Raw genomic sequence first — 144,179 nt, forward strand, 5'->3', positions numbered from 1 at the left:
ATGGAGTTCCGGAAGAAGACTCCATCTAGCATTGTAAGGGGAGCGGCCCGCTAGGGGCGGCTTACCAAGCAACGTCTCTATAAAAGTAATAAATTAATTTCACCACGCCAACTGGGGCCCCTCCTTTCATTTAACAGACATATCAAATTCAGCCTGCCAGCATTCTTGCATATAAAGCCCCGCTTGGTTAAAGCGGGGCTTTATATGTTTGTTGTAGCGTACTCTATCGAGTCATACCCTTAAATATGGAGCTTAGGTTCCGCCCATAATTCTTCTAGAGCTAATAGCATTCAAAAGAACCGACCTCTGAGCACTTGGCTACATACAAAGAAATCAAAATGCCCCGTTGCTTTTCATTTCATGCTATTTTTACTCGATGTGGAGTACATTTCTCTGTGATAAAAGGTGGAACCTGCGTGCGCTTTGGGAACTGAGCATTTATATTGATAATAATGCGGTAGCATATCTTTGAAGCTTTGCATCCTCTATTAAAACCTGCGAGGAAAAGAACAAAAATAAAATGGCTAGAAGATTTTGTTCCGAAAGAGCCTCGCAGTGTGGGCTTGGTATAAGTGAGGCCAAGGAGAAAGGCCTCCGTACATAAGCGAACGAGCCAGTAGAGTGGAGTGCTGGGCCAGCTAGCACATATTCGTAGGGATTAAAAATAGCTGTCGAAGCCCCTTCATGAGCGCAGTTACAAAGGAATGGTTTGTTTCGAATCAAATGCGGTAATCTGCAAGAACAGTGGTTATCTGGCTGCATCATGGCCGACTGAGGTCTAGAGGCTCGAGCGCTTGCCGCCAGGGAGAGCCGACACGCGGAGCTCAGAGGTTTTGAGAAGGATCATGCATAAGTTGTTGCGTTCGACAGCACAATAAGTCCGTTGCTTGACATGAATATGATGCCTTAGACAGGGGATGATGACAACAGGGGGAGAACGGATAGAGCTATAGTAGTGAGTGCGTATGGTCCCTACTGCGTGTTTGCCTGCCTTGTGTTTTTGTAGTCATTTTGGTTTCTTTGTTTCTCTGCGTCTGTAAAACGGCTTCATCGTAGGCACACGGTGCTCACAAGTAAACAATTTCGCGAGCACCTACGTGTCATTGGCTAATTAAGCTTTAAGAAAAGAATCTGGATAGATCGGTGAGAATAAGGAGACAGGCATTTCCCGGATACTCCGAGCAGGAGGGAACTCAGACAGAAGTACATAACGAGCTGCCGTCCGGTTTGGACTACCATATAAGCGAGCGCCGTCAATTCAGAGTCTGACTCACAGCAGCTTTATTATTCGCAGAGCTTTTTTTTTTTAGTATTGTAACGAGTACAAAGGCAGCGAACACTGAACCGATCAGTTCCACACACTGCACTAAGTTTTCCTTCTCTTCTTTCTCGGTTCCGCGAGGCACGCGGCAGTATAAAGTATCGTTAAAATGAACGATACACTGAAAACGTATGTTCGATGTCGATACTTTTTTTTTTATTTTTGGCACGCGATAGCTAATACCGATATACAAAATGTATCGGAAGATAGTGTCGAAGATACGTGTGTCTTCGGCACTGTCCATCACTGGTCTTAACCAGACTAGGTATATTACATCACATCGACTCTTTCCGACACGCAAGAGTGTTTCCGCATTTCCTTTACAGAAAAGCGTTTTTGCAGCATTTATTCTCATAACCTTGAGCTAAGCAAAACGCATTCATCCCGTGTACGAACCTACGCGGACCTAAGTACAACGCATGGGAGACGACGCATGAATTCGCTTATGTGCATTTTCATTTCATCTGTTTGGACAGAAAGCAAAAACAAATCATATGCGCAAAAAGGAATCGGGGTAAAGAATATCGTGCAGTCATGCGAGTTAGCAGCGGGCAAAATACCAGTGACACATGCTTCGTTTGCAGTTTGAGCAGGCTGTCCTACGTTCATATATAGCCACTGAAATTCCCACTTGGACAGTCGTCGGAATCTGTTGCGAGGGCACTTCTTATGTGGATCTAGTGGTTAGTTAAGTAAAGCACACCTCTGAGCCATTCCTTCATGCAAAAGGATCCGCATTAACACCGCTTCTTGGGCTAGTTGGTGCATATTTGAATAATTGCGCCGACCCATGCATGTGCATGGTTCGGCGCAATTTGTTCACCAGTTCAAAAAAAAAAAAAAGAAAGGATCCGAGGCGATATAATGAACTGTCGAATCTTCTTACATGAGTCCGTCCTTCGTTCATTAAATGGCACCCACACGTTGGTTTGAGATATTAAGCGACACCATTACACTTTGCTACGTTTCTGGTATGCGCTCAGTATAGGTCATAATATTTTTTCTCCTCAACCATACGTTTTCCTAACAGATGCATAATATGTGAGGAACAAGTTTATTAAGGGATTCTTTCTGTACCTAAACCATGAGTTAGATTTCCGGAGCTGGGCAGTGAGTAAACAAGTTGAACTCCCTCTAACGGAGTGGTTGCATGGAAGTTGCCTGAAGCTTGCTGATGTTGTGGAAGCGCAAGGAACAGAGAACGTTCTCCTTGTCGCTTGCAATTATGCTCGCTTGTTGATGCTAGAGTTTTATTAAATGCGTGAACGAAACTGTAGAGAAGTCTGGAGACTTTTCCAAGTCCAGCTTGTGCCTTTCATCGAGGCGTGAACTTGATCCTTAGCCCCGAGCGGGGCCGCAGCACCATTTCGGATACCAGCGCCACCTGGTCACGCTGGTCGAGCGACTCGACACGGAATCTACGGAGAATGTTGGCCACCACGATCTTCTCCTCGGCCAGCGCGAACCTTTGGCCTGAAAGCGGGGATAGAGAGAAGGTACAACTTTGAATTGATGCCGTCCTTGAACCTATGCGGAATTTTTCATCTGATGTGAAGACGCACTTGAACACTTTGCGCATTTAGAACACTGTAGTCGGATTATTCTGCATTTCCAAACGATTATAGTCGATAACTCTACAAAAATAGAGATATGTGGGCAAGTGGGTAGGAATACATAGCCAACAAGAGCGCATGAACGCAGACAACAGTGCCTCTTGTGCTCCTGTTCCCTTTGTTACTTAATATACACCAAAACGTGCCGTAAATTCTGAATACAATGACATTCTGAGGTCGCGCTACCCTGAACAGGTTTAAAATAGATATTATTTGCAAATAGCAGCGTTATTGCGACTGCTGCTAGCCTTTTTTTTCTGCACCTTATTGGTACAGGATCCGCTTTCACCTGTTTTATGCAGCCGGTCTGTACAAAAAGCAGTGCAACATGCTGCTAAAGTTATATTTTGAATATTCTTATGGGAAATCTTTTGCAGCGCCATTATGCCCTTCGCGCTATTGACTTCGATCAAAGAGGTTTTGCGGCTAAGTGAATCTGTTAGCCGTTTCTGTCTCGTGACTGGCTCTTTTAAATGTGTTTTGCTTAATGAGTCGTATTGGACACGTTTTACGCACGGGCGGACTAGTATCTGTGCGAGGCAATAATTACTTGCTTGTGGGTTCGAAAACCTATTATTGCACTGATAAGTGGAAACAGTCGAAAATCGTCACACTGAGGTGCATGTTGTTAGCGAGGTGCGCGAAATACTGAGACTCACGGAAGCAATAATATAATGGCTTTAGTTCCGGACACTACCAGCAACATGCAAGCAGTCAGTGGTACTCATGCAATTAATTTGCGTATGTATGTATGCATGTATGCATGCATGCATGCATGCATGCATGTATGTATGTATGTATGTATGTATGTATGTATGTATGTATGTATGTATGTATGTATGTATGTATGTATGTATGTATGTATGTATGTATGTATGTATGTATGTATGTATGTATGTATGTATGTATGTATGTATGTATGTATGTATGTATGTATGTATGTATGCATGTATGTATGTATGTATGTGTGCATGTATGTATGTGTTCATGTGTGCATGTGTGTATGTATGTATGTATGTATGTATGTATGTGTGCATGTGTGTATGTATGTATGTATGTATATGTGCAAGTATGTATGTATGTATGTATGTATGTATGTATGTATGTATATGTGCAAGTATGTATGTATGTATGTATGTATGTATGTATGTATGTATGTATGTATGTATGTATGTATGTATGTATGTATGTATGTATGTATGTATGTATGTATGTATGTATGTATGTATGTATGTATGTATGTATGTATGTATGTATGTATGTATATGTATGTATGTATGTATGTATGTATGTATGTATGTATGTATGTATGTATGTATGTATGTATGTATGTATGTATGTATGTATGTATGTATGTATGTATGTATGTATGTATGTATGTATGTATGTATGTATGTAAGGAGTATCTCTTTTTTAGCTAAGTGGCGGAAGGTGCTGTCATGCTCTGTACTTTTTTCCTCATATCAAAACAGCAGTATCGAAATTGCCATTGTTGCCTGTTACTTCACCATTTTATTTATGGTAAATGCTAAACGCTTTTACGTTTGACGAATTCTCAATCCTGAACTTGCATGCATGCGCTACTGCCCTACATGAAAACCACCAATCTTCCAGCCAATTTTCCTGTCCTCTATAGCAGGTTCATGCAGATTGCCATTATTATCTCTATACCCTATAACCTTAGGGAATGCTGTGTACTTCCTCGTCTGTCATCTCTGTTCGCGCTGTATATTTCCTCAAGATGAACATAACCCAAGTAGCCCAACTTGCCATCCTACAGCAACGGGACTGAGCTTGCATCTGCAAGAAAAACTGCCATATTGATATATTGTACGTGGCATGGGTTTTATTCGGCTAGAGCGTGCCACCTACCGATGCAGTTTCTTGGTCCTGCGGAGAAAGGGACGTAAGCGTAAGGGTGGCGTCCCTTCGCATTCTCCGGCAAAAATCGCTCCGGGTGGAACTCCTCTGGCTTCGGGAATACCGTAGGGTCCCGGTGCAGGAAGTACGTGGCTATCTGGATGATGGAGCCCTTCGGAAGAGTCGTTCCACCTGCAATGAAAGCAGCACTAAGTTTAGAAGATATATACATGGGCAGAAAGAAGGCATGGGGAAGATAATGCAAAATCAGTTACGATGCCTTTTGCGCCAAAGAATGCCCACATTTCAAGCGGCTGTTAATTATATTTGCACGTCAAAACTTCTTGGAGGTGCTCAATCGCCGCCAAAGATTGACGCGACAAGTGTCTGCTTTTCCAATAGGTTTAGCGACTGTGGGCTCGATGCTAGGTCATGGCTATGACGCCCTATCGGCAGATTGGGCAGGACAGCTATTCTGTAAAATTAACCACAAGTTTATCCCTTAAACCAACCAACATGTACGAAAACAGTGTTTTACATGGTTTGGCACAACTTCCCTTGGCGGTTTGGCTTTACCAGTCTGACACTTTAGTTTTCAAAAGTTTTAAACGTGTATAACTCATTTGGTTTTGGGGCAACAAAAGACGCCGTACTATCTTTCTCATTCCCCATGATCACAATTAATGGCACACAATCGGGGACACATAAGTGTTCAGTTCGTATCTTGGTCACAACTGCGACTTGTCTAGCACATGTCTACTAATTGCAAACGAATGCTAGGACGCTAGCCTGAAGGCTGCACAACGACCTGTTGTGTCACAAGTTTGATACTAATTCACGCACGCATCATTTCCGCCATGTTTCAATGTTGCCGAGTTCGATTCAGGTACAGCGACGTCTCTTCGACGTCATGAGCTGTATACGTAAGTAGGCACTGTAGAAACTCCGAACAGCGCTTGTGTGGAGGCTCCGTATGTAGACGCCATCACTTAAAAGAAGCTCGCTAAAAGAGCGACGTACTCAGTTTGGACGACCAGAATTTTCGCCACTCAGAATCTTCAAGCACAAACAAATGAATACCCGGCTGTGCTAGTTAGAAACATGAGAGTATAATGTATAAATTGATGCTTTTGATTTAGAAGTCTGGCCTTCCTACAGTTGCCTGAACCTGTGACGCTGCAATCGGCAACATCATCATCATCATCATCATCATCATCATCATCATCATCATCAGCCTGATTATACCCACTGCAGGGCGAAGGCCTCTCCCATATTTCTCCACTTAACCCGGTTCTGTGCTAGCTGCATCCACTTGACCCCTGCGAACTTCTTAATCTCATCCGCCCACCTAACTTTCTGTCGCCCCCTGCTACGCTTTCCTTCCCTTGGAATCCAGTTTGTTACCCTCAGCGACCATCGGTTATCCTCTCTTCGCACTACATGTCCTGCCCATGTCCATTTCTTCTTCTTAATTTCCACTAGAATGTCGGTAACTTGAGTTATTTCTCTGACCCACTCTGCACGCTTTCTATCTCTTAATGTTACCCCTACCATTTTTCGTTCCATAGCCCTCTGGGTTGTCCTCAACTTATGTAGAACTCTCTTGGTTAGCCTCCACGTTTCAGCCCCATAGGTGAGTGATATAGTAATATAGTAATGATATAGTAACATGATATATAGTAATTCTGGAGCTCTAGAGAGAAATGGGGAACAATGTAAGTGATTGTTATGTCACGTTGATGGTAGCACTCTAATCCTCTCATGCGTAGGAAAATCTTGCTTTCAAAGTTTGCGCTCTCACGGAGCAGTTAATTCAACTGGAGAAAAACAATTATATTGTCTTTGTTAAGAAAAGTAGTAGGTGTTTAACTACCCTCAAACGAAATTCCACGAGCGTTAGCCGTCGATCTTTGCTCGTTTCTTCGCTTGTTAGCTTCTCTGCTGCGGGCTAGTCTGGCTTCTCGTTGTTCGATGATCTCGAAAACTTGTCTGGCACGGCCGCTTTCTCTGTCAGTAGTGAGATAGCGTATATGTGTATGCCGTATTTAGCTAGGTTGTACGAAAGAGCGACGCACATGGAACTTGATGAAGACAACGATGTTTAATCAATAGCGTGGGTGTTTTGCAGTTGCAACCTGATGAAGACGACGATATTTACTGCACAGCGTGAGGGTGTTGGAGATTTGCATATACTGAAGTGGAGTTTATTTTATACTAGACGAGATCGGCTTTGGCGATAACATTGTGCTCTCGTTCTTTGGCACGGCGATGAAGACGAAGATGTTTGATGCAAAGCGCGAGATGAAACAACATGCGGCGCAAGCGTACGTGGCACAGTTTCTCGAACTCATCCCGACTGCAAAACCCAGTGTCCTCCAGCGTAGTTCAGTGCGGAACCACTATATTTTTTGTTCAACACTGCGAGAACCAAAGCGAGACCTAGGGTGTCCGCAGCTACGCCGTGAAGAGGAGCTACGGTCTCGTCATAAAAAAAAAAAAAAAAACATTTGTCCACACCGGTAATCGAACGTCCATTCCTCGGATCCTCGTCCGAGCGTTTTAACCAACTGAGCCACGCCCGGGATTTTTTTTTTCAGCATGGTATTTATTACACGCGTTTGCATAGAGAAGAGAGCTGTATACATTATTTACAAAGTAATCGGCATGGAGCCGAATAAATTAAATTGAAATATACGACACCACACAACTAAAATGCGTCTTAACACAACACTAAACAGTCGCTGAGAAAACAGATCAAGAGAAAACGTCAGCGTTAATACAACACGTCTTCACAACAGGAGATGTTACAACAAATTACAACAAATTTTAGCACAACCGCACTAAAACGGCGGCAAAGAAAAACAACCCAATAATGGGAGCCAGTCTGGTTGATGGTCACTATCGTCATAAGTGTCACTCAGCTGGTGCACCATCTGGCTTAAATGAGTACTAGGGAAACCACACACCTCACACACACGCCCGGGATCGTGACTAGCGCATCTTATTTCTCCTCTGGCGTGAGGATGATGGTAGTGTTTATGATAGCCTAGTCATCGGCGCATTTCGGGCGAGCGTGTATTGAACAAGATTGAATTGAACAACATTAGATTACATTAAATTGGCTTGGAGAGTGGTTTGGATTTATTTGGGTTGGATTAAGTTGGACACGACTGGATTGGATTGGATAGGCATGGATTGAATTGGACAGGATTTGACTGTATTTGACTGGAATGAACTGTACTTGATTGGACTGAATAGAATTATACTGGATTGGTTTGGATTGCATTATATTAGACGGAATGGATTACATCGGTTTGGATGGGGTTAGATTGTATTACGTAAAGCCATCAAGGCTATGCGCAAAAAAAGGCTATGCGCAAAATGCAAACCATCGTCATACCTTAGAAAACAGAATTCAACAAGGAACTCGCTTCTGTATAAGGCGATAGACGTATCGGTGGCACAATTGTGCGCTTTGTTTATCAAAAAAGACTCAAATATTTCGCGCGCCACTGTGTTGCTGCCCCGGCCAAGAATCTTAATCTCATTCAGTCGCGGCCGGAATTAGCAATCTCAGCAATGCTCGGTCAAATTTGTACTACATTCCTTATCCCCTAACGTGCGCACATGCTTGATGGCTTTTGTTTTAGCCTTGGTGGCTTTACATGATCCTAGCCAACTAGCTCGACAACAAGTCTTGCTTAGATTGTATTGGAGAGGAGTAGGCAGCCCAGCGCCAGGAACACATTCTTCCGCTACGTATATCCTGGCCTAGCTGGGCTAAGCCACTGCCAATTTCCAAGTGTAACCATATGTCCCTAGCTTTCGCTAGCCCTCGGTTTAACTAGAGCTAAATCAGAACTGATATTTTTCCATTAGTGTTTGCTGGGGATGCTGGCGGTTTGCGAGCTTTACTGAAGTTGTGACTGCAACAGGCTGGTAGAATTGGTACGCTTGGGGAAAGCGCTGAGATTAGATTGTTGATGCTGGTATCCAACACGGCACTTGGAGAAATGCTATGTGCGCGCTGAACCGCCCTTGGCCCAGTATCGCTTTCGAAAAAATCCGAAGTGCAGAAACAGGGAGCCAAACGAAACGGAGCTGATGAAAAATATGGTGCCAGGAAGCCCATTGAGCTTGGAACTCGTTGCGCCCCTGAATAGAAAAAGACGGAGGTTTCTTTTTCGAGTTTCGGATGCAAGTCTATGTTTCTTAAGTGACCACGATCGGCGCAGTTCTGATCCTCGCATCACCCACTTACGATCAACGTACACAAACATCAGCTGAAAATTGTTATCCAACATGCACAACAAACTTAACAATTGTCCTCGACGACACTCTACCATGACGATTACTACCGAAATGTTCACTTCTGGCTCAAATGCAGGCCTAAAATAAGGCCTGAACATTAGCGAGTGTAGCCCGAACAGTAGCCAAGTGTAAACAGCCGACCGAATTAAAAAAGAAAAAAAGGAACATACGGCGCTTGTAATATATACATTACGCGCTGCTTCGCTTTCTCGCTCTTTTGTGCTTTACGTGTAAAGCAGCTGAGCCCTCGATCAAAGCAACGCTTTCTGAAGTGTTTACAACTAAGATTTATTTACGAGTAAAATAGTGTCCTCGCTGCTCTGTTTTTGTTAGTTTTGAAGCTTCGTCACCCTCTATTTCTTCCGTGTTCAGCAAAAATTCCGTCCGTGGTAGTAAAGCATGACCAAACAGCCGACGCTGTCATAATTGCCAGCGCTGCGAAACTTCACATGTTAAAGACTCCAGGGCTAATATTGACACATGCATTAGAGGTAGAAGAAGAAGGAGCGCAATTGGACGAAGTAGACGACGGATTCACCGACGTAGACGAACATCCGTTTTTATCTGAATACTCCAGTCCTGGTCAATCCGCCGCCGTGGGTATGTGCCATTTTGTCTGAGGTCATCATCATCATCACCAACCGCAGGTGCCGATTCGAGCTGTGCACCTTCCGGTCGGGCTAATGAGGTTACCTCCGCCGTGCGAATGCTAGGGCCGAACCATGGCATCAAATCTTTGCTCAAGTCCTGGGCGAGGGCATGGCTCTTCACCGAATAATCTGCACCAGTTTCAAGTAAAGCGACAGCGTCAGTACCGTCAATTGTCACACACAAATCAGAGGTAGCACGTCGGATGCTGTCTCTACCCTGCCCCTTTGAGAAATCAGCGTTTCGGCGTATCGGCCATGGAGGATCTTCAGTGGAGGCGTGCTGGGTGTACGCTGCTTGACCTGCGTACGCCTACGAGATGAAAACACGGAGCTCACACCGGCCCATCAGGACCCAAGCCGCCGCTTCCGCGGTCAGTCACCTGAATGCAGACCTCTTGCCACCCCGACGAGAACGACGCAGCCTCGACCGATGGTCCTAGTGGAAATAGCCACAGATAGTAGGTCCCCGGCGCCTATCCTCTACCACACTCCGCGAACACCGGCATCTTTTCACGGCGACGTATACGTAGATGCGGAGGACTGGCTGGACACCTTTGAGCGGGTCGCCCGCTAAAACGGCTGGGGTGACGACCGTGAGCTCCATAACGTGTTTTTTACACTTGAAGACTCTGCTAGCACATGGTTCGAGAACCACGAGAACATTTCCTGTCCACCTGGGAGACATTTTGCCGAAATCTCCTATCTACGTTCCCCAACGTCGACCACCGGTAGAAAGCGGAAGCGGCGCTTCCCTCCCTCAACCAGCGGACTAACGAAAGCGTCCGCATGTATGTGGAGGACATGACGCGCCTCTTCAAGTGTGCTGACTCCTCCATGGCCGAGGAGACAAAGCTTCGCCATGTCATGCGCGGGGTCAAGCGGGAGCTTTTTGCGGTTATTATGCGCAGTCCACCGCGTACTGTTACCGAATTCCTCATTAGGCGATCACCATGGAGACAACGCTCGTTCAACAAGCCCGGCAATATAATGGGGATGTAAGCATGCTTGGGCCCGCTGTTTCTTCGATGCCGCTAGGGAGCGATATGGCCGTTTTACGTGACCTATTCAGGTCGATCGTCAAGGAAGAACTCCAAGCCTGCCAGTTGCCTTCCAGCGTGCCTTCTATTACATCGCTGTCAGAAGTCGTCCAGGACGAGGTGCACCTAACAGCGCAGCAACAACTCCCTGAGGGTCCTAGCCAGACTGAGGGCAGACCTACCTATGCATCTGTCTCTGCCGGGCGCCAGAACCTGGCTACGACGTCAATACTACGACTCAAGTAGTGCAGAAATCTGGTTTCGCCCGTGTGCCTGCTCGACCAGCCTATCAGCGGCCACTGAAATGTGAAGAGTGGCGTGCACTAGACCGGCAGCCCCTCTGCTATCACTGTGGTGAGGCGGGTAATCTTTACAGGGCCTGCCCATATCGCCGAGTGGGCCTGCGTGGTTTCGCACCCGATGATCTTTGCCCACTGAGCGGCGAATGACCATTCGAAATCGAAGCTCACCTGTCGGCCCGTCAGAGGCCCGAGACACGGCCGCTATGCCTCTATCTAGATCGTCGTATCCTCGGCGTTACCGCTCCCTTAGCCCTCACCAAGACGCCGGCTACCCTGAGCGGTGTTGTCCCAGTCCACATTGGGAAAACTAATTCCATCGGTCTCCGGAGGCAAAGCCGCTGCTGTCGGGAAAACTGAAGATCCTCCTCCGCCGATACACCGAAACGCTGATTTCTCACAGGGGCAGGATTGAGGCAGCATCCGAAGGGCTACCTCTGATTTGTGTGGGAAATTGATGGTACTGACGCTATTGATTACATGATACTGGTGCAGATTATTCAGTGATGATCCACGACCTCCAGGGCTTGAGCAAAGTTTTGACGCATTCGCACGGCTGAAGGTCACCTCATTAGCCCGGCCGGAAGATTTCGTCCACGTAGGTGAATTCGTCGTCTACACCGTCCGAATGCGCTCCTTCTTCTTCTACCCCTAATGCACGTGCCAATATAATAAGCATAGGCCTCCAGAAGATTAGCAGCAAGTCTTGAGAGCTGGCAGCAAGCTAGAGTGCTTAAGAAGTTGTAATCGTTAGAGCGTTAGCCTCAGTCTGTAGTATCAACACCAAAACTACTATTACGTTCGGGTCGCGCCTGGGTATCCCACCGCTGGCACCAGTTATTACGTTTGGGTTGCGCCTGGGTATCGCACCGCTGCCACGAGTTATTACGTTTGGCTCGCGGCCCCATCGGTAGGGCTGGCTTGGCGGCTTCGTGGCTCGGCGGACGGCATCAACGGTCCCAGCAAAGTCGAGGCGTCTTCTAACGAAACAATTGCCTTTACTACAACATCATGAAGGAACGGGCGGAGAAGCTGACCCGGAGAGAATACACTCTCACACAGCTGGTGTCTAGCGTCGTCTGACGGCGCTTCCAAAGTAGTCTGTCGCAGCGGAATCTGCCGCTGCTTTTTAAAGGCTTGCTAGTTCAGAGAGAAAGAGAGAGCCCTGCAAGCTCAGACAAGACGAGATGACTCAATCGCAGGTGGCGCGACCGCATCTCCTCCACCTCCTGCAGACAGGCGAGGGCGACGCAATCTCCCTCGAGCGCCGGGCTTGGCCAGCGTTTGCACACACGCACGCACACACATTTGGCGTGTGGCACGAACATGCCAAGACTTGCCCGCGGGAGGAAGCATTGGGCGGCCGACTGGACGGCGCCGAAATGGCCGAAAAGCTCGCTGTTCTGCCTGTTGCTATGCGGTGGCCACGTTAGCTGTCATACTTGTCGGTGGCGAAACGTAACAGACTGCCCCGCCGAGGAAGGGAGATCCCGAAGGGCAGGGGACTGCATCCGCTGTCCGGAGGGATGGAGATTTTGCTGCTAGCCGGGGTCGTCCGACTCTGCTTCTCTTGAGCCAGTCAGCCTGAAGACGTCCTTGGCAAGTCCTGGTATCCAAGGCACTCTGCAACATGTCGTCGGGAGAGTTTTCTTACAACCCACAACGTCACAACCCCGCTAAATATTCAACTGGTCAGCCAGCAAGCACGGCACAAACTTCACTAAGTCATGTCAGACTATTTCCCTCTTATGCCCCATCTATATTAAAGGGCAGCTCAGGAGCACTAGGAACGCGTTCACAAATTTGAAAATCACATTTTCAAAAATAACATCACTTTCAAACAGAGATAATGAATATAAATGTTCAAAATCCTATGTCAGGAAGAAAAACACCAACAAGTGAAAATTTCTTCTCCTGTTAGGGGCTCCGACTTAAGCCATCGGCGTTACCGTTGAGATCACCCTTTTCACTAAAGCTTCGGCTGTTCGTTTCACGGAACGACCTTACCTTCCTGTTTCTGTGCAAAGAAACACATGTGCATAAGTCACTCATTTTCCTGAACAACCTATCCTTCTCCTTACGCTTTGCGCACCAGTAACGCATTTTCTCGGCACGGGCGCATTTGTGCCTTTGGGATAGTCGCTTTCTTTTTCGCGGTAGCTTCAACTTGCTCCATTCTTTCTCGCGCCTACCTTTCCGTTTTTTTTTTCTACGGTAGCACTGGAACACAGGCTTTCTGCTTCCTTTTCGCAATCGTTTCAGTTTGCTCTCCTTACGATGGCAGCAATCTTTCTCGCGCTTGCCTTTCCGCTTTTTCCGGTGGTAGCACTTGCGTTTCTACTTTTCTACTTTCTTTTGACGGCATCTCTGATAAGCTAGCGGTAACCGGAGCTAGTAATTGACTTTCAGTCAATTCCAAACAACAGCAACGGCTGACGTCAGTCGCGTCAGGCGCCCTTCTAGGCCTTTTCTCTGGCGGCTCGCCACTCAGTGTGTCGTCTCGCTCAGCGCAAACCGGCGCACGATCAGGCTCCTTCGACAGCTGAGGCGCTTCGGAGTGTGTGAGGGTCATGTGTACCGCATTCGCGTTCGCGCTGAGGTTGCTGCTCTCGTGAATACAACCTAGCGTGGTATTGAGACATGAACGGTTCTGACTCTGCTCTGGTCGTTCGCTGTCGCCTTCGCAAGTCTCGCTCTCTACAGCGGACGCGCACTCCTCGTCGGTCTGCCCTGGCTGATCACAACTCGCAGGCTGCGAAGTTTCCCTGATCGGCACTTTGTTTTTCTGCGTGCCCTGCTCCACCAAACAGCTGATTTCGGAAAACGGAATTTTCTCATTTTCTAGCTCATTGCCATCTCCGCCACACTCTACACAAGCTTCTGCTTCTGACTCGAGAGCGGTTCAGTTATTGCCAGTTCCTCACTCTGATTTGATGGGACTGTATCTCCTACAGCTACTTGGGTCGGCGTGCAGTTCACCTCGCTTAACGGCGTCACTTCGGACTTCTCGCCATTGGAGCCGACGTCAACCTTCTCAGCTAGTGGCTCGACTAAGGTAACACGATACTCTTCTGTTCGAGGCTCGGTCGGCTCGCTACTGCGGTCGCGTTGCTCGGCAGTTTTCCCAAGCTGTAGTTCACTCTCTGGTACTTTGACTTTTCAGGCTCACTTGTGTCTACATCGTAGTACGTGGTCTTAATCTCTGCGTGTTGTGCCTCCGACCCTTTCTCATTGCTTGACAACCTCTCCGGAACTACCGCCTTTGCAGGAATCTCCCGAGCTCTAGATCTTGTTAAGGTTAATAAGCTAAACTCTCCAAACACAAGCCTTTTTCGCGCAAGAGGTGATCGGACTTGTTTGAAAATAGGTACGGGTACTTAGGAGGAAGCCTAGATGACACCGCCGCTTCTGTCTCAAGTGCCCTGAAAGGTCCCTCAATAAGCACTTTGGCTATTGGCAAACGCACACTGCGAGCTTCCACTGCCTGTTTGATCCACGCGCACTCACCCGTAAACATCTCTGGTTCTACGTAAGAGGGGTGAACCACATCCATGGTAGCCGCAGAATCGCGAAGCACTCGGCACTTTTCCGTTCACGAGGAGGTCTCGAGTGTACGGTTCGAGAAGCTTAATGTTTTCGTCACTTCCGCCTAATGACAAAAACACGATCTTTAGTTTTGTCTCCAGACACTGCGCCGAGAAATGACCAGGCTTCTGGCACATATAATAGACGCGCGATTGTCTTGCCTCGAACCTCTTTTTCCGTTCGGCTACCACCGTCGCTTTATCGTCGGACGGACTGCTTTCACTCGCATCCGCACCGCGTTTATTCTCCTTGGCTTTAAAAGGCGTGAACTTCGGCCTCTCAAACTTAGAGCCGAATTCCCCCTGTTGACCGTCCTTAGCTCCACGAGCCTGACGCGTCACAAACTCTTCAGCTAGCTCGGCGGCTCTATCTACCGTACTATCATCTGGCCTATCCATGACCCAGTACCGCCCGTTCTCGGGTAACCGACTGTAAACCGTTCCAGCCCGAAACACTGCAGAACCTTATCGTGGTCACCATACGCTTTTTCTTCTTTGAGCCACTCATACATGTTTGACATAAGCTTGTAGGAAAACTCTGTATACGACTCACTTTTGCTTTTCTTATACTCCCGAAACTTCCGGCGGAATGCTTCTGCTGACAGCCTGTACTTTTTTAGCAGACTCGATTTCACTTTGTCGTAATTTCTCTGCTTCCTCTTTTGTCAAGCGAGCGATTACGTGTGCCGCTTCACCGTGTAACAAAGTGAGCAAGCGCTGTGGTCATGTTTCCCGAGAAAACCCTTGCTTCTCGCACGTTCGCTCGAAGTTAACAAGGAACAAACCAATGTCCCCTCCAAGCTTAAACTGCCGCATCGGGTCACTCATGTTGAACGATCCCGTTCTCCTGCACCGTGAGCCCGACTTGCACTACCAGCGCGTCCCGCGCCTACTTCGAGACGTTTCATTGCCACAGCGAGTTGACGGTCTCGCTCGTCTTTATCTTGCCGTTCCTTACGGCCACGTTCCTCTTTCTCTAGCGTTTCCTTACGTTCACGTTCCTCTTTCTCGTGACGTTCGTCAATGATCTTAAAGCATTCCGAAAGCTCGTCATCTTCAGCTTTCAACGCAAGAATAGCCTTTAACACTTCTGGTTTTCTGAGTTTGACAAGTTCAGACCCAACTCCTTCGCAAGCTCCAGCAATTTCGGTTTGCGCAACGACTTCAAATCTAAATCCATGGCTGTTCCGAGTGCTGTCTTCCCTACTGCCCACTATTGCCTTGCTGTAATTAACCCAGCAACAACGACAACACAATTACCAGCTCTTTGTTCAACTTAACTAAAGCCTGGCAAAACTCAGTAGAAGAAAGTCCCGCACTCACCAAACCTCGCAGCCAAGAATCCAACGCAGTCGTTCCGCTGCAGGCTACAAGTCATCACATAGGGCTTATTGCACTGCTCCCGGCTTTCCGCTGAGCTGCTTGTTGAGCAAGGGTCACGCCTGGGACATCTCCGCTATTCCCACCAGATGTTGCACCTGGCTCATTTCATGGACCACGGTCACGGCTTGGTCGTCGTCGTCCCACCGCTCTTCACCAGTTGTTGGACGACGGTCACGCTTGGCTCGTCTGACTCGTCCCACCGACCACGGTTACGGCTTGGTCATCCCACCGCTACCTATCAGTTATAACGTTTGGGTCGCGCCTGGGTATCCCGCCGCTGCCACCAGTTATTAAGTTTGGGTCTCGCCTGGGTATCGCACCGCTGCCATCAGTTATTACGTTTGGCTCGCGGCCCCATCGGTAGTGTTGGCCTGGCGGCTCCGTGGCTCGGCGGATGACATCAACGGTCCCAGCAAAGACGAGGCGTCTTCTAACGAAACAACCTTTACTACAACATTATGAAGGAACGGGCAGAAAAGCTGACCCGGAGAGAATACAGACACTCTCACACAGCTGGTATCTAGCGTCGTCTGTACAGCGCCTTCAAAGTAGTCTCTGTCGCAGCGGAGTCTGCCGCTGCTTTTTATAGGCTTGCCATTTCAGAGGGAAAGGGAGAGAGCCCTGAAGTTCAGACCAGACGAGATGACTCAGTCGCAGGTGACGCGACCGCATCTCCTCCACCTCCTGCAAACAGGCGAGGGCAACGCACTCTCCCTCGAGCGCCGGGCTTGGCCAGCGTTTGCACACACATACATCTGGCGCTTGGCACGAACATGCCGAGACTTGCCCGCTGGAGGAAGCGTTGGGCGGCCAGCTGGACGGCGCCGAAATGGCCGAAACGCTTGCTGTTCTGCCTGTTGCTATGTGGTGGCCGCGTCAGGTGTCACACTTGTCGGTGGCGAAACGTAACACTACCCTGGCAACATAAAACGCAAAAGTATTCATATACGCAGCACAGTGGATTTTGGACACGATAAAGGTGAGTATTCATTTTAGTCAGTTTGATTGTTCATTTGGGGTTCGGCTTGAAAGGATTTACTTTTTACTAGACGGGTTAGGCACTGTGTTTGGTTACCAAGTGCGGCCCATTTTCTTCACCGATCACTACATGGTGTCTGTCCAGATTGGAAAGTACAGTAGGTTGGTGATGGAAAAATACAGCGCAGAGAAGGACGAGGACAAAATGAAGACACATAGGACACACGAGCGCTGACTTGCAACAGTTTATTTCGAGCCTCAGAGCCTTATTATACAGATGAAACCCCCAACATCATACATGCGCAGTAGGCGATACATTGATATCTTGTCTTAAGTATATCAACTCCTTACGAGTAAGAGCGATAGAAGGCTTGGCTACGCAAGACCCACCCAACCGATCTATCATTTCAGCTTCTATAATCTCACGAGTCAGTTGACATCGGTTTTTTGCGATAACATGGCATTGTTGGTAGTCAGGATGGCACACGGACATTTCATCTGGATCGTGTTGGTTTACATTTTCGTCATTACAGTTTAGTTTACATTTCCTGCAGTGTACATCCAAAAACCCTCCTCGCTTTTCAGACACATTGTTACAGTGTTCCCGGAGGCGGTCGTTCAAGCACCTACCGCTTTGCCCTACATAGCTTTTCCCACATTTCAAAGGGATGCTGTAGACCACTGAACACGAACATTCTACAAACTTTGTACGGTGGTTCTTCTTGCAATTAGGGTTTCTTGAACCACCGGGCCTTGTCAATCTGCACAACTTCTGCAGCTTATCGGGGGCAAGAAAGACAACTTTCACATTCCCCCGTTCACCGATCTTTTTCAGGCGATGAGACAGGCCATGAATGTACGGGATCACAGCAATCCGCTTGTTAGTAGGCGGCAGTGATTTACTAGTTTCTTTTGAGCACAAGCGCTTAAGTAGGGTTTCGGCGACACTGATAATGACATGTGTGGGATATCCCGCAGCTCGGAGACGAAGGATCTGTTCATTGAAGCTGGCAGCCATAAGCTCAGGACAAGACTTACACAGGGAATTTCTTAAGCACAGTCCCGCAATACCCCTCTTTACAAGTTTGGAATGTGCAGACCCAAATGGGAGCAGTGGCCTATTGGAGCGAGGTTCATACTTCCAGTAAATCTGTTCGTTACGAAATAAAAGCCTGATATCCAGAAATCTAATGCTGTCGTCAGAAGGCATCTCATGTGTTAATTCTAGAGGCGAAAAACCTGCGCGTAAAAAGGTTAGTGTGTTAGCAGCTAGTGCTTCAAATGAGTCCGAACTGCAGTCAAGGAAAATTAGGAAATCGTCAACATACCTAAGAATCTTGGTTATGTTAAAATTTGGTAGACGGCTACAAAGGGCTCTGTCAAGATCAGCTAAAAATAAATCACTAAGAACTGGGGCTATACAGGAACCTATGCAAATTCCTTCCTTCTGCAGATATGGTTGCCCCTCCCATTGGATAAAAGTTGACCGGTGATGAAAACTAAGGAGTTCCAAGAAGCCACTGCTGGGCATCCCGGTCTCATTCATAAAAGCTACATTTCCAAATGTGTCGATGCAGTCCTGGACACAAGAGAGCAAACTTGACTGAGGTGGCGAGTAGGATAGATCCTTAATGTCTACTGAGAACGCTCTGAAATTTTTATGCGGAAAACACTCTAGGTAATTCAAAACGGCGTCAGAATTCTTAACTAGGAAAGGGTCGTCAATGCGCAAAAGGTTGAGCTTTTTCTGAAGAAAAAGGGCAATGTATTTTTGCCAAGTGCCGTCTTCTGAGACAATTTTCCTGAAGGGAGTGTCAACCTTGTGCGTTTTGACGCTAAAAAAGACATCTAGATAGTCTCGGTGACAAGCTTCTATGCTCTTAACAACGTTTTCTAGCTTCAGCCTGGTACAGAGCTTCTTTGCTTGAGTTTTTACCCTTGACATGCTCATGTTCTTGCGAGGAGTAAAAGAATTCGAAACAGCCTCTAAGGCTTTGACATTAAAAAACCCGTGCGTCAGCACAGCGAAGCCCCCCTCCTTGTCGGCAGGTAGATTGGTAGGTTGGTAATACGCCCTCGTTGGGAACTGTGGAACTGAATAGCTGTCTCCTGCCTGATGAAATCTTTCAGGGTGCTGCATCTTGCTTGCTTGAAAAACACGTACTTGGTCGCGCATTCATCTATTCGTTTTCAAAAGTGAAACAAGAGACAAATAATTTGGCCATTGAAGCTTCAGCAAGGATGGCATCCTTGAAGAGGCATCCCGTTCGAAAGATAGGGCGTACGTTGAGTTATGTGAGTTAGACTGAGTTCGTCCCTGTGCATATGAAGTGATACAAGCTATAGTCGACGACGAAGCGGAGACAATCAGTGGCTAGTTGGCGTAGACGATGAAGTGGTTGCTGGTTGGCGTAGACGACGAAGTTGGTTGCCTGGAACCGCGCTCAGACCGTTGCTCGGACCACTCTCGGACTTAAACGTCTTCTAGGCTCAGGGCGTTGCCTGGACGTTTGGCGCAATACCCGTTACAGTCTGGTGGAGTGCGCTGGGTACGCTTTCCCACGTTTACACGCTTCACGACGGATCTGACTCCGGTCCACCAGCGGCTCAGTCGCCGCCTCCGCGGACAGTCGCCTGAGGTTGGGCCCCATTCCACCCCTACGAGGATCACGCAGCCGCAACTCTCGGGCCACCTCGACATGGCCACTGATCCTAGGCTCTCAGATCTGATCCTTTGCCACCCGCCGCGAACGCCACCATCTTTTCACGGCGACGTCTTCGAAGACGCTGAGGATTGGCTGGCGACCTTCGAGCGAGTGACTCGGTACAACGGCTGGAGAGACGAGCGAAAGCTCAATAATGTTTACTTCGCCCTAGAAGAGTCTGTGCGTACGTGTTTCGAAAACCACGAGGGCGCCCTTACCCCCTGGCAAGCATTTTGCCGTTAAGGTGGCGGTTCTACGGTCGCCATCTTGGAAGTAGTTCAGATTCTGCCACCAGGCTACGCCACTAATCCATGACTGAGGAATTGAGTACCCAGCCACTCAGCCCTCTCGACTTGAGCTGCCTGAACGCTTTTCTTGTGTTGCTGCGTGGACTTTCAAAGGTTTTTGCGGCTCCACAGCAGTGTCCAGGCAGAGAGGGGGAGGGATTTTGTCCCCGTCCTGCACAGCATGGGGTGCCCCATTGAACTTCCTTCTTCACCCCACCGCACCACTACTTCGAATAATACGCGCCCCGACAATTGGACAAGAGCCTTCCCTCTCTTGCCTATACGTTGTCTCACAAGATGTGTGCAGCACAGCGAAAGGCAGAGGCACCCCAGCCGGTCCAACCAGGATCACGGGTACAATAGGCAATTGTGCTTCTAAGCGCCTCTCCCCCCCCCCCCCCCCCCAAATTGGCGGGGGTGACAGTAGGAGCACAATTCTCTATTATAGTGCGCACAGGCGAGAGGCACTTAGGAGCACAATTGAAAGGGCTCCTCTGCCTTTCGCAGTGCTGCAGGTATCTTGTGAGATGAAGTATAGTTTCCGCTGTAGAGCCACGAACCCGATTGCTCCTACCCGCCGAGCGTGAGGGGGTTGGACGGACTGCAGTAGGCTAGCTTGACTGAACACAAATAAAACAGGGTGTCAACATGATTGCACAGTGCAATCTTAGTACGAGTGAAAAGGAAAAGCGAATGGCATTATTTCTGCAAACTTCGTCAATGAACCTTAGTTGAAGTCGGCGCCTGTCTGTGTTCTTTTGATCCTCGTCTTTTGGGCTGTGCAATCGAGTGATCATTAGCGAGCTTTAGAATACGGCGACCCTATCCGTAAGTGGGATAGAGTAATAGCGGAGCGTGCGCACTATAATAGAGAATTGTGCTCCTACTGTCACCCGCGCTATTACCCTGTTCCCCTAAGCGGTAGGGGTACCATATTCTAAACCTCCCTATTGTTGATGCCATAGATATAGTAGGGATCGGAACACTCCTTGACTGTAGTGGAAGCTGTCAGCTCTTGCGGTCACCAGAAATTTGCTTTGTCAAACGTGATTACAAATATGATAATGTAGCTATAATTAGCTGAACTTCAGTCAACAGTCGCCCTTGTTTATTTTTTGTTCGTGCTTGTCCAATATTGGAAACTAGTTGCTGGTAAGTTACAATGTGCAAATAAGTGAATGATTGCCAATTTTTTCCTTTTGAGATGAATCGATATTCCGAAATAGATGTGAAATCCACCAAGAGGCTATGTATCGCGCAGGAGGCCGGCATGTATTCATGTTCTCTTGGGCACTGAGGAGGCGCATTCACACTAAACTATGTGGGAAATGGGGGAAGGGGAGAAGGGGTTGTAAAGGAAGGTTGCCAGAAGAAAGGCCCTAAGAGGGACAGTTTTGTAGGCGCTTATGGCGGCCACTTCCCCACTCCCAGTTGGATGCTCTACAGTCATTTTATTTATTCGTTCGCGCGCGCGCGCGTGCGTGCGTGTGTGTGTGTGTGTGTGTGTGTGTGTGTGTGTGTGTGTGTGTGTGTGTGTGTGTGTGTGTGTGTGCGTGCGTGCGTGCGTGCAATTAAAGGAACCCTGTATTTTCCGGCAATTAGAATAAAATTTTAACAATCAATCTCCTAGAAACATTTTTCTCCTGCAGAATTTCACTCGACACTGAAATCTGATGTGAAAAGTAGCATGCTATGGAAGACGCTGACCTGTCCTGCTGCAGCTTCCCGTGATGATGCACGCGCTTTCTGAACCAATATAATGGGTGGACTACTGTAGCTTGTAGCCTACTTTATTGTACTCATTTCACAGGGCACACACACGCATGCAACAAGTATACTTTAGTGCTGAGCCCGCCTTTCGGCTTCATGTGTTGGTAGTAAATAATTTCGTGATGTGGCACTGTACATTCACACATTTGCAACATAATAATCAAGAGCCCAATTTTTACTCCATGCAAGAGCGCCCATGCTTACCAAATGTTTTCCTGCAAATGCCAAACGATTAGACGCATCGGTCAGATCGCGTTCGGTCAGATTTGGCATGTGCTATAATTTGTGAATTTTTCCATACCAATGCAGTACAGCGGTTTTGCGTCATGTGGTCAAACGGAAGCACGTTCTTTGTATGCTTCGAAATTCTCACACGCTTTTATGTCACTTTTGCTAACATGATCGGATACCTTTCAGAGCACAGGAAGTCGAGTTGCTTCAAAACAAGGTTCAAATATAAAGTCAACAAATTGGGCGTTGAGACGGCGGGTGAGTGGACGCCTGGGTGACACGGTATCTACCTTACTCGAGATAAGGGCCCCATTCTTTTGGAAACGCTCTGCCTGCCGACGGGCTTTTAGAGCGTTAGCTCTGTTGCTCACTTGCGCGAGTGGCGCGTTTTTCTAAGAATCGTAAACACAACATTGCCGTCTTCGTTGTGCCCGGGCAAACTAGACCGAACGCTCCAGGCCCCCGGCCACAGCGGCACAGCGCGGTAGCAGGCGATGCTAGGCAGGTATAGCATTATAGCAAAATGAACGCCGAACCAGCTTCCCTGCCGAATGCATCAACGGGTTACCCTAGACGCCGTAATGCTTCGGACAATCCGCGGTATATCCCCCTTCACGAAGCGGAATTAGCTGGGAAGAGGACGGGACATCATGCACGTATAAAATAAATAAAATAAGCGCAAATAAAAGCATCAAACGGGAAACCAATTCAGTGTTTTCTCTCATAAAATATATATATATATATATATATATATATATATATATATATATATATATATATATATATATATATATATATATATATATATATATATATATAGGGCCACTGATCAAGTCAAAGTATTTAAAGAAGATATAAACGAATGCTTTTTGTCTGGTTTCTCCATTGTGAACAACGAATTCTGTAGGGCTTTCGAAACGATAGTACGTTTTCATGAAACTCTGACTTGGTCAGTGAGCCTGTATATTTTTTTATGCCACCACCTGATCATACTGCATTTCGTCGAACTCTTGATTACAGTGGTTTCTCCCATTTGAGCTAAGCTCGACATTCGGTTCAGCAGCGTTGAGCCTCATCTTTTTTTTTTATTATTTTTAGTGAGGTGAATGACGGAAATGCAGTGGCAAAACCCGATTCAACATCACATTGTTGTATTGGAGTAACTTCACATGGCTGTTTCCCCATTCACCGAAAACATCCCCGGCAGCTACTGCGGCACGTTACCTTTACTATCATCACCGGAACGCAACATTTGAAAAAAAAAAAAGCATTACTGAAACGCTGGTGATTATCTTCGGCTGCCCACTATATCATTTTTTCTCCTTTTCTTTGGAGCCTGCACTGCTTGCGCTATATAGGAACTTCAGTGGGAAGGTTGAAGAGGCATGCTTGTGCATGTTCAGGTTTTCAAGTTGTACTTGGCATACTGTCGAAACATTTTATCTGTACCAGTAAAGTGGCAGAGGGTAGAAGTATTCGTGCAATTTCTCCTAGGGAGACGCTCTTTGAAATAATATTATAATATTTTATGCAGTGTTATAGTTCCGTGCCCTACTATTCATTTTATCGTAGAAAGGGAAAGATATTTTTTCTTCTTGCCACTGAAAAAAAAAAAGTTTAAATTCCACACTCTCACAATATATGCTAACACCGCGAACATCTGAAGATAGCTTTGTGGCGGAGCTAAGACGAGGAATAACCAGCTCCGACAGCGTTCGGGTTCGAACTGTCTTTTTTTTTTTTCGCTGCTTGCACTGAGACGCTTAGTGCCAAATTTTTCTTTCTCTAGAGCCGTGCCGTTGTTTGTGATAAAAGCGCGGCACGAGGGGCGCTACAAGACTCCAGAACAAAACGAGAAAAACAATTTTCAATGTCTCCGGCACGATTATATCTTGCTCAGTAAGTAGAGTAAGTAAGTAGCGCGAGAGCCTTAGCTGGCAACGTTTCGGCACACACACAGTATGACACACCTAATTCGAGGCGATAAATAAACCTCAAAGCAAGCAAGTGTACATTTGTCAAGGGACCATTTTCAAGTAGCGCTACTGCGCATGCGCGAAGCACCTGAGTGCGCGAAGCATATGCACCTCAGTTCGACCCGACCACTCGATTCATTATTAATATAAACAGCGCGAACACGAAAACAAGGGACAAGAAACAAGAAAGCCACAGTACATGCGCATGTACTGTGGCTTTCTTGTTTCTTGTCCCTTGTTTTCGTGTTCGCGCTGTTTATATTAATAATGAATAAGTACCAACTCGCCCAACAAAGTATCTTGGTAAGCCGACCACTCGACCCGACTCGCCAGTGTTTACCTCTTTCGCCCGATGGAAAGGAAAGGGCAGAGGGAAAACGTTGTAGAAGCACAATACCCTCTCGTAAATACCCCTCGATTCAGGGTGTTTGTGGCGCCATCCTCGTAATTTTTCTGAACTGCGACATTTTAGTGCACATGAAATTGCATAGATGGCGCTACCTACTACGTTTGTCGCACGTGGCTCTGTTATTCCACTATTTGCTTTTTGTACACTTTGTAGTTGATAATTGTTACCGGTTGAATAAATGAACGAAAGCCCGAACCTTTAATTTATATTCGCCAGAAACAAGCAAGCCATGGAGCATTTCAATCATGCTTAAAATATTTCATGAAGAGCTCGCGCGCTTCAAGTGAACCACGAAAAAATTTGCTGAAATCATCCTGACAGTGCACATTCCTCGAGAGTCGTAGAACAAAACCGATGCTTATCCTCTGACAGCGAGGTGTAAAGTTTTTCCACGCGAAATTTCAGCACAGATAAAAGCTTATTACTTGAACAGTTTAGCATATACTTTTAGCCATTTTACAAAAAACGCAAAGTTTGATCACAAATAACTTTTACACTAAATGAAGCAGACAGATGATATTTTCAGGAAAACGCGAACTATGTTCGACCTCCAACTGCGCAAAAAATCTCCGCAGCAGAATGCGTATCTTGAAAGTTATTGTATGTATAATTACCTGTTTTATACACTTTCCACAGGCGCGTGGCTAATAAACTATGCGATAGACAGTAATAAAAATGCTTAACTTTGTTCATTAACATCTAATCTCAAAACATCTCGAACGGTGTTTTTCTAGGTGCAAAAGATTTTGCACAATTTTGCTTTTCCCGAGACAAGTAGAGCTGAAAAGCCGTTTCTTACATTTGTGTTTTCCTTTACAGCTTAAACATCGTTGTAGCTATTTATAAACCAAATGCACCATTAGAAAGGAGAGGAAATAAACTTTACAAATATATCAAAGTCACATTTATAAACTAAACGAGTGAGGCGCAGTGGGCGTATGAATATCACCAAAAATGTCGTCTCTTCCCCGCTGGAGTGGGACCGCCACCCTAACTTCTAACGACCTTCCCCAACGCCGACCGCCGCGAGAAAGCTGAAGCTGCACTTCAGTCCAGAAACCAGCGGCCAAATGAAAGTGTGAGCATGTTCTGTGAAGACATGACCCGTCTTTTCCAGCGCGCAGACCCCAATATGAAAGAGGAGAAGAAGCTTCGCCACCTCATGCGTGGAGTTAAGGAGGAGCTGTTTGCGGGTCTCGTTCGCAGTCCACCGCGTACCGTTCCTGAATTCCTCGCGGAGGCAACGACCATGGAAACGACGCTCCAACAACGGGCCCGGCAGTACAACCGAGATGTCAGCAACCTGGCTCCAGATGTTTTTTCGTCGTGGCATGGAGGCGGTGCGGACGCTTTACGTGTCCTCATTCGGTCGGTTGTTCGAGAGGAACTCCAACGTTTCCGTCTGCCTCAGAGTGCGTCAGTGACATCACTGACCGAAGTCGTCAGAGATGAAGTACGCCAGGCTGCTCGTGAATTTCCTGTTACCAACGTACTGCAGTGCGTCGATGAAATGCCCACGCACACATCCGTTGTTCGTCAGGCAGCTGCCTACGATCCTGTCACTACCATGCCTGCACGGGTCGACGACAAACGAACGTACGCGTTCGTTGCACGTCAAGCAGCTGCTTGTGGTCCTATTGACCCGACACCGGTGGTTAGCCACATCAGTCTGTATGACGCATCGGCTCAAGCTGTGGTGCCTGTTCCACGCCCTCGCAAGTGGGACGTGTGGCGTACGCGGGACAGCAGGCCAGTCTGCTACCACTGCGGGGAGTCCGGTCACCTTTACCGTGCATGCCCGTATCGCCGAGTGGGACTTCGCGGCTTCGGACCCGATGCGCCCTGTCCACGGAACAGTGAACGGCCGCTCGAAATTGAAGTTCATCTGTCGGCCCGTCAGAGGCATGGGAGATACAGGCGCTATGACTCAGGATCGTCATCTCCGCTGCGGTACCGTTCCCCAAGCCCTCGCAGAGACGCCAGCAATACTGAGCGGCGTTCTCCCAGTCCACACCGGGAAAACTAATTCCAGCGGTCTCCGGAGGCAGGGCCGCTGCTGTCGGAAAAGTTGAAGATCCTCCGCCGCCGATACACCGATACGCTGATTTCTCACAGGGGCAGGGTAGCGACAGCATCCGACGCGCTACTTCTGATTTGTGCGTGACACTTGACGGAACAGACACGATCGCTTTACTTGACACCGGTGCAGACTATTCAGTGATGAGCCACGCCCTCGCCCAGTAATTGAGCAAAGTTGTGACGCCATGGTTGGGCCCTAGCATTCGCACGGCCGGAGGTCACCTCATTAGCCCGACCGGAAGGTGCACAGCCCGAATTTGCATCCGCGGTTTCGCCTACGTCGGGGAATTCGTTGTCTTTTGGCGAATGTTCGAGAGGTTTGATTCTGGGGCTCGACTTTCTGCAGGCAAACGGTGCTGTGATCGACCTACACGAGGCACGAGTCACATTCTCGACCAAACGGGCAGTGGCACGCTTCGACACCCGAGATCGCTGTAGCCATACTCTGCGTATCGTGGAGGATGATGTCACGGTGCCACCATGGTGCAGTGTCGTAATGCGCGTGCAGAATGACCTATTGAGGGCATGGCGGAGGGTCATATCCCACTGCTGCTTGAGAGGGGTCTCATTGTTGCCCGAGGTCTCGTCCACCTACGGGATGGCTGCACTACCGTTCTGCTCACCAACTTTTCGAACAAATTTCAGCACCTCGTCAAAGGCACGGTGATCTCCTTTCTCCAAGACGTAGCGGAGTGTCCACATTTGTGCACCGTGGAAGAAGCCCTTCAAGACGACACTGGACTTCGCCACGTTCTGCTACCTGTCGAAATAGACACCGAGTTATCGCGGGCTCAGAAGGATCTGCTTTCGGCTGTCTTGGCAGATTTTGCAGACTGCTTCGCAACGTCTTCCAAAGTGGGCCGAACTCCGGTCGCCAAGCACCGTATAATAACAGACGAGACCACGCGCCCCGTATGCCCACGCCCATACCGCGTTTCTCCAATGGAACGAGCAGCGGTCTGAGCGCGGTTCCAGGCAACCAACTTCGTCGTCTACGCCAACCAGCAACCACTTCATCGTCTACGCAAACTAGCCACTGATTGTCTCCGCTTCGTCGTCGACTATAGCTTGCATCAATATTAAAAAAGAATAGTAAAGTAGAACTTGTACAATTTGCAACTGAGAGATATATGTTTTTGTTTTAACATTGTGGAGATCTAATAGTCTTCTGGACGAACAGCCATTTCGACGGGTCCTGAGTGATGAAAAGGAGATTGCCCTCCTCAAGGAAATATTGCGAATTCATTATTGTGTTTACACCTACAGTGCAGTCTTTCGTTGGTTATTATCGGAAGCTGTTTACGAATTGTGAGGGCCAATATAGAGATCAAATTTCAGTCGCTTGCTCGAAGTTTTTCCTAAACTTAAATATGATCAGCGTGCTGTAGTAGAGGGACCTATCACTGTTTACGAGGTTCAATAAGGCATTTCTGAATTAAAAGGTGAAAATTCCCCTGTGTGGGATATTGCCAGCGAGTTTTATAGAAGATTTTCGCCTACATGAAAACCGAAAGGAATGTTGTACCCTCCGGAATGTTTCCCAAGACAGCTTGCAGTTTATTTTTTCTTGTTGTATAGTATGTGTGTTTAAAATAAAATATAGGGTACTCTTCCTGAAGGAGTCACGGGTGTATTTGTGACCATTGTATCTATAATGCCTGTTGTTTACGTATAATTTGCCATATTTGGTAAACATATACCATGCTGTATTGTGTGAATTCATCATCATAAGCCTAATTATACCCACTGCAGGGCGAAGGCCTCTCCTATATTTCTCCAAATAACCCGGTTCTGTGCTAGCTGCATCCGCTTCACCCCTGCGAACGTCTTAACGTCATCCGCCCACCCAACTTTCTGCCGCCCCCTGCTACGCTTTCCTTCCCTTGGAATGCAGTTTGTTATCCTAAGCGACCATCGGTTAACCTCTCCTCGCCCTACATGCCCTGTCTATGCCCATTTCTTCTTTAAATTTCCACTTTGTGTGTTGTTTCCTGCCCTGTACATTTTTTGGCGCTGTATTGTAATGTACACATCGGCTGATGTATACTACTTTTTGTCTACCTTCCAACTTATTATGCACCAAATGGTAACAGACTTGTATCGGCATCGTTTTTATTGGACAAAATAAATGACCATTTCAAAAAGCATCTGACGTCTTTTGGCAGTACTCCTGGTTGGCAAAAGCTGTGATACAGCTACGGTGGCTGCCGGTCAACAGCACTGTGAATTTGTTTAATTTCGGTGGTGAAAATAACTTGAAAAACAAGAGCAGACCGTAAAGATGCGGTGCTTGCTGAAATTCAAACCGTGCGCCTAGAACCACCATGCAGCAGAGTGCAACGCAGCACATACCAGCATTCAAACTGCACAGTTCAAACCGAGAGAGGAAGTTCTACATCAATGGACGCTTGGTGCACTACAGTCAATAGGGCCGCTGGGCCCTACGGAACTGTCCGCTCCTATGGTCCGCTCTAACAAATTCTTTCTCGATAACTAGCGTCGCACTGAAACATTTTATTGGTGTAGACTTGCATCCGTTGCTGCAGCAACGCTCACGCTTTCGTATTCAATAATAAATGGTTCACAGGAAGGGAAAGGCGCAGTATCTGTCACACGTTTCTGGGCACACTTGATCGCGCTGTAAGGGAAGGGGGGAAGGTGGAAGTGAATGTGAAAAGAGAGAAAGGGGAGCCCTAGTGGAAGGCTGCGGAGTAATTGCGACCACCTGGGGATCTTTAACGTACGTTGACATCGCACAGCATACAGACGCCTCTTTGTTTCGCCTCCATAGATACACAGCCGCCGTGGTCGGTATCAAACCTGGGTACTCCGGCACAGTAATTGAGCGTCTTACCACTGCACCACCCCGTTGGGGCCTTTCGTATTTCTCTTAGTGTGTACTTACAACTGTGCACGAAATAACAGCGTCAGAAATTTGTGGACTCAAGCCAGTTGTAAAGTTAATGTACGCAAACGTGAATCCGCGAGAGCAGCCGCTGATAAATGTGCATTTAACACGTTCACGTCATACCCTTAAAGGGAGAGCGAATAGGCACACATATATTTTCGTCGTTATAACTTCGATGCCTGCATATAGCACATGGGCTTCATCTTCATTGTGTTAAAGTTAGTGGTGATTTCTATATAAGGTCTACTTAGCATCGCTTGTTTAATACGAAAAAGTTGGCTAGTTGGTCGGCATACGCAAATATGACGCAAAAAGAAGTATAAGATACTCAACCGCAAGCGCTGACTAACCACTGTTCCCGCTTTCCCTAACCCTTCTCCAGAGGCATAGGAGGCTGCCCTCCTCGGCTACTGTTCGGTGGAGTCTCAACGGGCTCTGGTGAAACGGGCATTAGACGGAGCCTCATTATGTGGTGTCCCGGACAAGGGACGCGGACAACATAACGAGTCCACTCTGTGGCTCGCAAGCTCTAAATAAAAAAACATTTTCACCGCCACTACCAGTACCACTAACCGCTGCTGTGCATTGCCACAAACGGCAATTTTATGCGTATCAAGAGAGTGACAACATCAGTAAAAAACCGATTTAACGAAAGCACCGCGCCTAGCAGCCTGCTGCCGGATTGATCTCTTCGTGGTGTGAAGAAAAAAATGTCATTGCTCAAAAGATGGAATGCACATTTCTGAAGTCTTCGAGACTGCCCATGAATCAGAACGTTCTCGTGTTTTTTCGCCCCTTCGCCTGATCTGAGCTTGTCTTGTCATGCAAACGTTTCGTTTGCAACATTTCTGCACTGTTTGCACTGCTAACTTAACTGCACCGATGCAATGTTGAGTTCAGGCCTTCTTGCAGCCCTGTGAAATGCGTTGCGGGGTTAGTTGGTTCATGCTCGTAAACTGATGTAAACCGCAACAGAGACAATCAGACAGGAGAGACAGGACAAGGCGCCCTGTCCTGTCTCTCTTGTCTGATAGTGGTGTCTCTGTTGCGCTTTACATCAGTTTACGTGCAGCCCTGTTATTTAGACAGCTTATTACACGATAAGGAAATCGAGTACTAAACGTTTTTATTCCACTCTACAAAGAACTGTTTTGTTCCTCCGAACACGCATGCGTTTTAAGTGCGGAATAGTTGATCATCCTGCGCAACTGGGGCATCATTTTTGAGCCTAGAAGACAACGCGAGTTGTTCTTGTAATCTTTCTCAGATTGTGCGATATAACGCACCAGAGTAAAGTCTCCCCACGAGAAGCGGTGCGCTCGTCTTTGATCCAGAGCTATTGAGTATAGCGGTCGTTCTACTCGATGCAAACGTCCAACACCGGCGGGCCGCATCCGTTTGACCTTCAGCTCGCAGATGAAAGGGATAGCGCAATCCTTTGACGATGAACGAAAGAGAGAAGCCACACCATGAGCCCTAACGTTCCTTTATCGCTTGTCCCTAGTTTGTGTTCTTTCTTTCGTCATGGACCAATACCGACTTGTCAAAATTTCCACCCTTGTCGACCTTCAGCTCAGCCTAAGTGTCAAACCTTCGAGACAAGCCATAGCAACACAAGTGTTGTCTCCATCAAGACGCGTATAACGGTACCAGAGGTGTTAAAACGTTGGATATCTTATGCCGAGTATAGTTGAAGCTGACCAACAATGGGTTGTAATACTTCAATTTATACAGTTACTTTTTTAACAAATAAGTTACAACATCAAATCATAAGCTGTTGGATAGCTTATGTTGAGTTTATTTGCATCGGACAATTGTTGGTCGTAAATAATTTCTGTTCGTTAGTTAAATTTAATTAAAAACTGAACATCACTCAACAGCATAAAATAATATATTCTTGGATATAAGCTATCTAATATTACTTATAGCAATTAGAAATTGCAACTTACGCTACAGCGTGGTCATACATTGTTGGAAAGGTCTCAAAGATTAGAACCCAAAAACAAAAGAAAAAACACGCATAAAAAGACCTATCGCTCCCCTAAATTGGTTCAACCAGGATTGAACCGCTGAGTGTTTCTTTTCAACATTTTCTCAAGTGAGTAACAAGAAGTGATTCTGAATATCCAGCTCCTCGTTAGCGGTGAGCATGTGTTTGGAAAGCTGCTTGTTGTTGTTCACACGGTTTTATAAAAACTCTAGTAAAACGTATTTATGACTTCTCTTTATTTAAACTTTAACTTCATGACGCATGGCAGGTGCAAGCCTATTGCCCTGAATTTTCAGGGGCTAGAGTACGCTTTTTATCGGCACTCACTGGGTGCCCATGAGCTTCAAACAAAGCCTCTGAGAGCACAATTTGATCATTCTCAATTCGCTCTCCACCAAAGCATTTCAGATGGGCGCCTGAATTGACCAAATATTGTCGCGGGACGACGAGGACAAAGTGCTGCGCTCGCGTGTGGAATGTGGGGAACGCGATGACGACGAAGTGTAGGTGGTTCATGCTGGGCGCCGCTGGCCTGAAGTTGTTCGTCTGTGGCCAGCTACCCATTTGTAAATATGTTAACACGTCCTCTCTCTGTGCGCGTGTATCTACGTTACAATATCATCAGCGAATCTAAACATGCTTTCTGCTTCTTGAGCAGTGCATCGAAGCCGCATCTTAGAGTACGAACAGGCTAGTATATACTGAATAACGTTCTTTTATTGGGCCACATAACCTTAAAACTGCGCCAAAATCCAAAATGACTGACAGCTATTCCAAAAGAAAACTATACTTAAACCAGCAAGAATGGTTATAAGCATGAGGTTAAGGAATGTCCAAAGGAGATGCAAAGCGATAGTTTTTAGTTTCTTTTATGGAAATAAACTCATGTATCCCTGGTAATCGGCGAGAAAAATTGCATCGATGGGACGAAGCTGCAAAGTATAAGGTTGAAAGTTGGGCGAGTTGAATCTGGTTCATTTTGAAGGTAGCGCGAAAACCGAGGACCAAGAGTAGAAGGACACAACACGAGCGCTTTTTCACAACTAAACGTTTTATTGAAAAACACGGAATCAGTACCTATCTCACGAAACGAAAACACAAGAAAATAAATGTGATAGCATCAAGTACAGGGAAAGTGTAGGGCATGATACAGCTGGTGGGGGTGCTTACTAAGATACGATGTAAAAACAAGCAGCTCGTATTCCACTCCCGTTTTGCAAGGAATGAATCCTGAAGCATGGAATGCTTTAGATCTTTTTTTATTTTTGTTTTGTCCCTTCCGATTCGCCATCATTCTGCCTACTAAGCCACATTCTTTCTCGAGCTTGTTTGGAGCGGAAAAGCTTACCTTTACACCATAGCGCTTGACCACGTTGTTGAGATTGTGTGAAAGTCGATGATTTATAGCATCACCACCTTTTTCTTTTTTGCCTTATTGTCAGATGCCTTCTTTGGAGCATAAGTTTATCACATGCGAACCTGATTGTGCTGTCCGGATACCCGGATGCCTTTATTCTATTCACCTGTTCATGAAAGCTTTTCACCACGTCGGGGATGCAAGATTTTACCAGGACTGAACGCTGACAAGAAAGAACAATTCCGATTTGTCCAACTTTCGAGTTGCGCCGATGTGGCAGTGATCCGTTCCGCCATCGGACAACAATAAGTCCACCTCGCGCGGCAAAAGCCCATTATGTGGCCATTTTTCCAACATTTCACCCCATAAGAGCCGCGCATATGGCCGGGGGAAAGCTTGTACCCATTTGAAACTGGTGGGTACCCGGCGGCACCAGGGGTCGAACCCACTAACTCCCGAATGCGAGGCGGATGCGAGGCGGATGCTCTAGTAAGCCGGTGGGCAAGAAAAAATGTAAGCCCCTTTATGAGGAAGCAGAAATATTGTCAACTCATAAGGAACGACTTCAGCATGAAATCACTGAGGCGTTTTACATATCAAGACAAGGGAGTACATGCATAAGCGAACCGTCGATTGCTCTAACCCGAAAAGAACCGGCATATCTAGACCACACATGGAACTGATCTCTTCCGTCGCTTCCTTTATCTTTTTTTGGTAACCCTTGTTTGCTTTCGTGACTATGAGGCTCTTTTGCTTTTGTTTTTACATCGTATCTTAGTAAGCACCCCCACTAGCTGTATCATGCCCTACACTTTTCCTGTACTTGATGCTATCACATTTGTTTTCTTGTGTTTTAGTTTCGTGAGATGGGTACTTATTTCGTGTTTTTCAATAAAAAGGTTAGTTGTGAAAAAGCGCTCGTGTTGTGTCCTTCTACCCTCGGTCCTAGTTTTTCGCTCTAATTTCAAAATGAAGCTGTAAAGCCTCAGGCGTGGCTGTAAGCAACGGTTTCGAATTGCTTGTTTGTGATCCCAATCTTTTTCAGCATTGATGCTCTCCAGCTCTTCATACTGTTTGCATCTCTAAAAAGAGATTTTAAGTTAAGCGCTTCTACATGCACCTAAATTCGATGACTCGTCCACATCCAGAGATTATCAACCCTGCCTCGTGCGTCTAAAGATGACAGGCATCGGGATTAATTCTTCCATTCTGCTTCAAGTCAGTGAGCCGTAATGTAAATGACGTTATATTAATACCTCGCTACTCACTTTGACTATTGATCTAGGGTGCTGGAAAACGGCTCCTAAAGGTGCGTTTAAAATACAGAAATGCAGAAAAACATAGCTTACCCACAGTGAAAGGTTCCATGCACGCTCTGGTAATGAGCGGTACAGACGGGTATATGCGCTGGCATTCCTGCATGAACATGGAACATGAATGTAGTGAAGCGCCAAAGGACGCGATCAGTCGGAGAGCTGCCTGCATGAGCAGTCTTCAAAAAACAAAGTGTACGCTCCGCAGAGAGAAGAACAGTTATTGGAAAAAATGGATAAGGTTGCTTAGAAGGCGGAGGTGACATGACGCGCAAGACGAAACGCTTGAACGTTGTTCTGACTGTCAAGCCCACTTGTTGAAGAGAAATCAGAGCTCTTTTCCTAAAAATAAAAATCAAAGCACGCGCACTGCCCAGAGATAGCAGTCGGTATCTACGGCCTAAAACACGCCGATTCCAGAGGAAGAATACTTTGGAAGCGTCATTCAAGAATGGCCCTTCGTTTAGTGTGTAAAATTGTGCGTATATAGTCCATCCCGGGCATATATTACCCTAAGGGCATTGCGAAATATCTCAATATATCGATAATTCAACCCATCAAATAAACAGATAAGGCTATCTGTAACTCAAAAAGCGTGCAAGCGGCGCGCTTCCTGCTGTGATACACGTCCAGTTAGCAAAATGGTAGCCCACAGCTGCCAGTTCCTAGCGAGCTGAGCGCACACTCCCGAGTCGAGAGTCACTTCAAAACAGGCCTCGAAAAAAGGGACCCAGCTCGGCCTTCCGCTTATTGACACATTTGATACAAACATATCAAGGGGTCAGGCCTCGCGCCTTGCGCCGCTTGGTGCAAGTGCCTTTCGAGTAGAAAACAAAAACGCTGAAGACGGGACAAGAAACAACGCGGACAAGCGCTTCCTTTCAACTAAATTTGATTCAAAATAAGAACTGTTGGTATATATAGACCTAAACCGGGTTACAAGCAGAAGGTTGACAGCACCGGAAGTTACGTCCCGTGCCACAGATACTGCATCTCTTTTTGCGAGAGAGCTATTGATGGCGTGCAGACACAGTCCAAACCTATCCTACCAGTTTCTAACGCCTCTACTATCTCTCGTGTTACTTGAGTGGTGTGGCTTTCAATAATTACATCATTGTCAAGCTCTGGAGCATAGTGGCCATACTCCGTGAGATTACAGTCGCGACAATGTATTTCACGACAATTGTTTCACGCTTCTGACTACATTCCTTGCATGCACACGTAGTCACTCATTCACGCAGGGTCCGCTCTGCTCTACGTAGTAGCGACCGCGTTACAAGGGCATCTTATATATACGCCTTCAGCACAATCAACATAGCTGTTGTGTCTGACAACCGACAGTACGATTCCGACGTACGAGTTGGAAGTTAGCGCTTGTCCGTTTTGTTTCTTGTCCCCGTCTTCGGCGCTATTGTGTTCGCAGTTTTGCCAACCAGCCGAAACCCATACCCTTAGATGTTGTTGTGAAAGGTGCTTCGGAAAAGCCACTGATGATCAAGGAGGTCTAATTCTGTTAATGGCACAATACAAATGTACAAGAACTTGGCTGAAATACAATACAACGTCATGGTAGTGTCACAGCCATGGCAGACTGGTGGCTATTCCCAATCTGACTCGCGATTTGACACCGTTAACGCTGCTAGTAGGCGGCCAAGGCTGCGCAGCCAGCCCTGCTTGTTTTGCTTCTCTTGTCTTTATTTGCGCTTAAAAATATTACATGCTCTTACATGCCTTGCTCTGCACATGTAAAGTGATCGTGGTGTACCATTAGAAGCACCTCTTGGAGGGGCTCAGCCCGGGGTTCGATATATTTAACTTTCCGGTGTTTTATGAGGAATATATTGTCACGCACGTCCCGCGGGTATAAATAAACCGCGTAACAACTGTGGTGGAGTTTACGGGTATCGATCACCACGGAACCTCTCCTACTCCGTCGAAGCAGAAGAATAGCTGGGCTACCCCCTCTACTGACGGAGATGGCGCAAGCAGATGTTCCAACGCAACCAATGCCAGCAGCTCAACACACCACTACACAGCCCTATCGAGAACCCGGCACTTCTATGGCAAGCCCGGGGAAGACGTGGATGACTGGCTCACCCACTACAATAGGGTGAGCAAATACTACCGCTGGGATGCGAAGACCAAGTTGGCGAACATAGTATTCTTTCTTGAAGAAACGGCGCTGACATGGTTTGATAATCATGAAGCATCCCTTATCATCTGGAATCGCTTCATGGAAGAAATGACAGCGGGATTTGGCAATGCTGATGCCCCAAAAAGAGCGCCGAACAGACTTTGGCTCAGCGAGCGCAAGTACCGGGCGAGACCTGCACTACTTACATAGAAGTCCTCAAGCTGTGCGGAATAGTTGATGCTCGCATGACTGAGGAAGATAAAGTGGGCCACCTCCTCAAAGGAATAGCGGTAGACGTATACAGTTTTCTCATCTGCAAGGTTGATTTGAATACCACCGCTGGTGTTACCCGACACTGCCGCACGTTTGAAGGTTTGAAGCGACGCCGTATCATCCCGAAGTTTGGTCGGCTGCCGAATGTCACAACTGTCGCCAGTGTGGATGTGCCCGAAGCGACCAGTATGGCAGTACAATTCGACAGATTGTCCGCGAAGAGCTTCGGAGGCATCGTGATTTTGGGGGTCATGGCAGACCCGTCTATAGTGAAATCTCTCTGGCAGACGATCGTCCACCTTCTGACTGTTATGCTCCCTCTGAAACATCTCCTTGGGACATCCGATGCTCTGCTGCTCATGGCCCGAATATCCAACCTGCCACCATCAACGCCTACAACAGCCAGCACGCTCGTCCTCCTCGTTGACATCTAGGCCATGAAGCGTTCGGCCCAAGCCTCGATGAGCCTTATGAGCCGCCAGTGTGCTATACCTGTGGAATGATGGGCCACATTTTGCGTCTTTGCCGCAATCGCCGTCCTACCAGCAGTATCGCCGACAGTGGGTGAACTCCCGTACAAGGTTTCCCGCTGACAATGCTGATCCATATAGAAGAACACCTGGCCGTAATTAGTACAGAACAACACCTAGCCGACGAGTGCACAGAACGGCGCTGAACCGAAATGAATCGCCGGCCTCTGAACGCAGCCTGACACCACCATCTCGGCGTCTACGACGCTCCCCTTCTCCCCGATGACGGTCACCACCTCTGGGAAACTAGTGAGTGCGGCCGATGGAGGTGAGGTCGCAGATTGTTCCAGCTTACCTACGCCTCTGCCCGTTTCAGTTTTGAAGAACTGAATTGAAGCTTTTGTGGACAGTGTACATGCTATGGCGTTGGTGGACACAGGTGCAACCATTTCTATTATAAGCCTCGCTTTTAAAAACTGCCTTGGTCGTAAAGTTATGTTTGGTTGGGATAAAGCGACGACACTGTGTGGTGTGGGTGGCGAACCGCTCAACCCACTTGGAATCTGTTCCGTGAACCTCGTAATCGCCGGCCGCACATTCCGAACCGAATTTGCAGTACTTGGTCGAACAACGCATAGCGTCATTCTTGGTCCCGATTTTCTGGAACAATGTGGGGCCACTCAAGACTTTCGCAATGGGGACATTTCTGTGAATTCTGGCTTTGAATCTGCTTTGTGTGAAAAATCGCAGGCCAATCCTAACACGCTTTCGGTTTCGGACGACATAGTCATTCCGGCAATGTCAGCAGAGTTTATACTTGTTAGTTCCAGCTGTGCCAGTGATGCGTTCGACGCTGTGGTTGAACCACTCACCCTCAACTGCGCGAAGAAAAGTATTCTGATTCCCCGCTGCATTATCTCAGTCAGGAACCGCCATGCTTTTCTGTGGACGACTAACTGCTCTAATGAACCTGTTGTATTACCACGTGGCCTAAAGCTTTCCAATTTTGACGAAGACGCTGCTGAATCAGTGGCAGTGCTCAGCACAGACAATTCTTAGCCTACAGCATGCTGCGAAGTAGATAAGACAAATTTTATGGCCATGAATAACAAATCCCTGCCAACGGGTGACCGTTTCAGTTTAGTGGAAATCCTGTCGAAACATGCTGCGGCTTTCGATTTCTCTGGAGAGTCGCCACCACGGATTCCCATTTCCCGTACTTGGCACGGAATCAATACTGACACTGCTGATCCAATCCGCCAGAAGCCTTATCGTGTATCCCCATGAGAGCGTCAGACGATCGAAGAATAAGTTCGTGATATGCTGCATAAGGGCATCATTCAAGAATAATCTAGTCCGTTGGCTGCCACTGTCAAAAAGGAAGATGGCACATGGCGATTTTGTGTCGATTATCAAAGGCTGAACACTGTTACTAACAAGGACGTGTATCCTCTGCCACGTATTGATGACGCCATTAATTGTTTGCATTCTGCCTCCTATTTTTCTTCAGTTGACCTGCGATCAGGCTATTGGCAGATTCCCATGCACCCGGAAGACGAAGAAAAGACTGCATTCATTACCCCGGATGGACTATGTGAATTTAATGTGATGCCGTTTGGATTATGCAACGCTTCAGCCACCTTCGAAAGATTCAGGGATACAGTTTTGCGCAGACTGAAGTGGAACATTTGTATGTGTTATTTGGACGATGTAGTTTTATTCGGAACTACCTTTCGTGAACACAACAGTCGATGAGAGGTTGTCTTGGAGTGTATTGAGAAAGCTGGTCTGGTACTCAATTCCAAGAAATGTCGTTTTGGAGAACGCCAGACGGTAGTACTTGGACATCTCGTAGACAAGGATGGGGTCAGTCCTGATCCGAAAAACATTGTAGCTGTCACTTGTAATAAACCACCGAAATTGTTAAAACAGCTCAGGAGTTTTTTGGGGCTTTGCTCCTATTTCCGGCGTTTTGTTCCGAAGTTTGCTGACCTAGCATATCCAGTTACTTGTCTTCTGGAAAAAGATGTGCCTTTCAAGTGGACTACTGATTGTGACTCCGCCTTTCGTCAGTTAAAACGTATTTTGACATCAGGACCTATACTACGCCACTTCTGCCCATCAGCTCCAACAGAACTTCACACTGACGCCAGCGCAGTCGGAGTTGGTGCAGTCCTCATACAGTGCCACAATAGCAATGAACATGTTGTTGCATATGCAAGCCGTTCTTTAAGCAAGGCTGAGCGCAATTATACAGTAAATGAACAGGCATGCTTAGCTGCTGTTTTCGGTGTGCAACGGTTTCGGTCATATCTTTATGGATGTGCATTTAAAATTGTGACGGACCATCATTCCTTATGTTGGCTTGTAAACCTCCGTGACCCATGTGGATGCCTTGCGCGGTGGGCTTTGCGCATCCAAGAATTCAATTTTACTGCGTCATTTAGGAGTGGTCGTAAGCACGGTGATGCTGACTTCCTGTCACGGTTGCCTCCTGAAAGTACTGATTGCAAGAGTGAGATCTTTGATGAATATATAGCTGCTACCTCTCCAATCTTCCCCGATGTTGGTGAATTCAAGGTTGCACAGCGGAACGACAGTGAATTTGTGGCGCGTTTTGATGCCACAAGTTTCCCGAACTCTGCGTCCTCATTCTGCATTCGTGGTGGTCTACTATACAGGAAGAACTACTCGGCAGTAGGTGCACGGTTTCTTCTGGTAGTTCCTACACGTTTTCGGTGTCAGGTTCTTCGGGTAATGCACGAAGATCCCACGGCTGGACACTTGGGTTTGCCAGGACATTGCACAGGACTAATGAACGTTTTTATTGGCCGATGATGAGTCAAACTACTCAACATTATGTGGCCAGCTGCCTCCAGTGCCAGCGTTTCAAACACCCAACCTGCTCTCCACCGGGTCATCGTCAGCCTATAACGCCGCCACGAACTCCATTCGAACGGGCGGGAATTGACCTTCTAGGACTATTTCCCCGTTCCACCAACGGGAGCCGCTGGATGATCGTGTGCGTAGACTTCCTTACGCGGTACTGTGAAACTGCTGTCATACCGTCAGCCACTGCTTTTTATGTCTCGGCCTTCCTCCTACGGTCCATCATTCTTCGACATGGGCCTATGGCATTGGTTCTAGGAATAGCAGAGGGGAGTTTTTAGTTGAGCTTGCAGAGCGTAATAACCTAAGAATCATGAATACCTTCTTCAGCAAACGGAAGAACCGGAAATAGACATGACAAAGTCCTAACGGGGAAAATAAAAATAAAATTGACTTCATACTGTATTCAACCCCCGCCATTATGCAAGATGTAGAAGTAAATCGGGAAAGTGCGATGCAGTGACCACAGGATGGTGAAGTCCCGATATTAGTTTAAATCTGAAGAGGGAACGCAGCAGATTAGTAAGAAAGAAATCCATCAACGAATTAGCGGTGAGGGGGAGGGCAGAAGAGTTCAGGATCTCGCTGCAGAAAAGATATTCAGCTCTTACCTAGGATAGCGACATGACCCTAGAAGCAATGAACAATACTTTCAGAGACATAATTACTGAGTGCGCTGTAGAAGTAAGCGGTATGAAAGTTAGAGAGGATGCCGGTAAGCTGTTTAAGGAGACGAAAGATTTGATTAAGAAACGCCAGAGTATAAAAGCTTCTAATCCAACAAACAAGATAGAACTGGCCGAGATATCTAAGCTAAGCAATAAGCGCAAAGTGGCTGATATAAGGAAGTATAACATGGAGAAAATTCAGCATGCTGTAAAGAACGGGAGAAACCTTAAAGCGATGAAGAAGAAATTGGGCATAGGCAAAAATCAGATGTATGCACTAAGGGACAAGGCGGGCAACGTCATCACGAATATGGACAAGATAGTCAAAGTAGCCGAGGAGTTCTATGCTGATCTCTACAGTAACCAAAGTAGTCAGGACAGTAATGAGATTGGCGGTAGGGAACACAGTCTGACGTTCCACCAGTGACGAAGGACGAGGTTAGGAAAGCAATAGAAATTATGAAAAAGGGGGAAAGCAGCTGGAGAGGAACAGATAACTATAAATTTGTTGAAGGACGGGGGGTGGGGGGGTATCGTGCTAGAAAAACTGGCCATCCTGTATACGCAGTGCCTGGTGTCATCGGCGGTACCGGAACCATGGAAGAATGCAAACGTTATCCTCATTCTTAAGAAAGGGGACGCTAAAGACCTCAAAAATTATAGACCAATCAGCTTACTGTCTGTTACGTATGAAGTATTTGCTAAGGTAATCGCTAAGGTCGTTTTTCTCATAGGAGACTGGAATACTAAGGTCGGGAGTGAAGAAATATCCGGAATTATAGGCAAGTTCGGTCTTGGTGAGCCAAATGAAGCTGGGCAAAGGCTAGTAGAGTTTTGTCAAGAAAACAACCTGACCATAGCGAATACTCATTTTCAACAGCACAAGAGGCGCCTGTACACATGGACTTCACCGGACGGTCTGTACAGGAATCAGATCGATTATATTCTTTGCCGGCAGAGATGGAGAAGCGCTATACAAGCAGTAAAAACAAGGCCTGGGGCCGATTGTGGCACCGATCATCAGCTTCTTGTTGCCAAAATTAAGCTTCGATTGAGGAAAACGCAGAAAACTAGAAGGCCTTTCAGGTATGATCTGGATCAAATTCCATTAGAATATGCTGTGGAAGTGAGGAATCGATTTCAAGAATTAGATCTAGAAGGCAGAGAGCCCGAATAGATGTGGACTGATGTTCGTGATATAATACAAGAAGTTGCTACTAATGTAGTTCCAAAGCAAAAGAAATGCAAGAAAGCACACTGGTTATTTGAAGAGGCTTTGCAAATAGCTGAGGAAAGGAGGATGGTAAAAGTTATGGGTGAAAGAGAAAGATACAAGGTTCTCAAAGCGGATTTTCAGAAAATAGCAAGGAGAGATAAGAATGCCTTTCTGAACATACAGTGCCAAGCAGTTGAGGACAACAGCCAATTAAGGAACACAAGAGCTCTGTATAAGACAATCAGAGATATCAAAGAAAGCTTCTGTGCTAAGCTGGGCGTGATAAAGGACAAACGAGGCAAGGACCTCACAAAAGCCTCAGAGATAAAGAAGAGGTGGCACGAATACACAGAAGAACTGTACAAGAAGGACCCGAATGTGCAAACCCAACATAAGACGGTTGTGATTACTGATCTCGAGCCGGGCATCCTGAAGAGTAAAGTTGAATGGGCCTTAGCCATCCTTGCTAAGAACAAAGCTAGCGGAATTGATGGCATTCCAGCTGAGTTGCTTCAAAACCTCAACCATGACGCTGTTAACATTCTGCATACATTATGTCAGAAGATCTGGACAACCCTGCAGTGGCCACAGGATTGGAAAAGGTCAGTTTAGATCCACATTCCAAAGAAAGGCAGTGCCAAAGATTGTTCCAACTACCGCACGATTGCGCTTATTTCGCATGCTAGTAAGGTGATGTTGAAAATCCTCCAAGGTAGGCTGCAGCAGTATGTGGATCGGGAGCTTCGAGACGTTCAAGCTGGGTTTCGCAAGGGCAGATGGAACTAGAGACCAAATTGCCAACCTTCGCTGGATCATGGAAAAAGCAAGAGCGTTGCAGAAACCCATCTAATTCTGCTTTATTGATTATGCGAAAGCGTTTGACTGCGTACGTCACAGCAGATTGTGGCAAGATCTCCAAGAGATGGGAATTCCAATTCACCTCATCTGTCTCCTCAGGAACCTGTATGAAGGGCAAGAGGCCACAGTCAGAACTGGGCATGGTCTTACTGATTGGTTTCCGATTGAGAAAGGAGTGAGGCAAGGCTGCATACTGTCGCCCTGCCTATTTAACCTATATGCAGAGTGTATCATAAGGAAGGCCGGTCTGGACGAGTCTTCAGCTGGAGTGAAGATTGCTGTAAAACGTATCAACAACCTTAGATATGCGGATGATACCACTTTAATGGCAGAAAGTGAAATGGAATTCAAGAGACTTCTGATGCGCGTACAAGAAGAGAGTGAGAAGTTCGGGCTTAAACTGAACATTAAAAAGACAAAGATCATGGCGTCTTGTCCTATCAAGTCCTGCAGCATCAAGGGACAAGAAGTGGAAGCTGTGACAGATTTTCTCTTCTTGGGCTCCAAGATTACCTCTGAAGGAGACTGCAGCCATGAAATTAGGAGACGCCTGCTTCTGGGAAAGAGAGCAATGGTTAGCCTTGACCGCCTAGTAAAGAGCAGAGACATTAGTCTGCCAACCAAGATCCGTATAACTCGTGCTATGGTCTTTCCAGTTGTGATGTATGGATGCGAGAATTGAACTGTGAAAAAGGCTGACCGCCGAAGAATTGACGCGTTTGAATTGTGGTGCTGGCGAAGACTCTTGAGAGTTCCTTGGACTGCCAGAAGATCAAATCAGTCGATATTGTCGACCGTAAATCCTGACTGCTCATTGGAGGGTCAAATTCTAAAGTTAAAGCTCAGCTACTTTGGTCATCTGATGAGAAGAGTGGAGTCGCTGGAGAAAGATTTGATGTTGGGAAAGGTTGAGGGTCGCCGGAGAAGGGGTAGGCAGCGAACGCGATGGTTAGATGGCATCCTCGAGACACTGCAGATGAAGTTATGTGATGTTAGGAAGATAGTGAGAGGCCGGAAAGCGTGGCGTGACATGGTCCATAGGGTCACGAAGAGTCGGACACGACTGAACGACTGAACTGAACTCAAGGGAATCGCTAATAAAATTAGGACAACCTTAGACGGCAATCAAGCAAAGGATCAAGCAGGTTTTCGGAAACGGTACTCTACTATCGATCATATCCATACCATCAAACAGGTGATAGAAAAATGCTCGGAATATAACCAGCCCTTATGCATTGCATTCATTGATTACGAAAGAGCATTTGACTCAGTAGAAACCTCAGCGGTGATGCAGGCATTGCAAAATAAATGGGTAGACGAGCCCCACGTGAAAGTGATGGACCATAGTTCTGCATAAAGAACCAAAATTCCCATATAGAAAGGTGTTAGGCAAGGAGACACGGTCTCCCCAGTACTATTCACAGCTTACTTAGAGAAAGTATTCAGAGACTTGGAATGGGAGCAGTTAGGGATAAGGGTAGATGGAGAATACCTCAGTAATCTGCAATTTGCTGATGAAATTGCTTTGTTAAGTAACTCGGGGGATGAACTGCAAATAATGATTGGTGACCTAGACAGAAAAAGTAGAAAGGTCGGCTTGATAAACAATTTGCAGAAGACTAAGGTAATGTTCAACAGCCTCGGGAAGGAACAGCATTTTACGTTAGGGAACGAAGCACTGGAAGTAGTAGTCGAATACGTCTACTTAGGACAGGTAGTAACCGCAGATCTGGGCCATGAAAAGGAAATAGCAAGAAGAATAAGATTGGGATGGAGCGCATTTGGCAAGAATTGGCAGATTATGACTAGTAGCTTACCGGGTTCGCTCAAGATGAAAGTATATAACAGTTGCATCTTAGCTGTACTCACCTATGGGGCTGAAACGTGGAGGCTAACCAAGAGAGTTCTACTTAAGTTGAGGACAACCCAGAGGGCTATGGAACAAAAATGGTAGGGACAACATTAAGAGATAGGAAGCGTGCAGAGTGGGTTAGAGAAATAACTCAAGTTACTGATATTCTAGTGGAAATCAAGAAGAAGAAATGACATGGGCAGGACATGTAGTGTGAAGAGAGGATAACCGATGGTCGCTTAGGGTAACAAACTGGATTCCAAGGGAAGGAAATCGTAGCAGGGGGCGGCAGAAAGTTAGATGGGCGGATGAGGTTGAGAAGTTCGCAGGGGTCAAATGGACGCATTGGATATATACAACGCCATATTGAGAGGCCACAAACTGCTGCTTTTGGTAAAACTAACGCATTGGTGCTCGAGACAGAAAGCGAAAATCGAAAAGTACTTTGCTTTGGGTTAGTTGGTTCATGGTTGAAATGGATTATGAAGGCGGCGCGAAAGCGACGAGGACAAGGAAGGAACACCAAAATAACAGGACAGGCGCCTGTCCTGTTTTTTTGGTGTTCCTTCCTTGTCCTCGTCGCTTTCGCGCCGTCTTCATAATCCACTTCAACGAAAATCGAAAGCAACAGGCTGTAGTCCTTTTACACAAATTATATCAGTTGCTTATTTCATTTCACTGTGGCCGGAGGAAAGCCTACTGAATCGTTATCCTGGTCTAGCCTGTGAGTTGACTAGCACATATATGATATATTCCAACAAATTAGGAAAGCAAATCAGCTATCCCCTGGCACAGGGACAAAGGAAAAGACTACAGCGCTGTGCGGTCGCGGATGGGTCTGCATGCATACACTGATGCATCGTGGAGGCCGAGTTTGTTGTGCCGATGGATGAAGCCGTTCATTTTCTTGCCACCGCTGGGATTTGTATAACATTCTGTCAGGCACGAAACGGCACCGTACTTACCCTTTAGTATTAAAAGATACCTGGTCGCAATCTCACTCTCTGTGCATTCTTCCACCTATGTCAGTTGGACGCGCCCAATCAGAAGGTTTGTCTAGGTTCCCCAGCGTATGTCACTATGCCCGGGGCGGCCCATAACCCGTGATGTTGTGTCGCCCTTATCGGCGGCCGAGAAAAATTATCAAGTTTTATTGTGAATCATAGTCTTCATGTATAACTTTAAAATTTCACGCGCCTACTTACAAGGACCACCGTATTGCATTTGAATGTAACCATGAATGGCACTTCAGCCTTCATATGTAGTCATATGCTACATGAGCAGTAAACCCAGCTCACCTTGAGGGCGCACTCGAGGTACTTCATTTGCTTCAGGTCCTCGGAGGTGACGTGGCGTTCTCTGTCGTCCCCGAAGATTAGGTCCAGCTCATCGTGGATCAGCTGCTGCTCATTAGAATGATGGCCAATGAGGAACAGTGCCCAGCTTATCCCCATGGCCGTCGTGTCATGACCCTGGAACGAAAGTTGCGCTCAGTTGACGCCGGTATATACAGTCTAGATTTAACTTCGAAGCTGTAAAAAGCACAATATGAAAAACGCACTATCGCAAAAACCGTAACAGTTCAGACAGCTTTTCATGGTCCACCGATCGAGTGGACCATGCGCCGTCGAGCAGTCATGGAACGTGGGTCCCTTTGGATAAATGGGTCCCATTGAAACGGGTGGAGGCGGGCTGCACAAGTAAGCCCAAGCTATTTACCTTTTTTATTTAATTTGAAAACCTGTTTTAACCTAGCCAAGTGCCATCACGTTTCGAATGCAAGTTCCAATTACATTCAAGGTGTTTCGAACAACTCCTCAAAATATCCTAAATTTCGTTAAAAGAAACAACCGCACAGTCAATAGCAATCAGGGTGCGATGTCAATAGCAGGCGAGAGTGATTCCTGTGACAACTACCGCCATTTCTGTCTCTTCATCATATTCTCCTCCGGAACTTGAGGGCGACAGGGTGAAGATTAGTTACGGCTCCGGAGAACCACCTAAGTGCATTGCTTAGACTTAGGCGCAGCCTCGAAATATATTCTCCGTAATGATCGACGGAAGAGACGGCAGTCGGCGATGGCCTTTGGAGATTTATTCATCTCAAGGTTTAATAAAAGGGCATTTCAGGGGCAATATACGGTAAAAGTGGTAGCCGGCAATGTAAGAACTGAGGCTGTGATATTAGTTGGTTGGTCGATGACGTTTACCGTCCCAAAGTGACTCCGGAAATTTCGACCACCTGGGGTGCTTTAACGTGCACTGCTTTAACGGCCACATAATGGGCTGTTGCCGCGCAAGGCGGACTTATTGTTGTCCGATGGCGGAACGAATCACTGCCACATCGGCGCAACTATTTGGGCCGTGACCCCTTTTCCCAAGCATTTCACCCCAGAAGAGCCGAGCACCAGGCCGGGGGAAAGCTTGTACCCATTTAAAAACCGGTGGGTAACCGGCGGCACCAGGGATCGAACCCGGTACCTCCCGAATGCGAGGCGGATGCTCTACCATTGCACACACAGCACACGGTCGCCTTGCTTTCCGCATCCATCGAAAAGCGGCCGCCGAGGCCGGGATTCAATCCCGCATCCTTGGGAACAGTAGTCAAGCGCCGTAACCACTGCGCCACCCCGGCGGGGTGAGGCTGTGAGAAGGAGAACGGGAATGCGGAGTACGGAGTACGGAAAAGATGAATTCAGAGTAGAACGATTGCGGAGGCCCGTCCGATGTGCCGAGTGCTCAGTGTCCTAAGACATTGTTTATGGTTTATTGCACTTTGTAGCAAAAATACAATTTTTTGCCGTGGGAACGAGGCTAAAGGTGACGTACAAGTCACCTGACTGGGCCTTCGGCACCACAAAAGACATGTGCAACACAACGCAGCAGGCACAGAGCAGCACAAAATAGTCAGTCATATGTGAGAATGTAATACAAACACAAACCAGGGGCAAAATACATAAAATTCAATCTGTAACATACATCAAGGTAACAGTGTCAACAGTAATTGGTATTACACAACGGAAATAGGAAACAAATAATCAAGTATGTTCCAAAAAGTACATCTTAATTTTTTTTTAATGTTAACAAGGAGGATGATTCTTCAAGTAGATAAAATATGTCAGGATAGCAGTTCAAGAGGTTAGGGATTTGCCAGTGAATTAACTGCATACCATACCCGGTCCCTATGCGAGGTTTTATAAAGTTCACATTTCTAAGGACGTAATGTGGATCAGTGTTGATAAACGTAGTTAAAAACGCATTACTGTCAGTTTTGTATTGTCGATATATAAATTCGGATAGTCGTTGTTTATAGAGGGCTGTAATACTTAATATATTACTTAGTTTAAAGTATGCAGACGCAGAATCATATCTAGACAGGTTGTGAATAAACCGAAGGCCTTTCTTTTGCAAAATATAAATCTTTTCCATGTTGGTTTTTGTACCCACTCCCCATACCAACAGGCAGTACTGAACACGAGACTGGACAGTGGAAAAATATAGTTGCTTCCTCAAGTGCATTGGCAGAAGCGGGCGAAATTTATTCAGTATGCCTATGTATCGGGCTGTTTTGCTGGATACAAAGTCTACATGATAAGACCAGCGGAGGTTTTCGTGAAATAGAACACCTAAATACTTATGCACTGAAACACGTTCTAAGGAGGCAGATTGGAACGAAAGTGTGATATTTTTAGTTATTGGTTTATTGACAGCGGAAAAAAGTATATATTTTGTTTTATTAACATTTAACATCAGCTGGTTTGCACAAAGCCAACTCATTGGCGGGTGGGCCTCAGGCAAACTACTGTATACTGTACCATAGTTTATATATGTCTTTTATTTTTACCTACCCTTTTCTTTCTCCCTATCACTCACCTCTTTGATTTCCTCTACCTTCTCCTCGCTATCCCTTTATTTCCGCCGCCCCAGTTCAGGTGCTTCAGATATCAGATAGCAGATACCGGCGCTGGTAAACATCTTTTCTTTCCTTTTGTACATACAATAAATAACCACAACAACAACAACAACAACAGAGTAGAACAAGCAGACAACAGCTGAAATTTGTGGTGGCAAGTGCGGGGAGAGCATGCATTGGGGGGACTAATGTGAAGGAGGAGCTGTGAGGAGTACAAATGGAATGGAGGTCACCGGATGTGTGGTTGAGGAGGGGCCGCGAGGAGGCAGCGGTGTGGGGTCCGAACGGGGGCGGCGCTCATCTGCCACGTGGAGAGCGCATCTGCCGCAGAACGAAAGAAGTGCAGTGCGTGATGCATGAACGAATCCTAACGATCGGACTTCGTTCTGGCTCGTAAATGAACTTTGTTGTTTGGGCAAATTTGACCATATTTCGGAATGAGCTCCTTTAGCGAGTAACAGGCAAAGTAAGCATCTCCACCGAATCGAAGAATCGATCACCGTCGAGTTTTCCAGCGTGAGCTGCATCTGTTGGGTTTAGGGGGGCTCTACCGGGAAACCAGTGAGGCAATGAGGCCCCCCGTAACATTCGTAGGCGCGGTATCGTGTTCTGCGCATGCACGACCGTATAGTCCCCAACTTCGGGTTAGTCTGTAGTAGGGACTAGAAATAATCTCTGGATGAAACTCAAAACAGAGCAAAGGAGACTGAGTTGTATTGAGCTCTAATTAGTTCGCATAAATATTCTCATTTTTGCACATGCGCTGAACGAAAGATTGCGTTTCGCCAAATTTCTGGTTTGAACTCGTTAGGCACTGAAGACTCTATGCAGTCATCGCAGTGCGATCCATGCACTACGTGATGAGCACGAAATAGCAAAACATAGCACCCTGGTTCGAACCCGACCGCGGCGGCTGCGTTTCGAAGGAGGCGAAACGAAGACGCTGCGCTGTGCGATGTCAGCGCGCGTTAAAGAACCCCAGGTGGTCGAAAATGCTCCGGAGCCCTCCACTACAGTTATTCTTTCTCTCTTTCCACTTTAACTCCCACCTTCCTCCTTTCAATTACGGCGAGGTTCAGGTGCCCAAAGAAACAAGTGTGACAGATACTGCGCCTTTCCTGACCTGTGAACCAATTAATATTATTAATAATATTATTATCACAGCTTCTCCCGCAATTCAAACTAGGCGCCATCATGAAAATGGTTTATTACCGGTGCTCTTCTGCTATCTGGCTCCTTTTGTTTGAGCAGTTGTGATGAGGAGATCATGTGTTACATAAGCTTACGACTTACTGGAACAAGCCCCACCGCAACGACCTGTCTGAACCTGTTAATGAGGTGGGGTGGAGGTGGTGCTGGATGGACAGCGATGAACGCTGGATTTTGTCCCCACGCGCTGCGGTTGACCGAAACTCTAAAACGTCGTTGTGGACACAGCCCTGCTGGTCAGGGTGGGCCTTCGTTCTGACTGTTACGTAACCTGAAGCTCACCGACAACGGAAGCTAAAAGGATTTCATGCCTAACATACAGCAACGAACCTAATTTGATATCTCGGCGAAGCCCGCAGGTCAGCGTCAAGCAAGGCAGTGCCCCAGCCTGACAAAGCACGTGTTAAACAGCCACTACTTCCTGCGCTGTGAGTAGCCGTCTTCACCAAATTCCATTCGAGAGCAAGTCAATCTCAAAGCAAGACCACGCATGGCAAAGACTTGCATGTGCAATTGAAAATATGAATATGTGCGGTATCCACTTGGGCAGCCGTGCTGCGCCACAGGCTGTAACTACGTTTCGGACTCCTCTTCGTCTTTGCTTTTGGAAAGAGTAGGGACACTAGCGAGTCGCGCAGTTTCCTACTAGTACATACATTTTGGCGGTAAATAGCAATAAGCTCATGCGCATGGCTGTGCTATGCCGGTGTGCTTTGCTAAGCACTTTTTTCGTAAGAACAGTTCGTAAACACTTCGACACCTCGTTGGCTCACTGCCATGATTGCGAGTCCGACCGTGATGCATTCCATACTTGCAGTGACATCGCGTGGCGGATCCGATATCCGAGTTGGGCCTTAATCTCGAACACAAAAAGCTTCCCCAGCTTTCCATTGACCCTGGGCTTGTGGAGGGGAGTTGCCGAAGCGTTCGTATGGATGATGATGGGTTGATGAGTTATGTGTGACACGGGCGCACGGCACGTTAGGGTGTCAAGTCTCCTTCCCATCTGACAACGGCAATAGTCCGAGCCTTACTCAGGTATAGCTGTTACAGTATCGTAACAAATGACTTTTTGTTACTTGAAGCGGCTCAAATGAAGACGAAAAGTGCATGTGCATGAAACTGCTTTCATGTGTGATTCGTGAAACTTGGTCAACAAGTTTGCCAAATCACCTTGAGGGCGATCATTAGTGAAAGTTGTAATGGATTGTTGTTTCTTAGATTAAACTGCGACGTAATTATTTCTGTAATTATTTCGGGCGCGAACAATGTAGTTGTGTGGTTCGATACGTTAAACACGTTAATGAAGCACATATATGTCACTAAGCTGAATTCGTGTGCACAGCCTAGCAATTGTGATTTTCATGTTTTTTTTTTTTTGCGGGTGTAACGTCCCACAGCGACTCAGGGTATGAGAGACGCCGTAGTGGGCGACTGTGAAAATTTCGACCACCTGGGGTTCTTTAAAGTGCACTGACATCGCAAAGCACACGAGCGTCTTGCTTTCCGCCTCCATAGAAAAGCGGCCGCCCAGGCCCTGATGCGATCCTGGATCCTTGGGAACAGTAGCCGAGCGCAGTAACCACTGCGCCCCCCCCCCCCCCCGGTGGGCGGTTGTTATTTTGAGTTGGTACACTTGAACTTTGAGCTAAATACATAGGGAGCGCGAACAGGCCATCTCGCTGAACAATGAACTAAAGGAGACAGACGGCACCAAGCAGAATCTACCAGTTGACGCAGCTTTTAGCAGGCGCAGAGCGACCTAGCACGGTGAAACTAAGAGCTGTTGAGAGTCGCATGTACGTTTCTGTGGCATTTCTTTTTAGTTTGTGGAAGTTAAATACTCAGTGAAGACAAATTTGTTCATTGTTTTGAAGGCTTCACAGCAAAGGGCCAATTCAAAGCAGTGAACTGTCTTCGAAAACAGCTGGCTGTAGTGTTAAAGTACGCTTTACGTTTTATTTATTAATATTCAAAGGAGCTGTCAAGTGACTAGATTTCGGTCATCCATGCCGCATAAGCACACAATGCAGCATCAGAGGAGTGGTCTGCAGAGAAAAGATTTTTTTCCTTGACACTCATCCAAGGACCCTGAAGTGGCATCGCTCTCACGTGGAAGTGTATTTGCGGCGGTGGGTTATCGTTTAACGCCCCTAGAGGAGCTATTTACATGAACGGTAATTTGGTTAAAAAATTTCAGTCTGCTGTTTTTGAGACCATACAGCTTCTACTTCGGAATTTTGTCACCAAAATAAGCCAGTAATTAAAAGTTATCAATTATTGGTTCATAATTATTAAAGCAGGGAAGACAAAATATACTGAACACTGGGTTACGCCATTCTCAACTGCCATCAGCTGATTTCGCTGCTCTTGAACATGCCATCTTAAAAAAAATGTAGGACACTGAAGCTCGGCTTGATGATGGCTGCTCTGGATGTTTCCCCACTGGCAGATCCTTTGCTACTCGCCTAATAACTCTTCCGTGATACCGCACAATGGTTACATTAGAAAGCTTTAGCGTGGCGCGATTAACGATCCGTCACTGTGAGCCGCTACCGCATGCCAGCACTGCGTACGCATTGATGTTTTTTGCTCCAACCACGGCTAAGAGCAGAAAGATAGCATCACGAGCCCACTAGTCACGTAATTCTTTCTGTACAAGGGTATTTCGTGGGCTTTCTGTGAAGTTAGGGAAAAGGATATACGTGAGGATTTTCTCATCGCAGTTAATGACAAAGGGCTTTCTGAAGGTCCTCTCGAACTTCGCAAGTAGCATTTGTTGTCAAAAATTATTTTTAGCCATTTGGGTTAATAACCTTCACAAATGAACTATTTTAAATACAAAATAACATCTCTGCTGCGGTTCGTGGCCGCGAGCTCAATATCATCATTTTATCTCGCCTGGCTGTGACATTTCATATTCAAGTCCTTGATCAAGTTGATCTGAGACAGCCGATTAGGTTTAGTCTATCTCCATTACATTCGAAAAAAACACCGCTTAGTTGTGTTTTTTAGCTCGAGTTGTTGTTATTCCATAAAAGATTAGGCTAAAATATGACGGCACGATCGCTCCTCCTGCTGTGTCTTGGCTTCGCGCATAATCTTTTACAGCATTAAAACTCGTGTGCAAACTCATCCTTCGAGATATATCTCTGTCTCGAAGGATCACAGCTCTTAAGTTTGCTTTTGCAATATGCCAGGGTTTGTGGGGTTTAACATCCCAAAGCGATTCAGGCTATGAGACGCCGTAGTGGAGGACCCCAGAAATTTCGACCACCTGAGGTTCTTTAACGTGCACTGACATAGCACAGTACATGGGCGCCTTGCTTTTCGCCTCCATCGAAAAGCGGCCGCCAAAGCCGGGATTCGACTCCGCATCCTTAGGTTCAGTAGCCGAGTGCCTTAACCACTACGCCATCCCGGCGGGGTGCCAGGTTATGTTGGTAACCGTTCGTGCCTTTATCTAGATGTTTCTTTATCGCCTTTAAATTGAGCATTGATAGGTGGGACGCGGATTAGTAATTAGACGACTAGAGAGCACGTTCACTGCTATCGGCGCCGCCGAGTTCCTTAGTTCTTTTGAGGGCACCAGTCAGCCAACAAAGAGTTGATTCAAGTGCTACTACTTCTGTCTGTTTCTTGGCGCCTACGGCATTGTCACCACCATGGTACAATATCGTACACAAAGCAGAGCAATTCCAACACGGTACTCAACACTCCGTATTGCCGAAGCTGTGGCATGGCACCAATTTTAGACTAGCACTTACGCTAATCTGCATCATACACACTTTCTCTTCCGCTCCTGCTATTCAGGTTAATACCCCGGCTACCAACAACGCCGACCCACAATCTTAAACTCCGTTTGGGCTTCCGCAGCTCCACAAAGCTGCGTCCCTTCCACAACTCTTCCCACATGCCTCGCCTCGTATAGAGCCGACTGACCAGTGCCGGATAATTGAGCGTATAGAGATATTTTCGGTGACCAACACGGCTGAGAGCTCATACTTCTACCTTGAACGTTTCTCAGCAGCACCAAATCGCAATACTTGAGACAGCTGTTCTTGAGGGCCTTTAGAATAATGACGGCACATGGAGCATGGACTAATGGCTCCCATCCGGAGAATAATTGCATATTTCGCTTTGAATGAACAGTTAGCATTGAGCTGCTAGTTGGAAACGTGCAAACATCTGGTTCTCAATTATCACTTCGAGTGATGTGGTAACTGCAAACAAAGTCAACAACATTGACGAAATATATCGTGCTGTTCATTGACAATGCAACATAGCAGCGCATTCGTAGCTGATAGTGGTTTGATTGGTTTAACTTCCTAAAGGGACGCATTGGCTATGATGGATCAGGGCTCTATAGTGTTTTAGATCATCTTAGGCTCTGTTAAGTGCATTAACATAGCACGTGAAGCACACATTTCTCTTCATAAAAATACTGCCGCCGAGGCATGGGTGTTATGTGCTGAAGGAAACATCCTTTTCCGTGTGTTTATTATGCATGTTGTATAAGCAATGGATATGATTAGCTTCAATTTACTAACTTTGTAGCCAAAACCAACAGCAAGAGTTAAATTTTCTTTATGAATGAGGAGTGCATTTCGTATTTCGTTGTGGGCATTGAACAGTAACTATTATGATTCAGACTATATATCAAAGACGAGTTTGGCGCATGAACTTCTTGAGCAGAATGTTCTGCAGCATATATACCCATAAAATTGGATTCAGAGACGATCAGGCATGTTGGTTATTCACAGCACGCACGGGCAAGCAGCTCCTCCCATTTCTTCCCTGAAAATTAAAATGCTAAATGGGAGGATGTCTTTACCTTGCTTTAAATTCGCTCTTATCTAGCCATGCATTTCGTGGTGTGACCACATCCTGACAGCTTCAATAACCAATTGGCTAAGCTTTACCAGATGCGTTCTTTCGTCGACCTGTTAATCAATGACAAACAAAGCCAATGCGAGAGCTAGTATCCAAGCATCTCAAGAAGAGGTGAAGCCTACAGCTGTGCCGTATGGGCTTTAAATGGGGTAGAAGTTAAAAAAAATGTTTCGAGCCAGCGCAACATTTTTTTCTAAACAGATGATTCTGAGGCTTTTGTTTTCGCACCGAGAAGGAGCAAGAGTACCAAATACGAGACTACGGAACCAAGCTTAAGAAATATTATACAATGTGTGCTAGGAAGGTCGGAGATTTTTATAGGAAGATAGGATAGGATAGGAAGATTTCAATATATACAACTACTGTTATGAAGGACAGGCTTTCGGGGTGTTTATGACTGATCGATATGAGCGAAATGTAAGCCGACATAGGGATGGTGTACATTTTCATAAGCACATGAATTGATGCATTTTGTCCTGCCTAAGAGAAGTGTCACAGTTACGAACACATTTTCAGTAGAAGTAGGAAGATGAAAACCACTGAATTAATCGAGCCTTGTTTTATCAGGAATATAAATCAGTGTTCGAATTAGCGAAACTTTGGTTTTATTGTGTGCTGCCTAGAAAAAATATTGAATCTTGAACCACTTTGCGACATGTTAGAGCATGCGATACTTAAAGTCGTAATGTTCGTCCCGTGTGTGCTGCAAACTAGTTTTAATTAGCGTTTTGTTCGCTTGCCTCACTTGATGTCCCGTGCTGCTGATTCCCGTCTCTAAATTTCGGCGTGAACAAAAATGAACCACCCTAGCAGCAATTTGCCTTGAGCGATAGAAATCAACTGTAAATATGGCGTTTACGCTTATGAGAACGAAATTGGCAGCCAATTTTGAAGTTCGTTTGTACAGAGATGGTCAATCCTACAACCGCACCTCAAACATAAACGTGTCGACTTCTTCCCTGATGCCTTCCTCCGAGATGTTGTTCTTGAAGTGTTCGAGCAGGAGTAGGTCCATAAAGGGCCGGGCCTTCTTGAGTCCCACTCCGGCATCGTCCTCATCAATGCGCACCAGGCCACTGTCCACTTCTTTTCTCAGCTCTTGCTTTCGCTCGGCTATCACCTGCGCCAGGCAACCAGGAGCACTTAAATACTTAAGTGGGGATAAAAAAAGAAACCAAATATGCAGGTATTGTAATCGAACTGCATTTCAGCAATCCTTCCCAGGAGGAATACAAACTCAACTATTTGCAAATGCTAACGAGACTTTTGAAGCAAACTGTTGTACTCGTAGTCCTTCTCGGAGCATATAGTTCGCAGACCTGCAACATCTAGTTAAATAACTGGCATACAAGTTGTCTGATGAGGTGACCAGCGTCGCCCATGCGGCTGGCGCTAGATACGCGACTGCAGCCGTTGACGTCGTTGTAGCTCAACTTAACAGAGCATTTGGGGCGAGATATAACTACAGGTGCTGACTTGCTAAACGGTAGTATTTATGTTCCGTGCAACTTTTCGCTGACGGTGTTCGCCACCGCCAGCCTGCTTTATAACCGCTCACGTGAAACGTTGTGCAAAACCTTGGATATCATTTGAGATTTGTGATAATCTTCTTAAGATAGCTATGACGTCAAGGCCACCATATTCAAAATTCTTGTTAATTTAATCAGCGCAGAAATACGGCGAAAATGAAGGGCTTCAGTTTGAGATACATAAGAAGGAAGGGAACCAGCACCTACTGACAAAATGGAAAGCACAGGGAATATTTTATTAGTAATTAATGTGAAGTATAACCTAAATAGCGGAGAAAATCTATTAGAAAGTTGAATAAAAATAACCACATACCGCCGCTGAGAAGCAACCCTACGATTTCCGAATTACGCGTTACTCTACTGACCAGCACAGGCTGTTCAATCTTCCATATATTGATAATTTATGTTGCGTGCAACATATATCCTTGATAGTTTTCGCCGGCACAACCCTCCTTCGCAGCGGCGGACGTGGAGTCTCCTCCTCTTTCTTCTGATCGATTATTTACGCGATTGCTTTGTACTTCGCATTGATCATAATGCTAAAATGGACCCCTAATTATGCTTCCCTTTGTGTAGGTGGTTGAATGGCTACACTCTTATAAACGAACTGTTACGCAATGAGTGAAGCGTATTTAGGCAAATATAACAGCCTATTCACATCACTGCACATCACAAAGACAGCATCTGCATTATTTCTCTATTTAACACGTATAAGTGGGCGTTTTTTTTACATATTTGCTGTTCGAAGGTATTGTATTATGTGTTATGTGTATATTTTTCATATACGCACGTAATTAGAAAGTACAGGTCTGCCTGTTTAAATGAGAATTGTGTGTTCATTTACAGGCCCATTTTGTAAAAAATGCCAGTATTATTAATGGTATCTGAAATAAACACATAAATAATGTTCACGCGGGGATAAATTAGCGAGATAATAATTGGTTGTAGTTTTACGTTGACCTACACATCGAATTATCAGCGAACCAGCTTAGAAGCCCATTTGCTTTTGTGACTGATTTTCTCTGTTTCCAGCGCTGGAACTATCGCGAATGTTTCTTCAGCTCCAAAGCTATCTGGAATGCGCTACAGGAGTCATTTACAGCCTTGCGGTAGCAGTATTCGAGTTTTCATATCTGTGATGCTCACTTCATCAACGAAGCGATAGGCTTTGTTCTAACAAGAAGCCTCCAAGTCATAATGAGCATGCTTAGGGCTCGGAATGAAAACCGCTTGAAACCGCTTGAAATATTTAAAATGTCATATTTATTATGCCTCATGCTGTTATGTGTGTTAGTACATGGTGCAAATCATGTTCGCCAGTGCTAGTTGAAACAGGAGTAAGCACCGTAAGAAAGAATCGACGGGCAGAACTGAAAGTGCCCGCTACTTTGTAATTCCGCGGACCGCGACGTGGATCACAGAGTGGAACAGCGATTTGGACCTGGCATATTTCACAAGTTCACACTTGGGCATGACCTGGAAGTTAGATGTTTCAAGCTGTGGCGAACTACTTCGCCAATCAGAGGAAAGTCTTTCCTTTAATCCACACAAAAGAGAAAGCTTTACCTTAGCCAAGGCTTGAACAATAAAAATAAATTATAAAAGCTAAACTGTGCCTAACCATGCTTTACCGATTCTTCGCTCTGTATAATCAGTTTTCACAGCTAAACCGGTGTTGAACCAGGTATAACGAAAGTCTGTACTTCCATAACCGGGGCTGGCTGGGCTAAGCCGTGGACATCTTTTATCTGTGTTATTGCTAAAGTGGTGGGATATCACAGTAAGAGTACATAAATGATGTAAACTGTCCGGAGTATGGTTCAGAATGCGCACACATCTTTCCTGCGGTTTAATTTTTTATTAGTAGGAAGTTCATAGATGGTCATCTGTGGTTTAGATATCTTTTGCTAGGTTAGTCGTTAAGTAGATGGTCGGAACATGCAAAGTGCTTACGCTTTCGTATATGCAACCAATTCTAGTGTGCAGCAGCGCTAAATTTATATCTATGCCTGTTAGTATCATGCAGACTGTTGTGGCTAACATTACAGCTCCGATATACACATCTCGCGTGTGTGTACAATCTTGAACATAGATTCCAATTCCTGCATCTGTTCACTTATTGTGTTCATCTCTTAAACTATAGTTCGAAGGTGCACCTGTTCTATAGTGTTTACGATGCGTACGTTGAGCGAGTGGTCTTTAAATTAAGTCTTGGTTTACAAGGTTCATTTCTAGTATCCTGATCTGGGGTCTGTCGCGTGGTTTCTTGACACATGTGATCCTCGTTCATTATTTTTGTTTATAAATGCGATATTTTGTCCTTACATAGAGTAATCATTTTTAGTCTTTCTCCTTAGTGTCGGAGTCTTAAACGTTGGTAGTCCTACGCAACACATCCACCGAAAGGAAAAAAATATATAAAAAATGACTACCACTTCTCTGCCATCCATGCCACACCAAAGCAACTTAGACGCGCTTCCCCGCCCCTAATTTCGATTCTTGTGTTCGCCAACCTTCATAAAGCAAAGTTTTCTGCTTGAGCCGGGCTGTACCTTGCGCGTGAAGGAGTGAAGCGTATCGAGGCACTTGGCGGCCTCTCTGCCCATGGGGGTGAGCCTGTATATGAAGTCCACCTGCAGAATCGGCCTGAAGATGCGTTCCACGAACAGCTCACCCATCCTGAGCGAGAGAGAGAGAAGAGTGCGTTATGTGTTAAAAGCGCACTAAAATAGCAAAACATTTTAAAAACACGAGCGCAAAACTCAAGTGCTGCTCCAGTTACACCGCACCATTTTTTGTCCTGCACAAGAACATAGTGAACATGAGAATGCACTCCATCAGCAAAATGCCTTGGATGATAAATCAAATAAGAACTGATCGAAAGCGCTTCAGCCTCCAGCCAAATTAGAATGCAATGGTCAAAAGGGAAGCGTCATTAAATACTGCTGCTTTGAAATGCCGACTTGCCACAACCCGGCAGTAATCTTGAAAAAAAGAGGAAGACAGGTGACATACGAGGCGTCTTGATTACTTGTCACGTTCCAGGTTATACCTCGAAGAATGTGTCGTACCTTGAGTTCGGAGTAGACATCAGCAACAACAGTCAATTCACGTGCGTACCGTTCAGCGGGAGAGTTAATGCAATCTTCTTTATCTAATTAAAGAAACCATGAACTGGTCTCCTAAGCTTATCATTTGTTAACAGCATGAAAACTGTCCTTTTATTCTATTCATTCATTACCAGACGCTTCAAAGGTTGTTGAACCTTCATGATCTATGGAAACAGTCATCGTAATTTCGTTGCTATTGTAATAGGGCGTTTATTGACGCTCAGATGGAGAGCTGTGAGGAGAGGACCTTGCAACGGCGAGCCCAGCGTACTTCTTTGTCTTCGTCGCACAACGCACTGGGGCATGTCGATGGCTGAAGGGCTGACTATCACAGTACATTTTCCCCCCGGGTAAAAAAAAAGGAGCCATCCTGGTGACTTATGGCGCGGAAAGCACAGCGGGGTCATAGAATGGCTTCATCGGTTCACGTGAACTGTTTCACGACCACGGCGACGCAAGTCCGCAGAGGGCGTGACGGGCTCAACTACGTAGTTGACTGCAGATGTTTGCTGAAGGACCCTATATGGCCCGTGGTAGCGAGCAAGAAACTTCTTTGAAAGGCCAGGGGTTGTGGAGGGCACCCAGAGCCACACCAGAGAGTTCGGGAGATATGACGAAGCTTCGCCGGTATCACGGAGGTATTTTTGTTGCCCCTGATTTTCTGTTGTGAGAGAGCGGGCGAGCTGACGGCATTCTTCTGCGTGCGTGACGGCATCGGATAGCGGGGAAGATTCGGAAACGTCAGGGCGGTAGGGAAAAAGTGTGTCCATAGTACAGGGTGGCTCGCGCCCGTAAAGGAGAAAGAATGGCGAGAATCCAGTAGTGGTCTGTGTCGCGGTGTTATATGCGTAAGTTACAAGCGGTAGAACTTGGTCCCAATTCGAATGGTCGGTGTTCACGTACATAGCCAGCATGTCACCGAGAGTGCGGTTGAAACGTTCTGTCAGTCCATTCGTCTGAGGGTGGTACGAGGTAGCGGTGCGGTGTATGATGCGGCATTCTTTCAGGAGAGCCTCAAGAGCGTCTGATAAGAAAACGCGTCCGCGGTCACTGAGCAGTTCGCGAGGGGCACCATGGCGAAGAACCAGGTATTTCAGAATAAAGGCAGCCACGTCGCGTGCGGAAGCAGAGGGCAATGCTGATGTCTCAGTGTAGCGGGTCAGATGATCCTCTGCCACGATAATCCAGCGGTTGCCAGCTGAAGTTGTAGGAAGGGGACCGTATAGATCTATGCCGACACGATCAAACGGACGGGCAGGACAGGGCAACGGCTGCAACGAAGCAGGAGACTTGAGAGGAGTTTTTCGGCGTTGGCAAGACTGGCAAGAGCGGACAAAATGGCGGACAAAGCGGTACATTCCACGCCAGAAGAAGCGTAGACGCAAGCGCGTGTAGGTTTTCAACCCTCCGCCGTGGGCGCACTGGGGATCAGTATGGAAAGCAGCACAAATTTCGGCGCGGAGATGACGGGGGATGACTAAAAGCCACTTCCTTCCGTCGTGAAGATAATTGCGGCGATAGTGCAGCCCGTCACGAATTGAAAAATGGTGAGCTTGGCGGGCAAGCGCCCGAGACAGACGACCTGGAGAGTGACTTGAAAGAAAGTCCAGAAGTGTAGATATCCACGGGTCGCGCCGCTGTTCCGTGGCCATGTCAATAGTGGCAAGCGAAGACAAATCGTAGGCGCAGATCTCATCAGGCAACGAAGAGGGAGGCAGCGGTGAGCGCGAAAGAGCGTCCGCGTCAGTATGCTTGAGGCCTGAGCGAGATATGACACGAATGTCATACTCTTGGAGGCGAAGAGCCCAGCGAGCAAGGCGGCCGGACGGGTCCTTGAGGGACGCCAGCCAGCACAGAGCGTGATGATCAGTGACCACATAAAATGGTCGGCCATAGACATACGGACGGAATTTGCCGATGGCCCAAATAATGGCCAAGCATTCTCTTTCCGTAACAGAATAATTGGACTCTGCCTTGGTCAAGGTGCGGCTTGCGTACGCCACCACATAGTCTCGGATACCAGGTTTGCGTTGGGTGAGAACGGCGCCTATCCCAATACCGCTAGCGTCAGTGTGAATCTCAGTTGGCGCATTCGGGTCGAAGTGGCGGAGGATGGGAGGCGAAACCAAAAGACGGCGTAAAGTGTTGAAGGCGTCATCACAAGCAGGTGTCCATGCGGAGAGGTCGGAGCTGCCGGAGAGGAGCTGGATGAGAGGAGCAATAATAGAGGCGAAATTTAAGATGAAGCGGCGAAAGTAGGAGCACAGGCCGATGAAACTTCGTAGCTGCTTCAGTGATTTTGGGCGTGGGAATTCGGCAACTGCACGAAGTTTGGTGGGATCGGGAAGAATGCCATCCTTAGAAACGACATGAGCGGTACTTCTTAGATTCAGTTGGAGGCCGGCGGTAGCGAGACAAGTGAGAACGTCCTTCAGTCGGAGCAGGTGGGATTGAAAATCGGTAGAAAAGACTACGATATCATCGAGATAGCAAAGACAGGTTCGCCACTTGAATCCACGAAGCACAGTGTCCATGAGGCGTTCAAATGTGGCCGGGGCGTTGCGAAGCCCAAAGGGCATGACGTTGAATTGATATAATCCATCTGGTGTGATGAAGGCAGCTTTAGAGCGGTCAGCGTCATTCATTGGCACCTGCCAGTAGCCAGATCGTAAATCCAACGAGGAGAAAAACTCGGCGCCCTGCAAGGAGTCCAGTGCGTCATTGATGCGTGGCAGAGGATAGACGTCCTTGCGCGTGATCTTGTTGAGCCGGCGGTAGTTGACACAAAACCGGAAGGAGCCATCTTTCTTAGGTACCAACACAACTGGAGACGTCCAGGGACAGTGGGATGGCCGAATGACACCACGACGAAGCATGTCGTCCACATGATCAGCAATTACTTGGCTCTCCGAAGCCGACACGCGATAGGGGCGCTGGCGCAAAGGTGCGGTTTTACCGGTGTCGATGGTGTGCTCTACGACAGACGTGCGGCCCAAGTCAGTTTGAGGAAGGTCGAATGAAGAAGCGAAGTTCTGCAAGAGGGCGACAAGTTGATCACGCTGCGCAAGTGGAAGATCAACATCAATAGCATGTTGGAAAACGTCGGAGGGCGTCGAAGCGGTCGCAACATCGCAAGAGCACAGACTAACGTCGAAGGAGGGGGTTGAGTCAGCAAGAGTGGTGATATGACTGGGATCAAGCTCTTCAAGACGTCCAATGGATTCGCCACGGAGCAGGACTGCTGTGCAAGGAAATGGGTTCGAGGCGTAAAGTGCACTCTCGCCGTCTTGAATTTCGAGAACTGCGAACAGAAAAAGGAGGCAGGGATGACGGGAGGCGGCTTCGGAAGGTGTAAAAATCGCAGTCAAAGGAGTTACACACTCACAAGACAGTGGTACGAGGGCAGCAGAAAACGGAGGAATGTCGGTGTCATGGGCGACGAGCAGTGCGGGGAGGGGTATCACAGAAGGGGGCATCACAGAGGGGGGCGAAGGCAATTTGCGCGCGAGCACAGTCAATAACGGCCTGGTGAGTCGATAGAAAATCGCATCCGAGGATGATATCATGCGAGCAGTTCGGCAGAACAATAAACTCGATGGGGTACAAGACGTCTTGAATGAGCACACGGGCTGTGCAAGATGCGGAGGGGTGAATGTGCTGTGATGAGGCGGTGCGGAGCGAAAAGTCGGAAATCGGAGTGGTCACTTTGCGAATTTGACGGCAGAGCGCTTCAATGATGACGGAGACGGCTGCACCGGTATTGACGAGAGCGAGAACTGTGGCACCTTCTACAGAAACTTTGATAACATTAGCGGGACGACACGGAGGACTTCAGGAATTCGAAACAAGCGCAGTTCTTACCCCCGGAACTGCGACTGTTAGTTTCCCTCAACGGTGCTGGTAGGACGTCGCAGAATTGGAGAAAGCGATCGGCGCCGAGGAGGATGTGATCGACGAGTGGCATAGGTTTGGCCATCTTGTGAGACAAATTGAGAACCGGGCGGAATCATTTGCGAGCGTGAGTCGGTATCGTACGGGTAAAGTCGAATGTCAGGCTGTGAAGGTTGGAGGCGCTGGCGACAAAGGCGTGCAACATGGCCCGGCCGACCGCAGGCATAGCAAATCGGAAGGTTGTCAGTAGTACGCCAAGGTTTCATAGGATGTGGGCGAAACCTTGAGGGTGGGGCTTGGAACGAAGGCTCAGCACGCGGCGGTGAACGGTAGGCAGGGACCTGCACATAGGAGCCAGACGTGACGAAGGTGGTGGCCTAGCCTTACTTGGGCATACGTGAGAGGTGCCGTCACAGGCGGCAGCACGGGGTTGGACGGCAAGACATCAGCGACGTGTTTTTTCACGACACGGCGTATAGTAGGGGCCAAAGATGGAGCCAGTTCAGGAACGAGGCGGCCCGAGTCTTGAAAATGGGGAAGGAGTGAGAGTTGACGTGCGACCTCTTCACGAATAAAATCTTTGATCTGTTGATTCAGCGGGCTCCCTTCAGAAGTTGGCGAACCACCCAGGGCTAATGCGGATACGCCTTCTTCGCACACACTGGAGCGGCGCCTAGAAGCGCGCCGCTTGCGGAGCTCGTCGTAGCTCTGGCAAAGCTTCACGATTTCACTAACGCTGGTGGGATCTTTCGCTACCAGCATCTGGAAGGCGTCCTCAGTAATGCCCTCGAGGATGTAGCGGATTTTGTTCGCTTTCCGGCATGGCCGGGTCGACTCGTTTGCAGAGATCAATGATGTTTTCTATGTAGCTGGTAAAGGTCTCATCAGCGCGCTGAACACGGTCGTGTAAACGTTGTTCGGCATGAAGTGAAGTGTTCGGCCGCACTGCCGGGCGGCGCGAAATTCTTTTTAAATTCCGACCAAGATGACAGGTCAGCATCATTGTTGCGAAACCAGAGGTTCGCCACGTCAGTCAGGTAGAATATGACGTTACTGAGCTTGTATGAGTCATCCCACTTGTTGTAGCTGCTTACTCTTTCATACGATGACAGCCAGTCGTCGACATCTTGATCGGCCGTGCCACTGAAGAGGCAAGGGTCACGCTGACGCACGACGACAGAACACATGATCGTGGGTGGAACGGCCGGCAGCGTCGAAGTGGACTCGTCTTGCATGGCGGTCGTATAGGGTAGTGTACGGCTTCGCAGATCCAGTTTGGATGGGATCGTACCCGGCACCTCCGCCAATTGTAATAGGGCGTTTATTGACGCTCAGATGGAGAGCTGTGAGGAGAGGACCTTGCAACGGCGAGCCCAGCGTACTTCTTCTTTGTCTTCGTCGCACAACGCACTGGTGCATGTCGATGGCTGAGGAGGAGGAGGAGGAGGAAACAACTTTATTTAACGCATTACATTAAGCGTTAAGAATGTCCTGGGCCAGGGTCACTAAAGCCAACTGATCTTGCAGCTGGTCACCGGCTAACCAAGCCCGCCACGTTGGGGGAGGAGGGTGTGGAAAGTGAGGAGATTGGAGGGCGACAGGGCATGAAAAGATGCAATGCTCCAAGTTTGCATAGTGTTCTGGGCAATTTGGGCATGCAGGGGAATGTATGATTCTGTATAGAAAAGATGGCTGAAGTGCTGACTATCACAGTACACTATGAATAAATGAATTGGAAAATCTGCTTCATTGCTTATCTTATTGGCACAGCTGGTTTGCCAACTGGCAATACAAGCCCTCCTGTAATCAAGACATCATGTGGTTATGCTGTCGGATTATGGTGTTATAAATTCGATAGAGAAGACGATGAGCTCATACAGATAAGCCATGGGTGGTATGAGAAACAGAATCGAATTGCAAAATCGCGCCGAGTGCCATGAATGTCGCATTCAGTTTGCGGAATGTGATTATCGTATGTTGGGCACCCTACCTTTTATTCTAGCCTTGCCTTCTGCTTTCCAAGTATGTGCTTTGTTTTTCTTTGGCAATGGAAAATATCTCTTCGTTTGATGTTCAGAGCAGAAGACTCCCTTCGTTTGGTTATTCGTTTTCTTTTAAAACCCGGCGTGCTGGTTTGTCTTTATTTACCGCAAGCGCCAGGCATCCCAGAGCGCAGTGATTACAACATGAATCGAAATGAAAGAAAATGCAGTAGAATGCCTACACCGATGTCATTTCTGCTAGACATAAAAACTTTCAAAACATTTCGTTTCGTAGACATCGTTGCGAAACATTTATTGACGACCGATGCAATTTCAGCAGAAAGGTAGTTCGATTCGTGAGTTTGGACAGGAATAAATGACTGAAAAACATTTCTAACAAAGGTCGAGGTGGAGTTTGAAATTCTGCTCACTGGGATGGGATGGAATCGATACAGCGGGGCGACACTTAGCTCGATGAGGAGTATTGGATGGTCGTAACGTTTATGAAGTAAAGCTAAACTAGGAATGTTACTGCGTTATGCTAAGAGAGAAATGACAGTGTCAGTTTTCATGCTTTAAACACTGGCAGTTGGTCTTCTTTTTTTGAAGTTATACATGAGAAATACTTCCATGTACCTCGTTTTTTGCAGCGCATAGTCGGACAAGGACAAAGCACGGAGGAAGCCGAACGATGTGTTGCGGATGGCGTAGATGTGGTGACGCGATGCAGCGCAAAAAGGGAACAAGTTTTCGTTTAAGAAAACAATTTCACATTTGAAGGAGAAGAACTTGTCACTGTTAACAGCTGACAAGGAATGAGGGTTTGTGATTCTTCCAGACGTGTGTACCTCTCGAATGCGGCGGAAGCTGTCCAGTCAGCCTTTGTCAAATGGTCTGATGCTTCTACATCCAAGATAATAAATACCGAAAAAACAAACAAACAGTGCGACCAGTTTAATATTGACAAGCTTTCTCGAGCATTAGAAGAAAGGAAAATGACCAGCTTGGAGTTTTTTTTACAGTTAAAACACACAAGATAGGATGCCCTCTGCGCGTAATTTGTCCGAAAAGATGACCCGGCGAAAAGACGTTGCAAAATTCTAGCAAGGCAAGCTCAAGCTGCGTCCTGTTAACGACCCTTTTCAGGCGAAAAAAGTAGCGAAGTAGTCAGGTTCTTCAGCGACAATAGAAGCAAGCCTTTTAGCGAGTTCTCCGTCGATGTCAAAGATTTATTCTACTCAATACCGTAGGATGATTTCATGAGACGCGCGTGTGTTTCTATTGAAAACCATGGCGTCGTAGCTTTTCAGAATGAATGTGGCATTATTCTTGATGATTTATTTTGGAATTGCTGTCAGCTTACCTGAAATTAGCTTTTCCAGAGTGGAATGGGTCGCGTTTTATCCATAGGCAGGGAATTTGTATATGATTATGCAATGCCCCAGTCCGCAGTGGCCCTTTACCTCGCTATGCATGACAGAGCTATGTATGACAGAACTATCAAAGCGCTCTAAGGAGCGCTTTGATAGTTCACGCGTTCTAAAAATGTTCCGGTTCGTGGATGAATATTAATGCTTTTAAATTGCAATAATAAAGCTATATTAATTAAGGTACTTCAAGTTCTGATAGTGTTTGCGATGACAGCGACATCACTAAAATTGACCCACACAGTGCCAGACAATAATACCATGTATTTTCTCGAACTAAGACTTTTTTATCTCACCTAATCATGTTTGCTGGGCATTCGAGTCAACGAGCAAGAAACCCATTTCAGCTTGTGGTTCTGTTCACTCAAAATTAGTAAAAAGGAATATTGTCCGATCTAGTTTTGATAATGCCTTGATGAAGTCATGTGAGCACGAACTTCAGTATAGCGTTTCAGCTCAAGTGTGCAGGTTGACGCAGTCAAAATACTCGCAGGAACTTCTTTCTTCTCACGCTTGAAAAATGTTAAAAAATTCCTGTCCTGTTATTTTGGTGTTCCTTCCTTGTCCTCGTCGCTTTCGCGCCGTCTTCATAATCCACTTCAACCATGAACCAACTAGCCCAAAGCAAAGTACTTCTTCCAAAGGAACCAAGACAGGCCCTTCCGCTAAGTCCAACAGCGAAACAAGGTAGCAGTTATTCTTTATGTGCAAAACAATTCTCATAACCTCAAGAAGATTGGCAAGAAGGCAGGTGTTCACGTGGTCTTTTCGGCCCCGCACCGCCTATCTAGACTTTGTCGCATGGTGAACGAAACGACAAAGAGAGACACGGCTGTACCGCCATAGCATGCGCAGAACATTATTATATACTCTATTCCCTACCGTGTGGCAAGACATACACCGGCCAAACTGGCCGATTTATTAATAAACGATTAATGGAGCACAGCACTGATTTTTCAGGTTCATCGTTCAGAACCGTCCAATGTATCAATAAACGATTAGTGGAGCATATTGATAATTCTTCAGGTTCATCGTGCAGAAACCGATCAGTTCATTGCACCTACGAGTACATGCGACAGCAATAAAAAATGTTCCCCTATCTTTGAAATGACGATCACGCGAAATAGTGGAAGCCACCTTGATTGCTAAGTACAAGGGTGAATGCCTCAGCACAGCCTCCATTTTCATTTCGACCAAAGAAACTGCATTTGTCTTTGATTGTGCCTGATTTTATCTTTGCTTTTATTGGTACTCTTTACATGCCATCATTTTATATATTTATTTTTAATTTTAGATTATTTTTTGCTCCTTTCGGTTACAACCTTCCTTATTCCGGCTTTCTTAATCATGTTTTTTTTAATCATTGTCTTTCATTCTACATACCCATGCTAGCCTCATTGGTTAATTCAATCTTGGTTTTTGTTTTTGTTTGGCGTATTAATAGCTGGCGTTCGATTTTGTTCGAACATTTGCATCACTCTACATTCTTTCATGTATCATTCATTTTTGTACTCTATCATGTATTAATCTGCGGTTGTTATGAAAAAAAAAAAGAGTTCTTATAAACAAAATCGTTTCTTGCGCCTCCGCTTTTTTCTCGACATGAAGCTCGTTAAGAACTGGAAATAGTGTTGATTCTTTTTTTTTTCATGCACTCTCGCCCCTCGCTACTTTTATCAGGGCTTAGGTCATGTTGCTTCCATATCATGCTTCTGTTTCTTTTAATCGTGGATTAGGCTTACCGATTCATGGATATATATATATATATATATATATATATATATATATATATATATATATATATATATATATATATATATATATATATATATATATATATATATACACTTAATCTGATTTGTCCCATTCAATGCCTTGCTTTTGTATGCACCGGTTTTTTGTCCCTTTTTTTTTTGAGATTTTGTTCCCCTTGGTGGGTGTTCTTCTGTGGATATATATGGTGTGGTTGGCGGATTAACAAAATAAAGTCGCAGTTCAACGCTTGACTGTCTTACTTGTTCCTCCGTGCTTTGTCCGTGTACGGCTACGCGCTGCAAAAAACGAAGGGAAACCAACTAGCCCGACAGCTTGTCCCCTTCCACTTACCTGTTATTTCACAATGCTTATGAAATGCTATCAACGCTACATAGTCAAAATTACTCCGATACCTTTGCACTATAGCTACTTCCTTACAAAGTCACATTTTTGTATGGTATGCACTAGTAATTTAATGTGTTTGAATAGTTACCTCCTTTTTGCTACATTGTAATCAAGAATTCACAGCGTTGTACCACATCGTCGTTTCTTGGTAGTCATCAGGCTGCGTGCAGCAGCCTTTCGTCCATGAGCTGCACGATGTATTTGGTGAAACAAATGCATTAAAAAGAATTAAAACCAGAGCGATGCGCAAAGTCTCCTTTCTGAAATATCGAGACATTGCAGCTTGCGTTACGCCATTTAAAGCTAACGAGACATGCGTTGTGTAAGCAGAAGTGCTTTGACTGCGTTTTAGCCTGAAGACATCATGCAGTCATGTAACTTTGACAGATTTCATGTTAAATATTTCAGTCTTTTTAGTACAACATTTTGTCGAGGTTTTACACTGTGTGATATAGCGCTCTGTAGTTAAGCGAATGAACAACAACATTAAACCTTTGAAGTTACTACTTCTGCGGTATGTTGACGAGGTAATTGCAATTAAATAAAAATTATCAAGCAAACCACTTTGCCCAGCCAAGAATATGCAAGGATACAGGATTGTATGTGCTTTTGTTAAGACGTTGTGATCCAATGATTTCCTAATTTAAGGCAGACACCCCGCTGTTACGATATTCGTTTGCCTTACCTGTTCACCGCTGCGACGTAAGGGTTGTGCTCGTTGCTTTGAGCAGATATTGTCGTTCAATGGGCAGACGAAAGCATTCGTAATACTCCTTGCACAAAAGCTCCGACAATAAAGCATAACTCACCGCATATGATGTCCAAAGTGCAAAGGGTGATCAGAGGCACGACGTCAAACTTTTTGTTCGCGCGAGATAGCTTCGCCAGCTTGGTGGCGAGTGCCATAGACTCGGAGTTTATGGTGGACATGAAGTCCTCCAAGATCCGGAAGTGGAAGGATGGTGTGAAAAGGCGCCTCCTCGACCGCCATTTATCTCCGGTGCTGAAAACAAAAAATATGCTATGAATGTTGTTTTCAGGGCTTTTTGAGGCGACAGAGCCTTTTCGAAGCCCATCGAAAGGCATGAATCGGGGATAAATTAGTTTTCAGTCTAGATGCAAACAGTGGAACCCTTTTCGCGTGGTTTATTGAGATGTGATTGTTGAGGACAGCGCGAGCCTGGAGAGCCTACGCTCCCCACTAGGATGGGAAAAAATGACGAGGCAGGCGAGGTATACGCAGTACGCATGTGATGCGATATCTTTAATGGTTCCCGTTTGCAAGCTGCCTTTCCAGATACTAGTTTGGACATAAGTTCTAGCCGAATGTTTCATCTTTTGATTCGTACCACTGTCATCTACAGTTACTCATTATCATACACCCTAATGTTAGGAGTAAACAAATTAAACTGGGTTTATTAAACTTATTAATTACAAAATTAGGTTAGCATGGCCACAGCAATCTTGCCTTGTTCGTATCTAACACCCATCTGCTCTTTTGTCTGGCGCCGTGCGCGGGAGCGCGTCCTCCTCACTCTCCCTCTCTTCATCGTTCTCTACACCTGGAGACGGCTCGGGTTGCAGATCTCTGCTTCGCTTGCAGCGTTCCCTTCGCATGGCTCGCAGACGGGTCCTTTTGCAGGGCGTCGTCCTTTGTCGAGAGTTGGCGTTCACATTCGGCCACCCTGTTTCACCGACCGTCCCGGTTGGAATCGTCCTCACATTGCGATTCTTCTGAGCTTGTCTTAGTTCTTCGATCTTTTCCTTTGTGAGTGCCCGTTTGGCTCAGGAGAGTCGGTAGGGACGAAATTTCACTGGCTCCGGTGATGTCAGCTCAATGTTCATTTCAGCGGAATTCGTGCAGCCGATGTCTGAAACGGTGCTTGCGAAGCAGTTTCGATATTTGCAAACAAGCTGTTCGAGTTTTTCTCGCTCTTCAGGAGTAACATCTGGGCCAGTTTTGATGTTCTCGCTGGGCATCATTGAAAGCTGAACAACAGTGGTGCCCGATACGCCCTCTCGTAGTGGCGTATCGTCCGGTTAGCAAATTTCCGCTTGTTCGATCCGCTCGTTCTCTTTGATGGTGAGGTCATGATAAGAAATGTTCATGATCGAGACGCACGTTTCATTGGCCCCGTCAACGCTGAGGACACAACATGGTATGCAATGCTCTCTACCTTCTTCACATCTGAGCTGAACGTCAACGAACACATCCGAGCATGGTGCGCTGCCTGTGGCGTGGAGCTTAACGAAACCGACATATTGTGGGGGCACCACTGTTTCCTTCGCCCAAAGGCATACGGGTAGTTCTGGGAGCTCTGGGATTTCAATTGACTGAAGCTTGTCGTTGCTATCGGCCACGTTATCGTGCTCCTCAAATATCCGCACGGCGTTCTTCCTCCTCACAATCGTGACGTGTGGTTGCTCAGTGAAAGGTTGGCCCACAAGTAGGGGTATGGGCTGTGACGCGTCGGGCACAATTAGCACAGGTACGTCCGCTTTACCTTGGTCGACCGTGAGATTGACGTGTGCTTCTCCACACGGTGTCACATGCTCTGACCCGTAATCCTCGATAGTGAATGTCTTGATTCGAGTAAGCGATTCCGATGCGGTCTGCATCCTCTTTCCGCATAGTTACGCATTGGCTGCCGAGATCGACGTATGATCGTATCTCGGAGCCGTTTGCCTTCGCCATCATGAAATACTTTTTGTTCGCCTTTTCAGTGGCTCGGAGGTCAAATCCCACGACGTTCTGAGCAACGCGCGCTTCTCTCTCTGCTTTTGCTTTGTAGTCGTTTTCTTGATGACCCACTCGCCCACACGCTGTGTATCTCGCCCTCCGCGGCGAGGCCGGGCAATTGAGGGACTTGTGGCAGTACTCGCTGCAGTTGAAGCAGAGTGGTTCTCCCCTTTCGTTCTATGGCGGCTCCCTCCTCGCCCTCGGAGAAGTGTCCGTACGGCCACGGTTGGTCGACACCTGTTCGCTTTTGTTGCTGTGGGTGTAAGAAATGGCGGGAAAACGAGAATTCGGGAGGCCATCTGATTTGGAAGTTTTGGAAGTCATGTTTCCTAACCATTCTTCAATGCACTTCAGGTAGTTAAGAAGGTCCTCTGGTGCCTCGTACGGGCGAACGCTCACTGCATATAGCTGAGTCAGAACCTCAGTAGAGTTGGCGTTGAAATCTGAGTGTACACTGCGCCTTATATGAAATCACTGGAAGATATCTACAGGGGATACGCAATAACCATAGGCCGTCATAAGGTAACAAGCCTTCCTTTAAGGAAAGGTGATGGGCAAAGAAACTCGATTTCTCCAGTATTTTGTAGTCATGATATAGTTGCGCAAAAAAAAAACACACACACAAGACCGGGTACAGGACGAGGCATGAATCGGCACGCGCTTTTCCTGTATGCGGTCTTGTGCTTGCGTATTTTTTCGCTCAACTATGTCTCAAGTGTTGCACCAACTAGCCCGACAACACATCGTACTGAAGTATTATTCAGGCTTGGTTAGTGGAAACATTGAGACCTAAAATTTAAAAAGGCATAATGTATACGGTATAAGACCTGGTGCAGAACACCTCAGTAATCTGCGATTCGCTGGTCACATTTTCCTGCAAAGTAACTCTGGCGACAAACAGCAAAGAATGATTGATTATCTGGATCAGGGATTCTCAAAGTCGGTCCTGCGGAATCCGGGGCTTCCGCGGTCTGCTTTCGTTAGTTTCGTGAGCTCTCACTGAATGGCACCACTCCTCTTCGGCCACGGCGCAAAACGAGCGGAAGTTTTTCACCAGCCCATTTGGGGTAAAAAACGTATCTTCCGCCTACGTTCAAAGATCAGCCTATATACCTCGAAGCCACAGGAGCAGGAAACGGCAGATAATCAATAAAAATCCCAGCTGGCCGGGCATTGACCGAGAGCGCGAACGAGTCTAACGTCGGTATAGTTAATAGTTTTCTGCGCTCTTGTTCTTGATTTAGGAGCCTGAGCATAAGTGAGAAGCGGGAGTTCAATAAAAAGCTCATTGGCAAAGTCAAGAAAATAAATTGTTTGCAAAACAACTAAAACCTAAGACCCAAGATGTGTCCACGCGCAAGCAACATCGCCTGATCGCGATTGGGAAGACAGCGGGAGGGGGCTTCATAACACATATTGATAGCTGTAGGCGACGCTTGAGGCAAAACATTTTGACAATCCCTGATCTGGAGAGCCCTAGCAGAACAGTAGGTAACTGACTAATAGGCAGAAGGCGAAAGTCCTACAGCTTGGAAAGGAAGCACAGTTTAGTTGTAGATCAGCCATGAGAGACGTCGCAGCGAAATTTGTGCTATTTATAGCATCTGATATCTCATTTTTATGCAAAATGTGATGCGGGGGTTTTCTTCGAAAAGATTTGAGAACATTTTGTTTTCCGCTCCTTTCAGTAACATTACGCAGGAATGCGTTGGCTTGCTTTGATTTGCTTTGGTTTATGGGGTTTCGTCGCAAAGGTTATGAGAGATGGCTAGAGAGGGCCCAATGAAATTTCCACCACCCCGGGTTCTTTAACGTGCAATGATATAACCTACAGTACACGGGCGCTTTGCTTTTTGTTCCCAACGAAAAGCGGCCACCGTGGCCGGAATTCTATCCCGGATCTTTGGATACAGCACACGAGTGCAGTAATGACTGCATCGCAGCGGGGCGCGATGCTTTGTTTTGGATTCGCTCATTAAGCAGACAGGAACAACGTTTACGACAGTAATGTAGTTTCGTTATGTAAACGTACACAACAATTTCATGCGAAAATAACTGCCTCGACGCATGCTTGATGACATCATCATCAGCCGGACTATATCCAATGCAGGGCGAAGACCTCTCCCATATTTCTCCAATTAGCCCGGTTCTGTGCTAGCTGCATCGCTTTACCCCTCCCAACATCTTAATCTCATCTGCCCACCTAACTTCCCCTCACCCCCTGCTATGGTTTCCTTCCCTCGGGATCCAATTGGTTACACTTGGGGACCATCGTTTATCCTCTCTTCGCACTACATGCCATGCCCATGCCATTTATTTCTGATTTAAACTAGAATATCATTATTCCTCACCTCTGCGTGTCGCTATCATCACCGCTGCTGTTCATGCTTTATAGGATAAACCTGAAACAGAGGATACAAGAAAGTAACCTAGGTTTTAACCTGTCATATAGATTAGGTGGAAAGGCGGTAGAGCAGCGCCTCCCTGGTTTGTCGCATGCAGATGATATTGTGCTGCTAGCTGAGAGTCTGGAAGAATTGCAAACTCTAGTTAAGTGGGGATACAATAGGTATGAGGTTTTGAGGGGTATTTGGAAAGGAACTATGGTGCCCGGACTTACTTTAGGAAATGCGGTTTTGTGCCTAAAATCAGAGGTACAGTCGACATTAGAAATAAATCAGAGAGACATCGAGCGATCAGCACTGGGTGCCCACGGCAAAACTACAAATGAGGCGGTACAGGAAGATATAGGCTGGGCATCTTTCGAAGTACGGGAAGCTCAGAGTAAAATATTATATGAGGAACGCCTGAGGAAATTGGACAGTAACAGATGGGCAGCTAAAGTATTTAAATACCTATACTTAAAAAGCGTTGACTCACAATGGAGGAAAAGAACTAGGAAACTAACTAGTAAGTACGCTAGTCACAAGGACGGAGAAATAAAGAGCGTTAAGGAACAGGTGAAAAACACAGAAGGTAAAAATTGGATAAATTCAATGGAAAAGAAATAGAGTGTGGAATTATACCGAAATTGGAAAAGACAGATTAGGAAGGAAGCTTTCTTTGATAACTCAAGAGGCCGTACTTTTTGAAGCTGGAACAGGGTGCCTTAGAATACGCAGCTACAAAAAGAAACTTAACAATGAAGATGACACATGTACGGGACGCATGCTGTATGTGGTAACTGTAGTGAAACGATTGACCATATTATACTCGAATGTAATGGTATCCATCCGGAAGTTGATGCAGGCGCAGTCACTGTTCCTGAAGCTCTGGGGTTTAGAGATGCCAGTGGCCGGGTGAATAAACTGGCGGTGGAAGCTAGCAAAAACGACTGGAAGATTGGTGGCTTAAAAGCAGAGACGTGAGATAATGTTAGAAATGCAGAAACAAAAATTTAATAAATAAAATGATGGTATAGTTACCCATGTAAACAACAATTAAGATATAGGGAGAAAAATGAGCATAGTAGCTACTGCTACCACCCCGTTTCAAATGGGACGCTCCTATATCCCATCCATCCATCCATCCTTTAAATCAGTGGTTACGAATGCTCCGATGCTTTATGTATTTTCTGCCGTTCGCATCATCGAACGCGGGATTAGCTTTCCGTGCCCTATTTAAGCACGAGCGCCCTAGAAGGTTGAGTGATGTGTTGCTCACTCCGTCGCATTTAAGCATAAAGTGCAACTTCTACCTTTACTTCGCTGCGCTGTTAGGATATAAATTGCGTCGTAGTACTGAAGAGCCAATAAATTATTCTGGCTTCCGCGCTGATGCAATGAACACGGCTTAAGAATGAAGTGCGACAGATATGCTTCTGGCGATACGGAGAGAAAGCTGAGACCGCCCGGACGGCTTGCGCCGGAGAAAGGCGCCGTGCGATATTAGGCGGTTGCTATCTCAAAGGTGCCTTTCATGTAGCGGCTTTTTTCTTCAAGCGAAGGTGCATCGTTACATCAATGCTGACACTGCGATCAGCGGCCTGGTTTGGAGGTGCGTGGCTGGTATTTTATCTGGTCACTTTCGTTCAGTGCCTCGCCGGTGCTGTGTCCCCATGTATATATCTTGCGCCGTGTCAACCGGCAGAATAGATATCCAGCTTTAAAGCTGAATATCTATTCTGTAGCGAGATCCTGAATTATTCTTCTTTCCCCCTCACGGCTATTTCGTTGATGAATTTCTCCTTACTGTTCTGTTTTGTTCCCTCTTCAAATCCATACGAATTCTAGGGGCGTATTTTGATCAAAACGGAAAGGGCACAACATGGGGCAGTAAAGTAAGTTCACAATGCAAGACACTCCTATGCCTCATTAGCAGAGTTACCCGTCTTGAGTGGGGTACAAAGGAGAAGAAGACCCGTCAGCGAATTACAGCCCTTCACAACTCGCGCATCATGTATGCATACAATTTCCACATCATCACAACAAGGCAGTCTGAAAACCTTGAAAAGCTCAACTGAGAAGCCATCCGCATTGTCACGGGTCTACACACACAAAATAAACACCTCTCAAAGAGCTCTGCGCGCACTACGGCATGAACCTGCTCTCGGAGATTGCCGAACAGGTAAATCTCACCCAAAGGGATCGGCTAAGCTGTACCCCAGCTGGTCGGTACATAATAAAGGAACTTCATATTGCTCCAAACAAAGAAGTTCGTCCTTCAAATGATTATGTGTACCTGCCTTGGGCCCCGCCAATTTCGCTGACAGATGGCAGGCCATTGTCACGAAATATGGCCCCTCGCTGTGGCAACTTGGAGCGACGCAAGTGTTTCGCTAAGGCGCACAGCCGCAGCGTAGCGACCAAACCAACGGCTACTACAAGATTAATATATATTGATATGGCACAGAAAATACTTCCTCCAACCAATGCGACACTGATGTTACCAAGTATATCCGGACGGTGGCGTGGGTCCCATCGTGTGGGAAATACATCAACACTACCCATCGTCGATGATGTCTACACTGTGGAAGTGGAGCTTGGAGCCCTTTTAAAGGCAGCGCAGTGGGTCCTACAAACCTTTCCAAAATATGATTCCAAGCACAGGCTCTATCTCTTCACGGACTCGTCTCGTGCGTATGAAGTGTGGAGACGAGTGACCTCGAGTCCGTCAACATACGCTAAAATAACCTGTGATTTATTAGAGACATTTGGCGACCCCAATCTCAAGCTAAACATTAGAGCGACGATTTCTTGGGTGCCTGTACACGCAGGAATTAACCAGTGGGCCAACAGCGAGGCGCGAGCAGCAGCACGCAAAATATCAACCGCGCCGAACGCACTTTCCACCATAGCGGGTACCAAACCTGCCCGTTGGAACCTTTTATCTTCAAAGCAATCGCGAAGAATCAACGGCGAAAGGCCCTTGAGCACCTCCGAAATGGAAGAGAGGTACGCGCCGAGGAATAGGTGCGCCCCATTCCCCATAGGCTGGAGGAGTTCTCTAGAGCCACGTAGACATTAGTCCGCCGCCTAGCAACTAATACTCCGTTAACCTCGTCATTGAGACAAACCAACGACCCCGACGAAGGGTTGTGCCGTCACTGCCGAAGTCCAGCTACCGCTGCCCATAGAGTATGGGACTGTCAAGAGTATTCTGACATTCGAATCAGGGCTCTCGCCGATATTCTAACTGCCATCCGCCCAGCCAGCTACATCGACTGCGTCCTTCTGCTGTCTCTTGACAACGCGGCCGTCGCTATGCTCTGGGAAAAGCTTGGAGAGTTTGTTGGCTTAGGCCCCAGACACAAGGTTTACGGCAGAGGTCACAAACAATCGAACCAGCGCCCTCCTCGGCCACCGTGATTGTGGTGGGGCCAGATGCCCGCACAAATGCCAGCAGCAATAGTGCATTACAGGGCTGTCAATAAACGTGTTTCAATCAATCGATTCAAATCTACTACTAATTCGAGACATTACCATCTTGTGTTACTGCATCGCACTTTCGATCCCTATTGCCTCTATATTCTGCATAATGCCAGTGTTAAAACACAGTATGAAGTAAATTCCATTCTTTGACTCCTTCACTGCCGGTTCTTCCGTTTACTGAAGAAGGTATTCATGATTCTTAAGTTATTGCACTCTGCGAGGCCAACTAGTAACTCTCCCCTGTTTTTATTAGAACAAATGACGTAGTCACCCAATGCCTGGTCTCCAGCCTGCTTTTCCCTACCTTCGCTTTAAAGTCACCGAAGTAATGTATACTGCGTCTTTACTTTCCCTATTGTCAATTCTATATCTTCGTAGGAGCTTTCGACTGCCACGTCATCATGACTACATGTAGGAGCGTAGGCCTAAAGAATCTTCAGTTCATACCACTTCTTAAGTCTAATTACAATGCCTGCCACCCTCTCAGTAATGAACTCATCTATATTACCAGGTATATTCTTAGTGACAAGGAACCCAACTTCTAGTTCTTTTTTCTGCGGCAGACCTCGATAATACAATACATGCCGCCCTTCAGTATATTATATGCCTCATTTGGCCTCCTAAACTCACTAATGCCTATGGTACCCCATTTCATACCCACTAGTTCCTCAAAGAGCACCGCTAAACTAGCATCAATAACTAGGATTCCAGCATTAAATGTTGTCAGGGTTAGTTTCCAAGGGCGACCTGTCCAGCGGAGCAAGAGATTCTTAGCACTCGTTGCTACATTACAGAGTTTGGCCGCCGCCGTGATCAGTTGCGCCGCAGCCGCTGGAGACTGAGGCCAGGTGTTTTTTGGAGAATTCATAGCGGGTAGCGTCCTAATCACGGTGGTCCTAATTACTACACCAGGGTGGCCAACTCCTGCTCGATTTCCATCGGCCATAACATGCTGAATATGCCGGTTCTCGTCCGATAACCGAAGGTAAGCAGCGTTGGGCTCGGTCAGTACTTGGAAGGAAGACCAGTTGGGAACACGGAGAGCTGATGGCACTTCTTTTAAAAGTTGCGCCGATAGGCCAGCGATTAGTTCCGTCATCGGACAACGATAAAGCCGCCTCGTGCGATAGAAGCCCATTATGAGGCCGTTCTTTTTTTTTTTTTTTGAAGCAAAATTTCTGGCCCATGGCCCCTTTTCCGAAGCATTTTACTTCGGAAGAGCCGAGCACCGGGCCGGGGGAAGTCCTTACCTATTGGAAACCGGTGGGTACCGTGGCACCGGGGATCGAACTTGTTGGGTGCTTCATGTATGAAGCTAAAGATTTAGAGACCAACACGCCCTATATTTTAACCACTGAACAGTAGAGTTTCGTGTAGAACGAATATACCTTCTTTGTAGTCATTGTTACCAATAATTAGCTCAGCATATTTGATAAGATAATTTTCTGGAACAGCATGGCCATGGCTGAGGTATGGCAGGCCTAATTAAACGTCAGTGGAGCAGTCTTTTAGCCGTAGTGTTCTTAACGATTCATTCTGGGGATGATGAAGAAAGGGGACTCTAAGGACCTTAAAAATTACAGACCAATCAGCTTACTGTCTGTTACGTCTAAGGTATTTACTAAGGTAATCGCTACTAGAATCAGGACAACCTTAGACTGCAATCAAGCAAAGGATCAAGCAGGTTTCGGAAACGGTACTCTACCATCGATCATATCGATACCATCAATCAGGTGATAGAAAAATGCTCGGAATATAACCAGCCCTTATACATAGCATTCGTTGATTACGAAAAAGCATTTGACTCAGTTGAAACCTCGGCGATGATGCAGGCATTGCGAAATCAGGGGGTAGACGAGCCGTACGTGAAAGTGCTGGAAGATATATATAGTGGCTGCACAGCAACCATAGTTCTGCATAAAGAAAGTAACAAAATTCCCATAAAGAAAGGTGTTAGGCAAGGAGACACAATCTCCCCATTACTATTCACAGCTTGTTTAGAGGAAGTATTCAGAGATTTGGAATGGGAGCAGTTAGGGATAAGGGTAGATGGAAAATACCTCAGTAATCTGCGATTTGCTGATGACATTGCCTTGCTAAGCAACTCGGGGGATGAACTGCAAATAATGATTGATGACCTAGACAGGAAAAGTAGAAAGGTAGGCTTGAAAATCAATACGCAGAAGACTAAGCTAATGTTCAACAGCCTCGGGAAGGAACAGCATTTTACGTTAGGGAACGAAGCACTGGAAGTAGTAGTCGAATACGTCTACTTAGGACAGGTAGTAACCGCAGATCCGGACCATGAAAAGGAAATAACAAGAAGAATAAGATTGGGATGGAGCGCATTTGGCAAGCACTCGCAGATTATGACTAGCAGCTTACCGGTATCGCTCAAGAGGAAAGTATACAACAGTTGCATCTTGCCTGTACTATGGGGCTGAAACTTGGAGGCTAACCAAGAGAGTTCTACTTAAGTTGAGGACAACCCAGAGGGCTATGGAACGAAAAATGGTAGGGGTAACATTAAGAGATAGAAAGCGTGCAGAGTGGGTCAGAGAAATAACTCAAGTTACGGACATTCTAGTGGAAATTAAGAAGAAATGGACATGGGCAGGACATGTAGTGCGAAGAGAGGATAACCGATGGTCGCTGAGGGTAACAAACTGGATTCCAAGGGAAGGAAAGCGTAGCAGAAGGCGGCAGAAAGTTAGGTGGGCGGATGAGATTAAGAAGTTCGCAGGGGTCAAGTGGATGCAGCTAGCACAGAACCGGGTTAAGTGGAGCAATATGGGAGAGGCCTTCGCCCTGCAGTGGGTATAATCAGGCTGATGATGATGATGATGAACCCAGTAGGGAGCGGGATGACTGCACAAACTCGAGCATAAGCTACTCACGTTTGGTTTCGTGGATATTATAAAAATTTGCCGGTTTTAGCGACATGCCCAGAAAGAAATTTGCAGCATCGCAGTGACATATTCTACCTTACCTGGTAAGTAATCCCGTTCCTAACCAGTTGTGGAGCAAGAGGTACTGATGTCCTTTGGTCAAAATCTTGTTGCTGGACAGAACTTCCTGAAACGTAACAGTCACCATCGACATCGATGCAGTGCTCAATAGAACTGTTATGACACTCTAAAAAGTGAAACATGTCTTCAACGAATGCAGCGCTCACTGCATTGTATGTCTCCACACCCTGGGCTTTCGAGATATAATAAATAATAACTAAGAACAAAAATAATAAATAAGAAATCCGTAGAACAAAACTGGTTGCTCTACAAGAATAAAATCTTATCCCTTGTTGAAACCTGTGTTCCCCTAATCTGCATACGTGGTGATTCTAATAAGCCCTGGTTTAGCAACGCCCTACGACGGTTAGCAAACAAAAAGAAGCGCCTCTTCCGTGCGGCCATGCTGATGAATTCAATTGAAAAATGGGAAAAATACAGCAAGTGCCTACATGAATATATTAGCTTACTACGACGTTCTAAAAAGAAATTTTTTCATGAAGATCTTGGAAGCATCATGCGCGTTAACCCCAAAAAATTCTGGAACCTGGTCACTCCAAGCAGAAGCGCTATTCAAAACATTTCTTTACTCAACCAAGACGGCTTACATATCCCTGATGATGAACGCGCAGACGTCATGAATTCTTATTTTTCCTCTTGTTCACGCGCGAACCTGCACTCCATATTCCCTCAATACCTGCCACTAATTTTTCCCAAATGCCACCAGTTTTTGTAACCCATGAGGGTATCAGCAAACTCATTGACAACCTTAAGTTGTCAAGCGCTCCTGGGCCGGACAACATAACTGCAAAAATATTGAAGGGAACAGTGAGCATTTCAAGCCATTTCTTGCAAATTATTTTTAACCAATCCATTTCTTGTGGTGAAATACCAAACGATTGGAAAACTAGTAAAGTAACTCCCGTGTTCAAGGCAGGTAATCGATCCGATCCTTCCAATTACCGCCCGATCTCATTAACATCCATTCCATGCAAGCTACTGGAGCACATTTTATACTCACAGATTGCATCACACCTCGACAATAATTCTTTCTTTTATGAAAAACAGCATGGTTTCAGGTCAGGCTATTCATGTGAGTCCCAACTTTTCCAATTCACCACAGACCTTCACTTAAACCTAGATTCTTTATTTCAAACTGACGTTATCTACCTAGATTTTTCCAAAGCATTCGATCGCGTTCCGCATCGGCGTTTAATGGCAAAGCTCTCGTCCGTCCACATTGACCCTTTGACTTTATCATGGATTGATTGCTTTCTTCGCGACCGCCTACAATATACAGTTATTGGCAACCAAAGTTCGGAAAATACTAAAGTTATCTCTGGTGTCCCTCAACGATCGCTGCTGGGACCACTCCTTTTTCTTATATTCATCAACGATCTTCCTAATGACATTTCATCTTGTATCCGCCTCTTTGCCGACGATTGTGTCCTTTACCGTCGCATATCTACTAACGAAGATCAGTCTCTGCTTCAACGTGACTTAAATCTCATAGAAACTTGGTGTTCCACATGGTTAATGCAACTGAATATTTCTAAATGTAAGTTTATGCATGTATCAAGAAAGCACAATAACCTCAGCTATCCGTACTCATTAAATTCTATACCACTCTCCGAAGCAGAATCATACAGGTATCTTGGTATCATTATAAACATAAACTAACCTGGTCTGAGCACGTTGAAAACCTTTGTAAGGATGCTTCCAAGTTGCTTGGTTTCATCAGACGATCCCTCGCCTTTTCACCCCGTTCTATCCGCCAACTCGCCTACGAAACATTCATTCGTTCCAAACTCGAATATTCCTCAGCGATCTGGAATCCCTATCAGACCTATCTAATCAATCAGCTCGAGGCCATCCAAAATCGCGCGGCCCGTTTTATCACATCGCAGTATGACAGACGACATAGCGTAACTGTTATCAAATCATCCCTCTATCTTCAACCCATGGCACTTCGGCGTAAAATTTCACAGCTTTGTTTATTCCACAAATTATATTACAACTTTCCACAGCTAAGATCCTCTGTCCTCCTCACGCCGCTTCGCACTTCACGCCGACTCTTTAACTCTTTAAGTTTACAACGCATACACGGCTCCACTAACTCTTTCAATAAATCTTTCCTACCCAGCGCTATTTCATTATGGAATGAACTCCCTGATGCCATTGTCACTGAAACAGAACCAAATAAATTCAGGCAATTATTAACAGTACATTTCAAGTACTGAATGATTATTCCGCGCTTCTTAGTGAGTGTTGTTTTTTCAGGTTGTTCTTGAGCAGCAGTGTCTTTTATGTTGATGTTTAACGTTGATGTTTTGTTTTTAGAATAGTTACAAGATGAACCCTGTACCATGTATTTCTGTTTTATATTATTGTATTATCGACCAATGTATTATGTCACGGTTGTTCCCCCCCTTATGTAATGCCCTAACAAAAGGGCCCTTAAGGGTAAATAAATGATGATGATGATGAAGTAGTTTGCGAAATTGCGCTAATATTATTATATTTTAAATGTACAGCTAGGTCAAGCGAAATATTAGCTCTTAGAAAGTTGCTAATAAAAATTAATCATTAGAGTAACATGGCATGGAATATGTATGCATTGTAGCATTTTTGAAAATTGAAATTTTCTCTTGGTTTAATTATAAGATACTAAGGTGGTTTTCTTAGGCTTTTTTCTGAATGTCTGAACACATTAAATTTTTCGCATGAAGAACTGAGAAGAAAAACTGCAATTTTTTTTTTCTGTTATAATATTTATCTATTTATTATACCCTCAAGGTACATAGTAAATTATAGAAGAAAGGGGCAAAAAACAAGACAAATTGTACAAAAACTAGAACTCAAATATAAAGCGTAGTGATGCAAAGCAATAAAAAAGGCAAAAAAAATCAATGCTTAAAAGAAAATATATTATTATTGTCCCGAGTTTCACATGGTAGCACGTACTAAATATGAGCACCACTAGTGCGCTATGCGTTGCGAGTAGACTTGTTGCGGTACTTGTAATGACTGGAAATTGGAGCGCAGTAGTAACAGGAACGAAATGAGAAGAATGCAAACACGCAAACAGAAGCGCTGACAAGACACTCTGCGCTGCAATTTCCAGTATGCAAAAGCAACTAGCCAGTCACTATGTTTGAATAAAGTTATGAGTTTCAAGCTCCTATTCGAGAAACAAAAATGAATTATCTTTTACCCCAAGTTACGCCTAGCGCACGTTTCCTAGCAAGAAACCTGACACGGGATGCACGCATATATTTCCTACGCTTTTCACTACTCATTAAATCGCTTGTAAGATAATCCCTCGAATTAAGCGTGGACGCATAGGCGTAACTGCACCTTTCTTTACTGTCGGAATATGCCTTCAACATTACTGCAGGATGGATTGCAGTGCGATCTCAAAACGTTATATCGCATTTCCTGGTGTTAACAGTCGCGCCCAAACGGGAATAAATGAAATTAATGAGCAAGATCAGATTATACGAACATATTCTTGAAAATTTATTTGCTTATTCTCATGAACAAAGTGTGCTATGGCTTAGACGAAAACTTTGTGAATTGAGGTGCGGCCTCCTAGATTGTGCTCGAAAAATTAAAAAAAAAGAGAAAAAAATTCTCGAAACATTTTCGTAATTTTGATGCAACTAGTGAACGTCAGTAGTTTGGACTACGCTCAACAATTCACTGTTTAAAACATTGTATTGACGCAAGGGCCGCCTCTGTCACCTTGTTGATTGCATGCCACAGAAAGTGAAATCCGTGCGGTACATGGTTGCTTCACTGGAAACCGTGCTGTGCATGGTTTTGATAATGAGGTTGCTTCTCTACGCATTAGCAAAACATTCGAAATGCAATTTATAGAAAAGAGGGGAACTTTTATTTCTGGCAACACACAATGACTCATGATCAGCCCATCGTCTCAGGCGAACTGAGCTGATGGATCTTGAATATCATGCACATAAATGTAGAGCAGAACGGCGAAAAAAGCGTGATACTAGGAAAACAACTCATAAGGTCCTGCCAACGTAGGTTTTCGTTATGCAACTGTGCCTTTCATAGCCGTCTGGATCGGGAAAGGGGGCACAAGCAAACACCGCCGCATTTATATTATTTGTTTGTTGTAGCTCGGTAGCTAAAGCTCCGCAGCAAGTGCTACGATGCTAAAATAGCACACTGAAGTCCCACATGTTTCATATCATTTAGTTTTATTATTTTAAAGACCCATGAGGTGTATTAAGTAAGGTTTCAATGCTTATATTTTGGGGAGCAAGTGTTACACAACAAACCATGACTGGTAACTTTATTGGCAAAGTTAAGTGAGCATGTGCTGTCAGCACGAAGCGCCCCTCTGCTACAACGAGCCGAATTTACGCGTTGAACATAGGATTAATGTTGCTGTCTCTTCCACAACAACCCAAAAATGACTGGCTGTAGTGGCCATTAAACATGTCTAGAGGGTAATGTAAAGCCTGAAGTATTCTTTTCGGGTTCATGGAGATCTATAAAGTAATGTAGCGAAAGGAGTTAGTTTTGGTAGCAACTGCTGACTAAATCACCTCTCTCGGCCCTCTATAATCAAGCCCCTCCGACAAAACGTTTCGGACACCTTGGTATATCTTAGAGTCCTACTTTTGCCGGGCTGGTCTCATCGCATTTAGATGTGATCGCAGTTTATTGCTATGTATGAGCGTGTTTCCAATGTGTTTCCAATCTGCGTTTTTCCAATGAGCGGGTTTTCAATTTTAACCGCTCACTATCTCAACCAGGGACTGCACTTCTAAAAGAGACCGATATGAAAACAATTACTTCAGTGCAATACGCCTTAACATGTGAGCTAAAAGAGAATAACTTTTACCTCAACGTACTGTGCCTTGTGAAGGACCAAAAATGGCGTGAATCCTATGTACAGAAGATGGCGTCCGTACTTCTTAAATATATTGTGAAATCCAGCAATTACGCCAAACACCACTGCAAAGAGACAAGGGAAGATCGGTGGTGAAAAACGATAAGAGAATATTGAAGAAATGAACTGTAGAAAACAGCCTGTTCAATCCTTACATACATACATACATACATACATACATACATACATACATACATACATACATACATACATACATACATACATACATACATACGTACGTACGTACGTACGTACGTACATACACATACGTACGTACGTACATACATACATACATACATACATACATACATACATACATACATACATACATACATACATACATACATACATACATACATACATACATACATACATACATACATACATACATACATACATACATACATACATACATACATACATACATACATACATACATTTCACCCTGCCGGGGTGGCGCAGTGGTTACGGCGCTCGACAACTGTTCCCAAGGACGCGGCATCGAATCACGGCCTCGGCGGCCGCTTTTCGGTGGAGGCGAAAAGCAAGGCGCCCGTTTGCTGTGCGATGTCAGTGCAAGTTAAAGAACCCCAGGTGGTCGAAATTTCCGAAGTCTTCTACTACGGCGTCTCTCATAGCCTGAGTCGCTTTGGGACGTTAAACCCACATAACCAAACCAAACCAAAACCAAGCACGCATGCATGAATACATACATACATGTATCAACATATATACATACACATACTATCATAAATAAAATGACTAGCGCAAATAACATAGACACAGACATAGGAGTAGACAAGACGAGCGCTAAACATCAATTGAGGATTTACTGCAATAAAGGGGAAACATAAAAGCACTTGGTGGCACATGCGCACTCTAGTCGAAACCAACGATCAAAAACTAATCAAAAGGGGGCGAACTGTTCCTTAGGTACACTTTTTCTTTTTATGAAAGGGTGATTGAAGGCGCACTGACACACTTATCGCCTTCCCTGCTAATGTGATATGTTTCACATATCTCACGCCCTAACTTTGCGCCTCCTCTACCAAGCACACACGTGGCATCAAACGCCGGCACGCACCCGCAACTCTTACAATGATTGGCCAAATGGCCGCCCCCCGCCGATGAATCCACCAGCGAACAGTGCTCTCGTAATCGATCGTTAAGGCAGCGACCAGACTGCCCAATGTAGCATCTACCGCAGGAGAGAGGTATGCGGTAAACAACGCCGGCAATCCAGGGTACAAACTTGCGCTCGTGTTTTTTGGTGCAGATCGGCTTCCTGTCCTCATTAACGGCTTTGCACATGCGCACCAGCTTTTCGGGGGCGGTGAACAAAACGTCCACACCCCCCTTCTCTCCAACCTTTTTAAGTGGGTGCGATAACTTATGCACGTAAGGAAAGGCTGCACGTCTCAGCGTTTTGAGTCTTTTGTCGCCTGGCATGACAGGGCGACCACCTGCCCTGACTTCTTTCAGGAGGCATTCCGCCACAGCCGTCACTGTGTCCTCAGGAAAAACGGGCTTCTGCAACCGGTGCTCTTGAATCTGTAAACTGCCCTCAATTTTATGCTCACATTACCTTTCAAGAGCAGCAGGCAACTTTTTGCAATGCCCCGTTTAACCAATTTAGAATGTGCCAGAGTTTACGCCAAAGTTTCCTGTTTTGTGCATGGCTGGTACGGCCAGCAGATGTGCCCCGTGCCAAAGTAAAAACATAGTTCGAAGAACTGGAGGCACCCATTCATAGGAATGGGTGTCAGACGCAGTAAAAGAGCGGATTGAAGGTGGGGATGCTGTCAAATTTCATAATAGTAGCGGGGTTTCAGTAAATGACTTTGTAGCCTTAGTTAAATGGTACCTTTCATCCACCTACATTTGTTTTAACTATAAGTTGTTCGTACAGAAGGATGGTATGTGTATAGGCTCGTGCATAGCTCCCATACTTATCGAAATTTTTTTAGGTTAATTTGACAAGCGTGTCGCAGCGTTCTTGGAAAAAGAAAAGGGTGTTGTCAGGTGTTTTAGGTATGTTAATGATTTTATTCAGTTTGTGAGCATTAGTAATGAGTGCGAAAAGTCACAAGTTGTAAAAAGGGTTTTAGATATTTTCGGTGGATGTTACAAACATAGGTTCACACATGAAATTTCTATGAATGGCTGTCTCCAGTTCCTCGAACTATGTACTTTGGCACGGGACACATCTGCTGGTCGTACCAGCCACGCACAAAAAATGAAATTAATGAAATAATAATGAAATGAAATGAAATAAGAAACGTTAAAGTTGGTTAAAGGCATCCCTCAAACCCGCTTGGCGGACTTTTCACTCCCTGACCACATGATCCCCATGTGCTCAATTGTGGGAATCTGGTACATCTTCAAAACAGCAACTGGATTATTGGTAACCTTGAAGTCTCCGCAGTTCCTTACTCTTCCATCCTTCTTAGCCACTGGAACAGTTGATCCGGCCAAAGCTGAAGAAGTAACTGGCTCTAAGGTGTCTTCCCTTTGCCGGCACTGAAGCTTTCGCTATACGAGCGTGGCTTGAGTCATGGGTACATCATCTTTTGAAACGTGGATCTTGGCTTTTGGACCTTGCAAGTTTTAGGGCCCGGTTGAAAAACCTCAGTAAATGCCCAGACAATGCCTTCAATATCAGAAACCGCATGAACGTATGCGTAGTTCTCAAATCAATTTTCGGCCCAGAAGTTTAGGCAACCACCGTTTCCCAGTCCCTCGGTCAGGAAAAAAAGGTAGCATTGCTTTTCTGTCACGAAACTGCACCTTGACAACCACTCTACCTTGAACTTGTGTTTGCTCGCCAGTGTAGCCCCACAGGAATACGTCATACTATATGAAAGCTAGTGACGGTGGCAGCTCCTGAAAACGTTTTCCTTCCATGACGGAACCGCTCGTATCGGTGTGAAGCTCCATACGGAGCGGCTTACCGCGAACGCTCGCTGTTATGAAGAAGGATGCCGAAGGGGGGGGCGAATTATACTGGTCACATGTCGAACACGTCAACAGGAGCGCCGTTATAAAGAATGTTGATCCGATGCTTTCTACACAAAATTTTGGGAGCCTGAGGTGCAGACGCATGTGATTCTGAACTTTGTCTTCCGCGATAAACCGTACTTTTCCTTCGAGAAGCACACCCGAGCAATGTGTTCGTACTTCGTGCATTAATTGCACGTGCTGCTCATTTGCTTGCACACGGTCGCAAGCTGTTCATTTCCGCAGCGGTAGCATGTGACATGCCTCTTTGATGCCGTGACTTGATATGTGGGAAACACATTTCTCCTTCATCTCGCTAACTCAAAAGCATCTTAGCAGCTTCCATAGAAAATGCAGTTTTTAAGGTGTCTTCAAACGTAAGGTCTGATTTCTCGAGGAACCTCGTCTGCATGGCTGTTCCACTGATGCCGCACATGATGTAGTGCCTTATCATGCTGCTAAGGTCAGTTCAGAATTGGCAATGCTCGGTGAGGCTTTTGAGCAATTCCACAAAATTACTGACAGACTCGCCCTCAAGCGCGAAAACGCGTATTAAACCTGTACCACTTCACGACAGCAGATGGCTAGGGGCGGTAATGGTCGCCCACAATAGAAGGTATTTCTTGCTAGGCTTTATCTTGTGGCTCGGCGGGCTTAACGTGCTAAGAGAGCGCGCGTTTTTTGTCCAAAGAAGCTAAGAAAATTGCCTTCTTTTAACGCGAAAGCCTTTCTTGGGTCATGATCAAAATCTCGCGTGCGCGAGATCTGTTCACGAGTTTATATGCTCCTTGTCTAGCGTTTTCGCCATCTCCATGGCAACGTAGGTGGCGCGACGACCACACTTGAACGCGCGCCAAGGAACATCATGCGGCAGGAGCGATGGTGTAGTGTAGAAACTAACACTTTATGGAATAAGTGTGAGACATAAAGCGCCTTTACGCTCCTGTAAACAAATTATAATTATATATAGCACTCCAATGAACGCGTGCCAAGGAAAGGAAATTTCCACAGCGTGGAACGAGCTCCTGCCCTGCAAAATCTCTAAAAAGGTGCACAATATACCATGCGGAGTAGCAACGCTAAGACTATTACATTTTTTTTAGTGCAGATTCTGTAGTACTCTCTAAACTTTTTCTCTTCTGCGATTTCATCACCAATTAAAAACAAAGCATTAAGCTATCAACGTAGTAGGGGAAGGCATCTGCACCTCCTTCTTTGAACGCTTGAAGGTTGCCGAACACTGCATGACAGAGCTCACGCGCCTTGACAGCCGTAGCAGAAAGACGAACTGACGTGCACTGAAATGAACGGAAGACGCTTGAACATGAACTTCGAATAACTGACTGACTTTTTTTGTCGTCGCCACTTGTTACGAGCATGTTCGATGCGCACCGGCTCGCCGCACGCCATCACACGTACTATGCCGCTACCTCAGGGTGGCGTCTTATGCAACTACTGTGTGGAAACTAAACTGCAACAATGACAATAGTAGGGTGCGTCTGCTCACTGGACGCTTCTACGTTACGCGGGCACCACAGGTCTGGTCGGGCGCCGCCGCGACTTCTTTTTTTTTTCTTTTTTCTTGCGCGCCGGTGTGGGTTGAGTTGCGAGGGCCGAGGACATGAGCATATTCGATCTCCCATAGGTTCCTTGCTAATGAAGGTCTAAGATGTTTTTTTTTTTTTTTGCGTTGTGGTGACGATTGACGGGATAGCTATTGCTCGTGCAGTATTTTAGTAAATAGCTTTTTTTTTGCTCTTTAAGCACCGAGCCGTCGACAAAAGCGTCAGCGGGCCTTCGAAAGCCAAGTTGTAGCCACTCGGAGCCCCAGCTTCGAAGGTGTTCTCAGGTCCGGATGCCTGTGAATTATTGTGGACTTCAATATGCAAATAAGACACCATTATGCTCCAGTACTGTGCCGCTGACTTCGTAAGGGAGGGAGGAGTGTGACGATATTCCTCACAACCATGGTTCAGATCGTTCAGATGGTTTCTACCAGCGTCTTCTCGACGCCACCCAACCGAAATTGTCGGGAGGACGCGGCAAGAAGAAGAGAGTAATCAACGCTCTCCTGCCATAGCGGAGAGATTCAGTCTGTCAACGTCTAGAGATGTGGGCGGTCTTTCCAGTTGTGATGTATGGATGCGAGAGTTGGACTGTGAAAAAGGCTGACCGCCGAAGAACTGACGCGTTTGAATTGTGGTGCTGGCGAAGACTCTTGAGAGTTCCTTGGACTGCCAGAAGATCAAATCAGTCGATATTGTCGACCATAAACCCTGACTGCTCATTGGAGGGTCAAATTCTAAAGTTAAAGCTCAGCTACTTTGGTCATCTGATGAGAAGAGAGGAGTCGCTGGAGAAAGATTTGATGTTGGGAAAGGTTGAGGGTCGCCGGAGAAGGGGTAGGCAGCGAACGCGATGGTTAGATGGCATCCTCGAGGCAGTGCAGATGAAGTTATGTGATGTTAGGAAGATAGTGAGAGACCGGAAAGCGTGGCGTGACATGGTCCATAGGGTCACGAAGAGTCGGACACGACTGAACGACTGAACTGAGAGATGTGGGCGGTTCGTTCGCTAGCGCCTCTTCCAGCACCCTCCTCGGGGCACAGAGGTTGCCAGCTTATTCGTTTTCGAAGCTCGGCTCTTACAACCCTAAAGAGATACATAGTGATCACAGAGATAATTTGTTACGAAATAGATGAAAGGACAATTGCACATGGGAGACGAGGCCTTGTCAGGTTACATGCCTTTTGCCTCGTCTTCCACTTTCACTTGAAAGGAAAATATAAAGTGAACTGAACTGAACTGAACAATTAACTGCCATTGGCAGAATGTGGTGCACTTCGATGATTGTTAAGTTGAAAAAGCAATTTTCTTATTTACCCGCAACTGCTAAATTACTTAATGGAAGAAACAGACGAAGAGACGAAATGCCGCGAGCGAGGCGCAAATCACGACAGTAGATTGAAAATTGTGAAAGGCCCAAGCCCCTCAGTGTCAGAGCAGCATGCTTAGTTTGAACTTACTGGTGCTAAATCCGGCTGGGCAATCTGGCTGAGAGCAGGCCTTTTTCCAGATCCACTGCTGCTGGAAAGGAAAGTGTTGTCGTATCTGAGGCAGGTCATCCAGCTTCTTGACAGTTCTCGCGTGAATCCTCCGGGCAGTCCACAGCAGGAGAGCGGTAAGTAACGCGACGCCTGCCACAGCGAGCGATGTGACCTTGGCGAAGTCCAGCATTGCTTGTGCCCAACATCCAGCAGACAGAAAGGGCTCTATGTTGCCTTTGGATAACTCTGGCATTTTGGAAATGGGCGATTAGAAGCCGATTACACCAAGTCAGATGTGCCTGAAATCAAAATTGGGTTCACATGAAAAGAAAGAAAGTACACATACAATGGATCCTTTTCGATGCATGGTAACATTCCTGTGCCTCTCTTTCGGGCCTACTTTAGCAAGGAAGATATTCCGACAACTGTTGTTACAAATAGAAGCATTTCTTTCATGAACGAAATGCGGTTTCAGCAGGTGATTACACCCTAGGTTCTTTATAAAACTTCAGAAACTCTATTTGCACTCTTAAAAGCGCCTTCAAAGGAATGTAGTTTACCAGAGTACTGACATCATACGGTAAATAACAGTCTCTGTTCTCAATTAACTACTAATACTTTTGAACATCTAGAGTTTATTTAGCGGCTGCTAATTAAATGGTTTTTAAATTTCAGAGATGTACTCGGACTGTAAAAAGAAAGACATTATAACCACGGGTGATTAGTATGGCATGCGCCTTAAACGAAAAATTCAAAGAATGTGTCAAAGTAAAAATAAGCTAGCATTGTTGGTCAACTTTCGCACGAGCTCAAAGGAAAACTTAGGGCTGCACTACGACTTTTCTGCAACTAATTTAACTTAGTTAATAAATAATCAAACGGGCGGGATCTGGCAGTGTTCATCAAAACCTGACCGAATGTCAGCAAAGTGGCAATTTCTGGTTCAGTCGTCGACGGTCCGCATAGTTTTGCGAAATTGTTTAGCGCCAATTTGCAGTCGGCATTTTATCGCGCACTTGTCTTTCAAGAAGGAAAGTGCACAATAACATTACTAAAAAAATTACCTTATCAGAACCTGGCTACCGAATTTTTTGAGAATGATGCAAAAAACCGTCTGGCACAAATAAAATTTCTGATCAATTCTTAAGCATGATGCGGTTCAGCTATTACGCTTGTTGCACAATATCTTATCTCTATCAGTGAAAACCAGGTGTGCTTCCTAAAGATTGAGTACGCACTACAATAATGCCCATTCACAAAAGAAGAAAAACTTCAGGTTCAGCTATATTGTCCAATATTCATAACGCTGTTTCCGCGTTAGATTCAACAAAGGATGGTCGGTCGACCTTCTATACTTCTTTTAAAATTTTATGCATTGTTGCCTGATGAGTGGAAAAAAGATAGCCGCAATTGGTTTTGCTGCCAAAATTTGTTTCGGGGCACAGGGAATTATTAACGACGAAGAGGTGAAGTGCCGCGCTTATCTTCTCTGCTGTTTTGGCCAACTTTGGTTATGAATTACACAAAAAATAATAAAGTTAGGTAGCTGAACATTGTCTGAATAATTATATGAATGTTTTTATTTGTATTCTGCTAATATTTGCTTTTCTGGGTGGCGTAGATATCTTTATGAAATTTATAAAAATCTGTCCAGGAAACGAAAATTTACCTAGACTGCAGGGCTTTATTTAAAAAAAAGGACTTCATGGTAGATCATCAATAATTGGACACTATATTTTCAGCATAGTTATCTATCAATCTAACAAGCTAATAAAAAAAAACAGCTATTAACGAAAGTTTTAGAAGACAAATCATTTACTGCTGTGTCTTTCATAACTTACTTGAAACAAAAATATAAGCAGATGCAATTATGTTACGGGTGGAGAACGATGAGGACGAAGTGGCGCGCTCGCTTGTGGAAGGTGAAGAGAAGTGTGATGACCGCTGGGACCTCACTGCCTGGCTCCTTGGATGTCCCTTAAAGTACATATCTTTAATCCTCTTTTGTAAATATATTTCTCCTTGTTACATTATTATGCCAAAATTTATATATTGTGGGCGATTCACAAATGTCGTAGAATCTTCATATCTGTGTGGCGCACTATGCATTGCACAAGGGCCTTATTGAAGTGGCTGTAATTACTTGTGCAACAAAATTATGCAGCATGTTTTTAATAATTTTGAAAACCTAGGTGGAGCTGAATAGATGGACAAAGTATAAAAACATACCACAAATTATTCTTTTTTCTGATTGCCTTCATAAGTTTTTATTGTTCGCTGTTTTTTTTTTTTTTCAAATTACCGCGATTGTATCTTTCTATTGAAACGTTATATAAGCTTTAGGTTTTTGACATAGAGTTAATACAAAGACTCTAGAGGGAAAGCTGGGCAGGGAAACGAGCTTCTCACTGGTTTGCCGCCATCATCAAATTTATCATTGTGGCCAGCACAGTTTCTGCTTACTGCGTCAAAAATGAACAAAGGTTTGAACAAAAGTTTTAAAAACCGCTGCCGATACCACAACTGTAGGAAATTTCTATACATTGTTTTCAAGTTTCAAGCATATTATATAATCTTTCAGGCACCTTTTTGGCCATAAAGGAATGATGTAGAACAATTGGAAACCATGTTTGCGAGCAGACGTAGCAGATCAACAGTAAACACACATGAGCACCCTGTGACATTTACTGTATGCAGCACTAGCCATCCCGGATAGACCAAGGGCCGTTGCTGTGGAATTCGTCACTTTTTTTTTTAATATACTGTGGTCGTCGTCTTGCGCCAAAGCAAATTTCTGACATATTTTCAGGTTATCGGGCACAGAGGAGATGCATGTGCGCTCGACGGACGAAATGCATGCAAAGCGCGAAACAATCGCAGGGATAGCCGGCCTTGCGATAACAACTCAGAATAATCTGGACACCTATGTGCTGTTACAGTGGGTACGCGACGCAACATATCATAAGAAATGCTCCACACGCGACGATTCTGCCGTTGTTTACAGCACCTATTGAACAGTAGCCGCCCGCTATGCCCGCCGTCGGTTAGCTGCACGCCGCCATCTTCCCACGATCCAAGTTGCCAGCTTCAAACCATCTTCATGTGCCAGATTTAGCAAGTAAAATTCATCTGGCAACCAATGAACAGTGTGATAATGGCGGCAATCACGCAGTCACCTCTCGAATGCATTGGGTGAACGGGCAGCTTTCCCTTTAGAGTCTTTGTATTAACTCTATGGTTTTTGGTAACTATGCTGAGAACATAGTGCCGAATTCTTACTGCTGTGCCAGAAGTTTTGTTTTTTGAATAAAGCCCTACAAAGTAAGTAAAATTTCGTTTCCCCTGCCGATGTTGAGAAGTTTTATAAAAATATCTACACTACCCAGGACAGCGAACATTAACTGAATATATATAAAAATATACATATGTTTAATCAGAAAATTTTCAGCTACCTATATATTTTGTGTATATATTTTTTGTAACTCATAACCAAAGTTGGCCAAAATAGCAAAGAAGATAAGCGCAGCACTCCATTTCTTCGTCGTTATTAATTCCCTGTGCGTCGAAACAACATTTTGACAGCAAAACCAAAATTGGAGATCTCTTCTTTCCAGTCATCAAGCAACAATATATAAAAATTTAAAATAGATACGAAAGGTCGACCGACCATCCTTTGCTCGATCTCACGTAGAAACATCCATAAAAGTACATGGTGTAAATAAGTAGAGCAGATTATAAATGAATCAATTACGAAGTATTGAAAAAAAAAGTTCAGTTTTTTGTAAACGCAGTACGAAGTCAGAAGGGGGCTTTCAACTGAGACGCAACTAGTAGAACTTAAGCATGGTTCTGCAGCAATAATTATTTCTGGCCTTCAACCAGGCACAATATGTACAGATTTCGCCGAGCCTTCCGCCTGAGGTCTACTCCTCTCTTGTTAGAAAAGCTCCAGTCTTTCGATATCGAAACTAAAGTTGCTTTCACTATTTCGGCTTGCCTCACTAATTATGCCCACTTTGTTCACTTACGTACTGTAGAGCCAGACCACCTCGATATATTGTCTGGAGTGCCGTAGTGGGTCTCTAATCATCCCAATACTGTTTCTTATGTGTGTAGCAATGACATCAACGAATGACATCAACGTACAGAGTAAGAGGTACAGACCTACGTTTGCAGTTGAATGCAAGTTTAACATCCCTGTGCGCGAAATTGGTTACCTGATGAAGTCTAATACCTCACTTGAGAATGTTATTACTTGATGCGAGGAATGGGATATAGAAATTAATCTTAATAAGACAACGTTTACCACCAAATACATGGTGCAGCTCATAGACAAAAAGCTGCTGCGCGCAGCCTGATGACTACCAAGAAACCACGATACGGTGCAACGCTGTGAATTCTTGATCACAATGTAGCGAAAAGGAAATAACTATTCAAACACGTTAAAATATTAGTGCACACCATACAAAAGTGTGACTTTGCAAGGAAGTAGCTATAGTGCAAAGGTATCGGAGTAAGTTTGACTACGTAGCAACGATAGCATTTTATGAGCATCGTGAAATAACAGGTACGTGGATGAGGACAAGCTGTTGGGCTAGTTGGTTTCCCTTTGTTTTCTGCAGCGCGTGGCCAGACGATGACAAAGCACGGAGGAACAAGTAGGACAGTCAAGCGTTGAACTGCAACTTTATTTTGTTAATCCGCCAACCAAATCATAGATACCCACAGAAGAACACCCACGATGGGAACAAAATCTAAAAAAAGGGGAACAAAAAACAAGTGCATACAAAAGCAAGGCATTCAGTGGGACAAATCACATTAAGTGTATATATCGATAAATCGGTAAGCCTAACCCACGATTAAAAGAAAAAGCATCATGAGATGGAGGTAACGTGACGCAAGTACTGATAATAATAGCCAGCGGCAAACATGCGTGAGCAAATCAACAATATTTCCAGTCCTTAACGAGCTTCATTGGCTAAAAAATTGGAAGTGCAAAAACCTGACACTGGCAACGATTAGTGCTAGAACCCTAGCTAGTGAGGCTAGTTTACCAGTGATTTTAGCGCAACTAGAGACTATGAATTGGGACACCATAGGTCTTATTGAGGCTAGGAGGCCAAATGAGGCAGTTACGGCACGGAAGGGCGGACATGTACTTTGTTATCGAGGTTTACCGGAGAGGCGAGAACAAGCAGTAGGTATCCTTGTCAATAAGTTATAGCTGGTAATATAGATGAATTCTATAGCATTATTGGGAGGGTGGCTAGCATCGGAATTAAGCTTAATAAGCGGTATATACTGAAGATTGTACAAGCTTGCGCTCCTGCATGTAATCATGATGACCTGACTGTCGAAAGCTTCTAGAAACAAGTAGAATTGGCAATGGGGAAAATAATAACACATAATACTGTACTGATGGGTGACTGCAATGCCAATTTAGGCAGCAATCAAGCTGAAGACCAGGCTTTGTGACATTGGGTTAAGAAATAGCAGGCGGAGGTATATTTGAGTTCGCTGAACGTAATAACTACAATTAATCATGAATACCTTGCTCAGTAAACGGAAGAACCGGAAGTGGACATCGAAAAGCCATGAACGGGGAGACTACGAATGTAATGTCCTTCAGACTGTGTTCTAGCGGTGGAATTGTGCAGGATGTAGAATTAAGCGCAAAGGTTCGATGCAGTGACCACAGGATTGTAATGTCTCCAATTAATCTGGATTTGAAGACTGAAAGGAAATGATTAGTGAGGACGAAGTCCATCAACGAATGAATGGTAAGGGGAAACGTAGAATTCTTCCCAAATTATACAGTTGCGCCATAAAAGACATACACAAGACATGGATTGCGCTCGTCCTGTGCCCCGTCTCCTATGTGTCATTTTCCGCGCAACCATCATGTCTGAAGTACTGCACCAACTAGCTTTACAGCAAATCTACTGTAGAAGAATTCAGGCTGTGACTGCAGAATAGATATTCAGTGCTCACGGAGGAAGGTGATCTTAGCCTAGAAGCAATGAACAATTGTTTCGGAGATTTGCGCTGTAAAAGTGAGCGGCAGAATTATGTTACCGGTAAACTATCCAGAGAGAAAAACGATTTGATTAGAAACGCTAAAGTATGAAAGCCTCCAAACCAGCAGACAGGACAAAATTGGCAGAGATATCAAAGCTAATCAATAATCATGAGGCGGCGAAATGAACGGAATTACGAAATTGGGAAAATTGATCATGCTCTAAAGAATAGTCGTAGTCCAAAATCGCCAACGAGGACATTAGCTATAGGCAAAAATCACATGTTTGTACTGAAGGACAAGGCGGGCAGTCTCATTACTAAATGGAAAATATAATCAAGGTAGCCGAAGAGCTCTATAAGGCCCTCTAAAGTAGACAGAGTAGTGAGGACAAAAATGAGATTGGCTGTAGTGAAGCGCAATCCGACGTTCAGCCAGTAACGAAGGACGAGGTTAAGAAAGCCTTAGAAGCTATAAAAAAGTGGAAAGCAGCTAAGGAGGATCAGGTAACTATAGTTTTATTGAAGGGCGGAGGGGATATTTTGCTAGAAAAACTGTCCACCCTGCCACGGCCGGTCTCGAGAGAGAGCGCGCTTCTTTTCTCTTACGGCCTCTCCAATGGGGTCTGTTTCCACCGCCCGCCGCGCCTCGGTGGGGTCGCCACCGCCCCTTTGCTGCTCCTCCGCTAGAGCCGTTCACGTGCCAGGGAAACGCGCGCTCGCTCTTAGCTTTGCCCGCGTCAGTTGCAACCGGCAGGTCCTGAAATTTCGCCCCTTATGGTTTATACAAAGACCGTACTCAGCATCGAGCATTTATCGTGTACAAGGAATAATATAGAGTCAACAATCCGCTCACGCGCGCGCGCGTCTTCGTCAGTGCGGCCGTGCACGGTCGAATGAAGCTTCGGGTACACTTCAACATTTTTTGTCCCTAAGTTTTGTACAAAAATAGATTTACCAGGCTATGCAATGTGCCTTTGAATGTTGTAAGCGGGTGTAGCGCGACCTGACGTGAGTGCATGGTGAACTGCTGGTGGAGATTCTGTCAACCGCTATCGTTTCCGTTTAGATCAAAAGAGGCACCGGCAAAAATTCATGGCGTGTCTTAGATTAAGAGTAAAAAACAAAAATTTACTCATATAGTTAAAATTTTATTTGTCTTGTGGAGTGAGCTGTTCTAGCTTCGTTCAACACAAATGTTGAAATACAAAAAATGTATATGCAGTCTCGCGACTACTTTTAATCAAGGAAATAGGCATAAACAGTTTAGCAGAATTGAAAAGAGCGGAAAACAATAAAAAAATTGTCCTTCAAAGTTATAAATTGCACTACATATTCATCAATTCATCAAAATGGTACCTGCGTCTAGAAAATTCAGTCTCAAAATCTGTCTGCGCGGCTTGTGCACACAAGGAGTTATTTGGTTTCTCGTTCTTCTCCGTCACTTTCTTGGTATAATCTATTGAGAAGAAGAATTCTGAGAAAATTTTCAGATATCAAAGAAGCGGACCTAATAACATGGCTGTTGTAAATTTCTTTCGGGCAGCTCAGTGCTGAATTCTCAAGTGCTGATTGAATCAGGATCTTAAGTACTTCGAGAATATTTGTAAGTAGTAGGTGTACGTCAGCTTTATATATATTGTCACGCTAATGACGACGATGAAGGATGCTGATGGTGTGACAGAAGAGGAAGAAGAAGCGTTTGTTTGAGTCGGTGTGGTCCATGATGGTCGTGAGCGGTGGCAGTCCAGCGATGCGGCGACTACGTCGAAGCTCCAGTTGGTCGTGCAGCGCTGTAGGTAGGGATCGTACGGAGCACCTCCACCAAGTTATTACGATGTAATAAGAAGGGGTGTTTATTTACAGTGCTGATGTAGCGGAACAAGATGACGCCTATTAGCGCCCAGAAACCAACGCTTCTTTCTCTTCTGCCACACCATCACAATCCTTCATAGTCGTCATTAGCGTGGCATTAGCGTGGCTGAGACCCTCTGTCTCGCCGAAGAAGCTCGGAGAATCGCCCGAATACGGTCTGGTGCTTCACAAGTACGTTCTAAAATGCGATACGATGCCAGTCACCGGCGGGTCACGTACTCTGTAGGTGATTTAGTCTGGCTATGGCGTCCAATTCGGCGCCGTGGCTTACATCAAAAACTCTTGGCCCACTATGACGGCCCATATGTGGTTGTCAAACGCATTAGTGATTTAACTTATGCAATAGCCCGCCTGACAGCATCGGGTCGCCGGTCTACCAAAACCGAACTATGTCATGTTGCCCACTTGAAGCCGTGTCAGCCTCGCACGACTCACGAACACGCCCAGAGGGCTTCGTCTGAGTAAGGGGGAGATATCACGCTAATGACGACAATGAAGGATGGTGATGGTGTGGCAGAAGAGGAAGAAGAAGCGTTGGTTTCTGGGCGCTAGTAGACTTCATCTTGTTCTGCTGCATCAGCACTGTAAATAAACACCCCTTCATATTTCATCGTAACAATATATAAAAAAAAACAAAGCTTGTCCAACAGGGCAACAAGCTCTGGTTTCGGATAATGCAGTCCACTAGAATATTGTTCTAGTAGAAGGGTGTACCAGTGCCCCCAAAATAAAACGGAGCAGACATACGACCAAAATTTCATATCGTGGTGCGCCCTGCAAGCGGATGCGCATGTGTACAGCTTGGATGCGTGTGGGTCACCCGGATGTTCAGCTTAACACATTTTGTGTTCGCCTTATCAGTAGCCCGGACGAAGACCGCTTTTTCCCCAAACTCGCGCTCCGCTTTATTTTGTGGGCACTCGTACATGGGGCTGCTTCTTGCGCTAGTTTCAAGAAGAATAGCGCTAGCGTCACACCCAAAGTGGATTAACTTAACAATATCTTAACCGACGTAAGCTAAACCGGAATATGTGACCGTGGGAAATGAGATGGCAAGAGATGCCATCACTTCCTTCAATTCCTCTGTTACTGATTGCGGCACAGCAAAAATGACTTTTTTTTTTTTGGCATCGAAGCAAGGTGCCTTGATTTTGCTCTTAGATGAAACGTCCGTCTTGGCAATGTAGTCAAGTGCCGCTTGCTGTTACAGCCCTCGCATCTAGAATGTCGTTCCCTTCCGCACATTAGCCTTACTTTCCCGAAGAGAGCCTCAGTGGGTCGCTATATAAGGCTTGAAATGAGTCTTCAGTGAGAATGTCCTTCTCTAACGCTTTAGAAGTTTCTTCCATACTTTCGATATTTATTTATTTATTTATTTTCGATACCCTCAAGCGCCGAGGCATTACAGAGGGGAGTGGGCAATATATAGCAGGTGGACTCATTCGTAGGTCACTGCAATCACCTTCATCATTTATTGACCTCTTTTTACCACTTCCAGCGCAAGTGGTGTCATGACTATCAAACCAATTTTGATTGTTTTCATAATAAGCTTAATATCATGTAAAAATTTCGGTAAAACAAGGTTTATTTGAAAATTAAAATAATGCTTATAATACCACACATTGGCTATTATATTAATTGTAATGACAATTAACACTCAACCCTACAACGTTTACTTTGACAGTTATACTAATACTTTATATCATGCAAGCATTTTGCAATTTACATTGCATTTTTATTAAATTATTTTCATCTTCGGTGTTACATGAATGGTTTCGCATCTAACGCTGAAAGACGGTTTTGCTGTTGCATACGAGTTGCTGTCATGTTAGCCTTCAAGAAGCTTCACTGCTCATTTAGTTTTCTTTTTTTTTATTCCGATTCTTGGGCAAAATTCGGACTAAAATGGACGAAAGTAGCTACCATATGCCGCAATGTATGTCATATGCTTGTCGAACGTTTGCTGAGCGACAGTGTAAATATAATAAAGACTCCGTTCACATGTGTAGTAAATGACGACATGCCGCTGCAGCATCTACCTTCTGTGTCCTTTCATTTCGGGGCTGTACACACCACGAAACCCGCGAGCGACAGCGCGAAACCAGGCGAAAGCCCCCCGCCGTCCCTGAAGCAGACGCGGAGCGAACAGTGAGCAGGTCGCGCCCCTTGCGGCGGCGAAGAGCGTAACTCAAGGAGAAAAGTTCCCATTGTTCCCGCGGCGATTGAGAAGGCCGTAAGAAAGAGCGCGCGCTCTCCCTAGAGACCGGCCGTGACCCTGCATGCACAATGCCTGATGACATCGAATGCACTAAATCAAGGAAGAACGCAAACGTTACCTGAATTCATAAGAAAGGGGAAGCTAAGGACTTGAAAAATTACAGACCAATAAGCTTACTATCTGTTACGTACACGATATTCAGTAAGGTAATCGGTAATAGGATGAGGAAAATCTTAGACTTTAATCAACCAAAGGATCAAGCAGGTTTTCGGAATGGGCACTCTATCGTCAAACATATCCATACTATCAAAAAGGTGACAGAAAAGCTCTCGTAATAACCATCCCGTATACATAGCTCTGTGACAGCTTTTGACTCGGTCGAAACGTCAGTAGTCATGTAAGCATTGCAAGATCAGTGTGTAGGTTAGCGATATGTAAGGTAATCATCGCCATCAACCGGACTATGCCTACTGCAGGGTGAAGGCATCTCCAATTTCCCTCCAATTAACCTGGCCCTGTGCTAGCTGCAACCACTTGATCTCAGCGAATGTCTTAAACTCATCCATCCACCTAAGTTTTTCCCACGCCCTGCTACGGTTGCCTTCCCTTGGAATCCATTGGGCTACTTCAAAAAATTGCGCTCGTTCTGTACCCTGTCTTGTGTGTGTCTTTGTTTGCGCAACTATAAGATGTCTGAAGTATGCCTCTGAAGTCTATCACACAGCACCAAAACGTCGTTGACATAACGCACGACCTTAAGAAAACACTTGTCTTTTATTTCTTACTTAATCCTTCTATCACAAGCCGCAAGGTACACATCACATAAGACAGGTGATAGCCTTTACCCAATACAAATTCCACTCTTTTGGACATATAGTAATACTTCGTAGCTATGAATGATGACCATATGTCCAGCGCATCCAACAAGGTATTCTGAGTGCATCCAAGGGATTGTTTATCGCATTCCCTTGTCCTGTGGCAAGAATTACATCGGTCAGACCGGAAGATACATAAATGATAGGATTTGAGAACATGCCTCTACGATATTGAATAAGTCCGGGACTAACCTTGTGTTGCACTGCAAAGACTGCACTTTATGTGAAAAAGGAATGTCTCCAGCAGAACTTAGTAAAGTAGCAGTTTTGAGGAAGAACAAGGACAGATTAATGAGATACATTTTGGAAGCCTGGGAGATATCTTTAGCTGGTGATGACTGCGTTAGCATGCCTTCTGTTCTCCTATCGAAGAAAGAGAAATACTTTTTAGATCATTGGGAGGATCGTAAAAGAAGAAGTAGTGGTATACGTTCTTAGAAGTGGAGAAGGAACAGGATGTTGAGAGAGAGAAAAAACTTTTAATGAGCATAATAATCAGTAAAATTCGCAGGAGCTGGGTGGTCGGTGCCCCTAGTCCAGGGCTCCGCTGGCAGCAGCTGACCTGCGGACTAGCTGGAAAATGCAGGCTTGCTGGTCCAGGTTGTCGCTGGTCAGGGCCGCCTCCCACTGCTCGTTTGTCGGGCATGGCACTATTAACGTTGGGTCAGGTTTGTCCTGGCATTCCCAAAAGATGCGATAGAGTGTGGGGCTTGCACCGCACCAAGGACAGTAACTCGTGTATTTTGTTGGGCTTATCTTATTTAAAATTTGAAGATTAGGGAATGTGTTTGTTTGTATTTTTCTCCAGTCTATAGCGTCCGAGGAAGGAAGTTGTTTGTGTGGTGGTGAGAAAATTCTTCTTTCTAACCGTAGGTGTTCCAGCCTGTCGCCGTAGGGTCCTAGGAGAGGGGTGAGGTAGGGATGGGGATCCGCCCGGTTTGTGAGAGCTCGGGCTAGATCATTCGCTACCTCATTTCCTTCTAGGCCTTCGTGTCCAGGTGTCCATGTAATTGTGTGCGTCTGGGAGATGTGTAATTGTGTGCGTCCTTGGCATAGATCGAAGCCTGAATAATTGGCCTCTTCTGGTGGTCAACTGCAGCTATTGTGAACTTGCCAGGCTCGCCATAAGCCCCTATGTCCACTTAGACAACTTCCGCGTCTTTAGACAATTGTTTTTCCAATGATTTGACTCTGGCTCGTCATCACCTCGGCTCCACGTTGGCGGGCTAGCTGAAGGTGTTCGTGGCCTGCTCACACGCCGATCGGCAAAGTATTGGGCGGCTGGTCCTGGTTTTGTCTTTCCCCTGTGCTTCTTTTGTTCTCTGTTGACAAACGCAAGCGGTGACATTGGTAATTTAAGGTAATGTCGACGCAGTCCCCCGGCCAAGGGCGCTCCCCTTGGTCGGCTTGTCTTCTGCCTAATGACTGCCCTTGGAAGCTTTCAGAGCTCCGGTGTCCGCAACTTCCCTGTGGCGCTCGTTCCTAAGGTTGGTGGCACCATTAAAATGAACAACCCAGGGGGCTTTTCGAGCTGCCCTTCAGGAAGCCATTTCCTTCTAAGAAGGAATAGCCGAGGTGCGCCAATTTGGTTGCGGCGGGATTCTGTGCCGTTCACCAGACCTGTCATGTGTAAAGGATTTTCTAAACTGCTCTACATTTGCATCTTCGCACCTGGCCTGCACAAAAGGTCTAGTCCGAGGTGTGGATTTTTTATTAAGTCCAGAAGAAACCTTTGACCTTCCCTCCGCGGCAGGCGTTGTTGCTGTCTATCGCTGAAGCCGGGAGGCCAATAATGTTCGTGTGCCGACAGTGGTTACGGCGCTCGACTACTCTTCCAAGGACGCGGGATCGAATCCCGGCCTCGGCGGCCGCTTTTCGATGAAGGCGAAAAGTAAGGCGCCCGTGTGCTGTGCGATGTCAGTGCACGTTAGAGAACCCCAGGTGGTCGAATTTACCGGAGTCCTCCACTACTGTGTCTCTCATAGTCTGAGTTGCTTTGGGACGTTAAACTCCACATACCAAACCAAACAGAATCGTTAAATGCTACTTTTTCAAGTACGGTCCGACCATCAGAGAATAAAGCGTGGCCTTTAATATTCCGTGTAGATCCCCTACCATCAAAGCCTATGCAGTGCAACAACTGCTGGCGTTATGGCCATAGTGCTAGCGGCTGCAAGTCCACTTTGCGATGTTGCAAATGCGGCGATGCCCATAAATCACATTTATGCTCAGATCAAAATGTCAAATGTCTTTGCGGTACACTTCACTGAGCAAATTCTTTGGAATGTTCTTCTAGAGCTTATGAAATGCAAATTCGTGAGATTATTGACCAAAAACGTCGCTTGAGGCGTGAGGCAATTCAAGAAATTAAATAGAGAGCTCATGGTATGCAGGTGTGTCAGCCCGTTCTGGAGCATCATCAGATTCCTGGCTGTCTAAAGTCATAGTAACTGCTGTGGAAGCAACCATTGCCAAAATGGTTTATAGGATTGTGACAACAATCACAGAGTGGATATCCAACGTTCTGGAGGCTCATATTTCTCAGGCTGTGCAGACGGCTACGCTTTCTCCTTCGACACCTGGGCCTTCATTAATAGCGCAGCACCCCTTAGCTACAGTGTCTTGCTCACAAAATGAATCTCTTTCCGCATCACCGATGCAAAATTCCGACAAGTTAGACGAGGCTCATGATGCAGATATGGTGGAGACAGATACGCGAATCCTAAAACGCAGTGGATCCCCGATGTCTAACCTGTCATCCCCCCCCCCACCTCGTCCTCAGGCAAAATAAAAAAAATGCAACAGCTAGGCTTTAAACCAAAGGATACTATTTTGGGGCAGTCTGTTGCTGTTGCCCGGATTACATAACCAGAGGAGCGCTAAACGTTCTTCAGTGGCACTGTAGATCTCTTCTTTCAGCTACTACAGATTTAGTTTATCTTTCTTTAAAACAGAATCCAGTCATAATTGTTTTGCAAGAAACTTGGCTTACATATTTATTTATTTATTTATTTATTAGAGATATTATCAGTCCCATTAGGACCAAGATAGGAGCGATACAGGGTACAGATTACAAAGGCGGAACACGACAAACAAAACACCAGCACCATCCAGTCGGTGCCAAGTTTTAACATATCAAAAATGGAACTGACCTCTAAGCAACAAATAAAAATGCACAAAAATATCGCTGCAACGAAACAGAAAACAATGTGAAAACACCATGCCCAACACAAATGCAAGGCGCATTATATCAGGCACGATACCAACAATCACGAACTCCGGCAGAGAACACATCCACACCCGATGCGAGCACCACATTCTCTGGCAGTCTGTTCAATTCCCTCTCTGTGGACAGGAAGAAGGAATGCTCGTAGCAGTGCTTAGAAAACATTTGTTCTTTTACGTGTCTGCAATGTTTACCCCGAGTGATACGTGAAGTAGTTTCGCTTATGTATTGCTGCTTATCGATATGTACCATGTTGTTCATAACCTTACAGAAAAGAATGAGTCTTTTTTGTTTCCGGCGACATTGAAGAGGGCGCAAGTTCGCTAAAGTGTAAAGTGGGGTTACCTGATCTTGTCTTCGGAAGCGAGAATAGATAAAGCGATAATGAAAAACAATTTGATTTACAAAATTATCGATTATTCTAACAGGACCGGCAGTCAAGAGGTGATGGGTTACTAATTCTAGTTTCTTCAAAATTTTGTCATAGGGCTAACATTTCATTTCAATATTCTGCTATAGATTCTGAATTATTGACTTTAGATTTTGGAATTCCATGTTTGAGTTCATTTACATTAGCGAATGTTTATTTCTCTCATGGTGTTCAGGACACCAGATCGCTAGACCACTTACTAGTTAATTGTCGAAATTCGGTTATTTTGGCTGGAGATTTGAATTCGTACCATGTTTCGGGGGGGTTACAAGAATGATCCCTGCGGCAAGTGCCTCTGGGATTGGCTTCGAAATAATAACTTTTATTGCATGAATTCTGGTTTACCTACTTTCGTACGTGTTTATTGTCAATCTGTGATAGATTTAAATTTCTCCAGCACTAGTGTTTTTATACTCAATTGGTCGACAGTTGATGGTGGCACCTCTAGCGACCATATGCCTATTGTTTTTGAGGTTAACTGCCGCTTAACTCCGCCGACCTCTCAGTTGAGATCATACGTTAATTATAACCAGTTTCAGTCATCGTTGAGTTCTTCTCTTGAGTCAGTGGTTAATGCTACGGAAGAGTCAAAATCGCAAAGATTATGCCAGGGTATAGCATCCCGTCTTAAAAAATGTGAGTTCTTGGTGCGTGCATCAAAAGGCAATACATCTACAAGAGGGTGGAATGCAGATTGTTCGCGTGATTATAGAAGACGAAAGGCTGCATGGAAGAACCGTCTTCACAACCGGTTGCCCCAAAAACTGGCATGAGGATAAATTTTTTGGCAGCAATATTTAAACGCACAGTCGCACAAGCGAAATATAATCATGATACGGAGCATTTCAATTACCTTTCACAATCTAATAACCGACGTGCACTTTTCGGGTTTTTAAAATCACGGAAAAAGATTCCTGTCTCAGAAAATTTACCCTCATGTGTTTCGACTCCTAAAGAAGCTCTCAAAAAAGGAAAAACAATTGCTAAAGGTTTAGAAAACAGTGTTCTGTCAACACTTCCAAAATCCCCTATGTTTGTCGGCCCAGTAGATACGGTTAAGGACGTCCCTAAAATTACATTTTCCGAGCTTTTTTCGATTGTAATGACATTAGTAGCTGCTGCTCCTGATCCTGATGGAGTAACGTCAAAAATGTTAAAGATCCTGTTTGAGGTGTCTCCAAATTCCTTGTTAGAGTTGGTAAATTACTCAATTAAGCATTCTTGGATACCTGGTGACTGTACACTAGCCAAAGTAATTCCTTTACTGAAACATAATGATGGTGGCTATACCTTGGACAATATCAGTCCAATATCATTAACATCATATTTGGTCATTAATTGAGAGTGTCGTACTCCAACGGATTACAAGTTTGTGAAACAAGAACATATTCGTAGTCCCTGTCGAATCTGTTTTCGTACACAATGTTTAATACGGAATGCGCATACCGACCTTGAGAGTCGAATTCTCCTTGCGCGGTGCAAGAAAATGCATGCTGCATTAGTGACTCTCGATATAGAGAAGCTTATGATAATGTAGAGCCCAGAATTTTATTGCAAAGATTAGGAACTCTGCATTTTTCCCGATATTTATTTGAGTAGATATCTAAATTCTTACAAAACAGACAATTTTACTTTGCACTGAATGGCGTGCATTCTGGCAGATATCAACAAACCAGAGGTGTTCCTCAAGGGGCAGTTCCCTCGCCCGTGCCCTTTAACACTTTAGTGAGTTCTATTCCCACTTATTAAGATGTTCGCACGTATGTCTATGCGGATTACATCGTGTTCTTTACGGCTGCACCTGACATTCGATCCCTCAACAGGCGCCTGCAATCGTACCTAAGCTCCCTTCAGAATTGGTTCTGTGACTTAAGATTTGCATTAAACGTGAAAAAGGGCGATTTCCTTGCTTTCCAAATTAAGGATCTGGTAAATCTTTCTCTAACATTTAAGCAGGAAATGATTCCTGAAGTTAAGTCTTTGAAGTATATAGGGGTGATTTACGATGACCATCTGGCAGGGAGGGATCACATTGAACATGTTGCAGCGAAAGGTGTTTGTGCTGTGCATATGTTGTGCAGGTTAAGTAATCCAAGGTCTGGAATGAGGCGAGACGCTCTTTTAATGATTTATGTTATGTATGTCCGACCAATTATAGAATTTGGATCTGTGTTGAATTCTGGTTCACCTGCTCACAAAATTCGTCCGCTTGTTAGAGCGCGAAGCGCTAAGATTATGCCTTGGGCTCCCCAAATTTTGGCTAACAATGTACTATACCTTCAAGCCAGACTACCACCGTTGTTAGCTAGATTACAATTTTATACAGTTCAGACATATCTAAAAATATATGAATCACAATTCCACCGCTCCCTATCACTTTTTTGTTGCGAGCCAGACTCCTTTTTTGGAGTCAGATGGCCTCGGTTTCATATCCCGCAGGTAACATTAGTGCAAAATTTGTTACACCCTGTGCACGTAGTCCTTTCTAACATCCTTCTAACAAAAGTACGTGCATCTTTGGTTCAAATTGCGTATGATGACATTTTCCCAAATAATGCAAAACACCTATTACCTCAAATTTTAAATTCATTATTAGAAAATCATTTACAAAGTCTTCCCGTTCGCATAATGATAGCAACTGATGCTTCTCAATTTCATGAAAAGGCCGGCGTTGGAATATACTGTCCGCTTTTAGACTGCGCTGTTTCAGTCCGTATTCCGGATTTTACCCCAATTTTCCTGGTGGAGTTGCTGGCGGTGGTGCTTGCTCTGCGCAAACTAGATCCACCATACTCAACAGTGGCTGCAATTACACACTCTTACTCCTTGTGCTTGTCGCTTTTTTCGAATTTGATATTAAACACCTTTCTTTCATTGCCCCCCTCACATTTGAGCCTCATACATATAGTTTGGGTACCAGGTCACAGTAATGGGACAGTGAATGAGGTTGCTGATAAACTAGCTAAAGAATCTCTGAATGGCCCTGTGTTGCCTATCCTCCCGGCGACAGCGTACATAACAGCAGCACGATTTCGTAGGCGTTCCTTATTAAGCACGCAGTCTGGATCTATTTTATCATCGGACGACTACCTGCATCTCAAGTATTCCTGCAGTTGGAAATCATGTCAATCAAGGCAGACTGAGGTCTCTCTAACCAGGCTTCGCTGTCGTATTTCGCCCCTAAATTTCTATATGCACAGGTCTGGTTTGGCGCTTACTACCGTGTGCGCATTCTGCGGGGAACCGGAAACAATAAATAATTTCTTGTTACTTTACAGCGGTTTTACCATGATCAGAAAACGGTATTTGGGGAAGCCGTTACAACAGCTGGGTCTTAATTTGAGCAGCCAAATTTTATTATCGTTCGGTGCCACCGGGCTTGGGTACAGCCACAGGTCTGTTTTTAAAGCCATTGAAAAATTCTTAACAGAATCAAAATGTCCGCCTTGCTAATATGCTTTGAATTTTTTTTAATCTGTACATACAATTATCACTATTCTCTTACTGCGTTCGTTAGTAATTACCCTTTTTATTTTAGTTTTTCATATTTAAATTTCCTTCTCTATTCCCTAGCAATCATGTCCTTTTTTTCCGATGTAATTATACATCTGCACCCCACTTCTTGGCCGATCTCTCTGTGTGGGCGTGTTCCATCAAATTAGAGGAGAACAACAACAACTGTTGTCAGTGCACCATTGTCCTTGTTTATGTGTGTGTGATTGTGTGCCTCTCCTGTGTGTCGTCGCCTACACTGCTGCGTGGTGCATCATGTCGTCTGACCAACTAGCTCGACTTTCTACTGTATTATCGGATCAGTTGAACTAGTAATTAATGATCTACATAGGAGAAGCAAAAAGGCAGGTCTAATGTTTAACAGCCTGGGAAAATAACAGCAGTTTAGAATAGGTAGTGAAGCGTAGGCGAATTTGTAGGCGAATATGTCTACTTAGGACAGGTAGTGACCGCAGATCCGCACCACGAAAGGAAAATAATTAGGAGAATAAGATCGGGATGGGGCGCATTTGGAAGCTGCTCACACATTATGACTAGCCACTTGCCAGTATCATTCAAGAGAAAAGTGTATAGCAGTTGGATGATACCGGTATTCATCTATGGGGCTGCAATATGGAGGCTAAGAGGATTCGAATGAAGTTGAGGACAATGCAGAGGACTGTGGGACGGAAAATGGTAGATGTAACGGTAAGAGATTGGAAGAGTGCAGAGGGGGTCAGAGAAATATCGCTGGTCTCACATTCTAGTCGAAATTAATAAAAAGAAATGGGCATTGGCAGGACACCTAGGGTCATCATCTTCATCATCATCATCATCAGCCTGACTATACCCACTGCAAGGTGAAGGCCTCTCCCATATTTCTCCACTTGATCCGGTTCTGTGCTAGCTGCATCCATTTGACCCCTGCGAACTTCTTAACCTCATCCGCCCACCTTACTTTCTGCCGCCCCCTGCTACGCTTTCCTTCCCTTGGAATCCTGTTTGTTGCCCTAAGCGACCATCGGTTATCCTCTCTTCGCACTACATGTCCTGCCCATGTCCATTTCTTCTTCTTAATTTCCACTAGAATGTCGGTAACCTGAGTTATTTCTCTGACCCACTCTGCCCGCTTCATATCTCTTAATGTTATTCCTACCAATTTTCGTTCCATCACACATAGTGTGAAGAGAGGATAACCAATGGTCTCTGATACTAACCTACTGGATTCCAAAGAAGAAAAGCGTAGCAGGTGGCGGTTGAAAATTAGGTAGGTTCACGAGGTTAAGAAGTTCGTAGGGGTCAAGGGGATGCACCTAGCACAGGGACGTGTTAATTGGAGGAAAATTTGAGAGGTCTTCGCCCTGCAGTGAGTATAGCTCGGCTGATAGTGATGATGATGACACATTGGTAGCATTTACATGGCACTGCTGAATTATTCAGTCGCAATTTGAAGAAAAATCTGCAAGATATGTAATTTGTATCTATCAAACTCATAGCAACTGTGCATTTCTTGACGACACCATCATCATCATCATCATCCTCACTATACCCACTACAGAGCGAAGGCCTTTCCCATATTCCTTCAATTAACCCGGTCCTTTGGTAGCTGCATCCACTTGACCCCCGCGAACTTCTTAACCTCAACCGCCCACCTAACTTTCTGTCGCCCCCTGCTACGCTTTCCTTCCCTTGGAATCCAGTTTGTTACCCTAAGCGACCATCGGTTATCCTCTCTTCGCACTACATGTCCTGATGATAGCAACTGGTTTGTAATTGGGCCCAACGAATATTTCTTTTGAGACAACACCGCAGGAGAGCACGACTGCGAGTACTGTGATCCTGCATGCCTCGTGAGGAGCATTTCAACATTGCTGGCCAGACAGGAGAAATAAACCAGCAACATGTAGGTCTTCACATTCCATAGAAATATTTTGTGTTCTTTCTTTACCTCAACGGCACTAGCTGGTGTGAGGTGTGTATCATGTGTTGGAAGTGCACTAAAACATCCATTTGTTAACTTTTGATGACAGCTGATCTCTTGTGGTGGGGGGGACCGATGGAGTGATGTAAAAGTTGCATTCTTTTTGCCCGTTCCTTTATGCATTTTGGTTTTTGCGATTTTCTACTAAGTGTGTATAGTTTCCGTTGCAAATTACACAACCATGTATTCAGCTGAATGCATGCATCATAAATTAAAAAATCCATAAATATATACCTACTATAGAAGATTTCTTATGCCTCATGCACTTCAGATATTCTTAGCAATAGGAACCAGTTTGTTGTATATCTACTGTATGAAAAATGACTTTTCTGGCACCTTTCAGATTTAAAATGTTACAACATATGCAGTAAGGTGCATAGGACACTGCATTTGCTGCCTTGAAGTTTCAATATATATAGTAGGACACGAAGAATCATCATCATCATCATCATAATCATCATCATCATCATCATCATCATCATCATCAGCCGGACTATACCCACTCCAGGGCGAAGGCGTCTCCCATATTCCTCTTTATACCCGGTTCTATGCTAATTGCATCCACTTGATCCTTGCGAACTTTCTAACCTCCTCCTCACACACTATTTCTGCTGGTCTATTGGAATCCAATTTGTTACCCTAAGTGACCATCGGTTATCTTCTCTTCGCGCTACATGCCCTGTCCATGCCTGTTTCTTTTTCTTGATTTCCACTAGAATGTCATTCATTCGAGATTATTTCTCTGACTTACTCTGCGCGCTTCCTAGCTATCTCTTAACGTTACACCTAGCATTCTTTTTCCATAGCCGTCTGCGCTGTCTTCAACCTAAATGGAACCCTCTTCGTTAGCCTCCACGCTTCAGCTTCACGGAGGATTGTAATTATTTTAATGCGCTAGCGTTGAAGGGCACGTTACTTCCGGCATCGGCATTGTGAGCAAAAAATCGCGATCATTGCGGTTGAAAGTGGAAGCTGGCATGGCTAGGCACTGATTTTTTGATTTCGTGCGACTTAACACAATCGCAGGTTATCACAATCTTGGGAGGAGCTGTCAGATCGGTTTGCCCATTTTAGGTGGGAAGGTAGCATAAGAATCAACCTTCGAGTGGTGTTGGATGCCCAGTCAGGCACACTACACACAGGCTATGCAGACACGTTCATATGACGTTTATTAAAACAGGGCTTTATATGTCGCATTGTAGCTTACGTTATCACGCTATAGCTTTAAAAGCAGAGCTTAAGTCTCTTCAAAATTTTTTTTTTACTCGGCATGATGATGAGGTACTATTCCAAAGTTTTATAAAGAATGTTGGTGTGGTAGTGGCTGCTATCTGTATATAATTTTGCTTTACGACTTTGACCATTCCTTGAATTCTGTGCTCCCCTCAGTAACAACATTTCATTCATTTAGAGCAAACTTCATGTCATGTTAGGTATCTCCCTCTTACTTTCCTAGATTTCATATTCTATGCTTGTTAAATCTCCTCATCCACTATCAACCATATAGCCAGAGAAAAAAACGCCTCACGGACCTAGATATCTTGGGAAATTAGCAGGGTAAGATATTGGGAGCATGAACGTACGAAGTTTTTCTAAATAATAAATTTATATACCGTTACCTAGAAGTTAACAGTTATTTACCTGTTTACTGCTTTCCGCTCTTATGTAACTGACCTGCAAATTTATAGACTTTCGACTACATAGGAATGCAAAGTGTATCTGCAGTCAATAAAATACGAATTAGCAATCTACTGAGTTGAGGTGATATGCAGGCAATTAAAAGACAGTGGCCAATTTTAAGTTCAATCTCAACTACCAGACAACTAAACTTCTTTTTACAACCAAATAATTACTAAGTTAGAGCTTATAAACATGCAAATAAATGTGATCTTCCAGGTGAATCCAAAATTCAGTTGGTAAAGATGCAACTAAATATGTATTGAAGGTTTATCTGTAGTCAATTAAATATGAATTACCAGTCCATTAAGCTCAGCTCAAAGCAGACAATTAAAATACGGTGGCCAATTTTAAATTCGTACTCGACACAGGATATCTAAACACTCTAAATTAAATCTCAACATATTATATTCCCAGGTGTGTATAAGCATTAAATTAAATATATTTGTAAGAGGTGGGCCTTATTGCCGTTGGGAAAGCGGATAAGAGCGGTATAAGATTAGTGGAAATATTGAAACCAACGGTGTCTGCACAAAAGACCAGAGAGAGGCGCTTTTTCTTTATGTTGCCTAGTTTTCCACACAAACGCAAGGCAAAAAAACAAAACAAAAAAAAGCACTACTTCATTACCTCGTCAGAGCGCCCCTTATTTAGTTCGGCAACCACCCGGAAAGCAAGCACGGGCCGTAAGAAGGTGATTAACAAAGAAAAACCTCAAAGTAAGTGCATTTGCGCAAGGATAATATAGTGAACACTTTCCTTTAGTGAGAAAGAATTACAAAACATGCACAAATTATTATATCTGAACAAAAGAAAAAGATTTGTTATTGAAAGAGTACAAAGCGAACAAGCACCGAAAAAAGGTACTGCTGTATGCTGTGCAGGGAAGGATCGATTAACAAGAGAGAACGGGCGCATGCCTTTAAAGTACAAAGGTAACGTAATATTGGCTCGTTTTGGCGCATAGGAAAAGCCTGCCCAAATATTCTTACCTTGTCGTCTTTAAAAATGGAAAGGAATCGGGCGAGCCGGCGGTGGGAAGCGAACGCTTGGCACTTTATTCTAGGTCGAGGGCACAGAGAGTCTGTGATGGCCGAACGGCTGCGCACGTCTCACGACGATCACGGATGGGCCACACACCGACAACTACGGCGGTTGCCGCCGGCATTTGCCATGTGGAAATGCGGCCTTCAGGTGCGTAGTATTGCCACGGCGTCGCATAAGGAAGGGCGGAGATAACGACTCTCAGGCCTGGAGAGAAGGCACGCCTACACGGCGAATCGCAGGAAAGACACGGCTGGCCAAGCGGAGTTGCGCGCATGTTTTGGAAGATTGCAGCAGAATACTTCGTCCCTTGGTGTGATCGTCCCAAAAGGTAGTATTACATCAGGCAAAACAAGCCTGCTTGGTCTAAACCTTTCAGCGTTGCGTATGGATTTCTGAAGAAACAAAAGTGGCAGCCGTATATGTTGCTCTGGGAAGTACCCAAGAGCTCACCAAGCTAAACACTGCTTGATGTATTCCAACGTCTGGAGCTTAGCACTGAGGCTCAAAACGTTGGAAGCGTTAACACTTCGCCTTGTCTCAGCTCAAGATATTGTCCAAAAATTGACATCGTGAAAGCATGAATCACAGTACCGTAAAGAAAACCTTGGGGACCACTCACGGCTGAAACTTGTAGTCGACTAAGTATAGACCACGTTTCTAAAAGCTTCGGACAAACCGAGCACAAAGCGATTGCGGCTTTTTTCGCTTATTTTGGAAAGGGAATTTGAATCGGCCACTGAGCATGCACGCGCCATGGGCACGCTTTCAACATGATGTTGGCCTATGTACAGATAGTCGGTTTGTTCGTCTTAAGTCTGTGACGCATACAAGCATCTCGTACAAAGCGTAAAGCGAACTGAACGTTCATATCCGAAGATTTTTCCCCACCAATTTCTAATGCGGAGGAGGGTTCTAGCAGTTTGGCAGAATACAGCTCCACTGACCCAAGTTCCAGAGTTTTCGCAGAAATCTCCACTATCACAACAGATGGAAAGAGCAAAAGAGCCCTGCTCACCGATGAATGTTATTGTGCGAAATTCAGGCAATTTACCATTGCTTCCCAGCAGAGCTGTTCTTATCGCTTACATGTAAAGTATAATTAAACTAGCGTGACATATATCATTTAGCTGTCGACTCGTGTAGATCAGATATCAGTGCACTTACGGAGTTCTGACTTTGTTGTAATACACGTGACACAGAAATTTAGCGACTGCTTTCGATGTAATTTCTATCATTACGGACCCAAGTCACGTTAATGTGGTGGCGCACTACTAGCCATTCGGTAAACATTGGATCATGCGATATTTATATCATAAAGATATGGCATTGGCATATGCAGGAGTCGCGCATATAAGGCTTGTTTTTGGTGTATGTCGTTTTTCTTCAAGTCACTGTGCTAAACATGCTAATAATTTGGAACTTGCGATGATGCACCCCATGGAGCCCATTTTTTTTTACTCAGTTGTTTCAGCTAACCACATATATCGGAGTCTTCTCAGAATCGTGCTCCAAGCTAAATTTCTAAAATAGCCACCTATTTCTTGTGCCTATCTTCTCTTTGTCCTGGTTACAGCTCCAGATGTGGACAAGAAAACAATAAAGTCAATGAAACCACGTCGGATTTAAGGCTGACTACACGACCACATTTTGACTCGAAAACCACGACCTCACTTTAGCTCAGAAAACATTTATTCCTCGGAATCAAAATATGAACCACTGCTCCATCAATCAAGAAAATGTTTAACCTTAAGAGAAGCTATTAAGTTAATTTTCAGGCCGCAAACAAGGCGCTATCAGACTTTCGTGAACTTTTATAAGGTGGCTGCACTGATTGCTCTCTGGATACCAAATGGAATTAGTTAATAAAGGTAAAAGTCAAACACACACTACGTTATCTATCAACTTTCACCTACTATTCAAGAAATCCATGGTTCAACCTGTATTTAATAGGTTATCAAAGAAGAATACGTATTTCTGAGTTGCGGAAAACTCAGGTTCTACAGAGATATATTTAGCCTAACGCGAGGCTAACGACGCTAGTGTAGGCTAAGAAAAGTTAAAAATAATTTCCTGTACAGGCCTTCCTGATAATTGTCCCATCGACTCCCCAAACGTATGCCCTTGGCTAAGTTAAACACACTGATATCAATAACGTATTAGACAATAAGGATTGTGCTATCGCCGATGCAGAATGATCGGCGGTACTGATGTCTACGGCCGGGGAAAGTGGCGCTACTACAAAGCTACTACAAAAGGGGACGCTACTAAAAAACTGTTAATGCGAACATAAAGTCCGAAAACAAGCGCATTATTTAATGCCCCGGCGGGGTGGCGCAGTGGTAAGACGGCCGATTACTGGTCTGGAGTACCCGGGTTCGATCCCGGCTGCGTTTCGATGGAGGCGAAATGAAGAGGCGTTCGTGTACTGAGCGATGTCAGCGCACGTTAAAGATCTCCAGGTGGCCGAAATTTCTCCGTAGTCCCCCATTGCGGCCCCTATTTCTCTCTTTCTACTTTCACTCCCTCCTTCCCCCCTCCCCAGCGACGCGGTTCAGGTGTCCACAGAAACAAGTATGGCAGATACTGCGCCTTCCCCTTTCTATGAACCAATTAATATTATTAGAACAGGGTGAGCGGAAATTGTAAAAAAAATCTATTTTTATTTTTTTTCCCAATTATGAATGTACTTACATTTCTGCGTCTTGCCCAGTATGACACTTCATCCCGCGAAAAGTTTACAACATTGAAAAGCGATCTGTCTGAAAGCAAAGCGACCAACAACCCCCCCCCCCCCCCCCTTTACGCACGCTGAATTTTTTCGTGACTTTTTACAGTGTAAATCTTTGTTTTTGTTTATTTTGTTTGTGTGGTTTAACGTCCCAAAGCGACTCATGCTATGAGAGACGCCGTAGTGGACGACTCCGAAAATTTCGACCACCTGGGGTTCTTTAACGTGCACTGACATCGCAGAGCGCACGGGCGCCTTGCTTTTCGCCCCCATCAAAAGCGGCCGCCGAGGCCAGGATTCGGCCCCGCACCTTGGGAGCAGTAGTCGTTGTTGTGGCTGTAGGAGGAAGGAAAAGAAAATGCACGGGCCTGCTACTGGCTCTGTAGCTGAGCCACCTCCGCTGCCGGATTCATTTATAGGAAGGGAAAGGCGCGGTAACTGCCTCACTTGTTTTCTGTGGACACCTCAACAGAGCCGTAAGGGAAGAGAGAAAAGCGGGAGTGTAAGTGGAAAGAGAGAAAGAGGAGCCATAGTGGAGGGCTACAGAGTAATTTCGACCACCTGAGGATCTTTAACGTGCGCTGACATCGCACAGCACACGGACGCCTTGTGCAGACAGAAGAGAAAATAGAGAACAAAGAAAAGGAAGAGGAAGAGAAAGACGCGCGCCGCAACAACAGCCGTCGTACACCATCGAAGTGGTGGCGGGTGTAATGACGACCTACAACAGATTAAAAATTCGGTGACATGCTAGCCCCCACCGCAAGCGGCGGTGCCCTATATGTCCCAGCCCCATCAGGGGAGTACTGCGGAGCAGTAGTCGAGTGCCGTAACCACTGCGCCACCCCGGCGGGGCCAGTGTAAATCTACAGAAACAAAACATTGGTTGTGGCTTAGCTCTGGTTAAACCTGGTAGAGTAGCGAGAGCTAGATACTCCTGGCTGCGCTTAGGTTTCGTTTGAAACCTTAGGCTTAGGTAACGGCTTGAACTTTCTTGTTTCTATCAATTTTTCATTGGTAGAAACCTGTTGTCAGTAAATTAGTCAGACTTTGTTCCCGCTTTGTCGATGGCATGCTTTAAATCAGCAGAGTTTGTTGGAGCATTAAGTAAAAACTGCTTCCCTATGGTATTCTTGCAGTCTGCTCAACTACAGTTGAAATCGTTTTTCGGCAGCTTGAAGAAACGTCGGGCCATCGGTCGGGTCGGGTGCCATAGGGGGAACTTTTGTCCGTTTTTTTGCCCTGGTCAGTAACGACTCTTGTCTATACGCTAGTAAATCGGACAATGCCTGTTTGTTGCTGTTCCCACGCCCGGGAATACTTTTGTCTTTGCTACGCGAGTGCGTGATGGTTGTTAAAGAGTTGCTTTTGCTGTCTGGTGACGTGGAAGAAAACCCAGGACCGGGACGCAATACGCGTTCCCAAGAACCAGGAGCTAATGACGATACACAGCAGAAACAGTTAAGTGATCTGTTTTCATTGCTACAAGACTTGAATACTCGAACCGCCAAAATGGAGAAAGGCCGAGTTGACTTAATCAGTACTGTAAATGAAATCAAGAAGAGGCAGGAGGCTATTCAGAATCATCTATCAGATATTGACAGAAGGCTAACTGTAGTCGAAGGCAAAGCTGCTGCTAGTGAATCTTTACAGAAGGAATGTCAACGACTGCAAAGTTTTGCTGATAACCTAGCTTGCGAAAATTTGAAACTGAGGGCTAGTCAGGCAGAGCTCGAAGATAGGCAGCGCCGTGATAATCTTCTGTTTTTTGGCCTTTCTGACAGCGATTCTGAGTCCTGGGATGACACTGAAGTAAAGCTTCTGAATGTACTTTCATCCGCCTTGAACTTGACACCATCGGAACTATCAATTGAACTGGCTCATAGACTTGGTACTTTTTCTGAGGATAAAAGCAGGCCGGTTATTGTGAAGTTCTCATCTTTTAAAACTAGGCAAAAAATTCTCTCTTCAAGTTCTAAACTGAAAGATAAAGACATTAAGGTAAGCGAAGATTATTCTCTCATGACTCGGCAGGCACGGAAAAATTTGGTATCGCTCAAAAGTCTAAATTCAAACTGCGCTATAATAAGCTTTACATGAACGGCAAGTGTTACTGTTACGACCAGCTTAATGACAGCGTTTCTGAAGTTCGCAGTACTACAAGCTTTTCACCGGAAACTACTGTACAATAACGATGCGTGAGGGGTAGTGGGCACTCCTCGCTGTCTGAGCGTTCATTATCGTTCCTTTACACAAATATTAGAAGCGTCGTGCCTAAACGTGATGAGCTATGCGCGACTATCGATGCATGCGATACTGATATTGTTTGCCTTACAGAAACGTGGCTTTATGCAAAAGTTGATAGCTCTGAAATCTTTCATTGCAATAAGCATTTTACCACTTATCGGTGTGATAGGGGTGACAGAAATGGTGGTGGCGTTTTGATAGCTGTTGCCGACACACTTTTTTCTTCTCCTGTTCATGTCGTCACCAGTTTAGAACTTATCTGGGTTGAACTGCGCACGCGCTTTAAAAAACTGATCTTGGGAGTTTGCTATCGCCCTCCCTCGTACAGTGCCACGTTTGTTGAAGAACTTCATGATGCTATTTGCGCCATTACCGTTCGTTTTCCAAACGTTCCTACTGTTTTGGTAGGTGACTTCAATTTTCCAATTATATTTTGGTCCAATGAACGTTCTCATGGTGATCCTTTTTCTACAGAGTGCGATGGTTTTTTGCGCATGTGTGCCGACTTTAATTTCTCCCAACTTGTTACCCAGCCTACCCGTGTTACATCTTCGTCAAACTTGTTAGACCTTGTTCTCACCACGTCGCCTTATATCGTTGCTCCAATATCTTGTTTGCCAGGTTTAAGTGATCATTGCATGCTCCATTTTCAGTAAATGTCGCGATACCACACCGATATAACACTTCTAAATATATTCGTGACTACCAAAAGGCAAACTTTGATGCAATTAATCGTGAACTCGCTGCTTTTATCGATGAATACTTGCCCTCTTTTCATGACCGCCCAATTGAAATTAACTGGACCCTTTATAAGGATAAAATATCCTCCCTGACTAATTCTTACGTTCCGCTGCGAAAAATATTAACTAACAACTGTTCGCCCTGGTATAATTCTTCACTAAAACGGCTATCAAACAAAAAGAAACGTCTGTTTCGCTCCGCCAAAGTGTCTAATTCTATGCCCCGGTGGGACGCTTACTATTCTGCTGCGTCTGCATATGATTCGGCACTAAAACAAGCTAAGGAGTCATTTTTTAGTCATACTCTTCCATCGATGCTAATAAATAACCCAAAACAATTTTGGAACGTGGTTAAGAAAACTGATCCATCTACAATCAATCTGAAAACTACAGATGAACAATTAATTCCTAGTGAAATGTGTGCTGATGTTCTTAATGATGTGTTTACTGCTTCTTTTACTAACAATTTAATTACCGAAATTCCTCATTACCCACCGCGTGACTTCCTTGTTATGGACCCCGTTATAATGGATCCTGTGGGCGTAGAAAAAATAATTGAACAACTGAAGATGTCATCATCATGCGGAGTGGACAACATTAACTCAAAATTTTTGAAAAATACTAAAGTGTATAGTGCCATTATTTTTGCTGAACTGTTTAAACAATCTCTTGAGTGTAGCTGTGTTCCTAGCGACTGGAAGGTGGGCAAGGTGGTTCCCCTGCACAAGTCTGGGGACAAACATTCTCCTAATAACTACCGACCCATTTCACTTACTAGCATCCCATGTAAGATCATGGAACATGTCATCTGCTCTCATCTCGCCAATTTTCTTGAATCAAATTCTTTCTTCAGTCATTCCCAACACGGGTTTCGTAAAACATTCTCATGCGAGACTCAGCTTCTATGCTTTTCACAAGACCTTCATTTCATTCTTGACCGGGGTTCCATAGCAGACTGTATATTCCTCGATTTCTCCAAAGCTTTCGATAAAGTTTCTCACCAATTACTACTTTTCAAATTAAGTAACCTCAAACTCGACCCTAACATCGTTTCGTGGCTTCAGTCTTTTCTCACTAACCGTTCTCAATACGTGACAGCAAATAAATCGAACTCTCGTTCCTCTCCAGTGGGCTCAGGCGTTCCCCAGGGCTCCGTACTACGGCCCCTACTTTTTCTAATTTATATTAATGATTTGCCTAACAGCATTGCTTCTTCTGTGTGTCTCTTTGCTGACGATTGTGTTATTTACCGTGAAATTAACAGTGACTCTGACATTTCTGTTCTTCAGTCTGATATTAACCAAGTTTCAGAGTGGTGTAAATTATGGCAAATGGAGCTTAACATTAACAAGTGCAAACATATGCGTATTTCTCGTCGTAACAATGAAGTAGCTAATTACAACCTCAATAATACTCCTCTTGAAACTGTGTCTTCGTATAAATACCTTGGTGTGCACATAACTTCCAATCTTTCTTGGAATCTGCATGTGGAATCTATTACTAACAATGCTAACCGCATGTTGGGGTACCTGCGCCGAAACTTTAACCTTTCTTCTAGTTCAATAAAATTGCTTCTTTATAAAACCCTTGTTCGTCCTAAACTGGAATATGCAGCCTCTGTCTGGGACCCTGGCCTTGCATCTCTAGAATCTGAAATCGAATCTGTTCAAAACCGCGCGTCACGTTTTATACTTTCCAACTATCACCGTAACTGCAGTGTTACCGTCATGGAAACAACATTATCGTTGCCACCGCTTTCACTACGCAGAAACATTTCTCGCTTATGCCTATTTCACAAAATCTATTACCCCAATCCTGTCCTTAAGAGCCGGCTACTAACTACCCCCACATATGTTTCAGGTCGCATTGATCATCTTCACAAAGTAGGTGTTCCGTCATGTCGTACTAAACAGGCCTCTTATTCTTTTGTTCTTATTCTTTTGTTCCAAACACTTCTGTCAGTTGGAACCACCTTCCTAGGCACATTGCTGATATTACGGACCCAAATTCTTTTAAGACTGCTGTATGTAATTTATATTTATAGATGGTAGTCAATTGTTTTTGTTCGTTTTCGGTGACATTGTTGACTGTCGGAAAAGTTTTTTTTTGTCTCAACTGCTTTCCCGCTTTTTTTTTTTTTTGCGCCAATCCTCTTTTTTTTATCACTTTTCGCAGTGTTATTGTTTCTCCTATGTTGTTTTATGCTGCACTGTACCCTGTACCAATGTATCTTTCCCACTCCCCTCTTTAATGCCTTCGGGCCCTGAGGGTATATGAATAAATAAATAAATAAATAAATAAATAAATAAATAAATAAATAAATAAATAAATAAATAAATAAATAAATAAATAAATAAATAAATAAATGCCTCATACTGCCGTTAACAAATGTGTCCGCGTTTCGGATGCATGCCTTATATGGGCGTATGCCAATCACCATTGAATCGAAACTTATCGATAGCAATTGGATATCAAAACATGATTTAAGGTATTTTCAAAATAATTTCATGACAATTTACGACAAATAATAAAACAGTTAAGCAGATGCCCATAGGAACCCATGAATTTGGAGGTCATCGCAACCCGCCGGGGTGGCGCAGTGGTTAGGGCGCTCAACTACTGTGTCCAAGGACGCGGTATCGAATCCTGGCCTCGGCGGCCGCTTTTCGATGGAGGCGAAAAGCTATAGGCGCCCATGTGCTGTGCGATGTCAGTGCACGTTAAAGAACCCCAGGTAGCCGAAATTTTCGGAGTAGTCCACCATGGCGTCTCTCATAGCCTGAGTCGCTTTGGCACGTCAAGCGCCAAAACCAAACCTAACTATCCCTAGCCATCACTTACTAGTTAGGGGCGTTTAAAACTAACCAGACATTAATTAGTAGAAAGTGCGTCATGGTTAACTGTCAGTAACCAATAATAATACTGGTTAGACATTTCAAGATGTCCACAGCCATCACATGGTGACGTCATCAGCCGTGATGACATGACGTCACATCCGGTCATGTATAATAACGGGAAGTGACATTAACGTCCCAACCAGTCATGTATTATAACTGGAAGTGATAATAACGTCACATCCGGTCATTACGTCATGACTGGTGGTGACGTCACCAGGAGGTTCACGCATTACTATAGTGAACTGTGCTGGAAGATATATATAGTGGCTGCACAGCAACCATAGTTCTGCATAAAGAAAGTAACAAAATTCCCATAAAGAAAGGTGTTAGGCAAGGAGACACAATCTCCCCAGTACTATTCACAGCTTGTTTAGAGGAAGTATTCAGAGACTTGGAATGGGAGCAGTTAGGGATAAGGGTAGATGGAGAATACCTCAGTAATCTGCGATTCGCTGATGACATTGCCTTGCTAAGCAACTCGGGGGATGAACTGCAAATAATGATTGATGACCTAGACAGGAAAAGTAGAAAGGTAGGCTTCAAAATCAATATGCAGAAGACTAAGGCAATGTTCAACAGCCTCGGGAAGGAACAGCAGTTTACATTAGGCAGCGAAATACTGGAAGTAGCAGGCGAATATGTCTACTTAGGACAAGTAGTAACCGCAGATCCGGACCATGAAAAGGAAATAGCAAGAAGAATACGATTGGGATGGAGGGCATTTGGCAAGCACTCGCAGATTATGACTAGCAGCTTACCGGTATCGCTCAAGAGGAAAGTATACAACAGTTGTATCTTGCCTGTACTCACCTATGGGGCTGACACGTGGAGGCTAACCAGGAGAGTTCTACTTAAGTTGAGGACAACCCAGAGGGCTATGGAACGAAAAATGGTAGGGGTAACATTAAGAGATAGAAAGCGTGCAGAGTGGGTCAGAGAAATAACTCAAGTTACCGACATTCTAGTAGATATTAAGAAGAAATGGACATGGGCAGGACATGTAGTACGAAGACAGGATAACCGATGGTCGCTGAGGGTAACAAACTGGATTCCAAGGGAAGGAAAGCATAGCAGGGGGCGGCAGAAAGTTAGGTGGGCGGATGAGATTAAGAAGTTCGCAGGGGTCAAGTGGATGCAGCTGTCACAGAACCGGGTAAAGTGGAGAAATATGGGAGAGGCCTTCGCCCTGCAGTGGGTATAATCAGGCTGATGATGATGATGATGATGATAGTGAACTAGAATATTGCCTAGTTCACTATATACAAAGCTAACCCCACCGGGCGGTTCGATCCAGGCGTCCGTGCGGCGCCTCTCATTTGGCGTTTCCTCGAACGTCGCACCACAGAGCATATTTGCAAATAGACGCAGTACAGCAGGCATCAGCGGCGTTTAAAATTGGTTGACAGCAAAGATGAGGCGCAGTATCTGTCACAATCCTAGTCAATCAGAAACGCTCTCGCAGTCGAAGCCTAAGCAAGCGCTGCGGGGAAGGCTTTCACCTTAAGGCTTTCACGTTGAAGCCCTTTTAGGAGTACCCAGATTTCACTTCGGATCCAAGGTCAACCTTTCAACATAACAGTTATCCAAGTCTATGCACCGGCCACTACTGCTGAAGAAGCTGACGTTGAGAGATTTTATGCGGACCTACAATGTCTTTTAGACCGCACCCCATCATCAGACGTCGTTTTTCTCATAGGAGACTGGAATGCTAAGGTCGGGAGTGAAGAAATATCGGGAATTATAGGCAAGTTCGGTCTTGGCGAGCCAAATGAAGCTGGGCAGAGGCTAGTAGAGTTTTGTCAAGAAAACAACCTGACCATAGCGAATACTCATTTTCAACAGCACAAGAGGCGCCTGTACACATGGACTTCACCGGATGGTCTGTACAGGAATCAGATCGATTATATTCTTTGCCGGCAGAGATGGAGAAGCACTATACAAGCAGTAAAAACAAGGCCTGGGGCCGATTGTGGCACCGATCATCAGCTTTTTGTTGCCAAAATTAAGCTTCGATTGAGGAAAACGCAGCAAACTAGAAGGGCTTTCAGGTATGATCTGGATCAAATTCCATTACAATATGCTGTGGAAGTGAGGAATCGATTTCGAGAATTAGATCTAGAAGACAGAGAGCCCGAAGAGATGTGGACTGATGTTCGTGATATAATACAAGAAGTTGCTACAAAGGTAGTTCCAAAGCAAAATAAATGCAAGAAAGCAAACTGGTTATCTGAAGAGGCTTTGCAAATAGCTGAGGAAAGGAGGATGGCAAAAGTCATGGGGGAAAGAGAAAGATACAAAGTTCTCAATGCGGATTTTCAGAAAATAGCAAGGAGAGATAAGAATGCCTTCCTGAACATACAGTGCCAAGCAGTTGAGGACAACAGCCAATTAAGGAGCACAAGAGTTCTGTATAAGACAATCAAACATATCAAAGGAAGCTTCTGTGCTAAGCTGGGCGTGATAAAGGGCAAACGAGGCAAGGACCTCACTGAAGCCTCAGAGATAAATCAGAGATGGCAGGAATACACAGAAGAACTGTACAGGAAGGACCCGAATGTGCAAACCCAACATAAGACAGTTGTGATTACTGATCCCGAGCCGGGCATCCTGAAGAGTGAAGTTGAATGGGCCTTAGCCAGCCTTGCTAAGAACAAAGCTAGCGGAATTCATGGCATTCCAGCTGAGTTGCTTCAAAAGCTCAACCATGACGCTGTTAACATTCTGCATACATTATGTCAGAAGATTTGGACAACCCTGCAGTGGCCACAGGATTGGAGGAGGTCAGTTTACATCCCCATTCCAAAGAAAGGCAGTGCCAAAGATTGTTCCAACTACCGCACGATCGCGCTTATTTCGCATGCTAGCAAGGTGATGTTGAAAATCCTCCAAGGTAGGCTGCAGCAGTATGTGGATCGGGAGCTTCCGGACGTGCAAGCTGTGTTTCGCAAGGGCAGAGGAACTAGAGACCAAATTGCCAACCTTCGCTGGATCATGGAAAAAGCAAGAGAGTTCCAGAAACCCATCTACTTCTGCTTTATTGATTATGCGAAAGCGTTTGACTGCGTAGATCACAGAAGATTGTGGCAAGCTCTCCAAGAGATGGGAGTTCCAATTCACCTCATCTGTCTCCTCAGGAACCTGTATGAAGGGCAAGAGGCCACAGTCAGAACTGGGCATGGTCTTACTGATTAATTTCCGATTGAGAAAGGAGTGAGGCAAGGCTGCATACTGTCGCCCTGCCTATTTAACCTATATTCAGAGTGCATCATGAGGAAGGCCGGTCTGGACGAGTCTTCAGCTGGAGTGAAGATTGCTGGAAAACGTTTCAACAACCTCAGATATGCGGATGATACCAATTTAATGGCAGAAAGTGAAGTGGAACTCAAGAGACTTCTGATGCGCGTACAAGAAGAGAGTGAGAAGTTTGGGCTTAAACTGAACATTAAAAAGAAAAAGATCATGGCTTCTTGCCCTATCAAGTCCTGGAGCATCAATGGACAAGAAGTGGAAGCTGTGACAATTTTCTGTTCTTGGGCTCCAAGATTACCTCGGAAGGAGACTGCAGCCATGAAATTAGGAGACGCCTGCTTCTGGGAAAGAGAGAAATGGTTAGCCTTGACCGCCTAGTAAAGAGCAGAGACATTAGTCTGTCAACCAAGATCCGTATAACTCGTGCTATGGTCTTTCCAGTTGTGATGTATGGATGCGAGAGTATTGGACTGTGAAAAAGGCTGACCGCCGAAGAATTGACTCGTTTGAATTGTGGTGCTGGCGAAGACTCTTGAGAGTTCCTTGGACTGCCAGAAGATCAAATTAGTCGATATTGTCGACCATAAACCCTGACTGCTCATTGGAGGGTCAAATTCTAAAGTTAAAGCTCAGCTACTTTGGTCATCTGATGAGAAGAGAGGAGTCGCTGGAGAAAAATTTGATGTTGGGAAAGGTTGAGGGTCGCCGGAGAAGGGGTAGGCAGCGAACGCGATGGTTAGATGGCATCCTCGAGGCACTGCAGATGAAGTTATGTGATGTTAGGAAGATAGTGAGAGACCGGAAAGCGTGGCGTGACATGGTGCATAGGGTCACGCAGAGTCGGACACGACTGAACGAATGAACTCAACTGATGTTAGTAAAGAGTGCTGAAAACGAAAGATTATTACAATGCCTTGTTCGGGGACGTTGCTGTTTTGACTGTGTTCATCATGATTGCTAGATTTCTTTTACTGTCTGCTCAGTCTCCTCGAAAGAATAGCGTTTCGGGCCTATATGGAGGGTTTTGTAGCGCAAGGAAAATTTAACCGTCTTGGATTTGGCAAAGGCGACAAGTTGTTTTCTAACATTTTCAACTCGGCGGGAAAAATCCTCGCCAATGCAAAAGTCAGTGTATTTTAGTTTGCGGCCGTTTGAGAGGATCATTTGTTTCGTCTTAAAATGAGCAAGCTTTACTATTATGGGGCGCGGGCGTTCCGTACTGTGACGCCCAAGACGGTACGCACGTTCTGTCTTTAGTGTCTAACGTTAAGTCCGGGGCATCGGAACAAAGGTGAATAATGCGTTCTTCAGATTCGGCAAATGTCTCGGATGGTGTAGGATCCGGAAGGCCATAAAAAATCAAAATGCTCCTCCGTGAACGGTTCTCGGCGTCACCAATTCGATCCCCGAGATTTCGCACCAGCCTAGACATCTCCTCCGCGGTATACTCTGTACTTCTAGAGCGCAGCTCTTTGGCGGCCGTTCCTGGGTTTCGCGGCGGCGTCAGCGTCGGCCTCGTAACCAGTTCCGCCCCCCTTTCAGCCCCCCCGTTCGAGCCGGCGCTTTGGCCACCGGAGCCTCGCAGGAGGAGGGGGGGGTTACACTCAGCGGCGAATGATGGGCGCAGGAGCGCGCGCAGCTACCGGAGCATACGAGGAAAAAAAAAAGGGGGTCGCCGGAGGCAGCGCTAGCAGCGACTGACTGACGTCGCTAGCTAGTCAACACAACGTGCTGCGTAGAACACCGTCGCCGCCATGCAGAAAGAGGAGAACCCCCGCCCCCCCCCCCCCTCTATCTGAGTGGAGGCGAGGGTGCTCTCCGGTTGCGGAAACGCCGACCCGCTCCGCAAGTATGCGGGCGCACCGAGACGACCGGTCCGGAGGGGGATACAATAGCGCTCGCATCCTTCATCCGCAGAAAGCAACCGTACAGCGGCGGATAACGGTGCGTGCATCCCGTTCTCACTCAGTTCCAGGCTCGCTTCACTCGCTAGCGGCGTCAGCGAGTCGCTGCTATCTGTTCGTTGCGCAACGTTCCTATGGACCCACGCGCTGCCTCCCGCAACCTCCCGATAACTCATTTGCTCTCTTCATTTGTCGGACCACAAAGCTTCTTTCATGACAGCCAATAACTGTTAGTGGAGTGTTTCTCGAAGGAATACGTGTGAAAAATTAAAAAAAAGAATTATTGCCTCTTTTTTTTCTATATTGGTTCACGGGAAAGGAAAGGCGCAGTATTTGTCACATTTGCTCTGTGGACACCTGAACCGCGCCGTAAGGGAAGGGAGGAAGGTGGGAGTGAAAGTGGAGAGACAGGAAGGGGAGCTGTAGTGGAGGGCTACGGAGTAATTTCGACCCCCTGGGGATCTTTAACGTGCCCTGACATCGCACAGCACACGGACGCCTCTTCGTTTTGCCTCAATTTATCGAAAAGATGAAACAGCTGATGAGCTGCGCTCAAATTTCGCATTAGGAAGTAACATAATCGTGGGCATTTTTCTACGTCTGTTGACAAAGTTTCAAGTTTTTATAATGAATCTCTAAAGCGGCAATCCTCTGAAGCAAATCAGTAATAGTCTTCTCTGTTGTCGTTAGCTTGTTTTTAATATCCTGAACGTCACTGATTAGAGTAGCCTGGCCAGAGGAGCAAGCACCTCCCTAGTAATATCAGGCCACGAATTCATTTCTATATCCCCACATAACTGTAGCAAGATTCGTACAGTTTCAAAACTTTCAATAGCGACGTCGACACAACACTGTGGGCTCGGAGGCTGTACCAGAAAGTAGTTGCTAGTTTTCTTTGCATATAAAGTGTGCGGTTTACTGACCTGCATTAGGAACAGAAGCGGATTAGTGGCCTGCATCATGGTACAGCCACCAAGCCCACAGAGCGTCACCGATGAACGCCGCTCTTTTATATGGAATGTGTCCGATGCCGTCGATGATGATGGGTATGTCCGATGTTTCAGGAGGGTCCAGTTTTGCAGGGATGATGCTGTCAGGTTTGATGCGTTGACGGCGGTGAGTAAACGGGCATGCATATCACTGGCGTGATAATTCCACGATAGACAGGATGGCACCATTCCCACCCCAGTTGGAAACGGGCGGCAAGAAACGTGTTCGTGAAGATTGCTGCGAGTACCTTCATTACGAACAGAAGCGGATTAGTGGCCTGCATCGTGGTACAGCCACCATGATGAAAACACAGCAAGAACTAAGGTTCTTGATGCATGCAAACTACATCCCGGCAATAACACTCTCCACTGGCTAAAAGAAGTCAACTGGAGTCGAGTTTACGTCGCTGACAGAACAACATATCAAGCATAGAAGCTGTGTATCCATCATTGATCATCATAGTCGGGCACGACCGAACTGAACTGAGGGAAGAATGTGGGATTGAAGTTATTGTTTACTTTAAGCTCAGTTTTCTCAAAACAGCAGTTTTCCTTACGTCGATATCATTATTTTCAATATTGCAAAAATATCCCACTGGCTTTTTGAGTGCGTACTAAATGATTACGTGGCAATACACTGAACCAAAATTAAAGCTGCAGAAGTTGTTTTTGTTTGATACGGCGTCTAAAATTAAGTCTGTGCATTAAAAAAGATAATAATTTGCCTTTTTGAATAAATAAATACTTTTGGATCAGCCGATAGACGGCAGATACCGAACAAAATGAAAGCAGCCCATTAGTGATATATCTATTAGTTGTCGAAAACAGTGCACCGCAAAATTCCCCAAAACACATGGGACGTATAGGGCTTGCACTGTCACCTGAACCTCTCACAAACTATTTGCAACAACTAGCCCCACAGTCTCTTTTCTGAGGTTTAATTTCTAAAGGCATGGTGTTCAGTTTACCAAGACCGCTTTTACAAAAAAAGATTGTGATTTTTCGTGAAAGAAAACAGCGCAAAAAGACCAGATAGGTAAGGAGTAGACACACTCGAGCGCTGACTAACAAATGGTAGTATATAAAGCCTGAGTTTATAAATACACAATAGGAGTACATAAAGAACAAAACGGGAGCCAGCAACGCCGAAACTGAACCCCTCCCCCCACAACAAAAGCTAATAGCCTCGTCAATCAAGAGTTAAAATAGATCAACTCGTGGCGTGACAAAGACATCAGTGTTTGCCGCGCATGAAGCCCCTTAGGTGCGATGATAAAGGCTTCAAAAATTGCCCTACTGCGTTTCTTGCAGCAACATTATAAGATTATGCACTGCTAGAAAAATGTAGAAGCACTGCAGAGCAAAACACAAATTTCAAGGAAACGCGGCCCAGCTAGCGCTGACGATCCGGGACCAGTACCTGAACAAGACCCAAGACCCAAGGGGAGAAGCTTAAAGTTACAGTGGAGACAAAAATGAACTTTTCAAACTATACAAGCTCAAGGCGGCCCTAGCGAGAATGAACCGTGGGACAGCGCCAGGAATGGACGGTGTCGTGACCCAGGTTGCGAGGTGCAGGCCCGATTGGTTGTCGGAGCACGAACAAGGACGAGGCGGCTAGATACAGATTTTGAAGTTAGATGGGAAAACTTTTATATACAATATTTACATGGTAGCGTTTCTGGTGAGAGACTGACTAGACGAACAGTCTCCGTTTCACCGACCTCCGACACACACTTGTCCGTTTTTATAGGGCTGGTTCCCTCTTCCCCGGGCGAGATGCAGGTCAGTTTATAGGGGAATATCTTTGTCACCTTACTCTCCCGCACTCTCTCACACACGCACCAACACTGCTTGCACTCGTTGACTGGTTCTCTGACAGGTTCTGGCTTGAGGGTGAGGAGGTTGTCGTCGCCGGGCTGCATTCAGCAAGACCACTTAGCCGAAAGCTGTACCCGTGGCTCACCACGGGAAGAAAGGAAAGAATGCACGCCCGCTGCCCGTAGCGAGGCTCGACACTTGAAGGAACCGGAATTTGGTCGTTTCCCCTCCTTTCCCCTCTCCTAGATACAGACAACCTCAGGTCCATTTCTCTCACAGCGCGTGGGCACATTGATGGAAAGGATGGTCAGAGATAGACTCTCCGAGTATCTAGAAAACAAGTGAGTCTTCGCCGACCTTCAGGCCAAATAAATCGGCTCAGGATGGCAGAGAGATACTAGACCCCATAGAACATGCAAACGGGAATAAGATAGTGCTGGCCTTAGATCTGAAGGGAGCGTTTGATAATGTGATGCAAGAGGCGATCATGACACACCTTTTGGAGACATGGTGTAGAAAGAACGCGTTTGAGTACATAAAACGCTTCCTCACAGATAAACAGGCCTACTTAAGAATCCAGAGCAAAAATCGCGGTCCCTTTTTGTTAGGCACGAGAGTAACGTAAAAGGCGGCAGCCCGATACCTACTGCTTTCAACATGGCAAGAAGAATCTCCCGGTCCGCTTGGAGATAGTCTCGGGTGTACAGCACGCACTGTACGCGGACGACATCTCCATATGGGCCACGCATGCGCTCTCTGGGAGGAATAGAGAATGGAGGCCCAGTTGCAGGAGGCAGCCACCGCTGTGAGCGATCACGCAAAAAAATGCGGCCTTCATTGCTCGCCGAAAACATCCAAATTAGTGCATAATCACCCTTACCAAAAATCTACAGACAAAATAGAATTTCGTAGGTGTAAACTGGCGACGACCACGCTCGACAAGCTAAAAAAGGTGGGAGACCATCTCGGCCGAATGTTCCGCAGAGTCTCGAACAAGAAATGGGGACTAAGAAGCTAAGACGCTCTACGAATGGTCAATGCCTTTGTAACAAGAAAAAATGCTGATTGCGAAGTGCTCACTCTGCTAAGTTCAAACCAATTTTCTGTGTCATGTACAGGCCACCATCTGGCGTCATCAACCATTTCTTAGCATTTCTTAGTAATATGTTTAGCTATGCATCATATGAATCAATTGATGCGGTTTTAGGCGGGGACATCAACATAAATATGCTTTACAACTTCACAATCTTTAATTGCAGAAAATGGTTTCTTTAGCTTAATAACAAAGCCCACACGAGTGACTTTAGAAAGTACATCTTTATTAGGTGTGTTCATTACTATTATTGACACTAATTTAATAACCGCAGACGTTGTTTACACAGATATTAGTGATCACCTTGGACTATTCATGCCAGTTAACGAGCCCGTGCATGTTAACAAAAGGAAAAGGCAAATAATTTATACACAGTCTATAACTAATAAAAACCTTGATTCCTTTTGTCATGCTATTAGCCAACAGACTCGGAATAATGTTTTTGAGGCAGATGGTAGCGATACTTTCAATTTTCAATTTCAATTCAATTTATTTTATATATATATGGTAGGAGCTCTTCGGCACAAAGCTACTCGGGGCAACTTGACGGGGCCCAAGATACCATGACAAGGTAAAGCGTGACAAATACATAATTGCAATGACACAAAGAAAACAACTAATATTTTATGCAATATTATACACTCTTACTATATACAATGAAAACACAAGTACATATAATTTAAAAGTAGCTTGGCTATGTAGTTCGGCTTGAGTGCTATTAACGAACTATTCTCTTTACTGTATTAACTTATCACATGTACAATGTTAGGCAAGAAACAAATATCGATACAAAAGAAGTCTTTAGCAATATAATTACACAATAAAGATCAAAATAATAAAAAATGCGACAGCATAATGTAGTCAAGAGAAGGGCAGAAATTACGTTTTCTTTTACTTGATTTCCGTCCTAGTTCCGTTTCATGGCGCATTTAGAAACAGTTGCCGTAAATCGTTTGTTTTGGGTTTAGCATGAAATGTATACTTGTTTAGCAGTGAGGGGAAGTTATGTTTCTGTGACTGGCACTTATAATTTTTCGAAAATGAGGAAAGTGATAGTTTCATTGTTTCGCGTATAGACTACTGGTTCATGACGTTGTACTGAAGCAGTGGCAATTAAAAAGTCACGAAATAAATTATTCGAGCAGAAATATGCGCGCAACCTCCGGAATTCATATAACAAGAAAATAGGAATGACATTATATGTTGCAAAAAGCCTACCGTTTTTATGTGCTAGATATTCATGATTCCCGGTGTACCGTATAATTTTTTTTTGGATTATAAAAAGCTGTTCTTTATTTGTATTGGCTGCAGCGCCCCAGAAAAAATACCATAGTAAATGTGTGAAGAAAATAAAGCATAGTATATTTGTAGCTTGAAGCGTGTTGGAAGGAATGTACGGCAGCGCGAGACCACACCAACTATTGCAGAGATTTTTTTACATGTATATTAGCAACGTGCAAGTCCCGGCTTAACGTGCTGCTAAATGTGACTCCGAGTATTTTATGCGATACGACGATCTCAATGTAGTGTGTTTCACAGGTTGCGGTATGATTCTACTGAAACATCTTATTTTGCGCTGTGAAAACCATTATTTTTGTTTTAGATGGATTCATTTTAAGTGCGTTTGATCGGTACCACTGAGGGTAAATTACCAAGAAAGTCTTCACATTGCCCGATTAACATGTCTGCATCCGGACCGGTCATAAGTACGCAACAATCATCGGCGTATATGACAAATTTTACAGTTGTACTGCTTACTGTAATTTCATCACAGCATTTAAGACTATATATGAAGCGCACTTTCCACTAAAAAAAGGTGAAAGCGCCATCTAGGGCTAGGAAACCTTGGGTAACGTCTGAGATGCTCCAAATGATAAAACATAAAAATGGCTTGTACGCACAGTTTGTAAAAACAAATGATAAAATCTTGTTTAGCCAATTCAAAATGTACAGAATTAATCTTACATAAAACTGAAGATCTCTCGAGAAGCTTATTTTACAAATATATTTTTAAGCTCGACTGAACAACGATCGGATCTTATCTGGAGGAAACTAAATTCCTTATTACAGCCAACTATTCCTGATACTCGTGATAACTTTCAGCATGAGGGAAGCGTTTTTATGACACTAGCTTATGACACTAGCTTTTAACAACTTTTTTATTGAAACATCTCAGGAAGCAACAGTTTATCATCACTTTTTTTTTTCTCCGACAAAGTGCGCAGAAGTTTTCTCGTGTATGAGCACAATTAAAAATAGAGAGTCAGTGGACACAAGTCGCCTACAAATAGAGCCCCTTAAACATGTTCTTCACATTATATGCCCAGCCATTACGCACATTTACAATCTGATATTATCTACCGCTGTATTTTCGAAAGAACTCCAAGCTGCTCGAGTGATACCGGTTTTTAAAAATGGCGACAAATCTTTGATCCAAAACTACCGCCCTATATCTATATAACCGGTGTACTCTAAAGGTATAGGGAAGGTAATGCACGGTAGAGTCCTGTCATTGTTTAACAAGCATGATCTTCTGCTTGACTTTCAGCATGGTTTTGCAAGGAATAGATCTACAGAAACAACGCTACTTACACAAAAAGAAATAATAATAGATAGCTTTCAAAATAACGACCTAGTTGTAGGCATATACATTGATTTTACAAAACCGTTTGATTTATTAAGTCACAAATTTCTTTTACCTAAAATATAGACCTACGGTATCCGCGGAAAAGCACTAGACTTAATGGAATCATACCTCTCCCATAGAACACAGTATGTAGACATTAAAAGTTCCTTGTCTTCAGTAAAGAATGTCTGCACAAGAGCCCCCTAGGGAAGCATATTGGGTCCGGTTTTATTTTAATTTATCTAAATGATATCGTGCATTGTAAATCTGATAGTACATTCGTACCCTACGCCGATGATACTTCAGTGTTCATATCCGGGAAATCAGAAGATGACCAATACCGTAGCAGTCTGGGCGTGTTGGTTATTCATGATGGAAAAATACAGCGCAGAGAAGGACGAATGATGTTGTATGATGTTGGGGGTTTTCATCTGTATAATAAGGCTCTGAGGCTCGAAATAAACTGTTGCAAGTCAGCGCTCGTGTGTCTTATGTGTCTTCATTTTGTCCTCGTCCTTCTCTGCGCTGTATTTTTCCATCAGAAGATGACATTGAAGAAAAAGCAAGTAGAACAATTGATGCATTAAATACATGGCCAAAAGTAAATTGCCTTAAGAATAATCCTAGGAAGACTACAATAGTGTTGCACTTTCCAAAAGGGAAGGTAATTTTGAGGCCATTCAATGTATGTTTAAACCGTTATCCTGTTTAGCTAGTGGATTCTGTCAAAATCCTTGGTGTCATATTTTCAAAGCACTTGACTCGAAATGATCATGTTGAAAATATCAGATCAAAAATATCCTCAGCTGTCGGAGTTATCTCGCGCCCGCGCACCATTCTTCCTGTCAAAATTAGGCTGTTGGTGTATAACTCTTTAGTTCTCTCTCTCTTACAATACTGCATTATCGTTTGGGGTACCACTAGTATCACGAACATGACCAAGTCGCATCTTCTCCAAAAAAGACCTGTGAGATGCATTTCTGGTGTTCCTTCTTGTTTCCTTACGAGTGACCTCTTTTTAAAATATGGAATCCTGTTAGTCTTTGCTTTACACGAATACGGACCTTTAACGAGTGCTTCGCGGAGCAATGAAAATAATGTCGGTAATTTGGCAGATCTTGCAAGAAACACCAATATTTCACAAACCAGAAATAGAGAAATGTGGTTCCTACACCTAGACCACATTACTCAGAACAATCTATCTCTTATACGCTACCAGTGCTATCAAATAAATTAAGCAAAGAAATGTTTGACCATTTCCGGCATTCAAATACTATAATTAAGAAATTTTGCCGGGACAAGTTTGTGTGATTCGTTTGGCTTGGTAAAACCTTTATTTGCTACAGTAGGGGTCCTGAAGAACACTCGGCTAGGTGCCAGGTGCGAACGGCAGCTCCCACATCACAGGCACAGAGAGCCCGAAGCTCTCCGCCGCCGCGCGGGCCTCCTGGACAACCCGAAGCAGATCATGTAGCGAACCACTTTTTAACACTTCGTCCCAATGTTCCTTGTTCTTGGCGTAGGCGTCGCTGCATGTATTTTTGTGTTGGTACTTTTTGCTTCTTTTTCCACGGTGTGCTTCTACTGTGCTATAATGTATAGCGGAAAATTTATTGCCGCTTGTCTGATGCAATGCCAATGTAAAAAAGGGGGCAGAACCTCTGTCAAGCTTTCGAGCTTTTAGTCCTGTCTCCTTCTCTAATATAGAGAAAATAAAAGGCTGATTGATTGATCTTGTACTGGCCCCCTTATTTTCGCCTTAAGAAACACGACGAGAATATTCTCGAGGTATTCACGCGCAAAATAGCGATGAAGGCCCGCGACCTCCCTATAACCACGTCGAACATGAGACTCCAAGGTCTGAATATGACGAACTCGTTCTAGGAACTGAGAGAAGCGCATCTCACAAGCCCATACTCGCGATTATCGCAGACACCGGGGTCGTCGCCTGTTAACCCGTCCATACATACAAAACACGACTCTAACCGAGGAGAGAGTAAGACTTCCTCAGGAGTGGCGATACGCCCTGCACGTAAGACCACTTCCCATTAACATGTCCAGGGCCGACCAAAAGGGTAGGCGCATGGCCAGGGCAGAGGCCCTAGCTCACCGCTACGGAGGGAAACCAGGAGTGTACTACGTGGGTGCGTCTGGTCCGCACCAAGGCGGGTGGTACACGGCGGCAGTGGTCCACGAGTCCAAAACGGTGAACAGGCTCACATTTAAAGCCCGGAACGTAACACAGGCATAGGAGGTCGGCATCGCGTTAGCAGCAACACACTCTCCTTCCAAAACTATCATAACAGACTCGCGAGGGGAGTGTACGAACGCTCAACATTGATGCGTACCGTACCTCGCCTACCGGCTACTACAAAAAAGCTCAGACCTGGCCTATCGACTACTTCAAAACAGCTCGTACGTATGAAGTTCATCCCACCGCTTCATAGTGTGGGCTCCGGCCCACTCGGGGCTAGGAGGAAACGAGGTAGAAGATGCCGCCGCCCGCACGCTCTCTGACCGGGCAACCTCTTCCCCCGCCTCAGAAGAAGAGGAATTCACACCGGCTTACGCTTTGAGGGAAATAACTCAACTGTACGAAAACAGACACAATTTTTACCCCTAACCGTGTTAAGGATTAACGAGAGTTGAGGAACGCGTGTTTCTTCGCCTCCTTACGAATACCATGCATGATGTTTCCGGCGTCACTTAAACACTTTGACATTGCCTTTTCCGGGGAGTTCCTGCACTGTGGGGAGATTTCCTTGGACCTCTTTCACATGGTGTGGGCGTGCCCCTCCAACCCCGCCCTTACGCCCAACCCAAACCTCACCCGAGAGGACTGGGAGGCGACCCTACTCGCCTGCTCCGACCTGAAAGCCCAAAAGGCGTTTGTGAAACGAGCAATGGCGGCAACGGAAGCCACTGGGGTCCCGTGCTAGGAACTCCACCTAGTGTTTATGATGGGAAGGGCACTAAGCCTGACCCCAGAGCAACCTCCACGTAACTCTTTCTTCTTAAGGGGGGACACCCTTCTTAAAACTTTTTTCCTTATTTATGGGTGGATCTGACTGAAACTTGCACCATTAATGTACTTTTGCATGCTGATTTCAAATATCTGATTAGTTTTCTTGTAGATGAAATAGCTTTCAAAATAATCCCTAATTCATGTTCTTCGCTTGGAGGTGAGTTAATTACTAAACACTTTATGGCATGAGGAGAATAGCCCTGCCAGAGTGATCTAGAAGGATCATAGAGTGCCGCTAGTCATGAATTAACGTGGTAGAAGAATTTGAACCAAAGTTACAAGAAGTCAAACTTTTATGAATAAAAGCCCAGGTTGGCACCTAAGATTGATAATTAATTCGGTAAATGTTGCCGCATAATAACTGTACATATTTTTGTCCTACGGCACTGTCGAAGGTTTTCTCTTTCTAACAAGACAAGAATGAGAGCTATAGCACAAATAGACTAAGAGATATCTCTCCTCCAAAATTGCAGCACCCTCAAAATTGCAGTTTTGAGAAAACGAGGAAAAACACTTCACAGCATGTAGGTGTAAATTATGTCAATGATTGATATGTCAACAAGATCAGAAACAGGTGGAAAGTGATCTGAAGCGAAAATTAATGGCCTATGCCAATTTGAGCCAAAGTTACGCAATAGGAAACGCTTGAAAGGAAAATTCCATTTGGGTACCGAAGACAACATAACCTTCTCAGCAAATTTTCTTTTGTCGTCACTGCATTTACCTTGGTTTCATGAGACTCGCAGGATTCCCTTTCTAGAAAAAATTTTTTTAAAGCAATAGCAAGAACAGGACCAGAGATATTGATCTTTAAAAAATGCAACACTACCAAAATTGGGGGATTGTCGGAAGCACTCAAGCCTCACGGCATTTAATCAGGAAGGGCAACCCCAAAGACCTCATGCTATTAAAATGCACCAGGAGCATAGTCGGGGTGCATGCTGTCGCGGTGTTTTCTTTTTTCTGTTTTAGCAACGCCAAGCGAAGCCGCCCGCTTCTTTGCAGAACGTACGCTACGGTGCAAGTCCTTTTCTTCAGCTCTCCTGGACCCAGTTGCTGTCACATTTGTACTGCATTCTTGCAGAATTGCTGCTGCTGTATGCTTGCAGCCGGCATTGAAGCGCAGCACAGCTTCTGCTGTGGCTGCTTCCACAGCAAACAGTGATGAGTGCCGCTCTTTGTGGATCAAGGTCCAGATGACCGAGTGGAAGCTTTCGTTCGAGTTCTGGGTCTTCCCCCGAATGCACCTCTGCAGCAGGCTCTTCTCTGATAAACGACTATAAACAGGCAAAAGAGCATCAGCCACATCTCTTGGCAGACTGTAATTGTGCTTTGGTGCAGGCTCCTCTTTTGCCTTTGCAGCGTTGTGGCGGCACCATGACTTCTCACCGGTAGGACACAAACTGTGTTTGGGGCAGTCATCAGTAGATGTGATGTGGTAATATGTCGCCATCACAGCTCGCTGCATGGCATCCACATCACCTACATTTGATCGAAGCGCTCGGCCATAATATATTGCCAGCTTGTCAACTAGATCAGCTGTCAGCCTTCCTCTGCCGCCAAGACTTTGCTTCCCTGCACCCTTGTGTCTCTGCAAGAGGTTGCGCAAAGCTGCTCCCATACGCTTGTGCACGTGATTTATGCAGTCCTCTTTGACTATTTCAATGTAGCCATAGATTGCAGCATCTTTAAGAGCACTGAACGTGCGACTGTCCCCATCGCATAGCATGGTTGTGTAGCGCATGTTGTGGCGCTGCAGAGATCTTTCAAACAGAATTTTGCCAGCCTCTACTTCCATTTGACCAGCCTTGGAGTTGGTGTTTTTTTGGCACTGGTGGCGTGATTTCCAAAGTTCGTAGCCGTCAGTGTTTGGCTTGGGACCAATTTCGCAGCCCAGACAAAAGTTTGACAACACCACATAATCAAGCACGTAACCAGTGAAGAGTTCCACCACGGCACCGACGCCTATATGTGATGAGTGTCCGCGCGTCATCCATGTGCCGTCGTAGCACACGGCAATGTTCCCCCTATGCCCAAAACACAAGTCATCGTAGACCTTCGCCACTGCCTGCGCGGCTTGTGCCATAGCGGTCGTGGCGGCTCGGGTAGCAGCGGGTTGCAGTGTGTTCTTCAGATGCCGTTGAAACGTCTTGTTGTGCATCCCGCGCCGCGACAACCCCATCGCCGAAAAGATATCGTTCATTGCTGTCTGGCCGTTACTGGTCGACAGCATTGCTCGACTAGCCAGAATATTCAGCTCAAAAGGATTGCACCTTTTCTCGCCGTCAACCCTCCGCGAGTTCCACTCGGCCGCAATCTCACCGCAGTTGTCGCACAGCACGATCAGTTTTACGGCGAGGCCATAGCTCCGGTCGCTGGTAATTAAACGCACGCATCCACGACACGTTTTGCACCGCACGGCATCCAGAAGGATATTCACAATGCTGAGGTCCATTACCGCATAGGAGGCTGTTCCGTCCGCACCTGACTCTGCGGACGCACCACTTGCATCGGCGAACAGCGCGGTCTTTCGTGCCGTCGCCGGCGTCGATACCAGTCTATCAAGCGTAGCCTGCTCGCGGGCACTCACTTGAGTTATGTCACTGTTAGTGACAGGCGCGGTATCAATACGTACACGACTGCAGTCGGCACGAAGAACGGCGCCGTTGTCCAGCGGAATCGGAGAAGCGTCGCCGCCCGCAACGTGATCGTCACACAATCCCGCAGCACTGGCACTTGCTTCTTGCACAGTATGCAACGAAGTCGCATTCTTAACGCGTTTCTTTGGTTGCTTTCGCCCGAACTTGTGCAAAGAGCGGTACTTCTTCGCGCCTGGCATGACTCTCGCGTTGCACTAGCGTGGTCGGCAGAAAGGCAAAATGGCGTCACTGGGAGTCCGCATTTCAGGGCTAGCTTGCCGGAACCAACCAAACGACGCCATTTTGATCACGTGCCTTAACCGGCCAATAGTAGCGCGCGCTGCATGCTATCTTTTTGTTTGTTTTTTATGGGGAAGGCGGAGCGCACAGGGTTGCTTTCCGAAAGAAAAAATAAGCCGAAAACGCGCGCTTTCGAACGAGACCAAAATCGCCGCGGTGGAGCGCGTAGTTCTCATGCGCCGGGCGATCGAAATTGGGTGTCGTTTGTCCACAATTTAAAGGGCAGTGGGTGTGGTACTGCATTTTTTAATCGCTATAACTTCATAAATACGCGGGGTATAAGGATGAAAATTTGCGTGCAGATGCGGAATAGTGCGAGGAATACGAAAATGAAAAAATTGAAAATCCGATTTTCAGGCCGATTTTCGGTGCCAAAGAGCCGTGTCCCCCCTTAATAAAGGTTTTCTCCACCATCACCTTACGCAATTTGTAATGGACTACTAGGTTGATTTTGGAAAAAATTTCATTAAGGGACGATGCATGTTCTTAGACGTCACTGATGCATCTCTCCAAAAACGTTTTGGGGGTTTAAGCATGACTCGAACCTAGTGATATAGCGAAAGCTGCGAGTGTTGCAGTGATAGCTTCTTTAACACCCATTTTTCAATCCGCGATTTTTTGTTCTTCACACATTTGATTTAAATTACGTTTTTGGGAAAGAAAGGAGCCTTATGGTTTTGAGTGGACGCCACGGAATTTCGGACGCCTACATCTAACCAGGCCAGGATCATATTTTCAGCCTCGCCGCGGTAGTCCAGCGGTTAAGATGCCCGACTACTGTACCGGAGTTCCTGGATTCGATCCCGACCGCCGGCGGCTGCATTTTGATGGAGGTGAAACGGAGAGGCATCCATGTGCCGTGCGATATCAGTGGACATTAAAGATCTCCAGGTGGTCGGCAATACTCTGCAGCCCTCCACTATGCTATCCATTTTCTCTCTTTGTGCTTTCACTCTCACCTCCCCTTCCTTTCCTCTCCTTACAGAACAAGTGTGACTAGTGTACCCTATACTGGTGGATTTTTCCAAACTTGACGCTGACTTGTATCTTTATTACACAGAGTTGACGACGTTTGATTACTTTATTACTTGGAGTTGACCGCCGTTTTAGAGTGCAGCACTTTGGCGCCCGTTCCTGCGTTTCGCGTTCGCGTCGCCGTCGCCTTTGTCCCTCGTAACCAGCTCCGCAGGCGAGGCAGAGCGCGCTCTTGCCACCGCTCGCCGCTGCGTATACCCCTCCCATCTCGTGTTCTCCGGTTGCTGTGCGCGCTACTCCCACCACCATTCGCCTCTTTGTGTACACCCCCCCCCCCCCCCCCTCCGCGTGTTCTCTGGTTGCTGCGCGCACTTCTTCCGCCACCGCTCGCAGCGGCGCGTACCGCCACATCATCCTGCATGGGGGTGACGGTGTTTTCCGGTTGTCGAAACATTCGTATGGGCCCACGTGCTGCCTCCCACGACCTCCCTATCCACAATGCTTACTTCATCACAGTTAACAACGTTTAGTGGAGTGTTTCGTGAAAGAATATACATGACAAATAACAGAATTCTGTAATTGTATATACATGTCTTGTTCGAAATCTTTGCCTCAATTTACCGAATAGCCGAAACAGTTGATGAGCGTTACTCAGATTTCGCGTTAGGAAGCAACGTAATCGTCGGCAGCTTTTTAAAAATTTTATAACCCCTTCTTTCTATTCCTGTAGCTACAGCCCCAGGCCTTCCTCTGCTGGGGTGGCGCAGTGGTTACGGCGCTCGACTACTGTTCCCAAGGGCGCGGGATCGAATCCCGGCCTCGGCGGCACCTTTTCGATGGAGGCGAAAAGCAAGACGCCCGTGTGCTGTGCGATGTAAAGAACCCCCGCCGGTTGAAATTTCCGGAGTCCTCCACTACGGCGTCTCTCATCACCTGGGTTGGTTTGGACGTTAAAGTCCACAAAACAAACCAAACCAAAAGTTGATTGATTCATTATTGTTTGACAACGTTGTGTGCACACTGTGATAAATGTTTTCGTTAGTGGTTTTTACGCCCTTCCACAGTTGTTCCCCGCCACGCTGGTGCCGTGCTAAGACGCCCGACTACTGTGCCGGAGTACCCGAGTTCGATCCCGCCGGCGGCGGCTGCGTTTCGATGGAGGCGAAACAAAGAGGTATCCGTACGGTGTGCGATGTCAGAGCATGTTAAAGATCTCCAGATAGTCGAAATTATTCCGAAGTTCTCCGCTGCGTTTCTCTCTTTTCACTTTCACTCCCACCTTTCTTCCTTCCCTTACGGCGCAGTTCAGGTGTCCACAAAAACAAGTGTGACAGATACGGCGCCTACCTCTGCCTGCGAACAAATTAATATTATTATTATTATTATTATTATTATTATTATTATTATTATTATTATTATTATTATTATTATTATTATTATTATTATTATCATTATTTGACAGGCGAACCGTTCATTACACCGGTTCGACAGTTGGGTTGGTATTGCTACACAGCCTTGATCAGGGGAAGAAAAAGTGGCTGTGGTTTAGCTCTGGTTAAGGCTGGAGGATTTCGAAAGCAACATATCTGAATGGCTACGCTTGATATTTGGCTATGGTAAGCCTAATTGTATCGCTATGGTTGAAGGTTATGGTTTCATTGAAGAGGCTAGACATGGTGATTATAGAACCGTTCTATTCACATTTCATCTTGGTCCACCAGGAATCATTTCGATCCCTTCGATCCCCAACCCAGCGCTTTACGAACTGCACCATGCGCCGGATCATGAAAAGCTCTTCATAATTCCCCTTGTCTAGCGTGAGGATGATCGAGGGATTCCACGAGTGTGAGATACTGCGCCTTTCCTTTCCTGTAAACGAATTCTAGAACGCCGGTGAACTTTCATGCATTCAATGAAATGCTGGTTGTGTTCGACAAGGTTGGTTGGTTGCACAACTTTTATTTCCATCGTAATTAATTGAGCAACGAGAGGCAACAAGGGATATGAAGCGAAAGTACGTTACGCCCATAGCATCCTTGTACAACGAAGTGGCAGTTCGAACACCACCAATGGCTGACCCCCCTCCTTGGGAATTCACTACTATCACGACAAACAAGACCACTCGGCTTCGTCGCAAAGAAAAGCTGGCATCTCGACCTCTGGTTGATGCACTTCCAGGTACCTTAATTGCATATACGGACGCATCAATTATAGAAAATGGCGGTAGAACAGCAGCTACTAGTCCAACACACAGCGAACTAAAGGTACATAAAGAATATCTTTTAGAATACCCGGACCCGCTTGTGATGGAACTCTATGCAATCCGCGATGCTATGGAGGCCATAGATAAAATAGATTCGATAACAGAAGCCCACATCTATACAGACTCCTTAGCCGCCATAAAACAACTAAAGAAAGTGACGAAGACGCTATTTGTTACCCAGGAAATCCACGCACTCAATAAAAAAACAAAGATAAGCATCCAGATACATTGGACACAAGACAATGCTGAGAACGCTGAGCAGAGAAAAGTTGACCACCTCACACACGAAGTTCCACACACTAATGCGCCCCCCACCAGGCTCCCTTTCGATGCCCGCTCCGCTGTTTCCATTTTAGCATCCTCTTTAAGGAAAAGTACACGTGCCCTCATTCCCCCGTGTACATTCCCACTCCCTCGTAACTTAACGAGATTGGAGGAGGTTTCCCTTAGAAGGATAAGAGCTGGGGCGGCCCTTACCCCGTCGGTAAAATGCCGATGGGAATCGCAAGCTGAAATCGGACCAACAACATGCCCAAAGTGTTCCACACCAGCTGCAGAAGTGGATGTTCGCCACCTGCTATGGACTTGTGCAGGGACAAGGGAATCAAGGACAAAGATTCTGCGCGAAGTGGGTCTAACCACAACAAGGGAAGATGACTTTTCTAAATGGCTCACCGACAACGCTAAGAGCGGGAGCCTGCTCCGGTTCCTCACGGAAAACCATTTACA

General features: G+C 45.4%; 1 pseudogene across 1 annotated transcript; it reads right to left on the bottom strand.

Moving 5' to 3' along the window:
* Window positions 1-2,568: 2,568 nt before the first annotated feature.
* On the bottom strand, window positions 2,569-114,072 carry LOC146177826 (cytochrome P450 4c3-like; annotated as a pseudogene). The gene is made up of 11 exons (XR_014701095.1): window positions 113,900-114,072; window positions 91,098-91,417; window positions 85,027-85,139; window positions 80,135-80,220; window positions 69,221-69,538; window positions 58,518-58,644; window positions 55,368-55,556; window positions 45,720-45,893; window positions 34,098-34,164; window positions 4,807-4,986; window positions 2,569-2,794 (listed from the first exon to the last, which is right to left on the bottom strand). The product of XR_014701095.1 is annotated as a cytochrome P450 4c3-like (transcript).
* Between the last annotated feature and the right edge of the window lie 30,107 nt (window positions 114,073-144,179).

Source organism: Amblyomma maculatum, chromosome 10, assembly GCF_055883805.1.
Source record: "Amblyomma maculatum isolate TAMU_Amacu chromosome 10, ASM5588380v1, whole genome shotgun sequence".
In the NCBI taxonomy this organism is placed as follows: Eukaryota; Metazoa; Arthropoda; class Arachnida; order Ixodida; family Ixodidae; genus Amblyomma; species Amblyomma maculatum.